Here is a 144,179-nt window from a genome sequence, read left to right as displayed (position 1 = left end):
GACATATGTATACCTATATATCAAACCTGCACGTTGTGCACATGTACCCTAGAACTTAAAGTATTAAAAAAAAAAAAAAACTAAAGCCCTTACAATGGTCTAGAAGTACCTGCACAATCTGTCCTGCAATGGTCTAGAAGTACCTGAACAATCTGGCCCCCATTCCTCTCTCAGCTCATCTGATGCTTTCTTCTATTTTGCTCCCTCCTCTCCAATCACACTGGCTTCCCTGGTATTCTTCAAATACATTTCTCATTCTTTCATCTTAGTGCCTTTGCCTGGAATATTATTTTCCTACATATTCACATATGTAGAAAATTTTAAATCATCCTAATTAAAATGGAGGCTCCTAACCTATTTCTCCTTATATATCTTACCATTGCTTTTATTTTAAAAAATACTATACGGTTTATATTTATGGTTTAAGTCCCTTCCTCAATAATATAAAACTTCATGAGTCTGGAGACATTTTTATTTGTTGATGTATTCCCAAAGCAAAGAACAGTGCTTGGCACACATAGTAGCTTCTCTTTCTGTCTCTGTGTACGTATGTGAGTGCCTGTGTGCATGCACACATGTTATTTATGTGTTTGTGTTTAGTTGTTATTTTTGTTGAATGGATGAATGAAGGAATGGATGAAATACCACCTACCCACCCCCTTGCTCACATAACTTACACTTACTTGTCTTCTTCCTGTTCCTTAAACATGCTCAGTTCTTTCTTTCTTTAAGGCCTTTACATTTTTTTCCCTTCATTCTGGTATACTCAACTCCTCACTCTTCAAAATTTGCACTAAGCTTTTAATGTGAATCCTTCAGTCTCAGTTTAAATATAATTTCTTTTGAGAGCTCTTACCGGAAAATTCTATCAAAAAGAAGTCTCACTCATTGCTCTTTGCTCCAGCTTTCTGTTTGTTTCCTTTAGAGTACTTCTTATGCTCTTAAATTGTTTTGTTTATAAATGTGATAACCCGCTTATTGTCCATATATTAAAACATTTAGTCCCCACAAAAAAAAAAAGTGGGCCAAAGATATGAACAGAAACTTCTCAAAAGAAGACATTTATGCAGCCAATGAACATATGAAAAAAGGCTCATCATCACTGGTCATTAGAGAAATGCAAATCAAAACTACAATGAGATACCACATTCTAATGCCAGTTAGAACGGCGATCATTAAAAAGTCAGGAAACAAAAGATGCTGGAGAGGATGTGGATAAATAGGAACACTTTTACACTGTTGGTGGGAGTGTAAATTAATTCAAACATTGTGAAAGACAGTGTGGAGATTCATCAAGGATCTAGAACCAGAAATACCATTTAAGCCAGCAATCCCATTAATGGATATATACCTAACGGATTACAAATCATTCTATATAAAGACACATGCACATGTATGTTTATTGTGGCTTTATTCACAATAGCAAAGACTTGGAACCAACCCGAATGCCCATCAGTGATAGACTGGATAAAGAAAATATGGCACACATACACCATGGAATACTATGCAGCCATAATAAGGGATGAGCTCATTTCCTTCGCAGGTACATGGATGAAGCTGGAAACCATAATTCTCAGCAAACTAACAAAAGAACAGAAAACCAGACACTGCATGTTCTCACTCATAAGTGGGAGATGAACAATGAGAACACATGAACACAGGGAAGGGAACATCACACACCAGGGCCTGTCAAGGGGTTGGGGGCTAGGGGAGGGATGGCATTAGGAGAGATACCTAATGTAGATGACAGGTTGATGGGTTGCCGCAAATCACCATGGCACGTGTATACCTGTGTAACAAACCTGCATGTTCTGCACATGTACTGCAGAACTTAATGTGTTAAGAAAAAAAAAGGAAACAGCAGACGCTGGAAAGGATGTGGAGAAATAGGAAGGCTTTTATACTGTTGGTGGGAGTGTAAATTAGTTCAAACATTGCATAAGACAGTGTGGTGATTCCTCAAGGATCTAGAACCAGAAATACCATTTGACCCAGCAATCCCATTACTAGGTATATACCCAAAGGATTATAAATCATTCTACTATAAAGACACATGCACACGTATGTTTATTGCAGAACTATTCACAATAGCAAAGACTTGGAACCAACCCAAATGCCCATCAACTATAGACTGGATAAAGAAAATGTGGCACATATACACCATGGAATACTATGCAGCCACAAAAAAGGATGAGTTCATGTCCTTTGCAGGGACATGGATGATGCTGGAAACCATCATTCTCAGCAAACTAACACAGGAACAGAAAACCAAAAACCACATGTTCTTACTCATAAGTGGGAGTTGAACAATGAGAACACATGGACACAGGGAGGGGTACATCACACACTGGGGCCTGTCAGGGGGTGGGGAGCTAGGGGAGAGATAGCATTAGTAGAAATACCTAATGTAGATGACGGGTTGATGGGTGCAGCAAACCACCATGGCACGTGTATACCTATGTAAAAACCCTGCATGTGTATACCTATGTAACAAACCTGCAGGTTCTGCAAATGTATCCCAGAACTTAAAGTATAATTTAAAAAAGAAAGCTCACAAATCATATTGTGAAGAAGCAAAAATAAATAACAGTGAGTTTCCTTAAGAGATGTAGATGATGGAGAAGGAGGGTAGAATGAGTGTGGGTGCTGAAGTAATAGGAAGCTGAGGGAGTTTCTATCTACCTTCTATTGTAATTTATTTATTCAATACTTACTGACTTTCTACTATGTATCAGGCACTTAAGGTAGAGAAAAATAAGAGACTGAAGGTCCCTACTCTCATAGAAATTCAATTCTAGAGAAGGCATTTAGACATTAAGCACTAAAAACTTTAAGATATACTTTGGAGGCAGAGCTGGCAGGGCTTCTTAATGAATTGGACATGGAGAGGGGAAAGACTTTTCTCTAGAGGGTGAATTTTCTGTGTACAGTAAGTTCATCTCCTGAGGCAAAGGAGATGGAGGAAAATAGGATGATGATGTTCAGAGGTTTGACATAAGTGTTGAAAGATTAAGATAGCTATTTCAGGAAACTGGGCAGCAAGCTGGCTAGGAAAATGTCATTGGATTGCCAGGCAATGTTGAGGCTTCATTTGATCTTACTGATCAAGTATAGTCAGTCCTCCATATCTGCAGGTTCTGGGGTTCTGCATCCATGGACTCAATCAACTATGAATCAAAAATATTTTTTAAAAAATTTAAAAAATACATTTAAAAAATACAAATTTTAATATACAGTGTAACAACTATTTACATAGCATTTACATTTTACTAGGTATTATAAGTAATCTAGAGATTATTTAAAATATACAGGAGGGTGTGCATAGATTATATGCAAATACTATGCAATTTATATCAGGGACTTGCGCATTTGCAGATTTTGGTGTCTGCAGGGGTTCTGGAACAAATCCCTCAGGTTCCAAGAGACACTGTATATACAATGGAACCAATCTGCCCTGTGACTTTCCCCACCCACCTTCAGCTGCTCAAGGATGTCCACATGACTGCCATAGTAGCTGTCAAACTCTTCCCAAACTCCACAAATTTGGTGAGATTTCATTGGCTGAGGAGTGAGCACCAGACTCATGCTAGCAAAGAGAGCCTCCCTTACATCTTTGGACTTAAGATGAGGGAAAGATCAGAATTCTCCTGTTGCAGTTAGACTTACGAATCAAACATTTTTATTGGCCATATTTCCTAACTCTATAACAAAAGCAAGTCAATGGTGAACAACTGAAATCAATCTTCTCAGAGATACCATAATAATAACAGGTAGCACTTATACATAGGTCCCGCTATGTGCTAGGCACAAATTCAAACGTTTGTCATATGATAACTCTCTTAATGCTCATAATAAATGTATGAGGTGGGTACTACTATTATCATACCTTATTTATAGGTAAACTGGGGCACAGAAGTTTTGGGCTTCTTGCCTTATGTCACAGAAGAGAAATAAAGCTAAGATTTGAACCCAGATCTATTAGGGCTAGCATCTCTGCTCTTAACCACTATGCTACACCACTTCACATAAGAGAGAGGGAAGTCTTCTTTAAGTTGAATGGTTTCAGGTTTCTGCTCCCAGTTGTCTTTCTGCCCACTTTCTTTGTTTTGTTTTTCGCTCATTTCATGGTTTCTATCAGTCAAAATTTTCCCTTTTTTCTCTAAGGTTATGCATGCTAGGTTTTTGTAACTTGGAAGTAAGAGCCCACGGACACCAAGGTTATTCATGTTGGGTTTTTGTAAGTTGCAAACAAGTAGACCGTAGTGATACACTTCACTGATATCCCTCAAATATGTAACTCACTGAGTGAAGTGGGTCAGGGAATCAGTAAAGATTCCACCACCTTCAATTCCACCTATACATAGATTCTATAGTAAAGCAAATAATTAGTTAATTATCACCTGTAATCACTTAAAACTCAGACCACAGGAAGCTCTACATTTAGATAACTTGGCAGGGAAAAAAAGTAGCTACTGTTGCAGGATTTAGTAAGATACTGCAAGAGATGCAAGCCCAGGCTGGCCCTTCTGAGCAGGATAGTTCAAACAAGAACACTCCTTCATTTCAAGTAACAGTCAGTCTCCTCAGGCTGTTGGGTATTCATCCAAACTCTGCTGAACAGGAACAATGTATAGATTGCAAGAGTAGGCACGTGGGTACAGAAAGCATGGGAACCAGGATACTGCGGGAGAAGGTTACCTAAGGAGCGAGAGGAATGAACAGGCCTCAGTCCCTTTAGCCCCATCCAAGTACCCATCTTCTTAAACCATCTTGCCCATAAATGTAATACATTGCTATATAAAGCATAATTATCTGGGATGCCTCCTAAGAGCATTCTCTTGGCCAGATTTCAGAACAACTGAGGCAAGTCTCTTCACCCTAGCCCAGGTTCTGATTCAAGTCTTAAAGCAAAAGTCTGAAAAAATCCTAAGAGAAAGAGCAGGTCTCCAGACCGTATGCTAAGACAGAAGCAGTGTAAGGGGCCAGGACCCTGAGAGACTTCTTGAATTACCTGCGATATAAAATCCTTCACATGAAATGTAAACAACTGACTAAGGGATTGCTGTTGCCAGAAAAGCTCCAAATGTAGAGGCCTGCAATTGCTGAACCTTGTCCCAAATTACTATCTCACCCCCTCCTTCCCAAACTACCCTCCCCTTACAGTAGCTGTAAACTGTGAAGGTGACAATCCTCAGCAGAGAAACTGCTTCACTGCCTCCCTCCGTGGAGGCTGTGAAGGATGCTAGACAAATGATGTCTGCTGAGGCGAACTGGGGCAAGGTGACAATATTGTAACAAAAGCCTCAAAAATGTGACCTGAAAATTTATCCAACAAAATGCAGACATCCCCAACTTAAGACGGTCCAACCTACAATCTTTTGACTTTACAATGGTGCAAAAGGTGTACGCATTCGGTAGAAATCATACTTCAAATTTTGAAATTTGATCTTTTCCTGGGCTAGTTGTATGCAGTATGATACTCTCTTGCAATGCTAGGCACCAGCAGCCAGAGCAGCTCCCAGTCAGCCATGCAAGGGTAAACAGCCAGGACTTTACAATGTACTGTATTGCAAGATGATTTTGTCCAAATATAGGGTAATATAAATGTTCTGAGCACGTTTAAGGAAGGCTAGGCTGAGCTATGACATTTCATAGGTTAGGTGTATTAAATCCATTTTCGACTTGCAATGGGTTTATCAGGACATGACTCCATTGTATGGAGGAGCATTTGTAATTATGTATATTTTTATAAACAGATTAACTGTAGCATTATTTTTAAGAAAAGAACACTGAAAGCAATATATGACAAGTACTAGTAAACTGATTAAATAAAATATGATATATTAGCCAATAAAATCCCAAATGATCTTAACAAATTACTTGCAATGCATTCATAATGTTAAGTAGAAGAACAATGATATGGTTTGGGTCTATGTCCCCAAATCTCATGTCAAATTGTAATCCCCAATGTTGGAGGTGGGGTCTGGTGGGAGGTGACTGGATCATGAGGCAGATTTCCTCTTTTGTGTTATTCTCTTGATAATGAGTTATCACAAGATCTGGTTGTTTAAAAACATGTAGCACTTCCCCCACCCCCTTCCTCCTGCTCCAGTTGTATAAGACATGCCTGCTTCCCCTTCACCTTCCTCCATGATTGAAAGTTTTCTGAGGCTTCCCCAGCCATGCTTACTGTACAGCCTGAGGAACCATGAGCTAATTAAATTACCCAGTCTCTATAAATTACCCAGTCTCAGGTATTTCTTTACAGAAGTGGAAGAATGAACTAATACAAACAGGCTGTAAAACAGCACGCTCAGTATGATCATACTGACACACATAAACATGCATGTTGACTGGAAGGACTCATCCTGAATTGTTAACAGTGATAATAGTTGGGTGCCTTTTGTCACAGTTGATTTCCCTTTACATTTCTCTGAGTTTTCTAAGATTTTTGTGTTGAGTGTGTACTATTTTTGAAATTAGGAAAATTTTTTCATAAAATTTTTTTTCAGGTATACATTTTATATTTTTATTTTTAATTTATATAGGTATATAATAGCTGCATATACTTATGTGGTACATAAGATATTCTGATACAGTCATAATGCATAATAATCACATCAGGGTAAATGGGGTATCCATTCCCTCAAGCATTTATCCTTTGTTTTACCTACAATCCGATTATACTCCTTTAGTTATTTTAAAATGTACAATTTAATTATCATTGATTATAATCACCCTGTTGTATTATCAAATACTAGATCTTATTCATTCTAACTATCTTTTGTATGCATTAACCAACCCCAATTCCCCCAATCCCCTCACCACCCTTTCCAGTCTCTGGTAACCATCATTCTACTCTCCACCTCCATGAGTTCAACATGAAGTATATTTTTTATATCAGCTTGGCAGGTGAAATCAAAACTATTTTATCCTCAGAAACAAGTAATATTTTCTTTATCATTTTATTTGAACTTCTCTTGTGACATTTGTCCCTTTTTCTTGTATGGCAAGACATGTATTATCTCCTCCATTGGAGTCTGAATTTCTTGATAACACAACAGATTTTCTCAGCTCAGTATACTTTACAATTACTAGTGCAATAATCATACCCTGCAAATGGAACATAAATCAATTATGAGGAGAATTAGTATCACCATATATTAAGGTATATGGAAAAGATAAAGCATTTAAAATCATTGAGGTGCTGCTGCAAGAATAGACAGAAAGACACACAGAACAATAGACACAGTCTCCAAGAAAGAAACTGTAAATATAAGAACTTCTTACTGAAGGTGCTAATTAACATAGAAAAAGAAACAACTAATCATCAGTTCATGCTGGGACAATTTGTTTAGCTTCTTACTTCACACAAAATAATTTTCAGCTGAATTTAAGAGTTGAATGTTTAAAAATCAAACTATAAAAATCTAGAAGGGGCCAAGTGCGATGGCTCATGCCTATAATCCCAGCATTTAGGGAGGCTGAGGCAGGCAGATCGCCTGAGGTCAGGAGTTTGAGACCAGCCTAGCTAACATGGTGAAACCCTGTCTCTACTAAAAATACAAAAATTAGTTGGGCATGGTGGCAGGTACTCAGCTGTAATCCCAGCTACTCAGGAGCCTGAGGAGGGAGAATCGTTTGAACCCAGGAGGCATAGGTTGCAGTAAGCCGAGATTGCGCCATTGCACTCCAGACTGGATGACTAGAGCAAAACTCTGTCTCAAAACAGAAACAAAAAAAATTTAGAAAGAAAGATAGAAAATGTATTTGGTCTCTATATGAAGAGAATTTTCAAAGAATAGAAACAATAACAAAGAAAAAGATATTTTTATGAACCAAAATTTTTAAACACATATATATAACTTCATACAAAATTAAAGGTCAAAAATTAACAAAGGAAAAACATGTCTGACAATGTGACAATAATAGGTCACTCCTTTAACATATAAAGAACTCAAATGCATTAATCAGAAAAACACCAAGTTGCTAGTAGATACTTACACAAACTATATGATCAAATACTTCACAAAAGGAGAAAATACAAATGACTAAAACAAACATAGAAAACATTCAACATCACTAGTGCTGAAAGAAATACTAATGAAAGGCCAATCACAGTGGCTCTAGCCTGTAATCTCAGCACTTTGGGAGGCCGAGGCTGGCGGATCACCTGAGGTCAGGAGTTCAAGACCAGCCTGACCAACATGGTGAAACCCCATCTCTACTAAAAATACAAAAAATTAGCTGGGTGTGGTGGCAGGCACCTGTAATCCCAACTATTTGGGAGGCCGAGGCAGGAGAATCACTTGAACCCAGGGGGCGGAGGTTGCAGTGAGCCGAGGTCATGCCATTGCACTCCAGCCTGGGCAACAAGAGTGAAACTCAGTCTAAAAAAAAAAGAGAGAGAGAAAGGAAAAAAGAAAGAAATACTAATGAAAAGAAATATTAGTTTGGTGCAAAAGTTATTTGCCATTACTTTTAATGGCAAAAACTGCAATCACTTTTGCACCAACGTAATAGTTAGCTTTTTATGCCTGTCAAGATATTTTGTGTTTAATAGCTACAGTCAGTGCTAATGTGGGTGGAGTAAATAATGATATAGACATTCTATTTTACTTCTAGGCAGCATGCCAAATGATTCAGCCTTTCTGTAAAGAGGTATGGAAGTCAATTTAACCCAAATAATGTCTTTATCCTTTCCTAAGTAATTCTCAAGGAAACCAAGCAAGTAAAAATTATGAACAAGAGTGTTCATCACAATATAATTTATAATAGCCAAAACAATAGAAATAATTCTATGTCTAGGTAATTACTGATTAAGCAAATCAGAACACATTCAAATGATAGACTGCAGGGGAGAGCTGGGCAAGATGGCCAAATAGGAACAGTTCCGGTCTGCAGCTCCCAGCGAGACAAACACAGAAGGCAGGTGATTTCTGGATTTCCAACTGAGGTACCCAGTTCAACTCATTGGGACTGGTTAGAGAGTGGGTCCAGCCCACAGAAGGCCAGCAGAAGCAGGGTGGGGTGTCACCTCAAGGAGAAGCACAAGGGGTCAGAGAACTCCTTCCCCTAGCCAAGGGAAGCCATGAGGGACTGTGCCATGAGGGACAGTGCTATCCAGCCCAGACATTATGCTTTTCCCATGGTTTTTGCAAACCGCAGACCAGGAGATTTTCTCAGGTGCCTACACAACCAGGGCCCTGGGTTTCAAGCACAAAACTGGGTGGCCATTTGGCAGACACCGAGCTAGCTGCAGGAGATTTTTTTCATAACCCAGTGGTGCCTGGAACCCCAGCCAGACAGAACCGTTCACTCCCCTGGAACAAACCGTGGGGGCTGAAACCAGGGAGCCAAGTGGTCTTGCTTAGCAGGTCCCACTCCCACGGAGCCCAGCAAGCTAAGATCCACTGGCTGGAAATTCTTGCTGCCAGGAAAGCAGTCTGAAGTCAACCTTGGACACTCAAGCTTGGTCGGGGGAGGGTCATCCGCCATTACTGAGGCTTGAGTAGGTGGTTTTTCCCTCACATTGTAAACAAAGCTGCCAGGAAGTTTGGACTGGGCAGAGCCCACTGCACCACAGCACAGCAAAGCCACTGTAGAAAGACTACCTCTATGGGCAGGGCATCTCTGAAAGAAAGGCAGCAGGCCCAGTCAGGGGCTTATAGAAAAAACTCCCATCTCTCTGGGACACAGCAGCTGGGGGAAGGGGCAACTGTGGGAGCAGCTTCAGCAGACTTAAACATTGCTGCCTACTGGCTCTGAAGAGAGCAGCAGATCTCCCAGCACAGTGCTCAAGCTCTGCTAAGGGACAGACGGACTCCTTAAATGGTCCCTGACCCCCATGCCTCCTAACTAGGAGACACCTCCCAGCAGGGGCTGACAGACATCTCACACAGGAGAGTTCCAGCTGGCATCTGGTGGGTGTTCTTCTGGGACAAATTTTCCAGAGGAAGGAGCAAGCAGCAATCTTTGCTGTTCTGCAGCCTCCACTGGTGATATCCAGGCAAACAGTGTCTAAAGTGGACCTCCAGCAAACTCCAGCAGACCTGCACCAGAGAGGCCTGACAGAAGGAAAACTAACAAAGAGAAAACAAAAACATCAGCATCAAAAGAAAAGTATGCCCACACAAAAACCCCATCCAAAGTGCCTCAGCATCAAAGATCAAAGGTACATAAATCCACAAAGCTGAGGGGGAAAAAGCACAAAAATGCTGAAAATTTCAAAAACCAGAATGCCTCTTCTCCTCCAAACGACCACAACTCCTCACCAGAAAGGGAACAAAACTGGATGGAAAATGAGTTTGATGAATTGAACTGAAGTACACTACAGAAAGTAGGTAATAACAAACGCCTCCAAGCTAAATAGGCATGTTCTGCCCCAATGAAAGGAAGGTAAGAACCTGGATAAAAGGTTACAGGAACTGCAAACTAGAATAACCAGTTTAGAGAAGAACAGAAATGACCTAATAGAGCTGAAAAACACAGCAGGAGAACTTCGTGAAGCATACACAAGTATCAATAGCTGAATCAATCAAGCAGAAAAAAGGATATCAGAGATTGAAGATCAACTTAATGAAATAAAGCATGAAGACAAGATTAGAGGGAAAAAAAAGAAGGAAAAGGAAATAACAAATCCTCCAAGAAATATGGGACTATGTGAAAAGACCAAACCTATGACAGATTGGTACACCTGAAAGTGAAAGGGAGCATGGAACCAAGTTGAAAAACACACTTCAGCTCTCTCTCTCCCTCTCCCTCTCCCTCTCCCTCTCCCTCTCCTTCTCCCCACGGTCTCCCTCTCCCTCTCTTTCCATGGTCTCCCTCTGATGCCGAGCCGAAGCTGGACTGTACTGCTGCCATCTCGGCTCACTGCAACCTCCCTGCCTGATTCTCCTGCCTCAGCCTGCCGAGTGCCTGCGATTGCAGGCGCGCGCCGCCACGCCTGACTGGTTTTCGTATTTTTTTGGTGGAGACGGGGTTTCGCTGTGTTGGCCGGGCTGGTCTCCAGCTCCTAACCGCGAGGGATCTGCCAGCCTTGGCCTCCCGAGGTGCTGGGATTGCAGACGGAGTCTCGTTCACTCAATGCTCAATGGTGCCCAGGCTGGAGTGCAGTGGCGTGAACTCGGCTTGCTACAACCTCCACCTCCCAGCTGCCTGCCTTGGCCTCCCAAAGTGCCGAGATTGCAGCCTCTGCCCGGCCGCCACCCCATCTGGGAAGTGAAGAGCGTCTCTGCCTGGCCGCCCATCATCTGGGATGTGAGGAGCCCCTCTGCCTGGCTGCCCAGTCTGGAAAGTGAGGAGCATCTCTACCCGGCCGCCATCCCATCTAGGAAGTGAGGAGCATCTCTGCCCAGCTGCCCATCGTCTGAGATGTGGGGAGTGCCTCTGCCCCACCGCCCCGTCTGGGATGTGAGGAGCGCCTCTGCCCGGCTGCGACCCCATCTGGCAGGTGAGGAGCGTCTCTGCCCGGCTGCCCCATCTGAGAAGTGAGGAGACCCTCTGCCTGGCAACCGCCCTGTCTGAGAAGTGAGTAGCCCCTCCGCCCGGCAGCCGCCCCATCTGAGAAGTGAGGAGCCCCTCCACCCGGCAGCCGCCCCGTCTGAGAAGTGAGGAGCCCCTCCGCCCGGCAGCCGCCCTGTCTGGGAAGTGAGGAGCGTCTCTGCCCGGCAGCCACCCTGTCTGGGAGGGAGGTGGAGGTCAGCCCCCGCCAGGCCAGCCACCCCATCCGGGAGGGAGGTGGGGGGTCAGCCCCCACCCGGCCAGCCGCCCCGTCTGGGAGGAAGGTGGGGGTCAGCCCCCCGCCCAGCCAGCTGCCCCGTCTGGGAGGGAGGTGGGGGGGTCAGCCCCCTGCCTGGCCAGCCGCCCCGTCCGGGAGGTGAGGGGCGCCTCTGCCCAGCCGCCCCTACTGGGAAGTGAGGAGCCCCTCTGCCCGGCCAGCCACCCCGTCCGGGAGGGAGGTGGGGGGGTCAGCCCCCCGCCCAGCCAGCTGCCCCGTCCGGAAGGGAGGTGGGGGGGTCAGCCCCCCGCCCGGCCAGCCGCCCTGTCCGGGAGGTGAGGGGCGCCTCTGCCCAGCCGCCCCTACTGGGAAGTGAGGAGCCCCTCTGCCCGGCCAGCCGCCCCGTCCAGGAGGGAGGTGGGGGGGTCAGCCCACCGCCCAGCCAGCCACCCCGTCTGGGAGGGAGTTGGGGGTTCAGCCCCCCGCCCGGCCAGCCACCCCGTCCGGGAGGGAGGTGGGAGGTCAGCCCCCCGCCTGGCCAGCCGCCCCATCCGGGAGGGAGGTGGGGGGGTCAGACCCCCGCCCAGCCAGCTGCCCCATCCGGGAGGTGAGGGGCGCCTCTTCCCGGCCGCCCCTACTGGGAAGTGAGGAGCCCCTCTGCCTGGCCAGCCGCCCCATCCGGGAGGGAGGTGGGGGGGTCAGCCCCCCGCCCGGCCAGCCGCCCCATCTGGGAGGTGAGGGGCGCCTCTGCCCAGCCGCCCCTTCTGGGAAGTGAGGAGCCCCTCTGCCCGGCCACCACCCCGTCTGGGAGGTGTACCCAACAGCTCATTGAGAATGGGCCATGATGACAATGGCGGTTTTGTGGAATAGAAAGTGGGGAAAGGTGGGGAAAAGATTGAGAAATCGGATGGTTGCCGTGTCTGTGTAGAAAGAAGTAGACATGGGAGACTTTTCATTTTGTTCTGTACTAAGAAAAATTCTTCTGCCTTGGGATCCTGTTGATCTGTGACCTTACCCCCAACCCTGTGCTCTCTGAAACATGTGCTGTGTCCACTCAGGGTTAAATGGATTAAGGGCAGTGCAAGACATGCTTTGTTAAACAGATGCTTGAAGGCAGCATGCTCGTTAAGAGTCATCACCACTCCCTAATCTCAAGTACCCAGGGATACAAACACTGCAGAAGGCCACAGGGTCCTCTGCCTAGGAAAACCAGAGACCTTTGTTCACTTGTTTATCTGCTGACCTTCCCTCCACTATTGTCCTATGACACTGCCAAATCCCCCTCTGCGAGAAACACCCAAGAATGATCAATAGAAAAGAAAGAAAAGAAAAAAAAAGAAACTATGGCAACAAAAAAATAAAATAAAATGTTCTAAGATACATCAGAAGAAAGAAAAACTCTTGGTTGTAAACTTGGAGTTTAGTAAATTTAGCCTTATTGGATTAGTCAGTTAAGTAATTATAGAAATGGATTTGTTCCAGAAAAAATGCTACTCCTCTATATTTTATGGACCAGAGAGCAAGGTCAATATTTAAGTTCTTGCTAACATTTTTGTTCCTTTTGGGTTCTGGTATTGGAATACTGTATTGACTTATCCCACATTACTTTTGGTTTTCTGATATTTTCTTCACCTGCTTACTGTAGTGGCTCCCTAAAATTGCATTTTGAGAACTCACCATCAACTATGTTATAATAAAGTGTTGGTCATTTAAAAAAAAGAAAAAAAAAAAGAAAAACACACTTCAGGATATTATCCAGGAGAACTTCCCCAACCTAGCAAGACTGGCCAACATTCAAATTCAGGAAACACAGAGAACACCACTAAGATACTCCTCGAGAAGAGCAACCCCAAGACACATAATCAACAGACTCTCCAAGGTTGAAATGAAGGAAAAAATGTTAAGGGCAGCCAGAGAGAAAGGTCAGGTTACCCACAAAGGGAAGCCCATCAGACTAACAGCAGATCTCTCTGCAGAAGCCAGAAGAGAGTGGGGGACAATATTCAACATTCTTAAAGAAAACAATTTTCAACCCACAATTTCATATCCAGCCAAAATAAGATTCATAAGCAAAAGAAAATAAAATCCTTTACAGACAAGAAAATGCTGAGGGGTTTTATCACCACCAGGCCTGCCTTACGAGAGCTCCTGAAGAAAGCACTAAATATAGAAAGGAAAAACTGGTACCAGCCACTGTAAAAACATACCAAAATATAAAGACGAATAAAACTGCATGAACTAATGTGGAAAATAACCAGCTAGAATCATGATGAAAGGATCAAACTCACACATAACAATATTAACCTTAAATGTAAATAGGTTAAATGCTCCCAATTAAAAGACACAGACTGGCAAATTGGATAAAGAGTGAAGACTCATTGGTGTGCTGTATTCAGGAGACCTATCTCATGTGCAAACACAGACATAGGCTTAAAACAAAGGGATGGAGGACAACTTACCAAGCAAATGGAAAGCAAACAAAAAAGGCATGGGTTGCCATCCTAGTCTCCGATAAGACAGACTTTAAAACAAGAAAGATCAAAAAAGACAAAGAAGGCCATTACATAATGGTAAACGGATCAATGCAACAAGAAGAGATAACTATCCTAAATATATATGCACCCAATATAAGAGCACCCAGTTTCATAAAACAAGTTCTTACAAACCTACAAAGAGACTTAGACTCCCACACAATAATATTGGGAGATTTTAACACCTCACTATCAATATTACACAGATCAACAAGACAGAAAATTAACAAGGATATTCAGACTTGAACTCAGCTCTGGACCAAGCAAACCTAATAGACATCTACAGAACTCTCCACCCCAAAACAACAAAATATACGTTTTTCTCAGCACCTCATAGCACTTATTCTAAAACTGACCACATAATTGGAAGTAAAACACTCCTCAGCAAATGTAAATGAACAGAAATCATAACAGTCTCTCAGATCACAGTGCAATCAAATTAGAGCTCAGGATTAAGAAACTCACTCAGAACTCACAACTACACGGAAACTGAACAACCTGCTGCTAAATGACTGCTGGATAAATAATGAAATTAAGGCAGAAATAAATAAGTTCTTTAAAACCAATGAGAGCAAACACACAATATACCAGAATCTCTGGGACACAGCTAAAGCAGTGTTTAGAGGAAAATTTATAGCACTAAAATCGCCACAGCAGAAAGTAGGAAAGATCTAAAATTGACACCCTATCATCACAATTAAAAGAACTAGAGAAGCAAGAGCAAAAAAATTCAAAAGGTAGCAGAAGACAAGAAATAACTAAGATAAAAGCAGAATTGAAGGAGATAGAGACACCAAAAACCCTTCCAAAAATCAATGAATCCAGGAGTTGGTTTTTTGAAAAGATCAACAAATAGACCACCAGCCAGATTAATAAAGAAGAAAAGAGAGAAGAATCAATAGACACGATAAAAAATGATAAAGGGAAAATCACCACTGATCCCACAGAAATAGAAACTACCATCAGAGAATACTATAAACACCGCCACACAAATAAACTAGAAAACCTGGAAGAAATGGATACATTCCTAGATACATACACTCCCTAAACACTAAACCAGGAAGAAGTTGAATCCCTGAATAGACCAATAACAACTTCAGAAATTGAGGCAGGAATTAATACTCTACCAACCAAAAAAAAGCCCAGGTCCAGATAGATTCACAGCCTAATTCTACCAGAGGTACAAAGAGAAGCTTATACCATTCCTTCTAAAACTATTCCAAACAATAGAAAAAGAGGGAGTCCTCCATAACTCATCTTATGAGGCCAGCATCATCCTGATACAAAAACCTGGCAGAAACACAACAACGAAAAAAAGAAAATATCAGACCAATATCCCTGATGAATATCGATGTGAAAATCTTCAATAAAATACTGGCAAACCAAATCCAGCAACACATCAAAAGGCTTATCTACCACAATCAAGTCAGCTTCATCCCTGGGATGCAAGTCTGGTTCAATATACACCAATCAACAAACGTAATCCGTCACATAAACAGAACCAATGACAAAAACCACATGATTATCTCAATAGATGCAGAAAAGACTTTCAATAAAATTCAACACTGCTTCATGCTAAAAACACTCAAAAAACTAGATATTAACACAATATATCTCAAAAAATAGGAGATATTTATGACAAACCCATAGCCAATATCATACTGAATGGGCAAAAGCTGGCAGCATTCCCTTTGAAATTCAGCATAGGACAAGGATGCCCTCTCTCACCACTCCTATTTAACATAGTATTTGAAGTTCTGGCCAGGGCAATCAGGCAAGAGAAAGAAATAAAATGTATTCAAATAGGAAGAGAGGAAGTCAAATTGTCTCTGTTTGCAGATGACATGATTGTATATTTAGAAAGCCCCATCATCTCAGCCCAAAACCTCCTTAAGCTGATAAGCAACTTCAGCAAAGTTTCTGGATACAAAATCATTGTGCAAAAATCACAAGCATTCCTATAAATCAATATCAGACAAACAAAGAGCCAAATCATGGGTGAACTCCCATTCACAATTGCTACAAAGAGAATAAAATACCTATGAATACAACTTAAAGGGGATGTGAAGAACCTCTTCAAGGAGAACTACAAATCACTGCTCAAGGAAATAGGAGAATACACAAACAAATGGAAAAACATTCTGTGCTCATGGATAGGAAGAATCAATATCATGAAAATGGTCATACTGCCCAAAGTAATATATAGATTCAATGCTATTCCCATCAAGCTCCACTGACTTTCTTCACAGAATTAGAAAAACTACCTTAAATTTTATATGGAACCACAAAAGAGTCTGTATAGCCAAGACAATCCTAAGCACAAAGAACAAAGCTGGAGGCATCATGCTACCTGACTTCGAACTATACTACAAGGCTACAGCAACCAAAACAGCATGGTACTGGTACCAAAACAGATATATAGACCAATGGAACAGAAAAGAGACCTCAGAAATAACACCACACATCTACAACCATCTGATCATCAACAAACCTGACAAAAACAAGCAATGGGGAAAGGATTCCCTATTTAATAAAGGGTGCTGAAAAAACTGGCTAGCCATATGCAGAAAACTGAAACTGGACCCCTTACTTATATCTTATACAAAAATTAACTTGAGATGAATTTAATACTTAAATGTAAAACCTAAAACCATAAAAACCTTAGAAGAAAACCTAGGCAATACCATCCAGGACATAGGCATGGGCAAAGACTTCATGACTAAAACACCAAAAACATTGCAACAAAAGCCAACATCGACTACTGGGATCTAATTAAACTAAAGAGCTTCTTCACAGCAAAGAAACTATTATCAGAATGAACAGGCAACCTACAGAATGGGAGAAAATTTTGCAATCTATCCATCTGACAAAGGTCTAATATTCAGAATCTACAAGGAACTTAAACAAATTTACAACAAAAAAAAAACAAACAACCCCATCAAAAAGTAGGCAAAGGATATGAACAGACACTTCTCAAAAGAATACATTTATGCAGCCAAAAAACATGAAAAAAAGCTCATCATCACTGGTCATTAGAGAAATGCAAGTCAAAACCACAGCAAATTACCATCTCACACCAGTTAGAATGGCAATCATTAAAAAGTCAGGAAACAACAGATGCTGGTGAGAATGTGGAGAAATAGGAATGATTTTATGCTGTTGGTGGGAGTGTAAATTAGTTCAAACATTGCAGAAGACCGTGTGGCAATCCCTCAAGGATCTAGGACCAGAAATATCATTTGAGCCAGCAATCCCATTACTGGGTATCTATCCAAAGGATTATAAACCATTCTACTATAAAGACACATTCACGCGTATGTTTATTGCAGTACTATTCACAATAGCAAAGACTTGGAACCAACCCAAATGCCCATCAGTGATAGACGGGATAAAGAAAATGTGGCACATATACACCATGGAATACTATGCAGCCATAAAAAAATGAGTTCACGTCCTTTGCAGGGACATGTGTGAAGCTGGAAACCATCATTCTCAGCAAACTAACACAGGAACAGAAAACCAAACACCGCATGTTCTCACTCATAATTGGTAGTTGAAGAATGAGAACTACATGGACAAAGGGAGGGGAACATCACACACCAGGGCCTGTTGGGGAGTGAAGGGCAAGGGGAAGAATAGCATTAAGAGAAATACTTAATGTAGATGACAGGTTGATGGGTGCAGCAAACCACCATGGAACGTGTATACCCATGTAACAAACCTGCATGTTCTGCACATGTATGCCAGAACTTAAAGTATAATAAAAAAAAGATAGAGTACTAAAAGTAGCCATTTACAATTATGATTAGAAAGCATTTCAAAGTCATGAGAAAATTCATATGAACAAGTAAATGGTAACTGTTCAATAAATGGTGACTGTTATTAGCAAAAAAGTAGAGTATAAAAAAAGATCTCTTCAATACATGGTGTTAGGATAACTGTATATACATAAGCAGAAGAATGAAGCTTGACCTCTGTCTCTCATCATATACAAAAATCAAATCAAAATGGATTAATGACTTAAATCTAAGACCTCAAACTATTAAACTACTAAAAGAAAACATTGTGGAAACTCTCTGGCACATTGGTCTGGGCAAAAATTTCCTAATTAATACCCTACAAGCACAGACAACCAAAGCAAACATGGACAAATGAGATCACATGAAGTTCAAGAGCTTCTGTATAGTAAAACGAACAGTCAACAAAGTGAAGAGACAACCCACAGAATGGGAGAAAATATTTGCAAACTACCCATCTGACAATGAATTAATAACCAAAATATATAAGGAGCTCAAACAACCCTATAGGAAAAAAACTCTAATTATCCAATTTAAAAATGGGCAAACTATTTTAATAAACATTTCTCAAAGGAAGATATACAAATGGTAAACAGGCATATGTAAAGGTTCTCAACATCATTGATTATCAAAGAAAGGCAAATCAAAGCTACAATGAGATATTATATCACCCCAGTTAAGTTGGCTTATATCCAAAAGACAGGCAATAACAAATGCTGGCAAGAATGTGAAAAAACGGAAACTTCATACACTGTTGATGTGAGTGTAAATTAGTACAACCACTACAGAGAACAATTTGGAGGTTCCTCAAAAAACCAAAAATAGAGCTACCACATAATCCAGCAATCCCACTGCTGGGTATATACACACAAAAAAGGAAATATATGAATCAAAGAAATATCTGCACTCCCATGTTTGTTGCAGCACTGTTGACAATAGCAAAAATTTGATGGCAACCTAAGTGTCCATGAACAGATGACTGAAAAAAGAAAATATGGTACTTATACACAATGGAGTACTATTCAGCCATAAAAAAGGAATGATATCCTGTCATTTGCAGCAACATGGATGGAACTGGAGGTCCTTATGCTAACTGATATAAGCCAGGCACAGAAAGACAAACTTTACATGTTCTCATTTATTTGTGGAATCTGAAAATCAAAACAATTGAACTTATGGAGATAGAGAATAGAAGGATGGTTATCAGGGGCCGGCAAAGGGAGTACAGAGGTGGAGGGAAGCTGGCAAGTGTTAATGGGTACAAAAAAAGTAGTTAGAAAGAATAAGACCTAGCATTTGATAGCCCAACAGGGTGACTATAGTCAATAATAATTTGATTGCACATTTTAAAATAAATAAAAAAGTATAAATGCATAGCTTGCAACACAAAGGATAAATGTTTTAGAAGACGGATACCCCATTTACATGATTTGATTATTATGCATTGCATGGTTATATCAAAATAGCTAATGTTCTCATAAAAATATACACCTACTATGTACTCACAAAAGCTAAAATTAAAAAAAATTTTAATAAGCAGAATATAAAATTGCTTGTATGACATCTCAACTATATAAAAATTACACTGAAAGACTGGAAGGAAATATGCTAAAATTTCAGCAGCTTGCACCTGAAATTGCATGTGATCTTTTTTAATGATTTTTTTTTGCATTTTTACAAATTATAACAAGTAACAGTCATTTGTGTAATCAGAAAAAAAGATAAATTAATATGGTCTCGATTTTTGTTCCTATCCATAACTCATGTTGAGTTGTAATCTCCAGTGTTGGAGGCAGGGCCTGATGAGAAGAGATTAGCTCACAGGAGTGGATCTTTCATCAGTGGTTTAGCACCATCACTTTGGTGCTGCTCTCATGACAGAGTTCTCATGAGATCTGTTTGTTTAAAAGTTTGTATCACCTCCCCCCTCACTCCCTTCCTCCTACTCCAGCCATGTAAGATGTTCCTGCTTCCTATTTGCCTCCACCATGATTGTAAGTTTCCTGAGCCCTCTCCAGAAGCCAAGCAGAAGCCACTATGCTTGCTATTCAGCCTGAAGAACTGTGAGCTAATTAAACCTCTCTTCTTTATAAATTACTCAGTCTCAGGTATTTCTTTATAGCACTGTAAGAATGAACTAATACATAAATGTTATTGTTAAATAATGTCATTTCGTTTTCCTTGTATCTGCAGACAACCACATGCCAGGCAGCCAGTTCTCCTCTTTCAGTTGAAGAAATGCAAGTTGAGCCTCTAAAGGCTGGGGGAGTTTGTATTAAGGTAAATTTAAGTGGTTTAGCCTTTCCTTTTTAAGGCAAATAAAAGGAAATCCTGTTTCATTAAAAAGATTTATATACATATATTCAAGTGAGTTATACATATTTTATTTACATTTTTAGTCTGTCCACTTTGCTTAGTAAAAGAAGAATTTTTAAAACTAAGATAAATGAGGGGATCTATTTCAAGATGGTGGAATAGGAACAGCTCTGGTCTGCAGCTCCCGGCATGATTGATGCAGAAGATGGGTGATTTCTGCATTTCCAACTGAGGTACCTGGTTCACCACATTGGGACTGGTTGAACAGTGGGTGTAGCCCATGGAGGGCAAGCCAAAGCAGGGTGGGCCATCGCCTCACCCAGGAAGCACAAGCAGTCCAGGGATTTCCCTTTCCTAGCCGAGGGAAGCCACGATAGACTGTACTGGGAAAATCGGGACACTGCCACCTAAATACTGTGCTTTTCCAATGGTCTTAGCAAACAGCACACCAGGAGATTATATCCCATGCCTGGCTCAGAGGGTCCCACACCCACAGATCCTTGTTCAATGCTAGCGCAGCAGTCCAAGATTGAACTGCTAGGTGGCAGCCTGGCTGCAGGAGGGCCATCCACCATTGTTGAGGCTTGAGTGGGTAAACAAAGCAGCCTGGAAGCTCAAACTGGTTGGAGCCCACTGCACCTCAACAAGGCCCACCTGCCTCTGTAGACTCCATCTCTGGGGGAAGGGCATAGCTGAACAAAAGGCAGCAGAAACTTCTGCAGATATAAACATCCCTGTCTGACACCTCTGAAGAGAGCAGTGGTTCTCCCAGCACTGTGTTTGAGCTCTGAGAACAGACAGACTGCCTCCTCAAGTGGGTCCCTGAGCCCCATGTAGCCTAACTGGGAGACACCTCCCAGTAGGGGCCGACTGACACCTCATACAGCCACATGCCCCTCTGAGACGAAGCTTCCGGAAGAAGGACCAGGCAGCAATATTTGCTGTTCTGCAATATTTGCTGCTCTGCAGTCTCCACTGGTGATATTCAGGCAAACAGGGTCTGGAGTGGACCTCCAGCAAATTCCAATAGACCTGCATCTGAGGGACCTGACTATTAGAAGGAAAACTAACAAACAGAAAGGAATAGCATCAACATCAACAAAAAGGACATCCACACCAAAACCACATCTGTAGGTCACCATCATCAAAGACCAAAGGTAGATAAAAACCACAAAGATAGGGAGAAACCAGAGCAGAAAAGCTGAAAATTCTAAAAACCAGCGTGCCACTTCTCCTCCAAAGGATCACAGTTCCTTGCCCGCAGCAGAACAAAGCTGAACAGAGAATGACTTTGACGAGTTGGCAAAAGTAGGCTTCAGAAGGTCGGTAATAACAAACTTCTCCAAGCTAAAGGAGGTTATTCAAACCCATTGCAAGTAAGCTAAAAACCTTGAAAAAAGATTAGATGAATGGCTAACTAGAATAAACAGTGTAAAGAAGAGCTTACATGACCTGATGGAACCGAAAACCATGGAACGAGAACTACGTGATACATGCACAAGCTTCAGTAACTGATTCAATCAAGTGGAAGAAAGGGTATCAGCGATTGAAGATCACATTAATGAAATGAAGTGAGAAGAGAAGATTAGAGAAAAAAGAGTAAAAAGAAATGAACAAAGCCTCCAAGAAATATGGGACTATGTGAAAAGACCAAATCTACTTTTGATTGGCGTACCTGAAAGTGATGGGGAGAATGGAACCAAGCTGGAAAAACACTCTTCAGGATATTATCCAGGAAAACCTCCCCAACCTAGCAAGGCAAGCCAACATTCAAATTCAGGAAATACAGAGGACACCACAAAGATACTCCTTGAGAAGAGGAATGCCTAGACACATAATTGTAAGATTCACCAAGGTTGAAATGAAAGAAAAAATGTTAAGGGCAGCCAGAGAGAAAGGTCGGGTTACCTACGAAGGGAAGCCCATCAGACTAACAGCTGATCTCTCAGCAGAAACTCTTCAAGCCAGAAGAGAGTGGGGGCCAATATTCAACATTCTTAAAGAAAGAATTTTCAACTCAGAATTTCATATCCAGTCAAACTAAATTTCATAAGTGAAGGAGAAATAAAATACTTTACAGACAAATACTGAGAGATTTTGTCACCACCAGGCCTGCCTTACAAGAGCTCCAGAAGAAAGAGCTAAACATGGAAAGGAACAACCAGTACCAGCCATTGTATAAACATGCCAAACTGTAAAGACCACTGATACTAGGAAGAAACTGCATCAACTAATGAGCAAAATAACCAGCTAACATCAAAATGAAAGGATCAGATTCACACCTAACAATATTAACCTTAAATGTAAATGGGCTAAATGCACCAATTAAAAGACACAGACTTGCAAACTGGATAAAGAGTCAAGACCCATCAGTGTGCTGTATTCAGGAGACTCATCTCATGTGCACAGACACACATAGGCTCAAAATAAAGGGATGGAGGAAGATCTACCAAGCAATAGAAAGCAAAAAAAAAAAAAAAAAGCACAGGTTGCAATTCTAGTCTCTGATAAAAAAGACTTTAAACCAACAAAGATCAAAAGAGACAAACAAGGCCATTACATAATGGTAAAGGGATCAATTCACCAAGAAGACCTAACTATCCTAAATATATATGCACCCAATACAGGAGCACCCAGATTCATAAAGCAAGTCCTTAGAGACCTACAAAGAGACTTAGACCTTCCCCCATTAAGCAAATTATGCTATTCTAAGCCCCATATCTCAGGAAGGGATATTGTAATTGAAACAGTGGTAAAAGGAATTCTTCTCTTGGCTTTTGTGTTTCAAAAGCTGAAGAATTGAGAATGGAAATGACCTAAGATGGAGAAAAAAAAAAATGAGAAAAAAGCAGGATAAGAGGAGCTAAGTTTTTCCCAATCTCCCAACCCCAAATGAGGTAATGATTATAACAGTTTGGTGAAGACAAAAGGCTTGAAAGGAAATAATGGCATTGTGCCTGGGAGACAGCAAGACTCCATCTCCAAAAAAAAAAAAAAAAAGAAATAGTAATATGTAAATACCTTAATATATAAATATTCCTTACAAATTAATAAAAATGTGATAAATACCCCAATACAAATAGGAAAATGACATTAATAGTAATTCACCAAAAAAGAAATGTAAATCAAATAATGAGATAATAATTCTGTATATCAGGTTGGCAAAACATAAAATAACACTCAATATATGCCAAGATGTAGAGAAACTTGTGCTTCTATTTGGAGGCAATTTGACATAACATAACAAAAGTCTTAAGCATTCCCTATCCCAGCAACTTTTCTTCTGGCAATGTATCCTAAGCACACAACAAATTAATAAATGTCTCCATTTTGTTCAATACATACTTTCAAGAACCTTCTATATGCCATGCATGGCTGTAGATGTGGGGGATCAGCAGTGAAAAAAAATGCTGTGCTCCCCATCCTCAGCCCTCATGGAGTTACAAGCAAGAAGAGACTTTGGGCTACATATTCAGTTATAATGACGCCTAGGTAGGTCAGGGTTCTCCTGCAGTATGTAGTTACACCATTAGCTAGTGTAACTCAAAGAATCCAACAAATTTCCCAGAGAAAAGGATCTAAGTAGAGTAAAGATTAGCCTGGCAGTGAGAGATTAGGAAGAGTATTCTGAGGAAATGGAATAACGTGCAAATGCTCAGAGGGAGGAGAATGCATGGTACCTAAAAGGAATTGTAGTTCATTATGATATGCTTATAAAGAACAGGTTGGGAAGTACAATAAATGAGACTAGAGAGGCAGGAAGGAGACAGAGCATGAAGAACTTTCCATACATGTTTGTTTAAGGATAGTCATGTAAACATGGTTTATAAAAGTAAAAACTTGAAACAACCTAAATTTCCAACAGTTGCAATCAACTAAATAAATAATTATTTATCTATATAATGTTATATCACACAGCTTTTTTAAATGATGAAAAAAGCTCTCCCTTTGTTGATATGGAAACATACCTACAATACATTGTTAAGTTTAAAAACAAATCCAGGCATCTAAGGCAGTTTGCAAAACAACACATATGTTATGATCTTGTTTTGGTATGTATAAATAAACAAACAAATAAATCTGGGAGTCTTTGTGCCAAATGTTGAAGTGGCTATCTCTGACTAGTAGGATTATGTTGATTTGTGAGAAGATACTGAAGTGTTTTTAAAATATCTTGATGAAGAATGTTACAGAAACCCTTTCCCTATCCAATTATATATCTGCTATGATAGATCCAGGTGAACAACACTTCTATGGATCTTCCAGAAATAAACTGGCAAAGAATGACTTAAGGACATTTAGTTATTTTATAAACAGAGGATTTAATTGCCTCTGAGGGTGTCTGTTGGTCAGAAGAGTAAAGGAACAAAAATAAAAACAAGACTCTTATATAAGAGACAGGTGAGAGAGGAAAGAAGAATTTCTGCAGAAAACAAAATCTGGGAAGACTGAATGGTGTTCACACATTGGTAGGAAGGTAAGGAAACTGACTAGCAGGCAGCTAGAGAAGAGGTTAGTTCTGTCTTTAAATAAGCTTACTTGGACTGTCAAAGAAAACAATTTCAGTTGACGAATTCTCCAGAAGCCCTGAGGATTTCACTATGGAGCACATGAATCAGGTTTTCTCTGTAATGTCTGCCAGTTTCCTTCCATAGCACCACCCTATTAGTTAGGCCAATACAAGGTGTGCATCATTTCTTCCCTTAAAATTTCTCACCAGGTAAATGCTCCCACCAGACCAAAATTCTCATGTTGCTTCTACCCTGGTCCATAGAGCCTACCTTGCCTTTCCATTAATCACTTAGCACAGAAAGTCCAAGACCCTGATTACTAATCCTGGTATTGAAGGCCCCCAGTGATTTGGCCCTGTCTTCCCTGGCCTTAATGTGCATTCCCTACAAGCACCCTGTGCTGTAGTTCAGTGTTTCTCAAAGTATGGTCCTGGGGCTACTGTCTTCCTACTGAAACAGAAATGCCCAGGGTGAAACCTGAAAATATGCACTTTAAGTCTGCTCCCTGAGTCATTCTTGTACATACTAAAGTTGGTGAACTACTCCTAGTAACCTGGGGTCGGGGAGACCAGCAAGGGCACTGGTGCAAGAGTCCATGGGAGGGTGTGGTAATGAATGAGGGTCTAGCCCAGGATACTTTCCATCCAAATGCATTCCTACTGAATGCACATGGACAGAGTGGAGAGAGTCACTTCCAAAAACCCAGGCCAGGAAGGAGGAAAAGAAGTTGCTTTTTACCCCCATGGCATGTGGAATTTTGCTGATGATTTATTGGAATTCTTCCCAAAGCTGGAATGACCCAAATAACTCACTGAAGCCATTCAGAAGTGATCTGATACTGGAGTTTGCTTTAAGAAGTCAATTGGCAGAGAGTACATGGAAGTAATTTGTTGTGGTTGGAAAGACAGATAAACACATTTTCCAAAATTTTATTCTGGAGCGGAATGCATTAGTGCTGAGCAGGCCCATAAAACTGGTATAGATCATTCTCCTCATTTAACAGATGTAGAGACCAAGATTAGGAGTGGAGAAGTACTTCATCTGAGGTTGGAAGGAAAAATAGAAAAAACAGATTCCCAAAGTGCTGGAATTACCGGTGTGAGCCACCGCACCCGGCCCTGGTTAAAGCTCTTTTAATTCTAATAAAATGTTTAAACACAAATATATTAAATATAACTATAATCAAAAAGTATGTTACAGATACATGTGTGAATATATGTAAATTATAATACCAATAACAAAAAGTGTATGGGGGTAGTTAAAGTATAGAGTCTTTAAATGCAATGAAACTAATTGTTAGCAACTAAAAATAGACTGTTATAATAAGATAGTTTAAGTAAGCCCAAGGTAACCACTATATATATATATATATATATATATATATAAATTACGCTGACGAAAGGAGAAAGGAATCACAGCACATCAATATAAAATGTCACCAAAAAACAAGGAAAACAACAATAGATAAAAACACAGATGAAAGATAAGGTTAACAGCAAACAACTAATAAAATGGCAATAGTAAATCCTTGCTTGTCAATAATTACCTTAAATGCAAGTGGACTAAATCACCACTTCACTGCGTTTGCTCTAGACAAAGAGTGTCTCAATAGTTTCTTAAAGAAAAAAATGACCCAACTGCATGCTGTCTACAAGAAAGCTTACTTACATTTAAAGATACATATAGGCTATTAATAAAGGTATAGAAAAAGATATTCTATGAAAATGGTAACCAGAATAGAGCAGGAGTAGCTATACTTAAGCAAGACAAAATAGACTTTGATTCAAAACTGTTATAAGAGTCAAAGAAGGGCTGGGCACAGTGACTCATGCCTGTAATCCCAGCACTTTGGGAGGCAGAGGCAGGTGGATCACCTGAGATCAGGAGTTTGAGACCAGCCTGGCCAACATGGCGAAACCCCATCTCTACTAAAAATAAAAAAAAAATAGCCAGGCATGGTGGCAGGTGCCTGTAATCCCAGCTACTCAGGAGGCTGAGGCAGGAGAATCACTTGAACCCAGGAGGCAGAGGTTTCAGTGACCCGACATCACAACACTGCACTCCAGCCTGGGCAACAAGAGTGAAACTCCATCTAAAAAAAAAAAATAGTCAAAGAAGAACATAATATAATGATAAAATGATCACTATAGTAGAATATGTAACAATTATAACTATATATGCACCCCACACCAGAGCACATTAACACTGATATATTTGAAGCTAGGAATAGACAACAATACAGTAACAGTAGTAGAATCAAACATCCCACTCTGTATAATGGATAGGCCATCCAGACATAAAGTCCATAAGGAAACAGCAGAACTGAACAATTCTACAGATCAAATGAACCTAACAGATATATACAAAACACTTCACCTAACAGAGAAGCAGAATACTCATTCTTTGCCAGGGCACATTGATGGTTCTCCAGGATAGATCACATGTTAGGTCTGAAACAGAATTTAACAAATTTAAGAAGATTGGAATTATATCAAGTACCTTTTCTGACCACAATGGAACGAAATTTAAAATTAATGATAAAAGAAAGCTGGAAAATTCACAAATATGTAAAAATTAAATAGTATTCTCTTGACCAAACATTTAGTCAAAGAAGAAATTGAAAAGAAAATTTTAAAGTTTCATGACATATCAGAAATTGAAGATCAACTTACTAAAATAAACCATGAAGACAAGATTAGAGAAAAAAGAATGGAAAGGAATGAAAAAATCCTCCAAGAATTATGGGACTATGTGAAATGACCAAACCTATGATTGATTGGTATACCTGAAAGTGACAGGGAGAATAGAACCAAGTTGGAAAACACACTTCAGGATAATCCAGGAGAACCTCCCCAACTCAGCAAGAAAGGCCAAGATTCAAATTCAGGAAATACAGAGAACACCACAAAGATACTCCTCAAGGATCTGGCCAGCAGCTCGCAATGCAACAGGACTCTCTCTTTCTTCCCAGGTGGATCAGCAGGTTGAGAAATAATAGACACACACAAGATAGTGAAAGCTGGGTCCAGGGGGGTCACCACCATCTGGTCCCATGGTGCCAACAATGCACTGGATATACCAGAATTTATTATTAAGTTTAGTGAGGGCAGGGGTAGGTTAGTGAGGGATTTAGGGTCATTTGATTATGAGGTGAGATGGTCACATGGGGATGAAGTAGTTCTTTAACACAACATCTGTATGCCGAAGTACACTATACAGGGATAAGAATTTACAATATAGTGTGTGCTTCAGTAATTTCTAACAGAGCCTTAAAATAGAAACACAGTCTTTCCGTAACCTATGATTAGCAAGATATTAATCAGCAGTAACAGTTACAGCAAAAGCTGGTTACAAACAATCCATAGAAACAGGACGTGAAGCTAGACAACTGGTTAGACCAGAAATTCTCAGAAGGGAGTATGCCTTAACCCTGAAGAGGCCTAGAAGAGCCATGGCAAGATGAGGGTGTTTATAGCCCTATCTTATCCATATGGACAGGCGCCCCCCATGTGTCCATTTATAGGCTCTCCACAATGGTTGTATTCCATTCCCAGAGCTATGAACATCTGCTTTTCTGGGATAGGAATCTTGGTGATGTGAAGCCTCCCTGACTGCACACCCATTCATAGGCTCTCTGCAGGGGGAAGCACATCACACACTGTTGGCTCATTCTGGCAGTCCAACCTGGCATTGTCTTTACACAATCCTGCATGCAATTTTGTATTTACAATAATCAGAAGCATTTCATCTTTTATTCCGTAGCAATAGTTTCAGGGGGTCTCCCTACAAAGAGCAACCCCAAGACACACAATCATCAGATTCACCAAGGTTGAAATGAAGGAAAAAATGTTAAGGGCAGCCAGAAAGAAAGGCCAGGTTACCTAGAAAGGGAACCCCATCAGACTAACAGTGGGTCTCCCTGCAGAAACCCTGAAAGTCAGATGAGATTAGGGGCCAATATTCAAAATACTTGAAGAAAAGTATTTTCAACCCACAATTTCATATCCAGCCAAATTAACTTTCATAAGCAAAGGAGAAATAAAATCCTTTACAGACAAGAAAATGCTGAGGGATTTTGTCACCACCAGACCTGCCTTACAAGAGGTGCTGAGAAAGCACTAACTATGGAAAGGAAAAACTGGTACCAGCCACTGCAAAACCACACCAAAATGTAAAGACCAATGACACTATGAAGAAACCACTTCAACGAATATACAAAATAACCAGCTGGCATCATGATGACGGATCAAATTCACACATAACAATATTCACCTTAAATGTACATGATCTAAATTTCCCAATTAAAAGACACAGACTGGCAAATTAGATAGAGTCAAGACCCATTGGTGTGCTGTATTCAGGAGACCCATCTCATGTGCAAAGATGCACATAGGCTCAAAATAAAGGGATAAAGAAATATTTACCAAGCAATGGAAAGCAAAAAAAAGAGGCTACCATTCTAGTCTCTGATAAGACAGACTTTAAGAAAACAAAGATCAAAAAAGACAAAGAAGGGCATTACATAATGGTAAAGGGATCAATGTAACAAGAAAAGCTAACTATCCTAAATATATATGCTCCCAATACAAGAACACCCAGATTCATAAAACAAGTTCTTAGAGACCCACAAAGAGACTTAGACTCCCACACAATAATGTGGGAGACTTTAACACCCCACTGTCAATATTAGACAGATCAATGAAACAGAAAATTAACAAGGATGTTCAGGACTTGAAATGAGCTCTGGACCAAGCAGACCTAATAGACATCTACAGAACTTTCTACCCAAAATCAGCAAAATATACATTATTCTTAGCCCCACATAGCACTTATTCTAAAATCAACCACAAATTGAAAGTAAAACACTCCTCAGCAAATGCAAAAGAATGGGAATCATAACAAACAGTCTTTCAGACCACAGTGCAAACAAATTAGAACTCAGAGTTAAGAAACTCACTCAAAACTGCACAACTACATGGAAACAGAACAACCTGCTCCTGAATGACTACTAGGTAAATAACAAAATGAAGGAAGAAATAAAGATGTTCTTTGAAACCAATGAGAACAAAGATACAATGTACCAGAATCTCTGAGGCACATTTAAAGCAGTGTGTAGAGGGAAATTTATAGTACCAAATGCCCACAAGAGGAAACAGGAAATATCTAAAATCAACACCCTAACATCACAATTAAAAGAACTAGAGAAGCAAGGCAAACAAACTCAAAAGCTAGCAGAAGACAAGAAATAACTAAGATCAAAGCAGAACTGAAGGAGACAGAGACACAAAAAAAAAAACCCTTCAAAAAACCAATGAATCCAGGAGTTGGTTTTTTGAAAAGATTAACAAAATAGACCACCAGCTAGACTAATAAAGAAGAAAAGAGAGAAGAATCAAATAGATGTAATAAAAAAATGATAAAGGGGATATCACCACTGATCCCATAGAAATACAAACTACCATCAGAGAATACAATAAACACCTCTATGCAAATAAACTAGAAAATCTAGAAGAAATGGATAAATTCCTGGACACATACAACCTCCCAAGACTAAACCAGGAAAAAGTCAAATCCCTGAATAGACCAATAACAACTTCTGAAATTGAGGCAGTAATTAATAGCCTACCAACCAAAAAAAGTCCAGGATCAGATGGATTCACAGCCAAATTATACCAGAGGTACAAAGAGGAGCTTCTGAAACCATTCCGAACAATAGAAAAAGAAGGAATTCTCCTTAACTCATTTTTTTGAGACGAGCAACATCCTGATACCAAAATCTGGCAGAGACACAACAAAAAAAGAAAATTTCAAGCCAATATCCCTGATGAACATCAATGCAAAAATCCTAAATAAAATACTGGCAAACTGAACCCAGCAGCACATCAAAAAGCTTATCAACCACGATCAAGTTGGCCTCATCCCTGGGATGCAAGGCTGGTTCAACATACGCAAATCAATAAATGTAATCCATCACATAAACAGAACAAGTGACAAAAACCACATGATTATCTCAATAGATGCAGAAAAGACCTTCAATAAAATTCAACATCCCTTCATGCTAAAATCTCTCAATAAACTAGATATTGATGGAACATATCCCAAAATAATAAGAGCTACTTATAACAAACCCATAGCCAATATCATACTGAATGGGCAAAAGCTGGAAGCACTCCCTTTGAAAACCAGCACAAGACAAGGATGCCCTCTTTCACCACTCCTATTCAACATAGTATTGGAAGTTCTGGCCAGGACAATCAGGCAAGAGAAAGAAATAAAGGCATTCAAATAGGAAGAGAGGAAGTCAAATTCCCTCTGTTTGAAGATGACATGATTGTATATTCAGAAAACCCCATCATCTCAGCCCAAAATCTCCTTAAGCAGTTAAGCAACTTCAGCAAAGTCTCAGGATACAAAGTCAATGTGCAAAAATCACAAGCATTCCTCTACATCAACAATAGACAAGCAGAGAGCCAAATCATGAGTGAACTCCCATTTAAATTGCTACAAAGAGAATAAAATACCGAGGAATGCAACTTACAAGGGACATGACAGATTCTTCAAGTAGAACTACACACCTCTGCTCAAGGAAATAAGAGAGGACACAAACAAAAGGAAAAATATTTCATGGTCATGGATAGGAAGAATCAATATTATGAAAGTGGCCATACTGCCCAAAGTAATATATAAACTCAATGCTATCCCCATCAAGCTACCATTGACTTTCTTCACAGAATTGGAAAAAACTTTAAATTTCGTATGTAACCAAAAAAGAGCCCACATAGCCAAAACAATCCTAAGCAAAAAGAACAAAGCTGGAGGCATCATGCTACCTGACTTCAAACTATACTACAAGGCTACAGTAATCAAAACAGCATGGTACTGCTACCAAAACAGACACATAGACCAATAGGACAGAACAGAGGCTTCAGAAATAACACCACACATCTACAACCATCTGATCTTTGACAAACCTGACAAAAACAAGCAATGGGAAAGGATTCCCTATTTAATAAATGCTGCTGAAAAAACTGGCTAGCCATACGCAGAAAGCTGAAACTGAATCCCTTACTTACACCTTATACAAAAGTTAACTCAAGATGGATTAAAGACTTAAATGTAAAACCTAAAACCATAAAAACCCTAGAAGAAAACCTAGACAATATCATTCAGGACATAGGCATGGGCAAAGACTTCATGACTAAAACACCAAAAGCAAGGGCAACAAAAGCCAAAATTGACAAATGGGATCTGATTAAACTAAAGAGCTTCTGCACAGCAAAAGAAACTATCTTCAGAGTGAACGGGCAACCTATAGAATGGGAGAAAATTTTTGCAATCTATCCATTTGATAATAGGCTAATATCCAGAATCTACAATGAACCCAAACAAATTTACAAGAAAAAAACAAACAACCCCATCAAAAAGTGGGCGAAGGACATGAACAGACACTTCTCAAAAGAAGACATTTATACAGCCAAAGGACATGAACAGACACTTCTCAAAAGAAGACATTTATACAGCCAAAAAACAAATGAAAAAATGCTCACCATCACTGACCATCAGAGAAATGCAAATCAAAACCACAATGAGATATCATCTCACACCAGTTAGAATGGCAATCATTAAAAAGCCAGGAAACAACAAGTGCTGGAGAGGATGTGGAGAAATAGGAACGCTTTTACACTGTTGGTGGGACTGTAAACTAGTTCAACCATTGTGGAAGTCAGTGTGGCGATTCCTCAGGGATCTAGAACTAGAAATACCATTTGACTCAGCCATCCCATTACTGGGTATATACCCAAAGGACTATAAATCATGCTGCTATAAAGACACATGCACATGTATGTTTATTGCAGCACTATTCACAATAGCAAAGACTTGGAACCAACCCAAATGTCCAACAATGATAGACTGGATTAAGAAAATGTGGCACATACACACCATGGAATACTACGCAGCCATAAAAAATGATGAGTTCATGTCCTTTGTAGGGACATGGATGAAATTGGAAATCATCATTCTCAGTAAACTATCGCAAGAACAAAAAACCAAACACTGCATATTCTCACTCATAGGTGGGAATTGAACAATGAGAACACATGGACACAGGAAGGGGAACATCACACTCTGGGGACTGTTGTGGGGTGGGGGGAGGGGGAGGGATAGCATTGGGAGATATACCTAATGCTAGATGATGAGTTAGTGGGTGCAGCGCACCGGCATGTCACATTTATACATATGTAACTAACCTGCACATTGTGCACATGTACCCTAAAACTTAAAGTATAATAATTAAAAAAAATGTAATCAAATAGATTTATAGAATTTTTAAATTTACCTTTAATTAGCTATCTTTAAAAATCTTTAGCTAAATATTTGACTCCTATACCCAGGCGGTATTCAAATAGGTGCATTCCATCAGTCACCAACAGCGAGGGAGTATTGAAATCCATCCATCACTAGCCCTAGAAAAGCAAAAGACACCCCTACATTGCTAACAGTGGATTAGAAGCTTCACCTTTATAGAAAAGACAAACACACTGAGAATTTAGCAAAATTGCAGGTATTCATATTCAAAGCATCAGGCTAACACAATGTTTCATACAACAGTGTTTGTGAGAAAAACTAAGCTGAAGGTTAGAAAACACAGAGTTATCGTGCATTTTTAAAATTAATTCTCAAAAATACTTAAAGATCAAAGTCACCAAAGTTTTGGGGTAAATGCAAAGAGTAAATCTAATTATCTGAGGAGATGAGATAGGCATTGATAATAATTTGATGGAAAGCATGCTTTTATTTATGGAATGGCCACTTTTGCAAAGTTGAGAAGCAATAAGAAGAACAGAAAATCTGCCATTTCTGCCACTCACATTAACTATGACTAATAGGTAGTGACTACTAATGAGCCCTAGAAATTTATTTTAAACAGTATTATCCCTACCTTGAAACTTAATTCCAGAACTTAACCCAGGAAGAAGGCTTTTTTCATTAACTTATTCACAAAGACCTCATGCAATTTACATTGCTGAAATAGCTATCAGGAAATACTACTTCTGTTTAAATACACTTTATTGGAATTGACTTGATAATTCTTTTTTTTATGACTTAGGAGCATTTGATGTTGGCACCAGTGGTAAAACATTAATATTGCCTTTGTAACATTAGCACGATGTGTGGTAACAGAATAAAATGTGCTATAGAGGATCTGGGATAAACTTCCCTGAGAGGAAAAAAAATGCAGGCCAAGCCTCCAGAGCTTATGCAAAGACTCTTAGGCAAGAATGGTATTAACCCACTCCACCCCACAAACAGAAGCCATTTGTTAGAGGACCCTCTTGAACTTAGCATTTATAGGATATGAGCTGATGTAAGCTCTGACATCACTTGACTGCCTCTTTCATTTATGGAGAGGGAAATCAAGACCTAAAGAAGTACAGTGACCTTCCAGAACTACATAGCCAGTTACCAATTGAGCAGATTCTCCTGGATTCTCAACTACTCCTTTCTGTTTTTTGAAATGGAGTCTCACTCTGTCGCCCAGGCTAGAGTGCAATGGCATGACCTTGACTCACGGCAGCCTCTGCCTCCCGAGTTCAAGCAATTCTTATGCCTCAGCCTCCCAAATAGCTGGGATTATCAGGGTGCACCACCACATCTGGCTAATTTTTGTATTTTTTTTGTAGAGACAGGGTTTCACCATGTTGGCCAGGCTGGTCTCAAACTCCTGACCTCAGGTGATCCCCCCACCTAGGCCTCCCAAAGTGCTGGGATTACAGGTGTGAGCCACTGCACCCAGCCTGCGACTCCTTTCTCTACATCAACCTTCCATGTTATTCTCACATTTTGTCATTTCACCCCTTGAATTCAATGCCTCAATCACACTAAGGTCCTTTCAATGCTTCCCCCAAAGTCTGCCCCTCAAAGAATGATCTCAGGCTCTCTTGTCTCTGAGCCTTCACACTTGCAGTTCTTTGTTTTGGAAACCACCCATGCCATACCCCAACCCCACCAAACTCCATGTGTCATTATCTCCTAGCCATTGTCCAAATCACAGTTTAGCAAGGCCTCTAAGTTCTCAGAAATCTAGGTTATATACATTTTCTCTCAGTTCCCAGACAGAAATAAACAAAAGAAATAAAGCAAAACAAACCCAAAACAAACAGAAGAAAGGAAATAAGAAAAATAAGAACAGAAATTAATGAAACAGAAGAGAAAAATGGAAGAAACAAGAGCACTGAAAAGTTCAACAAAATTAATAAACTAAGAAAAAAAGAAGACACAAATAACTAATATTAAGAATAAAACGGCCTGGCGCGGTGGCTCATGCCTGTAATCCCAGCACTTTGGGAGGCCAAGGCGGGTGGATCACCTGCGGTCAAGAGTTCAAGACCAGCCTGGTCAACATAACAAAACCCCGCCTCTACTAAAAAAATACAAAAACTAGCTGGTCATGGTGGCAGACGCCTGTTATCCCACCTACTCGGGAGGCTAAGGCAGGAAAATCACTTGAACCCGGGAGGCGGAGGTTGCAGTGAGCAGAGATCGCAGCACTGCACTGCAGCCTGGGCGACAAGAGTGAAACTCTACCTCAAAAAAAAAGAATAAAACAATATGGCTGCAGACACTGCAGACATCAAAAAGATAATAAGGGAATAACACTATTAACAACTCTACACAGATAAATTTGACAATTTAGGTTAAGTTGATCAATTCCTCAAAATTGCAAAGAATGAAAACTCATGAAAGTATGAAATTCAAGCAGCAGGAGAGCCTGCTTTTCCTGTTTAATAATTACCAGACTACAGAGAAAGCTCAGGACCCAGCCTTCTGATCTACCAGTCGCCTGTGTACCTTTATACTTTCTACAGTGAAAGTTGTTACAGGATCTCCCTTTCTCAATAAATTCGTCTGCGGTGGAGAAAATCAGCATGAGTACTACAGGCCAAGTAGGTGCAGTCTTGTTCTTTATGTTGTGTCATATCTTTGTCAGTTTGTGTGCTCATCTCTTTACCAACATCTCATCGCCCAGCTAGTCTCTGGGCTCCTAAAGGTGAGAGGCTGTCATAATCATAGTATCTCTCCTCCTTCCCTCCTTTTTCCTTAATTCCCTTTTGACTTCCCTCAGTTCTCTCATCTCTTCAACAAGTAATGTCCAAGCCCTTTATCAGAATTTCCAGAGTCAAAGATATATCCCCTTCTCCAAGGGTCTCACAGAGAGACAATAATTATAAAAGAGCAATTATAAAGCAATATACAAGGATAGTAAAGGAGAAAGAGAATGGGAGCCTCAAGGAAAAGCTCATAACCCAGCTTGGCTTCCCAGAGGTGATACTGAAGGGGAAATCACTGGAGAAAATATGAATTCACCAGGTAAAGGAGAAGTGTGTGCAGGCAGATAAAACAACATAAGGAGTAATACAGAGACTGAGAAAATATCCCATGCAAGAAGCTTCAGAATATGTTTGGGGGCTGAAAGGTAAAGCCTGAAACACAAAGTGACAGGAAATAAGGTTGGAGAGACTGACAGAGAGAAAATCCTGATGTCAGCGGATCCAGGTAAGCAAATGGTAACAACATCATTTTTAGATAGGAGATTGGTGTGATTAGGATTATATTTCAAATGGCAATGGTATAAAGGTGATTTCGAAGGTGGTAAAAGCAAGAAAGAGATAAAGCAGAAAGCTTTTTTAGTACTAGCGGGAGTGGAGAAAAGATACATATCCTAGAAAATTTAGACTGTGAAGATTGAGGGACAGAAAAATTGAGGCTACTTCCCAGGTTTCTACTTGGGTGAGTGAACACATCGCATGGCTGCTAGTTGAATAGAGGTAGCAGAGGGAGGAATATATTGAGTGTTTTGTCCACTAGAGCATGGTGGAAGGTGGAGATGGGAAGAAGAAATAATGATATGTTCATGTTTTAACATGTTGAGTTTGAGACACCTCCAGTACCTTCAAACAGCAAATGAATACATTAGCCTATAACTTAGGGAGAAATATGTCCCATAAATATAGATTACTCACATAAAGGTAGTGGTTGAATCTGCAAAAATAGATAAGACCACACAGAAAGAGAATTTATAGTGACAACAGTGGTGGCCTGAAATCAGAACCTTTAAGAACTACCTTGCCACTAACAACTTCTCCAACCTCAATCTGCCAGTAGACACCATTTGATGATTGCCTCCATTCGTTGCTCCATAACTCACCCTTCCACCCCAAAACTGATTTTTCCCATGCTTAGGATCACAAATAACTCCCACACTGTAATGTCATTCCTACCCTGAAACAGCCACCAGGCCACTTTATTCATAGTAATATAAAAAGTATGACACCTGTAATCCCACTACTGGGTACCTACTCACAGGAAAATAGTATATTAAAGGTATACCTGAACTTACCTGTTTATTGCAGCACTATTAACAATAGCAAAGATATAGAATCAACGTTAAGTATCCATCAACGGATGAATGGATAAACAAAATGTGGTACATATACACAATGGAGTACTATTCAGCCGTAAAAAAGAATGAGATCCTGTCATCTGCAGCAACAGGGATAGAACTGAAGATCATTATCTTAAGTGAAATAAGCCAGGCACAAAAAGACAAGTATCACATGTTCTTATGCATATGTGGGAGCTAAAAAGTTTGAACACATGGAGGTAGAGAGTGGAAAAATAGATAACAGAGACTGGGAAGGGTGAGTGGAGGGGATGATGAGAAGTGGGTGAAAAGGTACAAACATGGCCGGGCATGGTGGCTCACGCCTGTAATCCCAGCACTTTGGGAGGCCAAGGTGGGCGGATCACAAGGTCAGGAGATCAAGACCATCCTGGCTAACACAGTGAAACCCCGTCTCTACTAAAAATACAAAAAAATTAGCCAGGCGTGTTGGTGGGCGCCTGTAGTCCCAGCTACTCAGGAGGCTGAGGCAGGAGAATGGCATGAACCTGGAAGGCGGAGCTTGCAGTGAGCCGAGATCGTGCTACTGCACTCCAGCCTGGGCAACAGAGTGAGATTCCATCTCAAAAACAAAAACAAAAACAAAAAAAAAGTACAAACATACAATAAGATAGAAAGAATAAATTCAATGTTTGATACCAGAGTAGGGTCACTATGCTCAACAAAAACGTATTATACTTAGATAATGGACACCCTGAATACCCTTACTTGGTCACTACACATTATATACATTTAACAAAATGTTTCATGTACCCCATAAATAGGCACAATTTTTTTTTTTTGAGATGGAGTCTCGCTCTGTTGACAGACTGGAGTACAGTGGCATGATCTCGGCTCACTGCAACCTCCATGTCCCAGGTTCAAGCGATTCTCCTGCCTCAGCCTCCTGAGTAGCTGGGATTACAGGTGCAGGCCACCACACCTGACTAATTTTTGTATTTTTAGTAGAGATAGGGTTTCACCATGTTGGTCAGGCTGGTCTCAAACTCCTGACCTTGTGATCCGCCCGCCTCGGCCTCCCAAAGTGCTCGGATTACAGGCATGAGCCACCGTGCCTGGCCAATAGGCACAATTTTTTTAATTAAAATCTTTAAAAGTATGACATCTATCCTCTTGGTCATGTTACGTTTTGTAAATATAGTTGGTATTTTCAAAACTAATTTGAATACAGAGGCTGATAGTACGAGAAAACTTAAATTGGGGTCAGAAAGACTACCTTCAGCATATATTTATTCTTTTTTTTTTCTTGAGTGCGGAAAATTGGACTAATCCAATTTAGTGATTCTATAATCACTAATATAGCAATCTTCCAACTCCCAAGCTTAAGGAGCTTCTCTTTCTGCCCCTGTATTCTATTTCTCAGGTCATCAGATGCAAAGCAGCCATACTCTGGAAGCCTGGTGCACCATTTTCTATTGAAGAGGTAGAAGTGGCTCCACCAAAGGCAAAGGAAGTTCGCATAAAGGTAAAAAAAAAAAAAAATCACACCAAAAGCCAAAAGCCAGAGCTTCTTACTGTAAGTTACATATTCTTATCCAGATATTCAACTCAGAAAAAAAAATAATAAAACTACATATCTTTGTATTTCTTTTTCATTAAACATTTCCATCAATTTTTAAATCCAGCCAGATAAAAGGTTAGGGAGGTAAAGCATAGGCTAACTGCCCAAAGGATAAAACTCAGGCTTATTTACAGCTATTGTACTAATTATTAATTTAAAAAAATTCTACCTTCAAACCCTATTTTAATCTGTACTTGTAAATTTTTATGGCATCCTTCATAATACTTGTCTTGAAATATTTTGAATAAAAATTGATTACAGACAAATCATCTCTGAATCTGGAAACTCAAATTAGAGCTGGAAGGGCCTTAGGGATACCTGATATTTTACAGATGCGAAGACTGAAGCCAGCTGCGGTTTAGTGACTGGTCACACAGCTAGCAGAGTAAAAATATAGACTAATTTTTCTCGGCCGAGCATGATAGCTCATCCCTGTAATCCCAGCACTCTGGGAGGCAGAGGCAGGAAGATTGCTTGAGTGCAGGAGATGAGAACAGTTTTTCTCAACCTTGGTTACCTATTTGGAATCAGCTGGAAGCTTTGAAAAATGCTAATAACCAAGTCCCATCTCCAGAAATTCTGAAATTGTGATTTAATTAGTCCAGGGTGCAGCATGGACATGGAAAGTTTTTAAATTGCCTTCAGATGGTTCTATAGGCCTCCTCCAAATTAGAAAATAGTTTACCTGACTTGCAGTTCAGAGTCCTTTGTTATTATTTTAATTATAACAATAAAGAATAAGTACAGTTTAATGATAGATTACAAAGAGACAGTCATTTTCTAAGTCATCTCAGTTCGTGCCTTCTTCTCAGTTCGTGCCTTCTTCTCAGAGAGCCTTCTCCATCCTACATCCCCTATGGAGTAAGCAGTGGGCTATTGGGTTGTTTGCATCCACTCCCCACCCACAGGGTCACAACTCATGCAACCAGGTTTGGACCCTCACTCAAAGACATTCAACCATTATCAGACAAGCTACACATCTGAATGTCTCACCAGTGAATTTGAACCAAGATATGGGCACTATAGCAGAGTAAGTGATGGTGAGAAGAAGGCAGTGGTGAGGTTGGGCAGACTCATCACTGGTTAACTGTTTTTAACCACGATCAGCAAAATAAATGGAGAAAGCCAATCTGCAGAGAATAATAGGTGAATGCAACTATGCGCATATTGAATCAAAGTAAAGAGATAAAGAGAATGACTATTTGGTAAATGTCTAGGTCTATGAGGTCTGACAGCACTTTCTACAGTTGGGTTGCAGGCAATTCAGGCAATTTTATGGTATTGTTCCAATAATCCTCCTTTTACATGCACAAATTTCAATATATTTCATTTCTTGACTAAGGAGTGTGTGCATGTGAATGTGTGGCTATGTGTATGCAAACTTCATATTTATTTTAGAAATGAAGAAACTGAGACCCAGAAAGAAAAATTTACCCCCAAGTTCACACAGCTGAGAAGGGGGAGAGCCAGTATTTCATCCCTGAACTCTTAACCACTGTTCTGGAGTGTCTTCATTTTAAACTGTCTGGCTAACTTACAATAAAGTGGGATTATGACTTGTACAAATAACAAAACTATAAAGCTCACTTGTAAAATAAATTAAGGTTTTAATTAAAGTATAATAGGAAACATTATTCCTTTGCCTTCTGTGTTCCAATTTCTTTATTTCATTTCATTTTAGAGACAGGGTCTCACTCTGTCACCCAGACTGGAGTGCAGTGGTACAAAATCATAGCTCACTGCAGCCTCGAACTACTGGGCTCAAGTGATCCTCCCACTTCAGCCTCCCAAGCAGCTTGGACTACAGGTGCATGCAACCATGCCTGGCTAATTTATTTATTTATTGTAGAGATGGAGGTCTCACTATTTTGCCCAGGCTGGTCTCAAACTCCTGCCCTTGAGTGACTCTCCTGCCTCAGCCTCCTGAGATGCTGGGATTTTAAGCATAAGCCACAGCACTCAGCTCAATTCCTTTATTTTTATAGTCGTTCTTTCTCCTCCACACTTCCATCTACAAGATCAGTGAAGCCAATTGAGACCTCAGACATCAAGTCACACTGCAATTTTACAGCTTCTCTTCTGACCCCCATTCTACCCACCCTCCCCAGTAAATTTTCAATCATCATCTTAATTCTGAAATCAGCTAATGAAAAACATTTCATTGCTTTAACAAATTATTATTGACCCTTCCCTAGAATTAAAACTGATAAGAAATGAATGCAGTGTATAAATGGAGAATATCAAACTAGCAAAAAGCCTTACAGTCAACAACTCTAAAACACCATTATCTGAAACAGCGGGAACTGCAGTACCCTTTGCCTTCCATACAGGTTGTGGCCACTGGACTGTGTGGTACAGAGATGAAAGTGTTGGGGAGTAAACACTTGGACCTCTTGTATCCTACCATCTTGGGCCATGAAGGGGCTGGAATCGTTGAGAGTATTGGAGAAGGAGTAAGCACAGTGAAACCAGGTAGGAATTAGCACCTGGTAATAGGAAACAGCAACAACTTGGAACCAACATCAAGAAAATCATAAGCACCCCTTAAGTATGTCAGGATCAAGTGAAATAAAAGGTGAAATGTTTCCAACTTCTTAGAAAAGTAGGGATAAATTACTTGTAAGTTACATAAAATATTAAATATATTGTATTCTTTGCATTTACATTTTGAAAATAAGAAAAAACAAGAAGTAGAATGCACTGAAACTGGACTTGAAAGTACAAATGAGACAAAAATTTATGAAAAAAAGATTGACAGAGGTAAACTATTGAACAATTATTTAAATGAGGCATATGATAAATAATCAAACACATTAGTGGAACCAAATAAAGAAGCAGTCCAGAATTGAATCCAAATAAACATAAGAAGTTAATGCAGCATGAGGTTTGTCTTTCAAACTTAAGAGTAGAAACAGATTATCCCACAAATTGTGTTGAAACAACTAGGTAGTTACCCGGGCTAAAAAAGTAAATTGGGTTGCCATCTCATTCTTTATATAAAAAAATTATACATGCATCTAAAAATTAAATGTGAAAAGTAAAACCATAGAAGTACTATAAAATAACATGGGAGAACACTGTATTATCTTGGAGGAGGGAAGGAAATTTTAATCAATACAAAAAAATACCCAGCAGATATAAAATAGATATTTATATAGACAAATTTGACAATGTAAAAATTACATAGATTCTGCATGTTTAAAAAAAACCCCAAAAGTCAAAACCCATTATGACAATGGACCAATTTTCTTAATATAGAAATAATTTCTTTAAAAGCAATTTTTAAAAGCTGAGTAAAAAAAGGGGCAAACAAAATACATGTCTAATTTAAAGAAATATATATATACACATATATGTGTGTGTATATATATATATATATATGAATGCTTTAAACACATTAAAATATGCCCAACCTCAGACATATTAAAAATAAAAAACATTTTAAAAGGCTGGGGGTGGGAAAAATGGAGAGATGTAGTCAAATGGTATAAAATTTCTGCTAGATAGGAAAAATAAGTTTTTTGAGATCTATTGAACAGCATGGTGATCACAGTTGATAATAATGAATTATACTATATTTCAAAATTGCTAAGAGTATACATTTCAAATGTTCTTACCACAAAATATGTCTTCAAGTGTTTAACATGTTAATTACTTTGATTTAATCATCCCATATTATATACACATAATATCACATTGTACCCCATAAATATATAATTTGTCAATTTACAATAAAATTTTAAAACGCAATGAAAAAACACTTTTTCCCTAGCAGATCGGCAAAGATTAAGAAGTTTGATAATATATAGAGTTGACAAGAATATAGGCAGACAGCTCCCTCATATCTTATTGTTTGGAAAGTAGATTTGCTCGACTCTAAATGCAGCAATATGTAATATCGTTTAAATTTATATATTCTTGGACACAACTGTTTCAATTCTAGAAACTTATTCCATAGATATATGTTCATGTACTCATTTTCTATTGCCGCTGGAAAAAATCACCACAAATATAACAGTTTAAAGCAACACAAATTTATTATCTCAGTTTCTATACATCAGAAATCTGAGTGGGCTTGGCTGAGTTTTCTGCTCACGTTTCAAGGTCAAAATCAAGGGAGTAGCCAACTGGGTCCTTATCTGGAGCCTCTGGAGAAAAATCCACTTCCAAGTTCATTCAAGTAGTTTTCAGAATCCAATTCCTTGAGGCTGTAGGACTGAGATCCTTATTTCCTCACCAGTGGTCAGCTCCCTGAAATTCCTCACATTTCTTCTTCTGTGGCACCTTCCAGCCTCGAAGCAGCCATGGCCCACTAAATCCTTCCACAGGTGTTAAGTCACTTTTACTTCCTCTTCTGCCTTCATCTGCTCTTCTTCTTTTGATGGCTCATGTGATTACCTTGGGTCCACCTGGATAATTCAGTATAATCTCCCTATCTTAATGACAACTGATTAGTAACCTTAGTTACATCTACAGAGTACCCCTTGCCATGCAGCATAACATACTCACAGGCATGACACCACAACATAGTCACAGTTTCTAGGGATTTGTGCAGGATATCTTTCAGAGGGCATTTTAGAACTCTGTCTACAATAAGATACTCATTGCATTATTGGTTTTAGTGTTGGGGTGTAGAGAAACAAAGAACAACCTAAATATCTATCAGTGTTCATGGCACTGGTTAATGATGGAGCACTATATGTACTAAAATAGAAAGCTCCATGATACAGTGTTAAGTAAAAAAGCTAGGCCCAAACCAGGGTAGATAGCATGCTTACCTTTGCATTTTAAAAGGGGTTACAGTGCTGAAAAATATCGTGGTTACTGGTCAGAGTACCCATCTCTAAGATGGGGAACTGGGGAATAGAGTGATAATTTTCACTTTTGTGCAGTTTAAATTTTTACCATATGTATGTGTTACTTTTTTAAAAAATAAAAATAAATAAAATAGAAGAAACTAAATCTTAATAAGGTTTTTAACTAAAAGTATAAAACAAATTTCTCTGGTTTACAGTGTTAGACCATAGGGGCAGCCAGTAAAATACATCACAGGCAAGCTCTTCTAATCATGTCCTGACACTTTGACCACTACTAGAGAAATCTGCCTACCTTTGATCTCTAAGGTCAAGAAGAAAGGGTTGATATCAAACACAGAGAATAGCATAGAAGCAATTTTTTTTCTCCCTAATCCAGAGCTTACTCTGTTAGTATGTGGTATCCATACTATTTTAAATTCAATCCCTGAGAGAGGAAATTAGTGTTGAAAATGTGAGAAGAGATAAGACTTGACTGAATGGATATATGACAAAAAACTATTTCATACTCCAAAAGGAGCTTACAAAAGAGGCAAATCTGGGGCCAGTTCCTCAAGATTCAGCCACTGAGCCCAGGGCTGGGCCCAGATGCTAAAGACATTCTCTCTTTTTGTAAGTATTTGATATTCTTTGTGGTATCAAGCACAACTGAATATGGAAATAATTCTCAGCTGTCATCTCTTCTTGGGTGCCTTGCTGTCAAAATCGTGAAAGACAGCTATCTCTTTACTTTAAAAAATAATATGTTAATAAGACATGATTTTGCTCTTTTAGGTGACAAAGTTATCACACTCTTTCTGCCACAGTGTGGAGAATGTACCTCTTGCCTGAATTCTGAGGGCAATTTTTGTATACAATTCAAGTAAGTTTTTACTAATATTTTCTTTTTGAAAACTTAATTCACTTTCATTGGAGAAGATCTAAGCTTTCTAATTCAAAATAAACTTTGTGTTTTGTTGGTTTTTTTTTGTTTTGTCTATAAAAGACAGTCAAAAACCCAAATGATGTCTGATGGTACCAGCAGGTTTACCTGCAAGGGAAAATCAATATATCACTTTGGTAATACCAGCACCTTCTGTGAATACACAGTGATAAAGGAAATCTCAGTTGCCAAGATTGATGCAGTCGCTCCTCTAGAGAAAGTATGCCTAATTAGCTGTGGCTTTTCCACTGGGTTTGGTGCTGCAATCAATACTGCCAAGGTGAGGGGCATTTATACCCATTTGGAAGGGAATTATTGGGATATGGAGTTGAAAGGCCTCTTGCATCTTAGTCATGTCTTATCATACCAAAGGAAAAATCCCAAGCCTGACTCCAAACATCCTTGAGTTCTCTGCTATCTACCTAGTCATCCCACACCCCCTTCAACATTTTTCCTATTCCCTCTTGGTGAGTAGTAAAAGACAGATTAAGTCTGGATGCCATTCACAAGTGGAAAGACAGGAATTACTGGAAATTAAATCTAACATAGTTACAACATGACTCTGTGGCCTTTCATATTCCAGTTTATCCTTTCTTTCCTTAGACAAATATTTTCGGAGCCATTCACTGTCCCAGGTGCTAGAATTCAGCAGCTAACAAAACTCATGAAGCTAATATTATATTGCATGATATATTAGGTAGTGATAAATGCTAATAAAAAGAAAAGGAGAGTAAAGGAACCAAGTGATGAAGTAGGTGTTACTACATTAGACAGATTGACCAGGGGATCCCACTCTGGCTGAATGGGCTGCTTTTGAACTCTTATTTCTAAAACATCACTCAAACCTTCCTGGCTCCCTTCCTAAAGGTGCTGTTGAATTTTAGAACTTTGCATTTTCCAGTGTCCATCAGTCCCAATACTATACAGAGAGACAGAATGGAAAAAAATTATTTAAATTAGTCCTATGTAGGACAGTACTCAATAAAAAAAAAAAGCCTTTGCCTTCACAAGGCATTGACCCGATAAGTAATGAAAAATTTACGGATACCGAGAGAGAGAGAGAGAGAGAGAGACAGAGAGAAATGGTTGTAGGAAGATAGAGATAATTTTAAAGAACTCAAAAATATCTGGAATTAAATACATTGTCAAATAAGTCTTAATATTCAATGAAAATTCATTTAAACTACTACTTAGACTAATTCCTGGGACTTGAAACTCTACTTTCAGGCAGCTTTTTGTTCCTGTGCCAAGAGTATTCCATATCTAGAAATATTTTTGAAAAATCAAAACTTTCTAGTTATAATATGTTATGTAGGTAAACATCATTTGCTTATGACTCATTAAAAAATACATGCATATAGACTTAGCCTTCCCAACTGAGTAAAGGTGTATGTTCTCTTTGCTTTTTGTTTTCTGAGTTTTCTGCCTGTATGTGTTTAGGTGACTCCAGGTTCTACCTGTGCTGTGTTTGGCCTGGGAGGAGTCGGCTTGTCTGTTGTCATGGGTTGTAAAGCGGCAGGAGCAGCCAGGATCATTGGAGTGGATGTCAACAATGAGAAATTTAAGAAGGCACAGGAATTGGGTGCTACTGAGTGCCTCAACCCTCAGGACTTAAAGAAACCCATTCAAGAAGTTTTATTTGATATGACAGATGCTGGTATAGACTTCTGCTTTGAGGCCATTGGAAATCTGGACGTTCTGGTATGTAATCCTCTGGAGTGAAAATTACCAATACTTTTACCAGTCATCGTTTAGATTATAGTTGAATGAGCTTTCTAAAATTCCCTCCACTTTGCTCTATTTAATTTTCCTTGTGTTCCATGACATCTCAGCTGGTGCCCTCTGTGTACTCTTACAAATTTGTTCACTATCCCAGATACTAAATCTAGAACTTTCATATAATTTCAAAGCCAGAAGTTTTAAGCAAGATAAGGTTAAAATTTGATTAATGACCTTATAAATCAATGTGCTTTTCACTTTCAGTCGACTTTCATGTCAGATCTGAGATAAGTTTCCAAGAAAAATATTTACTAGTCACGATTAAACGGGTTCATTTCAAAAATGAAGGGGAAAAAAAGTGGTGGTTTTTCTGGCTAAACGTGGTTTATATAAAAGAATAGAAAGTGAGGGGAAGTTACTTAAAAATCTAAGGCTTGTTTTCTTTGGGGATTTGAAGAAATAATGTATTATTAGGTTGCATGGCTCTATCTTCTAGTCAGCAGTATGGAAACTCAACAACTGCCTCTTCCAACTTGGGCCCTTTTCCCAGCATAAAAAATCTTTTCATGATTCACCATACATAAATTCCTTTATCTGTAAGAAGATACAGCAAAACCTTTCTCACACTCTTACTCTGAGAAATAGCCTTTGAACATAACGAATATGACGGTATCTGTTTCTCACTTTGCTATCATCTTATTATATAAATATCTGTCTTCTTAGATGTCTAAAAGAAAAATGTCAATTCTTACCAGCCACCTGCATCAGTAATAATTTTTATAAAAATTATTTTTATTATTATCACTACTGTGGATGTTTTTACTATTTTCATTTTTGTTATTTCCATTTATTGAGTCCTAAAGTGCCAGGTACTATACTAAGCAACATACAACGTCTTATATGTGTTTCATAGCATCCTTACAAGATAAATGTTACTTCAAATGAGAATAGGGAGAATCAGAAAAGAAAGTCATAGACCATTTAGGAGTTAAGCTGAAATTAAGATGTAGGCTCAATCCTCACATACATCTTTTAACCCCTATACTGTATTGCATCACTTTCTAACAGGCAGCTGCCCTCGCCTCCTGCAATGAGAGCTATGGGGTCTGTGTGGTTGTTGGGGTGTTGCCTGCCAGTGTTCAACTCAAAATCAGTGGCCAGTTGTTCTTCTCAGGACGTTCTTTGAAGGGTTCTGTTTTTGGAGGTATGGATGAAGCAGGGAAAGGTGGAAATGCCTGAGGAGGTGAAGGTGGGAAATAGAAAAATGTACCATAAACGCTTAAGAAAGGACATAAAACAACAGCTTTATATTACAGATTTTTTTTTCAATATATGAATACCCAATATAAAGGGATGGATAGTGGGTGTATCTAGTGCCTCTTGGAAGGCTTTTTCTCATGCAAAGATGGAGAAGAGGTTTCTTAATTCATTGGTAAAGAATCCAGTGTCCAACATTTAAAGCAAACTCTAAATTGAAAAGAAGGCAATATTGTAATCTATAACTATACTTCAGCGAAATTATACACCTGCCAGCTGGGATTCTTTGGAGAATATACTTAGCCATTAGTTGTCATTGTTCAACTCATGTAAAATCTTATCCCAAACAAATGAGTTGTCATGCTACCAACTCAAATATATTAAACACAATGGATTCTTGATTTAAAAGAAATACTATTGATTAAAAAAAATAAGAATTATTTTACCCAGAGGAAAAATATCTTATAGAATCCTTTGATTTTCTGTTTTTTACCTGTCCTGGAACATTTTTATAGACTTTAGAAGAGTATTCTATTGAAAAAGTAGAAGACAAACTAAATTAAATAAATCTGCTTAAGATTCTGGGCTCATAAGCAAGAAATCTGAAATTTATGAAGAAATGTATTTATCCAGAAACTCTGGGCAATCTGAATGCCTGGGCAAAAAGATATGAGAATTAGAGGAGTGCCTGAATTACTTGCACAAGTGAGCTGTCTGTAGTCCCCAAGTAAGCTATGGCAGCATGTTATTACAGATATTAGAAGCCTTACCTAATTCATTTATAAAGAGTAGATACATGGCAGGACCAGCAAGAAAAAAAAAGTAACAATCCAGTTATATATATAATCTATTAAATAGAGGAACTATAATTTCAGTTCTTCTATTTAAGATCATTGAATACATCCATTGCCATTTCTCTCTATTGTATTTATAGATGATAATGTTAATTCAAAATACACATACTCAGCTAAGTCTTATAAAAATAAGATTACCAATATTCTTAAAACCCTCAGTGAATGAAACTAATTCACTGGCCACTCTAGCACTCATATAGTGATCATTAATGTAAATTAGTTTATTCCACAAATAGTATAGTCCTCTGGTTCAATGATTTTCAATCAACAATAGCATTTAACAGGTGTTGGACAGTCCTGCTAAACCTCCCACAATGTGCAAAATAAAGAATGTTCCCCACCCAAAATGCCAGTAGTGCCCTTGTTGAGAAACACTGCCTAGTCCCGTCTGTGGTCCTAGAATTTTCTTTCCCATGTCATTTGGTTGAAATAAGAAAAAAAGTGGAGGGTTGACATAGATGTAAAAATGCTTTATCAGATCACCAATCAAAATATAAAAACAAATAGAAATGTACACTGGCCCTTCATGTCATGACATAGAACAGTAATTAGTATTCTTTGTTACACATAACAGAAACAAACTTAAATTAAAAATAAATCTATTAGAAGACTTTGTGGTAGTTTGGAGAATAAGTTGGGGAGCCTAACCTAAGCTAGAACCAAGAAAAGCAAGTAACTGTCAAGATCCTATCACAGAGTAATCCGCATAGAACACTAAGCAGATTACGCCACATTATACTTTGCACAATTACACCACACCCACCCTTTCTAGCAATGAGCAGACTGCCAAAGTCTGTGTGGTAACTCACTGAGCGTGGCACTTAGCACAGTGCTAAATTTAATGCGTTTCTTGAAAATCACGGGAATAGAGAAAATACAGTGCTAAACTACTTATCTTACCTTAGCTAACTCCATCTTTGCTTGTGCAATTCTTACTTCCAGAAAGCACATTTTATTCTTATATTGCTTTGTACACATTCTTTTCCCAAGAGCTTTCACTGGGACCGCTGCCACAGTGAGAGTTCTTTTCCTTTAAGCTATTTGACTCTTTGATGAAGCAGCAGATCAAAACATACACATGAGGGAATGCACACACAAAAAAAATGTGCTATATTTAACATTTGAATTGCTTCTTTTCATGATTCCCAAGACCTTGGCCTTTGTTATACATTAGATATAGATTCACTGCTCCCCAGAGATTGCAACATGACACCAGGAACACCTCAAGGCAAGGTCCATATTCTATCTGCTTTGAATTAATTCTCCTCCGTAGTACCAGAAGTCTCCTTTAGGAACACAACCCTCTATATAATGTGTGTGGTTGGGGTAGGCATTCTCCTGATGACTGAGGCAAGTAAACGGGACAGGCTTAGATTTTCTCAGTCAAAGCCAACAACTTCAGCAGTTACTTTGAATGACCTTTCCTTTAAAATGAAGCCTTATGTGTAAAATGCATCATTAATCTGTATTTCCAGGCTGGAAGAGCAGACAGCATATCCCTAAACTGGTTGCTGATTATATGGCAGAGAAGTTGAATCTAGATCCACTAATTACTCATACTCTGAATCTTGATAAAATCAATGAAGCAGTTGAATTAATGAAAACTGGAAAATGGTAAACTGCCCACATAAATGTTATGTCTGTGTGTTTGAGACCAAGAGAAAGGGTGTATTGGCTTGGGAGTAGAAGAAGGGTCGTCCCCGCTGCAGAAGCTGTATACAGATAATTGAAGAGGCTTTCAGGAATTTGTAAAGCATCTCCTTCCCCTCTGCATTTTGTTTTATTTCTAGCTAATAAAATACATAATCCTGAAAGTATTTAAGTGTTCACCTACCGTTACCTTTGCCATTAGCATTGTATTTCCAATATGGATTTTTTTTTACATGACACATTAATGGAAGTCAGCTTATAAAATTGTAGCTCAAGTTTAAAAACATAAGAATGTAGTTCACAAATAGGCCATTGTTGTATTTGTTGTTCTACTTTGGGGGAGAAGAGGAATTATTCATAGGATTCCAAATTCTGAATCCTATCTTTGACCCAAAAAACAGAAACCAGCCATAGCCCAGAAATTGGCATTCCCCACATGAGTATAAGCTTGCTTACCTACTTTTTACCCTTGGAGTTTCATGTCATTTTTAAAAATCTTCCCATGGCTTATTTAATCTTCTCATTTTTCACCTAAAGAGAAATAAATCTAGTTTACTGCTCTACAAAGTGAGAATTTGAAATCCAAAACACAAATGTTGCTCTAAAAATGTTCCAACCTTTTTTCTCTTCTTTTTTTCAGTATCCGCTGTATCCTGTTACTTTAAGTACAATGTAATATATGCAAGACCCAAAGGATATTTCACCAACTCAATGGCATTTGATGTAATTTTTATGATTTAGAAGAATTATTCACGCAATCCCACTTCTATATTCTGACTTCTGATTCACTCCGCAGTGGACCTATATCTGGCTTCTGACCTAACCATTTCACCAAAATTGTTCTTACGTAACCCAGTGTCACTGAGGATCAGCCTCCTTTTCAGAGCTAGATTAAGGTTGGCTTGAATCACCCAACTCCACATCCTTCAGACATAACAGATCAATGCAAGATGCTCCCATTTTCATAGTTCCTCTACCTGTGGACCTTTATATTCTTGTACACTATGTCTCTCTCACAGGCCTAGACATGAAACTTTGCCATTATACTCTAAAGAAACAAAACTCCGCATTAATGAGTTTATTGAAGATTCAGGTTAACCTGAATCAAGTTAACCCAGTCTCAAATGCTCACTTATCCTATCTCCTTGGCACAAATCTCTCCTTTCCTGGATTGCCAAAGAAAATTCAAATTATTCTTCAATTGGTCAGGATGATTTGACTATCAGCAGTTCATAGTACCCATCTTCATAACTAAGCCACCTAGGGATCCAGCAGAAAAAAAAGGGGTGAGGGGAGTCATCATACATGAGGTGGATCATTTACCAGGATCCACACTTCCTACAAAGCAGTTGTAATATTAAATAACAAAACTGTTTTTTTATTCCAATCTTCACATAAAACAGGAATAATTGTATACTTTCTTACTAATGTGTCCCACGGAGTTTTTCCTCCAAGAAGTGGCTTAGGGGAAAATGAGCCCCAGTAATGCTTTGTGGCATCCAATCCTTCTACCCTGACCCTTTGACTTTCTGCCCCAGCCCCTCTTAGTTCTCCTAGAATTAGGACTAAGGTTAAATGCCCTCTTGGGATATGACTTCCTCCCTTTCCTCTTGATACAAAAAGAGCCTATTACCAACCCTCATACACACAAGAGTTCCCTTCCTAGTTGCAGACTCTTCTGCTCCAGCTGGACTCCCCTAGCTCTGGACTCCCACTAGATCACACAGGGGTCCCTGCATGTCAGTAAACTTTGGCTGACCTTGGGAGACCAAAAAATGGAATATCATTTTTTGATCTAAACAAAATAGTTTCCTGATTTAACACTGGCCAGGAGGGCTGCACCCTCAGTCTCTCTCTCCCATCATGGTTTTCACATGATATCAAAGGACTCTCATAAGAGTCTGATTCTTATGAGTTGGGCATCCTGTGTTTCCCTTTAGGGGCCTGCTTCCTTCAAATAGAGGAGATGGGTGCTATGAAACCTATTCACTCTGGACTTGGGATGGCTCTTCTCCATCTTCCCAAGTCTGAGCTGGAGCCTCCATGCCCAACTCTGCTCTGCTCTTCTATTTCCTGACAGCAGCTAAGGCATGTTCCTGTTCTGCCCCCAAATTGACCTTACTAATAGTGAGAACTTGGAGGAGTCTTCGGGTCTTGGGAAATCGAAGTTTTCCCGGAAATGTTTTGTTGTAAACAGTATCCACACTCTTTGCTCCAATAAAGCTCGGTTCCTTAAGCCACTTTGAATGTCTTGTTATGTTGTAGCTCGTTGCAAAATTCACCTAATTTTATCACAAATGCAGGAACTTTTTTTCCTTCCTGTTAATATACAATCAAACATATTACCAAGTACTGGAGACTATCTATATCACTGTATAACCATTCACTGTTGTTGCCAGCTTCAAGACCACATTTGAATCCTATCAGGCCCAGTAAACTCTGTGAATAGACTCTGTGAACTGTCTCTAAGTCCCACTGTTTTGTCCACATTAAGTGTCTTGTTCGAAGCACAAAGTAAAATCTTTCTTTCCAATCCCTGTCACTGCACCTCCCTAGACAGTCACTACATGGGGCAGTTTATGGACTTCAGCAATGTTTACCTAATTCCAGATCCACACCATAGGAGTCCAGCCTTCAGGGAGAACTACAGTTTTTTACATTTTTTGCCTGCATAATGAGAAGCTTTAAGTTTTTCATATTTTTACCTGAGAATAAGAATAATTACATTCTAGGCTATCACCCAACAATAATAAAATAATATGTGTCCATGCAATATAAATGCCCCATACTAACACACAAGGTACATGCAAAAGCCCATTATTGCACCACCAGGAATATGCACTACCAAACATTGAGAGTTAATGTTCCCTGATAATTTTCAAGTGAGAACCATCAGCTCCTACATATTCACAATGAAGCCTTTATATTGGTATTGGCACAAGCTTCTGAAAATGTTTTAAATCCTATACACACCCTCAGTTTCCTATTAAATGTTGTAAGTTAACACTAGGGTTCTCTCTAGTGGTGAAATTTGACATTTGCCTACACAATAATTTCGAAAGAATTTTATTTCTCCCACTTATTTCTCTCTAACATCATTCATAAGCCAGACGACCAATCACTGGAGGACTGACAAGAGTATGAACTTCGTTCTTGTCTTGTTTTGTTTTTGCCTTTTTGATGAGCTTTGATAGTCTCTTAACTAATCACTCACTCAACCAACATTTATTTAGTAATGTACATAGTATTGAAGACTCATACAGCTTGACATCTAGGGACACATATATGAAAGTAATTAAAATGCAATATAGTAACTATTAAGTCAGAGGAACAATCAACCAATAAACAGAGGAGAAAAATTAGTCCTACCTAGGAGAGATTAGAGAAAAATACACAGACAAGGAAACCTGAAGTTTAGCCTCAATGAGTGCATCAGGTTTTGCCAAGTGGAGAGAGAATATTGCGAGCCTATGTAATAGCATGAGAAAAGTTCAAGTTGGTGAAAGAGTATGGGCTGTGATGGTGTATGTGAGAAAGGTGAGAGAGAGGTGTGGCTGGACCAAACAATGAAGAGGGGGAAGGATTTAGTTCTATAGACCAGGGATAGTTACAGAGGTTTTCAAGGAAAGGATTGGCATGCCCAAATCTGTGTTTCAGAAAAACATGACTTTTCAGCCTGGGCAACATACCAAGACCTATTCTCTACAAAAAGTAAAAAAAAAAAAAAAAAAAAAATTAGCCAGACATGGCGGTACATGCCTCTAGTCCCAGCTACTCGGGAGGATGAGGTAGGAGAATCTAAAGCCAAGAAGTTGGAGGCTGCAGTATGCCAGGATTACGCTACTGCTCTCCATCCTGGGCGAAAAAGCGAGACCCTGTCTCACAAAAAGAAAAAAAAAATGCCTTTGGCAGCACTGTGGAGGATAGTATGAAGAGGACAGAGACTGGAAGTAGGAAAAATAATTGACAAGCTGTGCATTAAGGCACAATTGAGAAGCTGTGTATTAAGGTGCAATTAAGGAGAAAAATTTTGCATCTAAAGCCAATGGCTGTGAGTACAAGTTACATGAAAGGTTCTTGTAGCTGCTGCCATCAGTACCACATCCATATTCCTAGGACATTACCACTTCTCTGTGCCCCATTAGCTTTCAGCTGCTGGTATCAGCACTCTCATGTCTGAGGGCTTCTGCCAGAACTATAGAAGACTGATCTGCCTACTTCTGTTAAAACAGCCCAGAAGACCTAGGGAATTTATACCCCACCAAGCAGCCCTCCACAAGTGACTGGTAGAAGTCTCTACAAAATAAACAAGGCCAGAGAGTTTTCCATGAGATTAAACTCTAGTTGCCCCCTTTGGTAGCCAGTTTTGAAATGCACTCTTATACTCATGTTTATATTAGGACTTATGTAGGGCCTGTTATGTAGGCTATTGTGAACTATATTAGGACTTATGTAGGGCCTGTAGCTCCTTTCTTTTGGTCAATTTATCCCTTTTGGAATAGGAGTATTTACCCAATGTCTGTATCCCCATTGTATCTTGGAAATCATTAATTTGTTTTAGATTTTACAGATTAATGGGTAGAAGACACTAGCCTTGTCTCAGATGAAACTTTGGACCTTTAACTTTTGAGTTAATGCTAGAATGAGTTAAGATTCTGAGGGGCTGTTAGGAAGGCAAGATTGTATTTCAAAATGTGAGAAAGACATGATATCTGAGAGGGGTCAGGGGCAGAATGATATAGTTTAGATCTGTGTCCTTGCCCAAATTGCATGTCAAATCTTAATCCCCAATGTTGGAGGTGGGGCCTGATCGGAGGTGATTGGATCATCAGGATGGATTTCCCCCTTGGTCCTGTTCTCATGATAGTGAATGACTTCTTATGAGGTCTGGTTGTTTAAAAATGTGTAGCACATCCCCTGCAAATTTCCTCTTGCCCCATCCATGTGACATGCTTCCCTCCCACTTTGCCTTCTACCATGATTGTAAGTTTTCTTAATCCTCCCCCAAAGCAGAAGCTGCTATGCTTCCTATACAGCCTATAAAACCATAAGCCAATTAAACATATTTTCTTTATAAATTACCCAGTCTCAGGTATTCCTTTATAGCAGTACTAGAACTAAATAATACAACACATAGTCATCAGATTTTCTAAGGTTTACATGAAAGAAAAAATATTAAAGGCAGCTAGAAAAAAGGGGCAAATAACATATAGAGGAAAGCCCATTGGGCTAACAGCAAACCTATCAGCAATAACCCTACAAACCAGAAGAGATTGGGGGCCTGTATTCAGCATTCTTAAAGAAAAGAAACTACAACCAAGAATTTCATATCCAACGAAGCTAAGCTTCATAAGTATAGGAGAAATAAGGTTGTTTTTAAACAAGCAAATGCTAAGGGAATTTGTTACCACCAGACATGCCTTACAAGAGGTACTTAACAGAATGTTAAATATGGAAATGAAAAACCATTACTGGCCACCAAAAAAACACACTTAAGTACATAGACAGTTGACATTATAACCAACTGCACAATCAATTCTGGATAATAACCAGCTAACAACACAATAACAGGATCAAATCTCCACCTATCTATGCTAACCTTGAATGTAAGTGGGCTAAAAACCCCACTTAAAAGGCACAGATTGGCAAATTGGATAAACAAGCAGGACTAGACTATATGCTGTCTTCAAGAGACCCATCTCACATACAAAGACAGAAGAGGCTCAAAGTAAAAAGATGGAGAGAAATCAACCGAGCAAACGAAAAATAGAAAAAGGCAGTGTGATGGTTAATACTGAGTGTCAACTTGATTGGATTCAAAGGATGCAAAGTATTGATCCTGGGTGTGTCTGTGAGGGTGTTGCCAAAGGAGATTAACATTTGAGTCAGTGGGATGGGAAAGGCAGACCCACGCTTAATCTGGGTGGGCACCATTTAATCAGCTGCCAGCATGGCCAGAATTTAAAAGCAGGCAGAAAAATGTGAAAAGACTAGACTGGCTTAGCCTCCCAGCCTACATCTTTCTCCCATGCTGGATGCTTCCTGCCCTCGAACATCAAACTCCAAGTTCTTCAGCTTTGGGACTCAGACGGGCTTCCTTGCTCCTCAGCTTACAGACAGCCTATTGTGGGACCTTGTGATCATGTGAGTTAATACTTCTTAATAAACTCCTATATATATGTGTGTGTGTGTGTGTGTGTGCGTGTATATATATATATATACATAAAATACCTACATATTAGTTCTGTTTCTCTAGAGAACCCTAATTAATACAGATTTTGGTACCAGGAGTGGTTCTAGAGGAACAGAATATTAAGGATGGAGTTCTTTCATTGGTTTTGGGATTTCTGGAGTTGGCTGCTTAATATGATTACACCCAAAAATGCTAAGGACTCTACTTCTAATAGTATGGAGAATACTGGTAGTCCTTGGTATGAACTGTTTAGACAGTTATGCAAAATAAATGCATTTGACACTACTGATTCACCACTCATGAGAGGCAAGGAGTTTAGTGACTCTATAAGTAATACCTTTGACTATATGTGGAGAACCAAGAGACACAATGAAGTTGGTTGGTTGCTCCTAAGTTCGCTGGACAGAGTGAAGAAAGGAAATGATGAACTCAGGGATTCTAACTCCAGGCATCAGAAGCAGATACTGAGCCTCAAATCTGCTAAGATTGCCCTGACAGTCTTATCTCCTGTAGACAAGAGCTGAAATTGTGGAAAAACAGACACAAGCTCTTATCATGCGAGTGGCTGACCTGCAATGATAGGTGCATGCAGAGCCCCACCAGGTGTCTCCTGTTAAAGTGAGGGCATTGATTTGAAAAGAATGAGACCCTGAAACTTGGAATGGGGATGTGTGGGACGACTGTGATGAAGCTGGGGACACTGAGCTTGTAAACTCTGATGAACCTTCTTTGCCAGAAGAAACAGCTTCCCCATCTCCAGCAGTGGCAACACCCCTCCCCAACCCATGCTGCCATCAGCCTTTCCACCTTTGTCTGAAGAGATATACCCTGCACTGCTTGAGGCAGCAGTGATGGCCCCCCTTGAAGCAGTTGCCAGGCAAGATAATGTTGATTCACCTCAGGAGCCACCCCCAACACCCCTGTTTGCTTCTAGACCTATAATTAGACTAAAGTCCCAACAGACCCCTAGAGGTAAGGTTGAGTGTGACCCATGGGGAGGTGCACTACACTCAAAAAGAACTGCTTGGGTTTTCTAATTTATATAAGCAGAAATCTGGAGAACAGGCATGGGAATGGATAATAAGGGTGTGGGATAATGGTGAAAGGAACATAGCATTGGGTCAGGCTGAATTTATTGATTTGGGCCTACTAAGTAGGGATTCTGCAGTTAATGTTGCAGCTTGGGGAGTTAAAAAAGGTTCTAATAATTTATTTGCTTGGTTAGCTGAAATATGGATTAAAAGATGGCCCACTGTGAGCAAGCTGGAAATGCCTGATCTCCCTTGGCTTAATGTAGAGGAGAGGATCAAAAGGCTCACAGAAATTGGGATGGTGGAGCGGATTAGTCACTTTAGATCTACTCATCCCAACTGGGAGGGTACAGAAGATATACCTGTAACCAATGCTTTGTGAAATAGATTTGCGAGGGTAGCACTTGCATCCTGGAAGAGCCCTGTGATTGCTCTTCACTGTATGTCAGATCTAACAGTGGGATTGATAGTCACTCAATTACAAAATTTAAATACAATGGGAATAATTGGATCCTGAGGTGGCAGGGGCCAAGTGGTGGCACTCAACCATTAAAGGCAAGGTGTGCGTAACTACTGTAATCGACAGCAAAGGCAAAGCAGCAATCAGAATAGTCTGCCTCATGTAGAGCTCTGGCATTGGCTAATTAATCATGGTGTTCCTAGAAGCAAAATTGATAGGAAACCTACTGCATTCCTACTTAATTTATATAAGCAGAAAACTTTCAGGTCGAATGGACAAAAGACTAATTTGAGTTACAAAAACAGAGAATCACAGCCCCTCAAGCAATTTCCAGACTTGGGCCAGTTTACAGACCCAGAACCTCTTGAATGAAGGGGAGCCCAGGTCTTTTTTTTTTTTTTTTTTTTTTTGAAGTAAAACTGGTTTTATTGTTTTATTTATTGAAAACTCTGGCACAAAATCTACAAAAAACTATCAGATCAAATAAATGACCAAGACTACAGGTCATAAAATCAATACACAAATGTCAATTGCATTTGTAGTACACCAGCAATGAACAATCTGAAATTGAAATTTAAAATACCATTTACAACAGCATCAAAAATATTTGAGTCAGGCATGGTGGCATGCACATGCAGTCCCAGCTACTTGAGAGGCTGAGGCAGAGGATCACTTGAGCCCAGGAGTATGATAGCTCACTGCATTCCCAGAAAGAGAATGGAAAGACAAGCCAAAAACTGAAGCAGCTATTTGCAAATCATGTATGGGATAAGAATGTGAGTGTGTTTTGTTTCTTTCTTTTTTTCTTTTCTTTCTTTCTTTTTTTTTTTTTGAGACAGGGTCTTGCTGTGTCTCAAAATAGCTGGAGTATAGTGGCATGCTCACGACTCACTGCTACCTTGACCTCCCAGGCTCAAGCAATCCTCCCATCTCAGCCTCCTTAGTAACTGGGACCACAGGTGTGCACCACCATGCCTGGCTAATTATTGTATTTGTTATAGAGGATGGAGTTTCCCCATGTTGCCCAGGCTGGTCTCGAACTCCTTGACTCAAGCAATCCACCTGCCTCAGCCTCTCGATGTGCCAGGATTACAAGCGTGAGCCACCACGCTGGGCCCTGGTAAATAATTTGTATCCAGGCCAGGCGAGGTGGCTCACGCCTGCAATCCCAGCACTTTGGGAGGCCCAGGTGGGCGGACCACAAGGTCAGGAGTTTGAGACCAGCCCGGCCAATGTGGTGAAACCCTGTCTCTACTAAAAATACAAAAATTAGCCTGGCATGGTGGCAGGTGCCTGCAGTCCCAGCTACCCGGGAGGCCAAAGCAGGAGAATCACCTGAACCCAGGAGGCAGAGGTTGCAGTGAGTCGAGACCACACCACTGCACCCCAGCCTGGGCGACAGGGCAAGACTCTGTCTCAAAAAAAAAAAATTATATCCAGAGTGTCTATTTTTTGAACTCTCGTACCTCAATAATAACCCAAAAAACAAATGGGCAAAAGGTTTGAAGAGACATTTCATCAAAGAAGCCATATATCAATGACAAATAAAGGCATGAAAAGATATGCAGTATCATTAGTCATTAGAGAAATACAGATTAAGAGAAAAATACAAATTAAAACCTCAACAACATACCCTACCTATTTGATGGTAAATTCCAAAAGACTAGTCATACCAAGAATTTGTCAGAACATAGAGCAACTGAAACTCATACACTACTATTGGGAATATGAAATGGTACAACCACTTTGGAAAAAACTTAGGAAGTTTCTTAAAAGGGTAAGCATATATTTATTTGCATGTGATTCAGATGTTCCATCCCTAGGTATTTACTCAAAAGGAATGAAAGCATATGTCCACAGAAGGACTTGTACACAAATGTTCATAGCAACTGTATTTGTAATTGCCTGTAATCCCAACCCTTTGGGAGGTCAAGGCAGGAGGATTGCTTGAGGCCAGAAGTTGGAGACCAACCTGGGCAGCATGGCGAAACCCTGTCTCTACTAAAAATACATAGCAATCTCAGCCACTAGGGAGGCTGAAGAAGGACAATCATGTGAGCTTGGCAGATGGAGGCTGCAGTAAGCCATGATCGCACCACTGCACTCCAACCTGGGTGACACAACAAGATCCTGTCTCAGAAAAAAACAAAACAAAACCTGGAATGCAAATACCCATTAACAGGCAAATGGGCTGAGAGTGGTCACACCTGTAATCTCAGCACATTGAGAAGCCAAGGTGGGAAGATTGCTTGAGGCCAGGAGTTGGAGACCAGCCTGGCAACACAGTGAGACCCCCATCTCTCCCTAAAATACAACAGCTGATGAGCTAGAAAAAACAAAATTGGAAAGAAAATACCATAATGTTTTAAGAAAGTTTACAAATTTGTGTTGGGCTGCATTCAAAGCTGTCTTGGACCTTATGCAGCCTGTGGACTGAGGTTTGGACAAACTTGCTCCCACCTACTTAGGGAGGTTGGAGAGGGAGGATTACTGGAGCCCAGGAGTTTGAAGTTGCAGTGAGCTCTGATTCTACCACTACAAGCAGAGTGAGACCCTATCTCTGAAAACAAAACTAAAAATAAATTTAAGATAAAAATTAAAACCAAGACGGGTACGGTGGCTCATGCCCATAATCCCAGCCCTTTGGGAGTCCAAGGCGGGTGGATCACCTGAGGTCGGGAGTTCGAGACCAGCCTGACCAACATGGAGAAACCCAGTTAGCCAATCAGGGTGGCCACAGTATGCCTGTAATCACAGCTACTTGAGAGGCTGAGGCAGGAGAATCGCCTGAACCCAGGAGGCAGAGGCGGGGAGGCCAAGTCTTCTTAAGAAAGGACCCCACACCTGGCTAATATGGTGAAACCCCGTCTGTACCAAAAATACAAAAAAATTAGCCGGGCATGGTGGTGGGCACCTGTAGTCTCAGCTACTCAGGAGGCTGAGGCAGGAGAATGGCATGAACCTGGGAGACAGAGTTTGCAATGAGCCGAGATCGCCCCACTGCACTCTAGCCTGGGTGACAGAGCGAGACTCCATCTCAAAAAAAAAAAAAAAAAGAAAGAAAGGACCCCACTACATTACCAACAATTTATGCAGTGAACCTTTCTCCCATCCTTCCCCAAGGAGCCCTCCAGCATTTTACCAGGGTAACTGCACTGGGGAAAAGGAAATAATCAGACATTTCAGGGACTACTGGACATTGGCTCTGAGCTGATGTTGATTCCAGGGGACCCAAAATATCACTGTGGTCCTCCAGTTAAAGTAGCAGTTACAGAGGTCAGGTAATTAATGGAGTTTTAGTTCAGGTCTGACTTACAGTGGGTCCAGTGGGTCCCTGAACACATCCTGTGGTCATTTCCCCAGTGCCAGAATGCATAATTGGCATAGACATACTTAGCAGCTGGCAGAACCCCCACATTGGCTCCCTGACTTGTAGAGTGAGGGCTACTATGGTGGGAAGGCCAAATGGACACCATTAGAGCTGCCTCTACCTATAAAAATAGTAAATCAAAAACAATATCACATCCCTGGAGGGACTGCAAAGATTAGTGCCACCAGCAAGGACTTGAAAGACGCAGGGGTGGTGATTCCCACCACATAGCCATTCAACCCTCTTATTTGGCCTGTGCAGAAGACAGATGGATCTTAGAGAATAACAATGAATTATTGCAAGTTTAACCAAGTGGTGACTCCAATTGGGGTGACACAATTGAAATTGTAGTTTCATTGCTTGAGCAAATTAACACATATCCTGATACCTGGTATGCAGCCATTGATTTGGAAAATGCCTTTTTCTCCATTCCTGTCCATAAGGCCCACCAGAAGCAATTTGCCTTCAGCTGGCAAGGCAAGCAGTATACTTTTACTGTCCTACCTCAGGGGTTTACCAGCTCTCTGCCTTTGTGTCATAATCTTATTCAGAGAGCCCTTGATAGCTTTTAGCTTCTGCAAGATATTACACTGGTGCATTATATTGATGACATTAGGTTGACTGGATTCAGTGAGCAAGAAGTAGCAAACACACTGGACTTATTGGTGAGACATTTGTGTGCCAGAGGATAGGAAATAAATCTGACTAAAATTCAGGAACCTTCTACCTCAGTAAAAATTTCTAGGGTCCTGGTGGTGTGGAGCCTGTCAAGGTATTCCTTCTAAAGTGAAGGATAAGTTACTGCATTTGGCCCCTTCTACAACCAAGAAAGAGGCACAACACCCTGTGGGCCTATTTGGATTTTGGAGGCAACACATTCCGCATTTGGTTGTGTTACTCTGACCCATTTATCAAGTGACTCAAAAGGCTGCCAGTTCTGAGTGGGGTCCAGAACAGGAGAAGGTTCTGCAACAGGTCCAGGCTGCTGTGCCACTTGGGCCATATGACCCAGCAGATCCAAAGGTGCTTGAGGTGTCAGTGGCAGATAGGATGGTGACTGGAGCCTTTAGCAGGCTCCCGTAGATGAATCACAGAAGAGCATCTAGGATTTTGGAGCAAGGCCCTGCCATCTTCTGCAGATAACTACTCTCCTTTTGAGAGATAGCTCTTGGCCTGTTACTGGGCTTTGGTGGAAACTGAATGTTTGACTATGGGTCATCAAGTCACCATGCGACCTGAACTGCCTATCATGAACTGGGTGCTTTCTGACCCATCTAGCCATAAAGTGGGTCATGTACAGGTGCATCCCATCATCAAATGGAAGTGGTATATACGTGATCAGGCTTGAGCAGGTCCTGAAGGCAAAAGTAAGTTACATGAGGAAGTGGCTCAAATGCCCATAGTCTCCACTCCTGCCTCCCTGCCTTATCTCCACCAGCCTGCCCTGAAGGCCTCATGGGGAGTTCCCTATGATAAGTTGACAGAGAAAGAGAAGACTAAGGCCTGGTTCACAGATGATTCTGCATGATATGCAGGCACCACCTGAAAGTGGACACCTGCAGCACTGTAGCCCCTTTCTAGGATGGCAGCGAAACATAAAAATGTTGACAGATCACTAGCTAGGCTAATCAAGAAAAAAGAGAGAGAAGATACAAGTAAACGTAATCAGAAAGGGCAAAGAGGACATTACCACCGACCCCATAGAAACACAAAAAAGCCCTCAGAGACTATTATGAACACGTCTATGCACACACACTAGAAAACTTACAAGAAATGGATGAATCCCTGGAAAGATACAAGCTCCAAAGATTGAATCAGGAAGAAATTGAAATGCTGAACAGACCAATAATGAGTTCTGATATTGAGTCAGTAATTAAAAAGCCTACCAATTAGAAAAGGTCCTGGACCAGACAAATACACAGCCAAATGCTACCAAATGTATAAAGAAGAGCTGGTACCCTTCCTGCTGAAACTATTCCAAAAAATTGAGGAGGAGGAACTCCTCCCGAATTCATTCTATGAGGCCAGGATCACTCTGATACCAAAACCTGGCAAAGGCACAACAATAAAAGAAAAGTTCAGGCCAATAACTCTGATTAACATAGATGTAAAAGTCCTCAACCGAATACTGGCAAACCAAACCCAGCAGCACATCAAAAAGGTAATCCACCACAATCATGTAGGCTTTATCCAAAAACTGCAAGGCTAGTTCAACATATTCTAATCAATAAATGTGGTTCATCACATAAACAGAACTAAAAACAAAAACCATATGATGATATCAATGTGTTGCGAACAGGCCCCCCAAAATGTGGCCATAAACTGGCCCCAAAACTGGCCATAAACAAAATCTCTGCAGCACTGTGACATGTTTGTGATGGCCATGACACCCATGCAGAAGGTTGTGGGTTTACCAGAATGAGGGCAAGGAACACCTGGCTCACCCACGGCAGAAGACCACTTAAAGGTGTTCTTAAACCACAAACAATAGCATGAGCAATCTGTGCCTTAAGGACATGCTCCTGCTGCAGATAACTAGCCAGACCCATCCCTTTATTTCAGCCCATCCCTTTGTTTCCCATAAGGAATACTTTTAGTTAATCTATAATCTATAGAAACAATGCTTATCACTGGCTTGCTGTCAATAAATACTTGGGTAAATCTCTGTTCAAGGCTCTGAGCTCTGAAGGCTGTGAGACCCCTGATTTCCCACTCCACACCTCAGTATTTCTGTGTGTGTGTCTTTAATTCCTCTAGCACCACTGGGTTAGAGTCTCCCCAACTGAGCTGGTCTCGGCAAGCGGTGCCTATATGTGGGGGCTCGTATCCAGGTCGAAGGGTCACCAGAGTGACGGCTGGAGAACATGGAACTAAGCTGGAGGACACCCAAGTACTCTTAAAGCAATCCTCATGGTGAGTAAGAAGGGGAGCTCAGAAGCATCAGGGTAACAATGGGACAAGTGTGGGCTCTGGTTCATTCCACCTTGGAACCTTTTCACACTAATAATAAGGGGGAAGGAGAGTATAACGAAGTAACAGAAGAAGTGACAGAGCAGGTTTGTTTGCCAGCTAAAGCTAAAGTGGCAAAGGGGGGAGAGGTTCACCCCTACCCTTCTGCACCTCCTCATTATTATTTTGAAGAAAGAGTGGCCTGACCCACCACCGGAGGACAATAGGCAAAAAGTAGTTGCCCCAGTGACTGTTCAAGTGGCGCCTTGAGTGACTGCTCTCAGTTCTATTCAGGCAGGAATCCAGCAAGCTAGATGAGAGGGTGATTTAGAGGCTTGGCAGTTCTGTGTTAGAATACACCCACCTGATCAACAGGAAATATTATAGCTATGTTTGAGCCTTTTCCTTTTAAATTCAGGAAATGCCAGGAGGGGTCCATCCTGGGCCCCATTCCAAACTGGGGCATTTCCAGCTCAGGCCATTCCCTCACCCATATACAATGTCTGTCCGCCAGCACAGCTGGTAGTGCTGCAGTAGATTTATGCTGCACAAAAGCTGTGAGCCTTCTGCCTGGGGAACCCCTGCAAAAGGTCCCAACAGGAGTCTGTGGACCCATGCCAGCAGGAATGATAGGATTACTTTTAGGAAGGTCTAGTTTAAGTTTAAAAGGGGTATAAGTACAAACAGGAGTCATTGATTCAGATTACAATGGCAAAATTCAAATTGTTATATCTACTTCTGTTCTCTGGAAGGCAGAGCCAGGAGAGCGCATAGCACAGCTCCTGATTGCGTCATATCTGGGAATAGGGAAAAGTTAAATTAAATGAACAGGAGGATTTGGAAGCACAAATTAACAAGGCAAAGCAGCTTACTGGGTAAATCAAATTACTCATAAACGTCCTACCTGTGAAATAACTATTCAGGGGAAGAAATTTAAAGGTTTGGTAGATAGAGAAATGCACATTTCAATCATTTCTCTACAGCACTGGCCATCTGCATGGCCAATTCCACCCACTCAATTTAACATAGTTGGAGTTGGTAAAGCCTCTGAAGTATATCAAAGTAGCTATATTTTGCATTGTGAAGGGTCTGATGGATTACCTGGGACTATTCAACCAGTTATAACTTCTGTACCTATAAATTTATGGGGGAGAGATTTATTACAACAATGGAGAGCACAAGTTCTAATTGCTGAACTATTATATAGCCCTCAAAGTCAACATACGATGCATGAAATGGGGTATGACTCTGGTATGGGACTAGGAAAAAATTTGCAAGGTTTGAAAGGACTGCTTCAAGCAGAAAGACAAAGTTCCTGCCAAGGTTTAGGATATCATTTTTTATGGCAGCCATTGTTAAGCCTCCAGAACCTATACCTTTAAAATGGTTAACAGATAGGCGAGTTTGGATAGAACAATGGCCACTGAGTAAAGAGAAACTGGAGGCTTTAGAGGACTTGGTTACTGAACAATTCTCAATAATCATTTTCCAAAAATGAAACTGTTTCAATTTTTGGAATGAACTAATTGGATTCTCCCTAAAATTACCAAATTTAAACCAATTGAAGGTGCTGAGAATGTTTTTACAGATGGGTCTAGTAATGGCAAAGCTTCTTATTCTGGCTCGACAGGTAAAGTTTTCCAGACGCCCTATACTTCAGTTCAAAAAGCAGAGCTTGTAGCTGTAATTGAGGTATTGAATGCTTTTGATATGCCTATTAATGTGATTTCTGATTCTTCATACGTGGTTCATTCCACACAATTAATTGAAAATGCTCAGTTACAATTTCATACAGATGAACAACTGATGATAAAAACAAAAAAGGAGGAGAAACAGGGATTATGGGGTGGCCCATATACAATTGAATCTAGCATTATTAACTTTAAATTTTTTGAGCCTGCCTAAAGGCCAGATATTATCAGCAGCTGAACAGCATCTACAGAAACCAGCTGCAAAGACAGAAGCAGAACAACTGGTTTGGTGGAGAGATCCAATAACAAAAAGTTGGGAAATAGGTAAAATAATAACCTGGGGTAGAGGTTATGCTTGTGTTTCTCCAGGCCAAAATCAACAGCCGATTTGGATACCATCAAGACACCTGAAACCTTATCATGAGCCAGATGCTGAGGAAGAGATTCTGGGAGGATCCCAAGGACTCCCCAGTTGCAGCCATGTCGAGACTGATGCTGAAGAGGACCCCAACTGTCACGAGCAACACCCATCGAACACAGCCACCAACCTGGGGACAGATCAAGAAGCTGTCACAGATGGCAGAAGGAAACCTGAGGAAAGTGGGACAACTGGTCACAATGAGTAATTTAATGGTAGCTATGATAGCGGAGATCACCATTGCCATGTGTATTCCTTCAACAAGGGCTGACACAGAGAACAATTATACTTATTTGTCATATTTATCTATCTTAGCTGGCAATAATGCCTGGATGTAGTCACTTTATGACACAGTTACAAATGCTTTCTGATCTCAGTATTTATCATAATAAATCTGCTCCTATAATTAAGGCATACTGCTCTCAAAAACCTATTTGTAAACAAAATTGAACCTGGCCAGAAAAAATGAACGTACTTGTTCAGGAAGATTGCATTGCAAAACTTGTTTAGGCAGAGGTGCTGCACAATGATTCCTAGGAATTATTATTGATTGGTCCCCTAAGAGGATGTTTAGCCTGAATTGCACCTCTCAGTCTGCGTGCCATGGCCACACTATGTTCAGCTAGTCTGAACAAAACAGTCAGATGGTAGAAATGGTAAGAAGTATGGCAAGAGTTCCTATTATCTGGAACTATGGCCATATAGTAGCACCTCATCCTCAAATGATATGACCCATTGTAGGAACTAAACATAAAGATTTGTGGAAACTATTAATAGCTCTTAATAAGATCAAAATTTGGGAAAGAATAAAAAAAATCTAGAAGGAAACTCTACAAACTTGTCTTTAGATATTGCGAAATTAAAACAACAAATATTTAAAGCATCCCAGGCACACCTGGCCTTAATGCCAGGAACTGGAGTGTTTGAAGGAGCTGCAGACAGATTAGCAGCTAGCAACCCATTAAAATGGATAAAACACTTGGAAGCTCTGTGATTTCAATGATGATTGTGTTTTTAATGTGTGTTTTTTGTCTTTGTATAGTCTGCAGATGTGGATCCTGACTCCTGCAAGCAGTAGCTCACTGTGACAAAGCTGCCTTTGCTTTTATCACTTTGCAAATCAAAGAAGGGGGATGTGTTGGGAACAGGCCCCCCCAAATCTGGCCATAAACTGGCCCCAAAACTAGCCATAAACAAAACCTCTGCAGCACTATGACATGTTCTTGATGGCTATGATGCCCACGCTGGAAGGTTGTGGGTTTACCAGAATGAGAGCAAGGAACACCTGGCTCACCCAGGGCAGAAAACCACTTAAAGGCGTTCTTAAACCACAAACAATAGCATGAGTGATCTGTGCCTTAAGAACATGCTCCTGCTGCAGATAACTAGCCAGAGCCCATCCCTTTATTTCAGCCCATCCCTTTGTTTCCCACAACGAATACTTTTAGTTAATCTATAATCTATAGAAACAATGCTTATCACTGGCTTGCTGTCAATAAATACTTGGGTAAATCTCTGTTCGAGGCTCTGTGCTCTGAAGGCTGTGAGACCCCTGATTTCCCACTCCACACCTCTACATTTCTCTATGTGTCTTTAATTCCTCTAGCACCGCTGGGTTAGGGTCTCCCCGCCTGAGCAGGTCTCAGCATCAATAGATGCAGAAACGGCTTTTGATCAAATTCAACATCCTTTTGTGTGAAAGACCCTCAAAAAAGTAGGCATTAAATGTACATACCTCAAAATAATAAGAACTGTCTATGACAAATCCACAGCCAGGCCAGGCATGGTGGATCCTGCCTGTAATCTCAGCACTCTGGGAGGCTGAGGTGGGCGGATCACTTCAGGTTGGGAGTTCGAGACCAGCTTGACCAACATGGAGAAACCCCATCTCTACTAAAAATACAAAATTAACCAGGCATGGTGGCACATGCCTGTAATCCCAGCTACTCGGGAGGCTGAGGCAGGAGAATCACTTGAACCCAGGAGGTAGAGGTTGCGGTGAGCTGAGATCATGCCATTGCACTCCAGCCTGGGCAATGACAGTGAAACTCCATCTCAAAAAAAAAAAATCCACAGCCAACATCATACTGAATGTGCAAAAGCTGGAAGCACTTCTACTGAGAACCAGAACAGACAAAAATGCGCACACTCAACACTGCTATTCAACATAGTACTGGACGTGCTAGCCATAGCAATCAGCAAGAGAAAGAAATAAAAGGTATCCAAACAAGAAAAGAAGAAGTCAGACAATCTGTTTGCAGATGATATACTATACCTATAAAACCACATAGTCTCTGTCCAAAAATTTGTAGATCTGACAAACAACTTTAGTTAAGTTTCTGAATACAAAATCAACATACAAAAACAAGTAGCGTTTCTGTACACAAACACTATGCAAGTTGAGTGTCAAAGCAAGAATGCAATCCCATCCACAAGAGTCACACAAGAAAAATGAAACACCTAGGAATACAGCTAACCATGGAGGTGAAAGATCTTTGCAATGATAATTACAAAACAGTGCTGAAAGAAATCAGTGATGACAAACAAACAGAAAAACATCCCATGCTTGTGGATAGGAAGAATCAATATTGTTAAAATGGCCGAACTGCCCAAAGTAATTTACAGTTTCAATGCTATGCCTATCAAACCACCAATGACACTCTTCACAGAATTAGAAAAACCGTTCTATAATTCATTTGGAACCAAAAAAAAAGGGGGGCCTGAATAGCCAAAGCAATTGTATTAGGGTTCTCCAGAGGGACAGAACTAACAGGATATATGTATATATGAAAGAGAGTTTATTAAGGAGAATTGGCTCACACGATCATGAGATGAAGTCCCCCAATATGCCATCTTCAAGCTGAGGAAGAAAGAAGCCAGTAGTATCTCAGTCCAAGTCCAAAAGCTTCAAAAGTAGGGAAGCCAACAGTGCAGCCTTCAGTCTGTGGCAGAAGGCCTAAGAGCCCCTGGCAAACCAATGGTGTAAGTCCAAGAGTCCAAAGGCTGTAGAACCTGAAGTCTGATGTCCAAGGGCAGGAAGAATGGAAGGAAGCATCCAGCACAGAGAAAGAGGAAAGACTCCACAAGCTGGCTTATCCCACCTTCTTCCACCTGCTTTGTTCTAGCTGCTGTGGCAGCCAGTTGGGTGGTGACCACCCATAATGAGGGTGGGTCTTCCTCTCTCAGTCCACTGACTCAAATGTTGGAAACACCCTCACAGACACACTCAGAAACACTTTACCAGATATGTAGGTATCCTTCAATTCAATCAAGTTGACCCCTAATATTAACCAACACAGCAATCCCAAACAAAAAGAACAAAGCTGCAATCATCACCCTACCCAACTTCAAACTATACTATAGAGCTAGAGTAACTAAAACAGCATGGTACTTATACAAAATCAGACACATAGACCAATGAGACAGAATAGAGAGCTCAGAAATAAATCGACACACCTACAGCCATCTGATGTTTGACAAAGTTGACAAAAACAAGCAATGGAGAAAGAACTCCCTATTCAATTAATGGTACCAGGATAACTGGCTAGCCATATGCAAAAGATTAAACTGGATCCTTTCTTCAAATCATATACAAAAAACAACTCAAGATGAATTAAAGGCTCAACTGTAAAATCTAAAACTATAAAAATCCTTGAGGAAACCCTAGGAAATGCCATTCTGGACAAAGGCCCTGGCAAAGACTTCATGACAAAGATGCTAAAAACAAAAATTGACAAATGGGACCTATGTAAACTAAAGAGCTTCTACACAGCAAAAGAAACTATCAACAGAGTAAACACACAACCCACATAATGAGGGAAAATATTTGCAAACTATGCATCTGATGAAGTTCATCCTGACAAAGCTCTAATATCCAGATCCAAATCCTAATCTATAAGGAATGTAAACCAATAAGCAAAAACAAACAACCCTATAGAAAAGTGGGCAAAAGACATGAACAGACATTTTTAAAGAAGACATATATGCAGCCAACAAGCATATGAAGAAATGTTTAATAGCACTAATCATTAGGAAAATGTAAATCAAAACTACAAAGAGATACCACTTACACCAGTCAGAATGGCTATGACTAAAAATTCAAAAAATAACATATGCTACAGAGATTACAAAGAAAAGAGAATGCGTATACACTGCTGGTGGCAATGTAAATTAGTTCAGCCACTGCGGAAAGCACTCTGGAGATTTCTCAAAGAACTTAGAACTACTATTTGACCCAGCAATCTCATTATTGGGTATACATCCAAAGAAACTCTACCATAATGTCATATGCAGTTGTATGATCATCACAGCACTATTCACAATAGTAAAGACATGGAATCAATCTAGATGCTCATCAAACAGAAACCAAATACTGCATGTTCTCATTTATAAGTAGGAGTTAAATATTGAGCACACATGGACACAAAGAAGAAAACAATAGACTCAGGACCTGCTTGAGGGTATAGACAGGGAGAAGGGAGAGGTTTTAAAAACTACCTATTGGCAGAAGACAAGGACACCCTCTCTTACCACTCCTATTCAACATAGTATTGGAAGTTCTGGCCAGGGCAATCAGGCAAGAGAGAGAAAAAACAAAGGGTATTAAAATAGGAAGAGAGGAAGTCAAATTGCCTCTGTTTGCAGATGACATAATTGTATATTTAGAAAACCCCATCATCTCAGCCCAAAAACTCCTTAAGCTGATAAGCAACTTCAGGAAAGTCTCAAGATACAAAATTGATGTGCAAAAATCACAAGCATTCCTATACACTAATAATAGACAGAGAGCTAAATCATGAATGAACTCCCATTCACAATTGCTACAAAGAAAATAAAATACCTAGGAATACAACTTGCAAGGGAGGTGAAGGACCTCTTCAAGGAGAACTACAAACCACTGCTCAAGGAAATAAGAGAGGATACAAACAATTGGAAAAATATTCCATGCTCTGTTCTCACTCATAGGTGGGAATTGAACAATGAGAACACTTGGAAACAGGGCGGGGAACATCACACACTGGGGCCTGTAAGGAGGTGGGGGGCTGGGGGAGGGATAGCATCAGAAGAAATACCTAATGTAAATGACGTCGTTGATGGGTGCAGCAAACCAACATGACACATGTATACCTATGTATCAAACCTGCACGTTGTGCACATGTACTCTAGAACTTAAACTATAATAATAATAATAAATTCCATGCTCATGAATAGAAAGAATCAATATCATGAAACTGGCCATACTGCCCAAGGTAATATATAGAATATATAGATTCAATGCTATTCCCATCAAGCTACCATTGACTTTCTTCACAGAACTAGAGAAAACTACTTTGAATTTCATATGGAACCAAAAAAGAGCCCATATAGCCAAGACAATCCTAAGCAAAAAGAACAATGCTGGAGTCATCACACTATCTGACTTCAAACTACACAAGTCTACAGTAACCAAAACATCATGGTACTGGTACCAAAACAGACATATAGAAGAATGGAACAGAACAGAGGCCTCAAAAACAACACCACACATCTACAACCATCTGATCTTTGACAAACCTGACAAAAACAAGAAATGGGGAAAGGATTCCCTGTTTAATAAATGCTGCTGGGAAAACTGCCTAGCCATATGCAGAAAACTGAAATTGGACCCCTCACCTTACACCCTATACAAAAATTAACTCAAGATGGATTAAAGACTTAAATTTAAAACCTAAAACCATAAAAACCCTAGAAGAAAACCTAGGCAATACCATTCAGGACATAGGCATGGGCAAAGACTTCATGACTAAAACACCAAAGCAATGGCAACAAAAGCCAAAATTGACAAACGGGATCTAATTGAACTAAAGAGCTTCTGCACAGCAAAAGAAACTATCATCAGCGTGAACAGGCAACCTACAGAATGGGAGAAAAATTTTGCAATCTATCCATCTGACAAAGGTCTAATATTCAGAATCTACAAAGAACTTAAACAAATTTACAAGAAAAAAAAAACCTCTTCAAAAAGTGCACAAAGGATATGAACAGACATTTCTCAAAAGAAAACATTTATGTGGCCAACAAATCTATGAAAAAAAGCTCACCATCACTGGCCATTAGAGAAATGCAAATCAAAACCACAAAGAGATACCATCTCATGCCAGTTAGAATGGCAATCATTAAAAAGTCAGGAAACAACAGATGCTGGAGAGGATGAGGAAAACTAGGAACGCTTTTACACTGTTGGTGGGACTGTAAATTAGCTCAACAATTGTGGAAGACAGTGCAGCGATTCCTCAAGTATCTAGAACCAGAAATACCATTTGACCCTCCAATCCCATTACTGGGTATATACCCAAAGGATTATAAATCATTCTACTATAAAGACACATGCACACGTATGTTTATTGTGGCACTGTTTACAACAGCAAAGACTTGGAACCAACCCGAATGTCCATCAATGATAGGCTGGATAAAGAAAATGTGGCACATATACACCATGGAATACTATGCAGCCATAAAAAGGGATAAGTTCATGTCCTTTGCAGGAACATGGATGACGCTGGAAACCAGCATTCTTAGCAAACTAACACAGGAAGAGAAAACCAAACACTGCATGTTCTCATTCATAAATGGGAGTTGAACAATGAGAACACACGGACACAGGGAGGGGAACATCACACACCAGAGCCTGTTGAAGAGTTGGGGGCAAGGGGAGGGAGAGCATTAGGACAAATACCTAATGCATGCTGGGCTTAAAACCTAGATGATGGGTTGATAGGTGCAGTAAACCACCACGGCACATGTATACCTATCTAACAAACCTACACATTCTGCACATGTATCCTGGAACTTAAAGCATAATAATAAAAAAACTACCTATCAGTACTATGCTGCTTACCTGAGTGACATAATTATTTGTATAATATATAATATATAATATAAGATAATATAATATCTGTATAACAAACTCCCACAACATGCAATTTACCCATGTAACAAACCTGCACATATACCCCCTTGAACCTAAAATTAAAGTTGAAAACAAAAAAAAAAGTTTGGAAGCCTGAGGTGGGAGGATCACTTGAGCCCAGGAGTTAGAGATCAGTCTGGGAAACAGTGTGGAACCCTGTCTCTACAAATTTTTGTTTAATTAGCTGGGCATGGTACTGCATGCCTATAGTCCCAGCTACTCAGGAAGCTGAGATGGAAAGATCACTTGCACCCGGAAGATCACAGCTGCAGTGAGCCATGATCCTACCACCACACTCCAACCTTGGTGACAGAGTGATAGCCTGTCTCAAAAAACAACAAAAATACTGAATATACATATGCAGCAGAATAAATTTAGATCTCTATCTTCACCATATACAAAAATCTATCAAAATCAACTAAAGACGTAAATCTAAGACTTCAAACTACAAAACTACCAAAAGAAAACTTTGGGGAAACTCTCCAGGACATTGGTCTATGCAAAAATTTCTTTAGTACCTCAAAAGCACAGGCAAACAAAGCAAAATGGACAGAAATGATCACATCAAGTTAAAATGCTTCAGCACGACAAAGGAAACAATCGACAAAGTGAAGAGACAGCCCACAGAATGGGAGAAAATATTAGCAAACTCTCCATCTGACAAGGGAATAATAACAAGAATACATAAGGAGCTCAAACATCTCAATAGAAAAAAAAATCTAAGAATCTAATTTTAAAATGGGCAAAAGATTTTTGTCTTCCAAGATAGCAGATTGGAGGCAGTGTTAGCATGCCTCTCCCACTTGGAAAGACATGATAGTGTGCAGATGTTCATGCTGTGAACTGTTTTCCAAGAAACAATGCAGGAACTTAACAGGGAAACTGAAATTCGTAGATTATTTAAAAGAAGTGACAGGCTGTAGCCTACACCATGAGCCAGGTGGAAAACTGTAAGTCTCCGGAGAGTGAGACAGTGAGAGATTGCCTCCAGGATATACACCCCCACTGGGGAAACTGGAAATCCAGGCCAAGAGGGAAGGCATTAGTGCAACTCAGCACTGGAACTCATTTAGGGGGCAGTGAGAAAACTAAAAGTAGAAATGGCAGCAGAAGGATCCTTCAATTTATTCCCAGTGTCCAGGACAAACTGGGGGAAGCTATTCCTTATTTTGCCTCATAGGGGACCTCATGGAACTCTGCCAAGTTACTCAGGCAGTAGTCACTGGTTGAAAGAAGCTCTCAACTGAATTTCACAATATAACCTCAAGTGGGGAAGAACATCCTTGGACAGAACCAAGGGGCAAGTGGCAAGTGTGCTGCAGCCATGAGCACAGGAGCTAGACACCCTGGCTCTGTGGGAAAACTGGGAGGGGCAAGGCCTCAAAGCCATGGTTGCCCTCTCCACTGGGAAAGTGTACGGCTGGGTAAGTCTTGAGTTCTGAGCATAGATGCCTGGAACTTAGCTCGCTGCTGCTAGCAGAAAACTGTGGGTCTGAGATGTGGCTTACCAAGTGCTGAGGAGCTAGGTGAGGTTTACTGGCATCTGTTACTCCTCACTCCCTGCACAAACGCTTCTGTGCAGCAGAAGCAGTAATGCTTCTCTCTGGAACATTATCCCAGTAGCCAGAGAACCACCCCACAACTCACACCTGGGCTGCTCCACACGTGGAGAGTAAAAGCACGAGCCTGCCTGACAAAACCCCAACCTCACTTTCCCCCTTCACTAGCCCTGGTAGCTTAAAACAAAGGATAGAAACTTTTGGAAGCTTTATGGCCCTACCTATCACATGAAAAACCAGATTACTGCTCCTGGGTAACATAAGGCAAACAAAAATCCCACTGCTACTACAGCAACTGGTGCTCTTTTGCAAGTGCCACCTCCTGGCTGGAGGCCAATCAACACAGCATTACAGCATTTCAAGGTAGAATAACATTGCACCCAGGAAGGATAAAACGTGTGCATGACCTCAGCTATCACCATTGCCTGCAGCACTCTGGCTAACCAGGAGGCCCTGAGTCTGTCCACATGAACTCTTCATTACTACTACAACGAGCATTTGAGAAAGCCAACACACTAAGGCTATCTATTAACAAGGAATCTCACTGAGTCTATGTCACTCCCCTGGCACCCCCATCAGAGCTAGTACTGGTACCCACTGCTGGGAGACTTAATGACAGGTCATATCTCTAGACCTCTTGCAGACATTCACCTGCACCAGCCTGGAATGGGCAGCTAGACCCATTGGAGCAACAGCATTCACAGGGACTTCTACTCCTAGAGGAAGGAGAAGTTTACCACATCAAGGAACATCACCTAAGACAAAAGAACCCAGACAGCAGGCCTTGAGTCCCAAATCTTTCTGCTGGTGGGAAGTCTCTTTCAGCAGAGGCACAGTTGGCGGTACTGGGCTCAGCAGGGAAAGTGTGCAGCTCCACCTCCACAATCAGGCAGCCCTGGTGCTCATGAAGAGTCTTGGAGAAGATTTCTTTTTCCCCTTATCCACCACTGTAGATACAGCTGGGGCTTTTCTCACAAGAGCTCGGTATGGATGCACCTACAGACCTCTCTGGAACACTTCAAGGTGACTGCATCCCCACAGAAGGAGCACCCTCCAAATGCAGGCCTACACAGGAGGCAGAGTCACAGTTTCTCTCCACTTGGAACATCAATATTCCTGCAGATGAAAGGAGGTACCTCTCTGATTTGAATAGCCAGAACACTGGGTCAGGAGTGTGTCTGAGAGGTGAACAGCTTTCCTGTGGGCCTGGCAGGGGAGGTGAAGTGGCTCTGGTTCTTCTCTCTGAGAAGACCTCAGTGTATTTCACTGAGTGCTCCCCCAGTCACATCTGTCAAGTCTGGGACCTCTGCCCACCATTAGGTATTGCATTTACCCACCTGCTTTAGCCACAGCTGGTTTTCACCTGTGGAAAGCTCTCCTACTGGGCTGAAGTCTGAACTATTCAACCCAGTAAATATAATACTGTGGGAAAAAAATAATTAATAAGTGTACAACATGGGGGAATTAGATAAGCTTCAAGAGACCTCTGCCATTTCAACACTATAGGAGAGAGGGAACTTGCTTACACACTGAGCACATTGCTGCTACAACCAGCATCTGAGAAATTCACCATACAAAGACTCTCTGTAACTAAGTAACTCATAGACAGTCTTCACCCCTGAGAGCACCAAGAGCCAAATTATGCTACAGTAAACTATAAACATAAAAGTCACAACCTTAAGGGGGGAAAAAGAAATTTAAAAAAACAGTCAAAGCAAAAATAAATTCAAGAATAATCATGAAAAATAGTCTACCAACATGAGAAGGAACTACAAAAGTAATTCTGGTAATATGGCAAAACAGGGTTCTATAACACCCCCAAAACATTACACTAGCCCTTCATCAATGAATCCAAACCAAGATTAAATCTTTGAAGTACAAGATAAAGAATTTAAAAGGTTGATTACTAAGCTATCCAAGGAGATACCAGAGAAAGGTGAAAACCAATATAAAGAAACTTTTTTTAAAATTCAGGATATAAATAAAAAATTTTCTAAAGAGATATATTAAAGAAAAGTCAATCAGAACTTCTGGAAATGAAAGACACACTTACAGAATTACCAAATGCAGTGGAAAGTTTCAATAGTAGACTAGAACAAGGAGAGGAAAGAACTTCAGAACTCAATGACAAGGCATTCAAATTAACACAGTCACATAAAAATAGAGAAAAAAGAATAAAAACAAATGAGCAAAGTCATGAAGAAATATAAGATTGTGCAAAATGGTCAAATCTAAAAATAATTGGTGTTCCTGAGGGAGAAGAGAATGCAAAAAGTTTGGAAAATTTATTTGAGGGAATAATTGAGGGAAACCTCCCTGGCCCTGCTAGAGAATTAGATATCCAAATACAAGAATTATAAAGAACTCCTGGGAGATTCACTGCAAAAACATCATCACCAAGGCATATAGTCATCAGGCTATCTAGAGTCAATATGAAGGAAAGAATTCTATGAGCAGTGAGACAAAAGCATTAGGTAACCTATAAAGAAAAACCTGTCAGACTAGCAGCAGACTTCTCGGCAAAAACCTTACAAGCCAGAGCGATTGGGGATTTATCTTTAGCCTTCTTAAACAGAATAACTGTCAGCTAAGAATTCTGTATGTAGCAAAACTGTTTTATAAATGAAGAAAAAATAAAGTCATTTTAGACAAACGCTGAGTGAATTTGTTACTATCAGACCAGCCCCACAAGAAATGCTAAAAGAAGTTCTAAGTCTTCAAACAAAAGCTCAATATGCACCAAAATAGAACCTCCTGAAAATTCACAAGGGCTATAAAACAACACAATGAAAAAACAAAGTATCTAGGTAAAAATTAACATGGTGAATGGAACAGTACCTCACATCTCAATATTAACATTGAATGTAAATGGCCTAAACGCTCCACTTAAAAGATACAGATTGGCAGAATGAGGCCAGGCATGGTGATTCACACCTGTAATTCTAGCACTTTAAGAGGCCAAAGCAGGTGGGCCGCCTGAGCCCAGGAGTTCAAGACTAGCCTAGGCAACATGGTGAAACCCGTCTCTACCAAAAATACAAAAATTAGCTTGGCATGGTGACACATACCTGTAGTCCCAGTTACTCAGGAGGCTGAGGTGGGAGGATGGCTTGACCTCAGAAGGTGGAGGTTGCAGTGAGCCATGAACTTGCCACTGCACTCCAGCCTGGGTGACAGAGCCAGACCCTGTCTCAAAAAATAATAATAATGTAAGTTGGCAGAACTGACTTTAAAAATCACAAACTAAATAACTGCTGTCTTCAAGAAACCCACATACACATAAGGATTCATATAAACTCAAAGTAAAGGGATAGTAAAAGATATTCCACACAAATGAAAACCAAAAGTGAGGAGGAGTAACTATTCTTATATCAGATGAAACAGACTTTAAAGCAACAACCAAAAAAAGACAGAAAGGATTATTATATAATGATAAAAAGATCATTCCAACAAGAAGATATTACAATCCTAACTCTGTATGCACCAACACTGCAGCTCCCACATTCAAAAAAATAATTACTAATTGACCTAAGAAATGAGATAGACATCAACACAATAATAATGGGGGACTTCAATATCCCACTGACAGCACTAGATAGATCATTGAGGCAGAAAGTCCACAAAGAAACAGCAGACTTAAACTACACTCTAGAAGAAATGAACCTAACAGACATTTACAGAGCATTCTACCCAAGAACTGCAGAATATACATTCTTCTCATCAACATATGGAACATTCTCCAAGATAGGTCATATGATAGGCCACAAAACAAGTCTCAATAAATATTAAAATATCAAAATTATATCAAGTATCTTCGCAGATTGGCAGAATGAAGCCAGGCATGGTGGAAGAAAACTTGAAATAAACTACAGGGGCACCCGCCATTACTGAGGCTTGAGTAGGTAAACAAAGCAGCCGGGAAGCTCGAACTGGGTGGAGCCCACTGCAGCTCAAGGAGGCCTGCCTGCCTCTGTAGACTCCACCTCTGGGGGCAGGGCATAGCTGAACAAAAGGCAGCAGAAACTTCTACAGACTTAAACATCCCTGTCTGACAGCTTTGAAGAGAGTAGTGGTTCTCCCAGCATGGAGCTTGAGATCTGAAAATGGACAGACTGCCTCATCAAGTGGGTCCCTGACCCCCGAGTAGCCTAACTGGGAGGCACCTCCCAGTAGGGGCCAACTGACACCTCACACGACAAGGTACCCCTCTGAGACGAAGCTTCCAGAGGAACGATCAGGCAGCAACATTTGCTGTTCTGCAATATTCGCTGTTCTGCAGCCTCCACTGGTGATCCCTGGCAAATAGGGTCTGGAGTGGACCTCCAGCAAATTCCAAAAGACCTGCAGCTGAAGGTCCTGACTGTTAGAAGGAAAACTAGCAAACAGAAAGGACATCTACACCAAAACCCCATCTGTACATCACCATCATCAAAGACCAAAGGGAGATAAAACCACAAAGGTGGGGAAAAACCAGAGCAGAAAAGCTGAAAATTCTAAAAATCATAGCGCCTCATCTCCTCCAAAGGAATGCAGCTCCTCGCCAACAACAGAACAAAGCTAGACAGAGAATGACTTTGATGAGTTGAGAGAAGAAGCCTTCAGATGATCAAACTTCTCCAAGCTAAAGGAGGATGTTCGAATCCATTGCAAAGAAGCTAAAAACCTTGAAAAAGATTCAACGAATGGATAACTAGAATAATTAGTGCAGAGAAGTCCTTAAATGACCTGATGGAGCTAAAAACCATGGCAGGAGAACTACGGGACGCATGCACAAGCTTCAGTAGCCAATTTGATCAACTGGAAGAAAGGGTATCAGTGATTGAAGATCAAATGAATGAAATGAAGCAAGAAGAGAAGTTTAGAGAAAACTGAGTAAAAAGAAACTCACAAGGCCTCCAAGAAATATGGGACTATGTGAAAAGACCAAATCTATGTCTGATTGGTGTACCTGAAAGTGATGGGGAGAATGGAACCAAGTTGGAAAACACTCTGCAGGATATTATCCAGGAGAACTTCCCCAACCTAGCAAGGCAGGCCAACATTAAAATGCAGGAAATACAGAGAACACCACAAAGATACTTCTTGAGAAGAGCAACTCCAAGACACGTAATTGTCAAATTCACCAAAGTTGAAATGAAGGAAAAAATATTAAGGGCAGCCAGAGAGAAAGGTCGGGTTACCCACAAAGGGAAGCCCATCAAACTAACAGCTGATCTCCCAGCAGAAACTCTACAAGCCAGAAGAGAGTGGGGGCCAATATTCAACATTCTTAAAGAAAAGAATTTTCAACCCAGAATTTCATATCCAGCCAAACTAAGTTTCATAAGTGAAGGAGAAATAAAATCCTTTACAGACAAGCAAATGCTGAGAGATTCTGTCACCACCAGGCCTGCCTTACAAGAGCTCCTGAAGGAAGCACTAAACATGGAAAGAAACAACCAGTACCAGCCACTGGAAAAAACATGCCAAATTGTAAAGACCGACGAGGCTAGGAAGAAACTGCATCAACTAATGAGCAAAATAACCAGCTAACATCATAATGACAGGATCAAATTCACACATAACAATATGAACCTTAAATGTAAATGGGCTAAATGCTCCAATTAAAAGACAAACACTGGCAAATTGGATAAAGAGTCAAGACCCATCAGTGTGCTGTATTCAGGAGACCCATCTGATCTGCAGACACACATAGGCTCAAAATAAAGGGATGGAGGAAGATCTACCAAGCAAATGGAAAACAAAAAAAATCAGGGGTTGCCATCCTAGTCTCTGATAAAACAGACTTTAAACCAAAAAAGATCAAAAGAGACAAAGAAGGCCATTACATAATGGTAAAGGGATCAATTCAACAAGAACAGCTAACTATCCTAAATATATATGCACCCAATACAGGAGCACCCAGATTCACAAAGCAAGTCCTTAGAGACCTACAAAGAGACTTAGACTCCCACACAATAATAATGGGAGACTTTAACACCCCACTGTCAATATTAGACAGATAAACGAGACAGAAAGTTAACAAGAATATCCAGGAATTGAACTCAGCTCTGTACCAAGTGGACCTAATAGACATCTACAGAACTCTCCACCCCAAATCAACAGAATATACATTCTTCTCAGCACCACATCACACTTATTCCAAAATTAACCACATAGTTGGAAGTAAAGCACTCCTCAGCAAATGTAAAAGAACAGAAATTATAACAGTCTCTCAGACCACAGTGCAATCAAATTAGAACTCAGGATTAAGAAACTCACTAAAAACCTCTCAACTACATGGAAACTGAACTACCCGCTCCTGAAGGACTACTGGATACATAATGAAATGAAGGCAGAAATAAAGATGTTCTTTGAAGCCAACAGAACAAAGACACAACATACCAGAATCTCTGGGGCACATTTAAACCAGTGTGTAGAGGGAAATTTATAGCACTAAATGCCCACAAGAGAAAGCAGGAAAGATCTAAAATTGACACCCTAACATCACAATTAAAAGAACTAGAGAAGCAAGAGCAAACACATTCAAAAGCTGGCAGAAGGCAAGAAATAACTAAGATCAGAGCAGAACTGAAGGAGATAGAGACACAAAAAAACCTTTCAAAAAATCAATGAATCCAGGAGCTGGTTTTTTGAAAAGATCAACAAAATTGATAGACTGCTAGCAAGACTAATAAAGAAGAAAAGACAGAAGAATCAAATAGACACAATAAAAAATGATGAAGGGGATATCACCACCGATCCCACAGAGATACACAAACTACCATCAGAGAATACTATAAACACCTCTACACAAATAAACTAGAAAATCTAGAAGAAATGGATAAATTCCCAGACGCACACACAATCCCAAGACTAAACCAGGAAGAAGTTGAATCCCTGAATAGACCAATAACAGGCTCTGAAATTGAGGCAATAATTAATAGCCTACGAACCAAAAAAAGTCCGGGACTAGATGGATTCAGAGCCATAGTCTACCAGAGGTACAAGGAGGAGCTGGTACCATTCCTTCTGAAACTATTCCAATCAATAGAAAAAGAGGGAATCCTCCCTAATTCATTTTATGAGGCCAGCATCATCCTGATGCCAAAGCCTGGAAGAGGCACAACAAAAAAAAGAGAATTTTAGACCAATATCGCTGATGAACATCGATGCAAAAATCCTCAATAAAATACTGGCAAACAGAATCCAGCAGCACATCAAAAACCTTATCCACTATGATCAAGTCGGCTTCATCCCTGGGATGCAAGGCTGGTTCAACATATGCAAATCAATAAACATAATCAATCATATAAACAGAACCAAAGACAAAAACCACATGATTATCTCAATAGTTGCAGAAAAGGCCTTCGACAAAATTCAACAGCCCTTCATGATAAAAACTGTCAATAAATTAAGTATTGATGGGACATACCTCAAAATAATAAGAGCTATTTATGACAAAACCACAGCCAATATCATACTGAATGGGCAAAAACTGGAAGCATTCCCTTTGAAAACTGGCACAAGATAAGGATGCCATCTCTCACCACTCCTATTCAACAGTTTTGGAAGTTCTGGCCAGGGCAATCAGGCAGGAGAAAGAAATAAAGGGCATTCAATTAGGAAAAGAGGAAGTCAAATTGTCCCTGTTTGCAGATGACATGATTGTATATCTAGAAAACCCCATCGTCTCGGCCCAAAGTCTCCTTAAGCTGATAAGCAACTTCAGCAAAGTCTCAGGATACAAAATCAATGTACAAAAATCACAAGCATTCCTACACACCAATAACAGACAAACAGAGAGCCAAATCATGAGTGAACTCCCATTCACAATTGTATCAAAGAGAATAAAATACCTAGGAATCCAACTTACAAGGTATGTGAAGGACCTCTTCAAGGAGAACTACAAACCACTGCTCAACGAAATAAAAGAGGACACAAACAAATAGAAGAACATTCCATGCTCATGGATAGGAAGAATCAATATCATTAAAATGGCCATACTCCCCAAGATAATTTATAGATTTAATGCCATCCCCATCAAGCTACCAATGACTTTCTTCACAGAATTGGAAAAAACTACTTCAAAGTTCATATGGAACCTAAACAGGGCCCGCATTGCCAAGACAATCCTAAGCAAAAAGAACAAAGCTGGAGGCATCATGCTACCTGACTTCAAACTATACTACAAGGCTACAGTAACCAAAACAGCATGGTACTGGTACCAAAACAGAGATATAGACCAATGGAACAGAACAGAGCCCTCAGAAATAATACCACACATCTACAACCATTTGATCTTTGAAAAACCTAACAAAAACAAGAAATGGGGAACTAATTCCCTATTTAATAAATGGTGCTGAAAAAACTGGCTAGCCATATGCAGAAAGCTGAAACTGGATCCCTTCCTTACACCTTATACAAAAATTAATTCAAGATGGATTAAAGACTTAAGTGTTAGACCTAAAACCATAAAAACCCTAGAAGAAAACCTTGGCAGTACCATTCAGGACGTAGGCATGGGCAAGGACTTCATGTCTGAAACACCAAAAGCAATGGCAACAAAAGCCAAAATTGACAAATGGGATCTAATTAAATGAAACAGCTTCTGCACAGCAAAAGAAACTACCACCAGACTGAACAGGCAACCTATAGAATGGGAGAAAATTTTTGCAATCGACCCATCTGACAAAGGGCTAATATCCAGAATCTACAAAGAACTTAAACAAATTTACAAGAAAAAATCAAACAACCCCATCAAAAAGTGGGCAAAGGATATGAACAGACACTTCTCAAAATAAGACATTTATGCAGCCAACAGACACTTCTCAAAATAAGACATTTATGCAGCTAACAGACACATGAAAAAATGCTCATCATCACTGGCCATCAGAGAAATGCAAATCAAAACCACAATGAGATGCCATCTCACACCAGTTAGAATGGTGATCATTAAAAAGTCAGGAAACAACAGGTGCTGGAGAGGATGTGGAGAAATAGGAACACTTGACACTGTTGGTGGGACTGTAAACTAGTTCAACCATTATGGAAGACAGTGTGGCGATTCCTCAAGGATCTAGAACTAGAAATACCATTTGACCCAGCCGTCTCATTACTGGGTATATACCCAAAGGATTGTAAATCATGCTGCTATAAAGACACATGCACATGTATGTTTATTGCGGCACTATTCACAATAGCAAAGACTTGGAACCAACCCAAATGCCCATCAATGATAGAGTGGATTAAGAAAATGTGGCACATATACACCATGGAATACTATGCAGCCATAAAAAAGGATGAGTTCATGTCCTTTGTAGGGACATGGATGAAGCTGGAAACCATCATTCTCAGCAAACTATCGCAAGGACAGAAAACCAAACACCGCATGTTCTCACTCATAGGTGGGAATTGAACAATGAGAACACTTGGACACAGGAAGGGAAACATCACACACCAGGGTCTGTCATAGGATGGTAGAGGGGGGAGGGATAGCATTAGGAGATATACCTAATGTAAATGACGAGTTAATGGGTGCAACACACCAACATGGCACATGTATACATATGTAACAAACCTGCATGTTGTGCACATGTACCCTAGAATTTAAAGTATAATAATAAAATAAAGAAAGAAACTACAAAAGGAACACCCAGAAATATACAAATACATGGAAATTTAAAAATCTACTCCTGAATGATATTCAGGTTAACAATGAAATCAAGATAGAAATTTAAAAATTCTTTGAAATAAATGATAATAATGACACAAGTTCTCAAAACTTCTAAAATACAGCAAAAGCAGTGAGTGCTAAGAGGAAAATTTATAGCACCCTAAATGCCTACATCAAAAGTATCACAAATTGACAACCTGTCATCACACCTCAAGGAACTAGAGAAACATAAACAAACTGAACCTAAAGCTAGCAGAAGAAAAGAAATAACAATGATCAGTGCAGAACTGAATGAAACTGAAACAAAGAAAAAAATACAAAAGATAAATGAAACAAAAAACTAGTTCTCTGAAAAGATAAACATAATTGGCTGGGCACAGTGGCTCACATCTGTAATCCCAGCACTCTGAGAGGCCAAGATGGGAGGATCACCTGAGGTCAGGAGTTTGAGACCAGCCTGGCCAACATGGCAAAACTCTGTCTCTACTAAAAATACAAAAATTAGCCAGGTGTGGTGGTCAGTGCCTGTAATCCCAGCTACTCAGGAGGCTGAGGCAGGAGAATTGCTTGAATCCTGGAGGTGGAGGTTGCAGTGAGTCAAGATCACACCACTGCACTCCAGTCTGGGTGACAGAATGAAACGCTGTCTTAAAAAAAAATAATAAAAAGAAAAAGAAAAGACAAAAGATAAATGAAATTTATTGACCATCTAGATTAATGAAGAAATAGAGAGAGAAGGTTCAAATAATCTCAATTAGAAATGAAACTGGAAACATGACAACCAACACCACAGAAATATAAAAGATCATTCAAGATTACTATGAACACCTCTATGCTCACAAACTAGAAAACCTAGAGGAAATGGATAAATTATTGGAAACATATAATCCTCCTAGATTAAATCAGGAAGAAATTGAATCCCTGAACAGACCAATAACAAGCAGCGAGATTGAATCAGTAATTAAAAAAAAAAAACTGCCAACCAAGAAAAAGCCCATGGCCAGATGGATTCATGGCGGAATTCTACCAGACATTGAATGAATTGGTACCAATGTTATCAAAGTTTTTTAAAAGATTGAGAAAAAGAGAATCCTCATTGAATGACTCTGTGAAGCCACTATCACTCTGATACCAAAATCATGAAAGGACATAATGAGAAAAGAAAACTGTGGATCAATATTACTGATGAACATAGATGCAAATGTCCTCAACAAAATGCTAGCTAAACAAATACAACAGCACATCAAAAAGATAATATACCATGATCAAGTGGGTTTCATCTCAGTAATGCAGGGTTGGTTGAACATAAGTCAATAAATATGATACATCACATAAACAGAATTAAAAACAAAAATCACATGATCACCTCAGTAAGTGCACAAAAAGGCATTTGACAAAATCCAACAGCCCTTTACGATTAACACCCTCAGCACAACTGGCATAACGGGGACATACCTTAATGTAATAAAAGCCAATAAAAGACAAACCCACAGTCAACATTATGCTGAATGGGGAAAAGCTGAAAGCATTTTCCTTGAGAAGTGGAAAAAGACAAGGATGCCCATTTTCACCACTTCTCTTCAACATAGTACTGGAAGTCCTAGCCAGAGCAATCAGGCAAGAGAAAGAACTAAAAGGCATCCAAATCTGAAAAGAAGTCAAACTATCACTCTTCACCAATGATATGAACATATACTTAGAAAACCCTAAAGACTCCTCCAAGACTCCTAGATTTGACAAACACATTCAGTAAACTCTCAGGCTACAAAATCAATGTACACAAATCACTATCACTGCTATACACCAACAATTAAGCTGATAATCAAATAAAGAACTCAATCCCTTTTACAACAGCTGCCAAAATAAAATAAAATACTTAGGAATATACTTAACCAAGGAGGTGAAAGATGTCTGCAAGGAGAACCTAAAACCACTGATGAAAGAAATCATAGATGATATAAACAAATGTAAACACACCCCATGCTCATGAATGGGAAGAATCAATATTGTGAAAATAACCTTACAGCCCAAAGCAATCTACAGATTCAATTCAATTCCCATCAAAATACTAACATTATTTTTCACAGACTTAGAAAAAACAATTCTAAAATTCATATGGAACCAAAAAAGAGCCCAAATAGCCAAAACAATCATAAGCAAAAAGAACAAATCTAGAAGCATCACATTACCAGACTTTAAGTATCCTACAAGGTTATAGTTAACAAACATCATGGTACTGGTATAAAAGTAGGCACACAGATCAATGGAACAGATAGAAAACCCGGAAATCAAGCCAAATACTTACAACCAACTGATCTTCAAGCAAACAAAAACATAAATTGGGGAAGGGACACCCTACTTAGTAAATTGTGCTGGGAAAACTAGCTAGCCACATGTAGAAGAATGAAACTGGATCCCTATCTCTCACCTTGTACAAGAATCGATTCAAGATAGATCGATGACTTAAATCTGAGACCCAAAACCTTACAAACTACTCGACAATAACTTTGGAAAAACTCTTCTGGATATTGGTCTTGGCAAAGAATTCTTGACTAAAATCCCAAAAGCAAATGCAACAAAAACAAAAATAAACAAATGGGACCTAATTAAATTAAACAGCTTCTGCACAGCAAAAGACATAATCATCAGAGAAAACAGGCAGCCCACAGAATGGGAGAAAATATTTGCAAACCTTCCATCCACAAAGGACTAATATCCAGAATCTACATGGAACTCAAATAAATCAATAAGAAAAAACAAACAATTCCAACAAAAAGTGTGCAAGTGACATAGACATTTCTCAAAAGAAGATATGCAAATGGCCAATAAACATATAAAAATACTCAACATCATTAATAATCAAAGAAATGCAAATTAAGACCACAATGAGATACTAGCTTACTCCTGCAAGAATGGCCATTATTAAAAAGTTAAAAAAACAATAGATGTTGGCATGGATGTGGTGAACAGGGAACACTTATACACTGCTAATGGAAATGTAAATTGGTATAACCACTATGGAAAACAGTATGGAGAGTCTTTAAAAAAAAAAGTCAATCTACCATTCAATTCAGCAATTTCACTACTGGGTATCTACCCAAAGGAAAAGAAGTCATTATATGAATAAGACACCTGCATGTGTATGTTTGTTGCAGCACAGTTCACAATTGCAACAATATAGAACCAACCTAAGTTCCCATCAACCAATGAGTGGATAAAGAAAGTGTGGTATATACACACTGTGGAATACTACTCAGACACAAAAAGGAACAAAATAATTTATTTTTGCAGCAACTTGGATGGAGCTGGAGGCCATTGATTATTGTAAGTGAAGTAACTCAGGAATAAAAAACCAAATATCATATGTTCTCACTTATAAGTGGAAGCTAAGCTATGAATACACAAAGGCATACGGAGTGCTATAATGAATTTGGAGACTCATAAGGAATCAAACTTGACTTATAGAGCCAATAAAAGCCGCTTGGGAAAACTAGCCTCATACCTTGTCTACACAATCCCTGTACAGTGTTCTTGACCTGTGGCAAGCAGAAAATGTCACTTTCTGACAGGCCCAGGAGCTCCAAGTTATCTTGGTATCTGAAGAGGAGAGAAATTTACCTTTAAAGTATACGAATTTGATAGTACAAACCCATTGCTGGGTTCTGCTTAAAAAAAAAAAAAAAAGTCTTATCTGATATTCCTTTTATGGAACAAAGATACATGAAAGCTAATTTTAAAACCCTATGTGGCAAATAATTCTTCTTGCTGCACTTTATACAAATATTTGGGCCAAGTATAAGACTAAAGCTTACTTTTGCAAACAAATGGGTCCTATTATGATTTGTCTTTAGTAAAAATGGAAGACTGGAAAGAGAAAAGTTATGTTTCAAAAACTATGGCACATCTGTTAAATTATAATATATTCTAGTCTCGTCGGTTGTTTTTTAGGTTTTTTTTCTGCACTTTAGACTGACTTTGCTTATTCCTGTAAACAACAGTGATCTCTGGCTGCTGCTCAAAAGAAACAAGAGGGATGGGTAACGTAAAAACCTGGATCAATATTCTAGTTCTGGGCACATATTGGAATTAGCTAGCAATCCCATATCAGCTTGGTTTCAACAGTTGCTCAGTTCATGGAAAGCCTTCTTATTTAGTTTATTTGGGATAGTGTTGCTTATTTGCTTTACTGTTGTGGAATATATTGCTGTTGTACTCTTTGTGTAGGAATGCAGGATACGCTTACTCAATGTTTTCTTAAATTGAACACTTATTAATCTTCCAGATATCATCTTTTGTCAGAATTCAGAGTTATGAATGACCCTCAGTATATGGATGCCTTGTGACTGAGCTCCTCTCTACCTCAAATACAAGAGATCCTAATAGTTAGGCAAGAATATCATTGCCCCTATTCAGCCTGAAGAAGAAGTTACAGAAGATGGATCTTTGTCCCTCAACAACCCTTAGGATTAAGGGTTCTCTTGTAAAAGGGAGGGGGGAAGTATGTCAGATGATTGCCAGTCTCAACCCAGAGAGATTCCATCCTGAATAGGCACTGGGTAAAATAAGGCCAAGACCTATAGGGCTGCATTCCCAGGAGGTTAGGTGTTCTTAGTCACACGATAAGACAGAGGGTTGACACAATATGCAGGTCACAAAGACCTTGCTGATAAAACAGGCTGTTGTAAGAAGCTGGCCAAAACCCACCAAAACCAAGATGTTGTTGAAAGTGATCTCTAGTTGTCCTCACTGCTCATTATACACTAATTATAATACATTACCATGCTAAAAAGACACTCCCACCAGTGCCATGACAGTTTACAAATGCCATGGCAACATCAGGAAGTTACCTTAAATGGTCAAAAAAGGGAGAAACCCTCAGTTTCAGGAATTTCCCACTTTTTTCTCGGGAAGTTCATGAATAATCCACCCCTTGTTTAGCATATAATCAAGAAATAACTAAAAGTATACTCAGTTGAACAGCCCATGTTTCCATTCTTTTATTCCTGTACTCTCTTAATAAATTTACTTTCATTTAAAAAAAATGAATTCACTACTATATAATTAATCCATGTAACCAAAAACAACTTGTTCCCCAAAAGCTGTTGAAATAAAAATATATTTTTAAAAAATAGAAATTAAACAAATAATAAAATAAACAAAAGGTCTGAATAGACATTTCTTAAAATAAGACATAAAGATTGCCAACACGTATATAAAAATGTGCTCAATATCATTGATCATCAGAAAAATGCAAATCAAAGGTACAATGAGATATCATCTCACCTCAATGAGATGACTTTTATCCAAAGGACAGGCAATAGCAAATTCTGTTGAGGATGTAGAGAAAAGGGAACTCTTGTTCACTGTTGGTGGCAATGTAAATTAGTACAGTCACTATAGAGAACAGTGTGGAGTTTCCTTAAAATACTAAAAACAGAACTACCATGTGATCCAAAAATCCCACTGCTAGGTATATACACAAAAGCGAAGAAGTCAATATATCCCAGAGATATCTGCACTGCCGTTTTTATCACAGCACTATTAATATAGCCAAGGTTTGGAATCAACCTAAGTGTCTATCAACAGATGAATGGATAAAGAAAATGGAGTATATATATATACAGTGGAGTACTATTCAGCCATAAAAAAGAATGAAGTCTTGTCATTTGCCACAACATAAATGAAACTGGCAGACATTATGTTCAATGAAATAAGCCAGGCCCAAAACAGACAAATTTCACATGTTCTCACTGATTCATGGCAGGTAAAAACTAAATCAATTGAACTCATGGAAATAGAGGGTAGAATGATGGTTGCCAGTGGCTGGGAAAGGTAGTGGGAAAGGGTAGCAGAGGATGCCCTGATGGTTAATAGGTTCAAAAATATAGTTAGATAAAATGAATAAGATCTAGTATTTGAAACTACAACAGGAGAGTCAATAATAAGTTGTTGTATATTTTAAAATAACCAAAAGAGTGGAATTTGAATGTTCCTAACACAAAGAAATGACAAATGCCTGAGGTGACAGATACCCTATTTACCTTGAGGTGACTATTACACATTGTATGCCTGTATTAAAATATCTCATGTACCCCATAAATATGTATACCTAATATGTACCCATAAAAAATTAAAAATAATGTTTTTTTAAATAAAAGATGATGTTATCCTCCTCAAAGTACGTCCTCATGTCCCTACATGGTTTCTAGGTCAATAAATAAGGTCAACAATCAAATCTCAGCTTGACTAGGGAACCAGTTCACCAAAAAATCACTATAGGACCCAACTCATATGTACCTGCAGGAATAGAAAAACCATATTAGATATCAATCATGAGCATGCTCAGCCAGGGGAGCAGAAAATAAGGGAGAGGTTGTTGAAATCGGGGCAATCTCCTGCAACTGAGGAAGTAGTACCCCAAGAAAGACGTCTGGAATCAGTTCTGTGCCACTGGGATAGCTCCTTTAAAATTGGGGGCAGAGGGGAAACTATGGCCTACAACAAATCAGGTGAAGATTCCAGAAATGCTTTGGAAGAGTGCTAAGGAAGAAGTCAAGAGGCTCAGAGAGGTGGGAATGTTCAACTGGACCTATCATATGAGACCTGAAAATCCAGAAGATGACCGTGTTTCTCAAGAGAATCAAAAGGGGACACCCCTTTTACTAAAGCAATAAGAAATGCAAAGTGGTGCAAGGGCTGGGGATGAAGGGCACTGGCCTCATTGAGAGGCTTGGCAGTGTCTATGCTTTGTACACCAGGGATAATGATAGGGAAGCCCCTAGGATTCAGGGATGATAGGATTATGAAACAGCAGAGGCCAGGAGGCACCACTTAGCCATCAAGAGAAAGACAGATGTAATTATCCAAATAGGTAACAAAGGTTGAATGGAAACCAGGGGGCTGTGACATACAGGGATCTATAGTGATGGTTAATAGATCATGGTGTGCCTAGATCTAAGATGGATGAGGGTACTGCCTGACCTACACACCCAAAAGAAGATCAATAATGAGTGAGCCAAAGGCTGATGTCAGCTGCCGCAATAGAAAATTATAATCTCTCTATCCAGTTTCCAAACCTAACCCAGTTCTCAAACCCAGAGCCCATCAGTTGAAGCAAGGCTAGGTCCTCTGCAGAAAGAACCCAACACACAGTAATTGTATACATTATCAATTCCCTCAGACCTTCCCTAGACTGATAAACCAGTATTAATATATATGGGGAAAGGGGAAATGCTTGTATTTATTTATTTATTTATTTATTTATTTATTTTGAGATAGGGTCTCACTCTGTCACCCAGGCTAGAGTGCAGTGGCACATTCATAGTTCACTGCAACCTCAAACTCCTGGGCTCAAGCAGTCCTTCCACCTCAGCTTCCCAAGTAGCTGGGACTACAGGGACTTGCTATAAAGCCTGGCTAATTTTTTTTTTTTTGTAGAGGCAGGATCTTGCCATTTTGCCCAGGCTGGTCTTGAACCCCTAGTCTTAAGCAATTCTCCCAAACTGGCCTTCCAAAGTGCTGGGATTACAGGCCTGTGCTACCACGCCTGGCCAGAAATACCCATATCTTTAAAGAACTCTCAGATGTAGAGTCTGAGCTGACATTGACACCAAAGTAACCCAAATGCTAGCATGGGTCCTTCATTCTGTGAATGAGGAGGCATCCCAGTTAACTAAAAAATTTATTGGGGGTGAGGGAAGGAGAGGATCAATGAATTAAAAATTTTTGAAATGTTTTATGTGAAAGCTTTTTATTTGGCCACATGTATTGTTGGTTACCTTCTCAACATCAAAAAAATAAAGAGAAACATGAATTCAAGAATCCACCCCCCTGGTTATAGTTGTATTTAACCAGGAAGACAAATATAGATTGTCATCACTTGTAGACCTTCACTCCAAAAAAAAAAGTGTTTGGTTGCTTCCATGTACAAAGGAATAAATACTTGTATTTTGCTGATTATTTTGTAATCAGCAAGTAATAATTTATAGCAGGCTTGCGGAAAACATGAAAACTTGAATTGTAGCATTCCCTCGGTAGAGTTACTAATTTGGTAGATGCCATAGTTTCAGTATGTCCCCAAAATTACAATTTCCTGTGCAAAAGATGGAGTAAAATTTTCTGCAAGTGGAGAACTTGGAAGTGGCAACATTGTTACAAACAAGTAATGACAATAAAGAAGGGGCTGTTGCCATAAAGATGAATGAGCCAGTTCAGCTAACTTGTTGAAAACCTCATCTCCAAAGCAACAGTGTTGGAAGATAGAACCTAAAAGGAGGTGTTTAGCTCATGAGGTCTCCACCTTCATGAATTAATTAATGCTATTATAAAAAGGGTGAGCCCAATTCTCATTTGTCTCCTTTCCTCTCCTGCTCTTCTGCCATGTGGGGACACAATGTTTCTCCTCTCTGGAGGATGCAGTGCTCAAGGCACCATCTTGAAAGCAGAGAGGCTGAGCCCTAACCTGACCGTGCCTTGATTTTAGACCTGCCAGCCTCTAGAACTGTGAGAGAATAAATTTCTGTTCTTTATAAATTACCCAGTCTGTGAAATACCATTATAGCAGCACAAAACAGACTAAGACAACAGGCTACTACTTCAGATCCGCTCTGTCTGTACCACACCTTGTATTCTACTTCTATCATAACACCTATCACACAGATGGAAGTAATGTATTGATTTATGTACTGGTCTCTATTTGTTATCTATTGGTGCATAACAGATTACCTCAAAACCTAGTGTCCCAGAACAACCACATTTATTCTCTCACGGTTTCTGTGAGTCAGGAATTCAGGAGCAGCTTGATGTACTAGTGCAGGGTTTACCATGAGGTTGCAGTGAAAGGTGGACTGGGACTGTAGTCTTTGAAGACTTGCCTGAGGCCAGAGGATCTGTTTTCCAAAGACCGTCATTTGGTTGGCAAATTAGTGCTGGCTGTTTGTGAAGGTCTTCAGTTTTACCACCTGCGCCTCTTCATAGTGCTGCTTGAGTGTCTTTGTGATATGAAAGCTGACTTCTCCCAGAAACAGTGAGAAGTCACAATGTATTTTATGACCTAGCCTCAGATGTCACACACTGTCATCTCCACAACATCTTATTAGTTGCACAGTCAGCCCTATTTAACGTGAGAGATAGGCCTGCTGGGACAACAGTTCAAGTAGGTGAACCTACACAGCATGAAAGTATCACACATTTCCTTAGTGCAGCTAACCCTGTGTGACCAGGGCTTCAACACATACCACTGTGACCACAACCTAGCCATGAGCATGAGCCTCACCAGCATGTCCAAAATGCTAAAATACAACGATGGCAGTGAAGACATCACTACATGGAGGGCTGAAGGTACCATGGATCTCTTGGTGCTAGAATTTGAAGCACTAAATCAAGAGAACTTTTAGACTGTGAATTGAAGTTAATGACTCTAGATGTTGAGCAACTTGAAATTCCAGAACAAGAGTACAGCTGTGTAATAAAGATGCATTCTAGTGAATTTGTTCATATATGCCAAGATCTCAGTCATATTGGAGAGTCTTTTATAACTTCTTATGCAAAAGATGGAGTGAAATTTTCTGCAAATGGAGAACTTGGACATGGAAACATTGCCACAAACAAGTAATTACAATAAAGAAGAGGAGGCTGTTGCCATAATGATGAATGGGCCAGTTCAGCTAACTTTTGCACTAAGTTACTTAAATTTCTTTATAACAGGCACTCCACTCTCTCTTCCCAGTAACACTCAGTATGTCTGCAGATGCACCCCTTGCTGTAGAGTATAAGATTGCCGGATATGGAACATTTAAAGTATTATTTGGCTCCCAAAATTGAGGATGAAAAAGGATTTTAGAAATTCTTAGAATCCAAGAAAATAAAACTAAGCTCTTTGAAAATTGCTTCTGAGATTCCAGCGTGTACTGAAGTCATTTCCATCAAAAAATTTATGCCTCTGAATACACAGGTAGATGCAGTTTTCTGTAAATAACATATTTTTTCATCTATCTTCTAGAATCTATTTAAAGTACAAAATCCAAAGTCAAATCTGGTCTCATTAACCTAGAGAGATATGTGCTTTACTTACAAATATTCCTTCTGATTTTTATAACAAGAGGGTTATAAAAGGGATCTTGACTCTAAATGCAATTTTTAAGAATTGTGTTTCTGATTTAAATAAAGTTTAATCTGAATTTTAAATGTAAAAAAAGAAACTACTATAGCACATTGGCAGAGTAATTTTGTCTTTTGAATCTACTAATAAAAAATGCAGTTTGTATTTTGTATGTCTGTTTTTATTTACAATTTTACATTTCTAACAACTAATTTTATTATATTTTACACAAAGTACCAGTCCACAATACACTGAAAATAAAACAAACAAAAAGTCATCCTTCACTATGGATCACTCGAGAAAGACTGTCCTAAACCACAGATATGCTGCAAATTGAATGGAAGATACATGAACAGGCATGACTTGAGTCCTGGGGGGAATTAGCAGGTGCTTTATTTTTATGATGTTCCGGGGAGCATTCTGGAAATGATTCTAGACATCTAGCATCTTTGGAAGATTACAACTCATATTATCTCTGGGGAGACAACAACTAGAAAGTTGAGGCCAGTGGACAGACTCTAGGACCAGGAAGCAATTGCATTTATGTCCAGGCAGTTTGACAAAAGGAGAAGAAGCTAAATCTGAAGAGAGAAAATCCAAGTGCCTATGACTGCTGGCAGAACATGGTGCTTGTAGCTCTTTATCAGGAAATCTTCAAGCAGCTACTGGACATCTTTAAGTGTTCAACCATGGTTTGCATTGAGCACCCTGATGACCTCAAAAAAAAATGTGCCCTTTCCAATATCCCAGATTTTTTTTCATGGTATCCTGATAGCTAGAGTGCCATCTATAGACCAAGAGATAGTACATATATCTGGAAGAGAAAACCTGAAGAATGTAAAGACCTACTGGCCATTATCAAAAGATAATTATACAGTATTTACCTGGGGAAGACAGATTAAAACCACCCTAACTTACATCTATAACAAACGTTATTTATGTAATTTTTTTATTATACTTTAAGTTTTAAGGTATATGTGCACAACGTAAAATTAGGCCTTTAAAATTCTTCAACAGCATGCTATTTTTATCTAGCATCTACAAGTCTTGAGGTACCTTATTAGTGTTTTCCAGAAGGGCTCCAATTACTCTTTTGGTACTGAATTGTTTCTTCCTAAGTTACGATCTATTCTCAGCAGCAATTGTCTTCAGCAATTCAGTAGACATTCTCTCCAATGGCCTCTCTTTATGCATAGACCCAGCCTCTGGGAGTTTCTGGCAGTCTCAAAAAGAACTAAACCCAGAATCATCCATGGATCTGCAAAACGTACAATGACTACATGCAGATCTAAGATTAAAGGAAACGATTTTTAACAAGAAAGGGTTTTTGGGTTTTTTTTTGTTTTTTTTTTTTTTTGAGACAGAGTCTTGCTCTGTTGCCCAGGCTGGAGTGCAGTGGCACAATCTTGGCTCACTGCAAGCTCCGCCTCCCAGGTTCACGCCATTCTCCTGCCTCAGCCTTCCGAGTAGCTGGGACTATAGGCGCCCGCCACCAGGCCGGCTAATTTTTCGTATTTTTAGTAGAGACGGGGTTTCACCGTGTTAGCCAGGATGGTCTCGATCTCCTGACCTCATGACCCGCCCATCTCGGCCTCCCAAAGTGCTGGGATTACAGGCATGAGCCACCAAGCCCGGTCAACAAGAAAGATTTTTAAGCAACATTAACGTTCATGCTACAGAGGCCAAATTTATTCTGTCATTATTTCAAGCTGGCTCAGTGTGCAGACGTTCCTGGCCCTAGTCACTCAACATTCAGTAAACAAGTGGTCTATAAAATGACAGTAGGTCAGGCATTATTAGTAGGGAGGCACTGTGTACATGATTTGAACAGAACAGACACGGTCCTTACCTTCACAGAGCTTACAGTCTCATAAGGGGAATCGACATTGAACACATAAACACACAAATAATAGATGATTACAAATTGTGGTAAATATTAGAAAAAGATTATTGGCTGTTCCAAGCCAGAATGAAAAGGTAGACTTATTTTAGATTGGAAAGCAGATTTTAGTTTTCGAGGTAAGCTGTAATGAACTGTAGAAATGAACTCTGAAAGTATAGTCCTGAGATAAACTGTAAATATTAAAATAGCAATGTGTGTGTATAAAATACTTAGATATTTTTATATTTATACTAAGCCTTTTAGAAAATATGGCATTCATTGTCTTTAGAGCTATGTTCTCTGGCTTTTAGGTTTTTTTATTTGATTTGACGACTGTGCTTTGTTTCTACCACTAGCAGAATGTGAAGGTGTTTGACATATGATCACTCATTTCATATTTCATTAATATCCAATAAAACATATGCGATGTTTGACAACTCAGTGTCTCTTTCTGCATTATGTTCCAGTCTCTGACCTTCATTTTCTTGAGGAATAACCCATTACACTGACCCTGCCTCAGGGCAGCTCGGGTCCATTCTGTGAATGTTTCCTTGATATTCTGCAAGTGCACTTCAGTCTTGCATGTTATATTCATCCCAGAGAAATCGCAAGATGAAACTGAGATAAAAGTGAGCCCACCAAATTTTGAAAGTATTAATAAAAGTTTAAAGTACTATGAAGGAAAAGTATAGTTGGCTTGTAACTCAGGGTCCTGACCTAGTCTGAGAGATTTAGGGAGGCCCACCTTGAAGAGGTAATGTTTAAGTAAAATCTGAGTAATACAGAAAAGTTATATTTGCCTGGTATCTCAATACTAAAATAATTATATTAGTATGAATTGTTGACTTACAGATACTCATCTAATGATGAAAAAATATTTTTCCTGCATTCTATGACCTAAAGTAGTAATCCGATAGAGTAACCATTAACTTTACAACAATAACAGTACAAAATCTCAAATGTAAACAATCTCTCAAACATAAAACTGAACAATTTCTCAAAGTTCTATTTACAGATAACAGCAAGAGAGGGGAGACTACAAAGCCCAAATTTCATCGAACAGCTTAAAACTTTCAAGATCAGCAATTTGACAGCAAACATGAACTTTGTAATCAAACAGACTTCAAATCAAACCTCTGCTTCCCTAACAAACACTGAAAAGATCAAACGGGGTAAGCATGTTGTCTTATTTGTTAATATGGTACATAATACTTACCTCACAGGGTTGTGGTCAAGATTAAATTGATTATGTGTACAAAGTGCCTGATGTTAACTAGGCACTCAATGAGGGTTAGTTTCTTCCCACTAAATAAAAACAGAAGTTTTCTCTTAGCTAACATTTTAAATATCAAACAAGAATTATAACAGAGACAAACCCTATTATAAAAATCAAACTATTAAACAGAATAAGACTTCTTCTTTCCCTTCCCCAAAATGAAGACTACAGGAGCAAAGGTCATTTAGCTGGAAATTTAATTACATATTTACTAGAATTGGGTATTTCAAAGTCTCTTTTCTGGACATCAGAGATCTGTCATTGAAGAGTCAAATTGCTCCATTATTTGTGCTCTGGCTGGCCCAAGGGAGAACTTGACTCAGCCTAAATAGAATGACTTGTAGATTTGTGAAAGCTGTGTGGTGACCTCGTGTTAATCATGTGGCAATTAAAATGTCCTCTCTTTCTCTCCTCAATATAGTTTTAGACCACATATTTTTCAAGGATTAATGTTTATCCTTGAGACGTAGGTGTGTGTATGTTTTATACACATGATAAAATCAGTCTAAAAGTGAAAAAAAAAGATGAAACAGTAATAAAAGTGTGATTACTGTTCAAATTAACAGAAATATCACCCAGGAGAACCAGCATGGAGGACCAGGCCCATCCTAGATCTGGGACCCCAAAGCTACTATCCCACAGATTGTTCTGTAGAAAGATAGATAGATAGATAGATAGATAGATAGATAGATAGATAGATAGATAGATAGATAGATAGAAATAGAATTTAATATCAGACTCTATTGCCCTAGTCCTGAAATTCTGGTGCTGTTCTAGCTGGAGATGTGGAGATATCTACTAAACTCCAACCAAGTGACGGAAACTTAGGGGAATGATTTTTAAGAGAAAGTAGATCCAGGGAGCGAGACCACTGGGATTGGGATTCTCCAGGCTGCTCATATAATTGCTACAGTGAATGTTTGAGGCGGGCACCAGGAGAGTAAGATACACATAAGATTTCAGGAAATTAGCACAAGCACTAGAGAACCTCTATAAAGAAATCATGAAGAGCTTTCACTTTGGCTCATTAGAAACATTTTTTGTTTCTTGAAATTTTCTTAATTCAGACCATTTACATGGTCTGAATTCCCACTCCCACCGAAATTGTTTTAATCATCCCACTGGCCAGCTTTCCTCCTATCATCTGTGACACTGCACATTTGCCGTACTTTCCCTCTTCTGGTATTTCCCAAAGCACCACTGACCCAAGGCCCCAGTGGATAGCAGACTTTGCCAATGGTTTAGGAAAGATAGGGAGTTTACAGTGCAGTGCAATATGAACAGACAACAGCATTAAATTCAGAGTTAGATTCTGCTGCCCTGGTGTTCCCTGGCCATCTCCACTTATGGAATTTTTCTCTCTTCTCACTCATCTTATTCAAGCCTATTCTTGTCCTTCTCTATCTTCTCCTCCAAGTAATGGTACTACTGTTGCACTAACCCAAAAGCAAAAGACCAAATATTTCTCCTACTTTATTACTTACAACAATATTATTTTATTCATATTACTTACAACAATTTTTTTATTTTTATTATTTACAACAATATATTATCTACACCCCTTCCATCAAATCACTGACCAGAACCACTGTCCCATTATTACCCATGACCATTAGGGCACTTTTCCTACACCAATGTAAACTTTTTTTCCCTCGGCTAATTATTACAAACTATAGGCATATTCTAAAATAACGCTCTTTATTCCAGTTACAGAAGGATATACTTGCTAAACAGATGTGTGCAGATGCCTTGCTAATTTTCAGGTGGAGTTTATTTTAAAATGGTGTCACTCTGGATCACCTAGGCTCCTGCTTTCCTAACATCCCCCTCTCTACTTACAAGAGGACCCTTAATCGTAAGGGCAAAGGCTGGTCTTCTGTAACTTCTTCCTGCTGACAGTGGATGTTCATTTTGGGGACAGGATTTTCTCATAAGGGTCTACAGTTGGCCTCTGGGGTACCAAGGGAGGTCCTCATTTACATGGTATCCTGATGAGTCTACAGGCATAGACCCTGCCAAGTATTGGAGGAGTAAAAATCTCTAGATGCCTGATCTAGATCTAAAGACACCTAAAGGCAGGGTGTCTTTATTTCCTGGTTCAAAAGATGGGATGGATTGGAAGCTTTGTGTCAGTATCATCTTTATGTGGAATTGTTGTAATCTAAAAAACACAAACTTTACCAAGAATTTAAACAAGCAAGGGCCAAAGATTAATAATAAGACAACTATCAAAGGTCTAGGAAGGGCAACAACCAAGTGAGACTCAGGAGGGTGCTTCTAACGGATGACCAGATACAGTTGGGATTGGTGCCTTGGTTATATTTATGCAACCACACAGCTTGTTCATGTATTTTCTGTATATCTTCTTCTATGTGACCTGAGGTGTTTACATAACTGCAGCAGATTATATTGATTATGGTGCACACTCCTCCTTGTTCAACCAATAAGAAATCTAGTGCTAATTTTCAACCAATAAGTAATCTAGTGCTAATCTTAATTCATCTAAAGCATCCCCCATTTTATGAGACAGTGTTTAGAAACGAATAAGTAAAGTTTTGAAGAGTTGCCTAATAATAGGCAAATTTTTCCTCTGGGGCTCCAACTCCAGCCAATATAAGGCCAATTGTCCACTTAGCTCTCAGGTGAGTGATGTTATATAACTGTATATTAGAGGACTTTGCTTGTCATATTGTACATTGACCCCTGAACCAAACATTTTCATATACACTGATAACCATGGGTTTCACAATATCAAATAAGACAAGTCTTTTATGGGCCGATCGAATGGGTGACCACATAGCCATATGTATCTGCTGGGGATGCAAACCTGTGTGGGATGGGAGTTGTTAAGAAGATTGAGTACCTATAGGAAAGAGTAGGAATGCTACTTATCTGTTTATTTGTAAAACCACAGCTTTAGGTCTCCTAGGGGTTCACAAGTGTGGGTTGTGATTTTCTCAGGTGCCTGCAGGGACTCTTAAGAAACAGGTTTAATTTTGGACATGTGTACTCAGCTAGTCATTCAACTGAAATTTAACAGCAGTGGAGGTGCTTAAAAATAACCTGATAGGGGCCCTTCTATTTGGGTTGTAATTAATCTTTGAGGGATTCCCTCTTTCCAAGTTTTTAATAAGACTAAGTCCCCTCATTGAACAGGGGAGCTATGAATATCTATTGACGTGGTCCTGATGCATGTATATTGAACGAACGTGCATGTAACATATGACATTGTTTACTTGGGGTGGAGACTTAACCCTTACCTGGCATGGTCTTAGATCCGGTTTATAATTTGACATCTTATTGCCATAAAGAATCTTTTCCGGCTGGGCGCGGTGGCTCACACCTGTAATCCCAGCACTTTGGGGGGCCAAGGCAGGTGGATCATCTGAGGTCAGGAGTTTGAGACCAGCCTGGCCAACATGGTGAAATCCCATCCCTACTTAAAATACAAAAATTAGCTGAGTGTGGTGGCACACGCCTGTAGTCCCAGCTACTCAGGAGGCTGAGGCAGGAGAATCACTTGAACCCAGGAGGCGGAGGTTGCAGTAAGCTGAGATCACACCACTGCACTCCAGCCTGGGTGACAGAGCGAGACTCCATCTCAAAAATAATAATAATAATAATAAATAAAAATTTTTAAAAAGCACGGTGAGATACCACCTTACTCCTGCAAGAATGGCCATAATTTAAAAATCAAAAAGTAATAAATGTTGGTGTGGATGTGGTGAAAAGGGAACACTTTTACACTGTTGGTGGGAATGTAAACTAGTACCACCACTGTGGAAAAGTGTGGAGATTCCTTAAAGAACTAAAAGTAGAACTACCATTCAATCCAGCAATCCCAGTATCCAAAGGGAAAAAAGTCAGTAGTGAAAAAGACATATGCACACACATTTATAGCAGCACAATTCACAATTGCAAAGATATGGAACCAACCTAAGTGCCCATCAATCGACAAGTGGATAAAGAAAATGTGGAACATATACACCATGGAATACTACTCAGCCATAAAACAAAATGAAATAATGGCCCTTGCGACAACTTGGATGGAGTTGGAGGCCATTATTCTAAGTGAAGTAACTCAGAAATGGAAAACCAAATACTGTATGTTCTCACTGGTAAGTGGGAGCTAAGCTATGAGGACTCAAAGGCATGAGAAAGACTCTGGGGATTTGGGAGGAAGGGTGAAAGGGGGTTGAGGGACCAGAGACTACATATTGGGTACACTCTACACTGCTTGGGTGATGGGTACACCAAAACTCAGAAATCACCACTAAAGAACTTATCCATGTAACCAAAAACCACCGTTTCCCCAAAAACTATCAAAAATTTAAAAATAAATAAATAAATACCTAAAAATGGAAGGGTCTGTTCTGTCAATCTTATGATCACTATTTCAACGTTAATGCTCGTCGATTGTGCCTGAATTCCAGGTTGGGGAGATGTATAGTGAGACATATGTGACCCCCAGCTTCCCTTCATGGCCTAAACTACACTTTAAAGGTTTTTTAAAATATTATTATTATTTCTTTTCATCAAGAGAGGGGTCCATTCTGTTGGGTACTAGGATTTTATTTTATTTTTTTTACATTTATATTCCGTCCTTTTTGTCAAGGTATGCCAAGCTTTTATTTTGTCCCATATTGATGCTGAATGTGTGTTATCATGTCCCAAAGATGTGTTATCTGTCCCAGATCCATCATGGCCCTTGCTGGAAACTCTATGGCTAGGGGACTTAGAGTCAAAAGACTTACAGCCAACTAATGCACTAGGCCAGATGGGAATGGAAGTGAGTAGACATTCATCAACCTTAAAACCTCTTTTAAGCAAAATAAATCCCAAAACCAAAAGCCAAAAAGCAAAGTTACGAAACTGACTTATCTATAAATTCTATGCATCAACCTACTGCAATCTGGGCTTTTAGCAATTAGTTATACAAATCACAGCATTTTGTTCAGCTATTTAGGAATCTGTGTACCATCCTTGATTTGGAGGGTCTGAATTAATTTTACTCCTCAAAACCAGCCTTTACAATCTCATGTGATAGTCTCTGGGCCTGGCAGGATTTAATAGTTTCAAATTCTGGGGGTAAAACAAAACATAAGGATGATTTCAGGTAAAGGCAAAATTATTAAATAAATCTTAATGGTTATTAATTCAGGCCTGTCCCTGTGTTTCATGAAAGCTGTTTACTCTGTTGCCTTTGCCCAGGTCCAGAGACAAGGCTTTGGTTAACTTGAGTTTGATGTCAGATACTTGCATGAGTCAGTGCCTTCTTGAGATAACATATGTGTACTAAGGATTCAAAGCCCTGTAACTTAATAGCACAGGATTAATTAATAGTACCTGATAAGAACCTTTTACAAGGGAGCTAGAGATGGTGATAATGAAGTCCATGACCCGACTGGAAGCTGTAAAAAGACTTTATAACTTTGTTTGATTAGTTTTGATAGCTTTAATAATCCCCAGCAATTAGTCAGACTTCATTTAGGGTTTAATTTTGAGGATGTTTGTTAAAAATGATGAAGGCTTAAAACATTTGATAAAAACAGAAGCACAGGTAACTGTAAAATAATAGTTACTCATTTAACCAAAGTGGTAATTAAAAGACTTTAAAGAGAACCTACAGAAGGTCATATGGATGTAAAAACTTTAGCCCTTTTAAATCCCAAGTTTTTTAAAAGCAGTTGAAAACCTAATAAAGACATAGGAATACGAACTCCTGTTTCTTAAGTCAGTTACCAAAAAGTCGAAAAAGAACTTCTGCAATATGACTGCTTCTCCTTGTGAGAAGCTCACTTAGATAGTCTGGAAGTCAAACTTGATGGGAAAAAAAGTGCTTGAATTTAACAAGACACAGGTGTGTTCAAGGTTATCAGTAGAGCGGGGGAATATGTGACTCTTGGGAAGAGCATGAGTTTTCTGATTACATTGAAAATTTAGACATATCAAGAAAAGCCAAGAGTACAAAATCAAATTATACTGGAGGAAAGCATTGCTTCTCTAAACTTGCAACATAAAACATTTTAGCATTAGGCCACAACAATAGTTAGAACTGGAAGAAAAAAGTTACAGGAGCTAATAAAAATGCTGTAGGAGAGAGTTATTGTCTCAGGCTTTCTCAAGGGGAGAAAAAGCTGAAAGCAGCAGGACACAGAAAAGTTGAACTGAGATATGATTGAGAAATTTTTAAAAGAAACAGATTATAAAATTTAAAGTAAAATTTCTTGCAATTTCATTAAGAGCAAATCAACACCTTAAGAAAATCTTGTTTTAACATAGGGGACTAACCCTAGAAAGAGTATTATAAATTATTTCCTTTTAATTATAACCAACTTAATCACATACAAAATTCCTTTCATAAATTCCCCTTCACAAAGCTTATCACAACTTATATAGACCACCTACAGCAAGCTTGGACTTTCTGACTTGTCCTAAACTTCCCTTTTTCTTAATCAGTCATTTTATTTTAGGACAGAAATTTACCATACAAGATCCTTTTTCATGCAAAATTATTCTCTTTTCTTTATAACCTGAGTTACCAAAAAATATATCTTCATATCCATAACTTTATGTCTCTCTCTCTCTTCCCTACTTACTGGTTCTTTCTCACTTTGTTTCATAAGTAATCATTTTCAAGTTCATAATTTGAGTTGACCTTTAGATAACTTCTGAATTTGACAAAATGATTCTTTTTCTCAATAAGACTAGATCCCAGGAGGCTTTTCTCTGCAATCCTGTCCAGAGAGATGCCAAATTAAATAACCCAAAGAACAAAAATCATCAAGATCAGAAAGAAAATGGTACCTATTAACTTCAGGGCATGCAAGCATAGGTCGACATCCATCACTAGTGAGGCACAGACAGCAAGTATGCAACAGAAAAAGGGGACAAGGGGGACCAAGAAGCAGTAGGTGCTGACAAATATCTCTCTGTACCTCAAACACTTTATCCGTCAGGGAGACATTGCAACCCTAGACCCCTAAAGGCTGAAAAACCCTGTCCAACAGGGTGGCAGCCGACCTGGAGGATCCCATAACTCCAGGCTCCTCAGCAGACGTGGCCCAAAGGATCCAACAACCAGGGACCCCTAACCCCCAATCCCTGGGGAATAAAAGGAACATGGGTATCTCTGTGTCTTCTTGGGTTCAGAAGGCTAAGCAGAGTGCAAAAAGGAAAAGGGACAAGAAAGGGAAGAGAAGGGACAAGAAAGGGAAGAGAAGGGACAACAAAGGTCACTCACTCATCCATGAATCCAGAAACTTATGAAGCAGGAAATCCTGAAACATTTGTCAGATGTTAGTTAGCATTTTATAGATAAAACCATTCCACAATTTCAGAAACATCTTTTCCCATATCATAAACTTTCTTAATTGGAAATCACCCAGACATCCAACAAGTAATCCAAAGAAATATGTAAACCAAAACTTTGAGTAAAGTGGTCTTTGGTGGGGGTTTGGTTTTTTTAAAAAGGGGCTCTTTTGCCTTTTTTTTTCTTCAGTTTCAAATGAGTTTCTAATGTTCACATTTTAGCCAGAATTGCTTGAACTCTACAAGAAAAACAAAATCTCCAAGTAACTTTGAACAATAAGCTTTATCTCAATGCCAGGTAGCCTAACAACAGCAGATTCAAAACAGGCAGAAAGAAAAGAGAGAAACAGAGAACTTCAGATGTGGTAATCAGATGGCAAGCATGAAAAGTAAAAGTAGTGAAGCTCTTGCCCAGCCATACAACGCCAGCATAGAGCTGCAGTAAAAGCAAAGGCATCAAGCTGGAAAATGATGAGAACTATAGCTTTTCCATACCTGGCAAAGGGAATCAGGTGGATTAATCCAAAGCACACAATGGCAAAGCTCTTGCAAGGCTACTTACATTTTTATTATACCCCAGGGACTCTAACCTCATGGGCCTAGACTCTAACCTGAATATCAGCTTTGCCTAAACCTAATAGAGGACACCAAGATGGACCCAACTTACCAGAGGGGCCAATGAGTGTTGTGCAGACTGAATTTCTTTGGCATTAGGTAACATCTTAAGGTCCTTTTATAGTATCCCCAGAAGATGATGCTAGAAAGGGGTCTTTTCAAGATCCAGACCCCAAGAAAAGGTTCTTGGATCTCACACAGGAAGGAATTCAAGGTGAGTCTCAGATTTCTGTGAGAAGAGATAGTTTACTGAAAGCCACTCTGTCACCCAGTAAAGCATCCTCAAAATGCAAGCAGAGGAATGCACTGTCTTTAAGTTTTTCTTATATAGGGGTCTTGCCTATGTAAAGATTAAACTAAGCTGTGCCTATGTGCAGGTGGGCTGACAGCATGACTAAATGTATTATTCTACTGATTTAAAGAAAACTATCCTTGATATCTTAATGTGTAAGTCCATCGAAGCATAACTATATCTTGAGAGCATATATTGTTATAGGTGTTGTAACATCTGGACTTTTCTGTTGTAGGACTTTGTCCTTGCAGGCATTACCAAGCTGCTTCCTTAGTGGTAAACATCTTAGGACCATAGGTCATGACTGGCAAGGAATATGCCTTGCTAGTTTTAAGATAGAGCTTATTTGAAAATGATGTTACTCTGGCTCTCCTAGGCTCCTGCTGCCCTAACATGTCCACCACTTTTCAGCATTTCAGCATTTTCAGCACTCTCCAGCATTATTAGTCCCTTTCAAGGAATGTCCAGAATAGGCAAGTCAATAGAAACAGAAAATAGATTAGTGGTTGCCAGAAGCTAAATGGAAGGAGGAATTAGCACATATGGGTCCTCTTTTGGGTGACTGAAATGTTCTGGCCGGGCATGGTGGCTCCTGCCTGTAATCCTAGCACTTTGGGAGGCCAAGGCAGGTGGATCACCTGAGGTCAGGAGTTCAAGGCCAGCCTGGCCGGCACGATGAAACCCTGTCTCTACTAAAAATACAAAAATTAGCCAGGTGTGGTGGCAGGTGCCTGTAGTCCCAGCTACTCAGGAGGCTGAAGCACGAGAATCGCTTGAACCCAGGAGGCAGAGGTTGCAGTGAACCGAGATCACACCACTGTACTCCAGCCGGGGTGACAAAGCAAGACTCCATCTCAAAAAAAAAGAAATGTTCTAGAACTAGTAGTCGTGATAGTTGCATAACACTGTAAATATATTTTGAAAACAGTAAGTTGTACACCTTGAAATGGTTAAAATGGTAAATTTTATCTCAATTTTTTTTAAAACAGGAAAAAAAGAAACAGAGAGGAAATGAACCATAATGTAGAAGTGTAGGGTGAAAAAGACAAATGGGCCAGGCATGGTGACTTGCCTGTAATCCCAGCACTTTGGGAGGCCAAGGCAGGTGGATCACCTGAGGTCAAGAGTTCAAGACCTGTCTGGCCAACATGGTGAAACCTCATCTCTACTAAAAATACAAAAATTAGCTGGGCATGGTGGTGGACACCTGTAATCCCAGCTACTCAGGAGGCTGAGGCAGGAGAATCGCTTAAACCCAGGAAGCAGAGGTTGCAGTAAGCCAAGATTGCACCATTGCACCCCAGCCTGGGAGACAGAGCAAGACTCTGTCTCAAAGAAAAAAAAAAAGACAAATGGGTGAAATGCTGAGGAATTGCAATCTATACATTTTTACAACTACTCTACCTTATCAGGGCTAAGACATCAATTGTCAGATATGCCATAATTTTATGTACCATTATGAAAGGAAAATGGTGCTAATTAAACTATGACATGTCATCAATAGTAAGAAGCAACTGATTACAGAGATTTTAACATGAAAAGGAAAGTTTTAGAATCTAGGAGAGATGTCATTAGATGTAGAAAATAAACAATTATTTTAAAAATAAGGAGAAAAGAGGCTGGGCACAGTGGCTCACGCCTGTAATCCCAGCACTTTGGGAGGCCGAGGCAGGCAGATCACGAGGTCAGGAAATCAAGGCCATCCTGGCTAACACAAGGTGAAACCCCGTCTCTACTAAAAATACAAAAAAAAAAAAAAAAGCTGGGCATGGTGGCAGGCACCTGTAGTCCCAGCTACTCGGGAGGCTGAGGCAGGAGAATGGCGTGAACCCAGGAGGCGGAGCTTGCAATGAGCCGAAATAACGCCACTGCACTCCAGCCTGGGTGACAGAGCAAGACTCCATCTCAAAAAAAAACAAAAAAACAAAAAAAAGGAGTGGTTGGTGCAGAAACCCAATGAGTTCAATTTGAAACATCTTGGGTTTCAAATGTGCTATTTGGGTATTCAAGTTGAGAATGATGGAATATTATAAAATATTATTATTTATTCTAATGTAATGGGAGAGAAATTATATTTCTAAAGGTATATATAACATTGGGAATTTTGAAAACATCTAGAAGCCCAAAAATGAAAAGTCACAAAAGGTAAAACCATTCTCATAAGAAGAATCCATGATTTTCTTTTTTTCCATTAGGAGAAGCCCTCACATTCAAATGCCCAGGATTTACTATTCTGAAACCTCTTCTCCCTTCTCCTCTCAAAACAATTCTCAGCAGGTCCTTTGATATTTATAGAAAGGAAAAGACCATCTTTACCTTCAAAGAAGTTTATCAAAGTGCAGCACAGAAGGAAAGACCAAGAAAAGACAGATATCAAGCATTCAGAAAAGAGTGTTAATTCCAATTGTGTTTCCAAGGTCATTATTCAATTTGACCAGCATTTAGTAATCACCTAGTATTTTTTTGGGGCTCTGAAGTATACTCTTCAGGATATGAAATGTAAATAAAATACAATCTCTACAGTTAAGGAGGCTACAGGTAGGAAACAGGTTGTCAAAAAAGGCACAAGTAATAGAACATGAGACAAAATGAAGCAAAACTTACTTTGCTTCATTTGCCTATTGATGTATAAGCCTGAAGAGTCATGCAAACACGAGTGCTACAGAGATTCAAAAAGGAAAAAGACCATATCCAAATAGAAAGAGTGGGGATGCAAGATAGGAACCTGGAGACGCACCTTAAGGAAATATAAGGGGTTAGTTGGCCACAGTAGATGTTCCAATCAGAGCAAACTGAAAAAAACTCATGCATTGCATTGGGGAAAACAGTTTCAATAGAACAAGGAGATGGAAATCAAACAAGTTGAGTGAAATGTGGTTAGTGAAAAAGTGGAAACAAAGAGTATAAATTACGCTTTCTAAAAGTTTAATAGAACAACTGAAATATTTAAGAGATGGTGGAATACTAGGGGACTATTAAAAGAAATAATGTAGATAATGAAAACACACTGCCAGGGAAAGGTAGTAAAAATGTTGTTAAATTTCTTAAAACACATGGAACACAGAATACTTGCATGCACGTAATATCAAGCTTCAAGATATGTAAAGTAAAAAAAAAGTACTATCAGAAATTAACAAATTCATAATAATTATGTATTTTTGTTTCTTTTTATTTTTAGTTACTATTTAAAATAATTTTATTGTTATTTATTCATTTTTATTTTTAATTTTAATATGTACAGAAAGAATTGTACATATTTGTGAAGTACCTATGATACTTCAGTACACACATACAACGTGTAATGATCAAATTAGAGTAATCATAATGATTTCTAAACATCTCTCAGTAGTTAATAGAATAAGCACAACAAAATCAGTATGAGCTGACTCCAGTACAGGAATGGTGCTTATCCTTACTAATAATCAGATCAATACAAATTAAAAACAGAATTAGATATCTTTACACATGACCAGATTAAGAAGATTTTTAAAGTCTGCCAATTCCAAGCATGGGTGAGGATGTGGAGCAACGAGGACTCTCATACACTGCTGCTGGTAGGTGAAGCCATTCTGTGAAATTCCTTGGCCTTGCCTATTAAAGTTGAAGACTTTAATTCCACTCCTAGTCAAAAAATATTTAACAACCAGTACAGACAGGAAACTCCATTTCTCACAAATGGCCATATACATGTGACTCCAGGGGAGTTCTGACCCACAGCACTGGAGGCCACAGCCACAGGAGGTCAGATGGACACTAGGTATTTATCTACTGGGGTACCAGGGACTACTCTGTTTTAGGGGGACAGCCAGAGACCCAGAATCATCAGGGCTGGTTGATGGACTCACACATCAGGTGGGACAAAAAGAGTAGCTCCTTAGCAGTGACTAAATAGGGGCCCCCAGGGCTGCAACAGAGTTGAAGGGGAACTTGGGGATTTGGGATAGTGACTTTTTACCAAGCTGAATAAAAATATTTCAATATTTTGATAATTGGCATGGCCTTCATAGTGGGTACTGGCTGAATATCAGTTCTGAATTTTCCTTAAGGCAACTCAAGCATATGTGCAACCAAGTACATGAAAAGAATTTGTATGTAACCACTAATTAATCATAAGCAAAGAGAAAAAAAACAGCAAAAAGGAAAATGGATGAATAAATTATGTTCAATTCATACACTGGAATACTCTAGAGTAATGAAAATAAGCTACAGCCACAGGCAATGTGAATGATTCTCACATAGAGTAGAGGGGAGAAAAAAAGACATGAAACAATACATACACTATGATTCCATTCATAAAAAGGCTTTGCTAGATTAAACTATTGGATAGAGAAGCTTAAATAGGTAGTAAATCACTAAATATGCAAGGAAGTGATTATCAGGGTTGTGAAGGAGAAGAACAGGTAAGTTAAATGGGCGATTCTGAGGAGTAGAAATTTCCTTTACTTCATAATTATTTGTTAATTCATCTTTATATGTTTAATGGGCTTTTCTCTATTATTTTATATTTTTCAATAAAAGAAAAAAGAATTTAAAAAATCTTGGAGCTCACTGGGAGCAACGGGGTTTGCAGCTGAAGTCCAATAGTACAAATGACGTGGTAAGAGGCCGGCAGGGCTGTGAATTACAGCAACAAAGGAGAAAAGAAAGTGATTGGAGAATTAAGCAACATGAATGGTATTTATTCAAAGACAGCTCATTATAGGACAAGGAACTCCCTGGGTAGGAGTTTGAAGCTTTCTTAACTCAGAAAGAAACTTCCAACACAGTTTCCCAAAGAAAAATGGGCACCAAGGGCAAAGTAAGCAAGTAAGCTGTATCTTTGTTCAGTTTGTGCTTTTCTGTGTCTTTGTATGTTTGGCTAAAAGAAGCTTCCTTCAGGAACTCAGGAAGCAGTGACTTACAGTTGATCAAAAGGATATGAGTGGCCCCTATGCCAGGAATTTATTCTAGGGAAATTAACTGTGGATTGCCAAAATGTTTATTACAAGGGTGTTCAGTTAATATTAATATTATTTAAATGGCCAAAAGAAGAGAGATTTAAGTAACTGTGCTGTAACCATAAAACATAATATGCATATGTTACAAATAATGTTGCAGGAGAATATGGGAAAATGTTCACAGTATATTAATAGTAGAAAAAGTATATTAAAAAATACTATGGACAATGTATCTTATTTGGGGATACTCGAAGAATCTGCATCAAAAGCATAAAGTGGGCGATGAGCTTACAGATGAATCTTATTTTATTTTTTGTCTTTAAAAACTTGATAGGCCTTGGCATTTTGAAACTTCCTGTAATTAATATATACCTCATTTGAAACAAAATAAATAATATTCAAAAACATAATTCAAAATTATGTAACTATTGAAAAATAGATATTAATGTGGTCAAAGACTTTGGGAAAAGTATACCAAATGTAAGCATAGTAGTGTTAGAACAGAAGATTATAGGTTTGTTTCTTTCTACTTTCTTTCAATGTTGCTTATATTTGAAATTAAAAATATAATTTGAGGCTAGAAAAAAGTGGGATTATAGAATCCTAAATATTTAATTTCTGTTCATTCATCTTTACCCAAATTCTTACAATTAGATGAAATTTTTATTTAATTTATATCCTACAGATAAATTTAATAATGATGTAAGCCTCATTTCTCAGACTTTTAATGAATTCTCTGGGGATATTGTTCAAATGCAGATTTTGATTTAGTGGATTTGAGGCAGGGCTTTCATCTCTAACAAATTCCCAAGTGATGTGAATAAATGCTTGTCCGAGGACCACACTTCGAGTTGCAAAGATGTAAAACACATCTATTCTCCAGCAATTATCTGACTCAGGTAATTCAGAGCTGATTTCAAACAGTTCACTCAATAGATTTTTATAGGCCATCTACCTTATTCAAACTCCATAAATCTATTCTCTCTGTTATAGAGGGAAAAACTTGAGACATTATATCAAGGTAAACTTTAATACACCTGTTTTTTTTTCAAGAAATAAAAAATGTAATGACTATAATGTAGAATTTAACTTCTTATTTTTCTTTAAGATCCCTTGTCTTTAAAATAATATCTATAAGATCCAGCTACAAACTCTTTAACTCTTTGTCATGAAATTACAGTATCAATATATTCTAATTTTTTCTCATGATCTCCTCTCTCCTACCCCCAACCCTGTCAAAATCTCTATCTCTATCTCCTTCTTCCTTTTCTTTTTCTCTTTCAGGTTATTAAATGCAAAGCAGCCATCGCCTGGGAAGCAGGCAAGCCCCTTTGCATTGAAGAGGTTGAAGTAGCTCCCCCCAAGGCTCATGAAGTTCGCATTCAGGTAAGTGGAGACTTTCCTTGGGTGGGAACAGACAGGGCCCCAAGTGGAGACCTGGCTTCTGTCAGGTCAATCCTCTGTGCTATGATTCAGAGGCCTTGGAGTTTCTAGTACAGGGAAGTTGTATTTTTAGATTCAGTCAAAAACAGGCATTATCCCAAAAAGGAATAAATCATCCATTATTTTAGTAATTTTCAAATAATGGGCTTAAAATTTAATTGATCTTAACATTAATCATTTACCCTAAGAATCAGACAAAGGAATTCACTTTGGATTTGAATTAGTTAGGTTTTCTTTTTGCTTTCCAATTGCTAATTATTTGAAAGTGTTATTAAAAGGAAGATAGACAATTTGATCGAAAACAAGACAGAAGAAAAAACCTGACGTGCTGCCCTAGGCAGCCGAAGGGTCCTGGGTATCCAGAGGAAGGGACAGGAGTAGGTCACAGGGAGAAGAGAGTGCATGGAATGGAGTGAGATCACTGATGGCAAGTTTGGACAATTTCCCCATTTCTCCCAAGCTGACCAGGCTTATATTTTCCTTGAGGACCCCCACATTAAGAGTCTGTACATGAGAGTGAATGGGACATTCTCACTGACAGAACCTTAAAGAAGAATATAGGTATACATTGGTAATTAATTCAGACAATCCTTGATTTGATGTTCTCTCAACTGTAAAAGGTATATTACCTCAACTTCATTTCAATAAGCCCTATTACCTTTGATTTTTTCCTCTCCTGGAGGCAATAATTGCCAATCCTATCTCTTTTATGATTTTCTGACAACAGCAAAAGGTAGAAAACAAAGATGCATTATAAGAGGAAAATAATCTAACCCAGTATATTTTTATTGGTTCTTTTTTCAAAAGGTGATTCTTTTATTGAGTTCTAGAAGTCCTATAAAGTTTTAAAATGACATCAAGCCTAATATTATATGTAACATCCAGCCCAATAATATAGTTGCAGAAACACAATTCAAGTCTGTGATTGCCTTGTAGATCATTGCTACCTCCCTGTGCCATACTGATGCCACTGTTATTGATTCTAAATTTGAGGGCCTAGCTTTCCCAGTGATCGTTGGCCATGAGGCTGCAGGGATTGTGGAAAGTATTGGGCCAGGAGTGACCAACGTCAAACCAGGTATTTTATTTTATTCAGAAAAAATGGAAATGTCACAATATTTCAGAGATAATTATTGATAGAGTCCTGGCTTGGCATGCTATAATTGATCTCTATTTACAAAAGGGGACCATCTTTTCCAAAGTAAAACGAGAGACACAATTTATCACAGTCTAGCAATAGGACAGAATATTTGAAATCAGAACTGTCTAATAAAATCTAGGAAATGTGGTCACTTTATTTACATATAGCACTGAGAAATTGTCCCATGAAGCAAAGTTACGAGGTTAGCTCTAACTGAAACTTCCATGTTTAACAAATGACACCTTATAAAAGAACAAGATCATGTCCTTTGCAGAAATATGGATGAAGCTGTCAGCCATTATCCTTAGCAAACTATTGTAGGAACAGAAAACCAAATACTGAATGTTCTTACTTATAAGTAGGAGCTAAATAATGATAACACATGGACACAAATGGGGCAATGACAGGCACACTGGGTCCTACTTAAGGATGAAGGATGGAGGGAGGAGAGGCTCAGAAAAATAACTATCGGGTACTATGTTTAGTACCTGGGTGACAAAATTATCTGTACACCAAACTTGCATGACACAAGTTTACTTATATAGCAAACCTGCACATGTACCCCTAAATCTAAAATTAAAGGTGTTGTTTTTCCTTTTTTTTTTTTTTTGAGATGGAGCTTTGCTCTGTCACCCAGGCTGGAGTGCAGTGGCACGATCTCAGCTCACTGCAACCTCCGCCTCCTGGGTTCAAGCAATTATCCTGCTTCAGCCTCCCGAGTAGCTGGGATTACAGGCATGTGCCACCATACCCGGCTAATTTTGTATTTTCAGTAGAGACGCGGTTTCACCATGTTGGCTAGGCTGGTCTCGAACTACTGACCTCAGGGGATCCACCCACCTCGGCCTCCCAAAGTGCTGGGATTACAGGCATGAGCCACCTTGCCCAGACTTTTTTTTTTGTTCGAAACAGAGTCTCACTCTGTGCCAGGCTGGAGTGCTGTGGCACGATCTTGGCTCACTGCAACCTCCACCTCCCAAGTTCACATAAATCTTGTGCCTCAGCCTCCAGAGTAGCTGGGATTACAGGCATGAGCCATCACATCTGGCTAATTTTTGTATTTTTAGTAGAGACAGGGTTTCACCATGTTGGCCAGGCTGGTCTTGAACTCCCAACCTCAGGTGATCTGCCTACCTCAGCCTCCCAAAGCACTGGGATTACAGATGTGAGCCACTGCACCTGGTGTAAAATAAAAGGTTTTTAAATGACATGTTATAATAACTTCTATATAAAAAAGTAAACTATTTTAATATTAACAGCAAACTATGTAAAGAATGAGGACTTAGAGGTAGCTTTAGTGAGAAATATTATATATATGTCAATGTTAGCTGAAGTGTTTTTTTGGAAGTTTGTAAGATAAAGATAATACCTAAATGAAGCACACCAATAGCTGAAATTATTTACTCCACATTTTACAACAGATCCTCCAGATACTGGAATATGGGCTATGTAATCCTCATTTGGCAGGCCAGATGAACCATGCCACTCTTTTCTCTTTTAATGAGAATACTCCAAAGTTAGAGGTATATTAGTATCTTTCCATTCCAAAAAAGATTGTACAAACAAATTGCTTCCCAAAATTTTGTGTCAGTGAAGGAGTCTGGCCAATATAATCCCTTTAGCCCCAGCTCTGCCACTTACTGGCTATGTGATCTTGGCCAGTTATGTCACTTTTCTGTGATTCAGCTCAGATTTCTGTTTTCTATAGTGTGAATAAAAATAGGGCTCATCTCAAAGAGTTGCTCTGAGAATTAAGTTCTGAAATAATACATGTAAGTAGTTATAATGGTGCGTGGTATGTATTAAATGTTGAATGAATGTGAATTACCATCATTAGACCTCAGGCATCGAAGCACAGAAGTCACTATTAAATTGGAATTTATTAAAAAGTGGAAAAATGTGGAATTTGAAAGTGAATCTAAAGGTGAAACATAGCAATGATATAAAGTTTATACCTAACCTATAATTGTTTACCTCTCCTATTATCTAAGGATGTTATGTTTCGTACATGGTGTTTGGAAATGTAATAAACAATAGTCATGATGCAGAGAGTCACAATGACAGCAAAGTCCCAGAGTTCTGTATCTGATGATATCAACATAGATTTGTTGCTGGACTGCCTAGCAGAGTAATTTTTAAAAAAATACAATATATGCAATACGTTGGGGAATCTGCAGTCTTGTAAGGTAATGAAATACTGTAGCCACCTATACTTTCCACTGAATATAAAATGTATACTATAAAGAAAAGGTGTTTTCCACTGATTTATCTGGTAGAAGCTATAAGTAACACCTTAGGCACCATCCAACATATGGCCTTTCTTTCTAGGTGACAAAGTAATTCCACTTTATGCACCTCTATGTAGAAAATGCAAGTTTTGTCTGAGTCCACTCACAAATTTGTGTGGGAAAATCAGGTAAGCACTCTACACTGTTAGTATTAGTATAAATTTGAATGAATATTTTGGAAAGCATACTGACATTACCTAAATGGCCTTGAAGAGGTGCAAACCTTCCACCCACTAATTCTAATCCTAGGTGTGTACAAGATACTATTGCAAGTGCACACAAAGAAACATGTGCTGGAATGTTCTTTGTAACACTGTTTATTAGAGTAAGCAATTTAAAACAGCACAAATGTCCATCAGAAAGAGAATGAAATTTAAAACTGCTATGTAGTAGCACAATGGACTACTATACAACAATAAAAAATGGCTAAACTTGAGCTGCATGTATTAACATAAAATAATCTCACACACATAATGTTAAGGGAAATAAGCAAATTGCTGAAGGAATATTTAGTAAAGTGTCATATACAAAAACAATACTATACTTTCTTATGGTTATTTGTATATGTAGTAAAAGCATAAATAAATCACTAAAATAATAAATGCCAAATTCAGAATAATAGCGACTTCTACAGGGATGAGAGAGGGATACAATAAGGCACAGTAAAGTAATTTACTCCAAGGCAACATAGTTATAAGTCTTAGAGACAGGTTTTTAACCCAGGCAGTATGGCTCTGGAGTCTAAAATCTTAATCATCTTGTTTTTGCTTTACTAGACTACAGAAGGATCCTTTCATTCTTAACACTAATTGAAAGCAGTTATTTAAGAAGCTAAAATTGTACTACTCTTACATCTATTACTGTGCCTCAATTTTTTCATCTATAAAATGAGGAGCAAAATAATGCCTGCTTCATAGACTTGTTCTAGATATTCAAAGAACTAATTTTTTTTGCAAAGCTTTAATGAAATAATGGATTTAGGCAATACCAATAAATTCTTTCTAATAAATGTTATAAAAAGAGATAATTAGATATTCCAAATGAAATATACGATACCACCTATAAAGTATTACCACAAAAATATAAAATCTGAATCAGATCAAGTGTTTAGATCAAAAATACTAATTTATGAGGGGATGCAGGGATAGAGAAATATGTTCAACCAGATTACAGGAATGTTATGAGCAAAATTCAGAATGAGGAAAACTCTATAGGACAAATGATTCAATTTCTTCAACAAATAAATTGCAAGGGGAAAAAGAGAGGGAGAAGGGATCTATAATTTAAGATAATTAAGAGACAACAAAAATGTGGACCTAAAGTAATCCTTTAGAGATATATGGTAATGTTTTTACAGATGAAATCGTGATATCTGGGATTTGCTTCAAAATATTCCAATGTGGGGGAGGGAGCAGATATTGTGGAGGAATAATAGATGAAACCTGACTGGCCATGAGTTGATGGTTACTAGAGCTGGGACATGGACACATAAGGGTTCATTATGCTATTCCTTCTACTTTTATACATGTTCAAATTTTCCACAACAAAAATGTTTTAAGAATTAATACATGTAAAGCCCTTAAAAGCATTTCTGGTACACAAAAGCATTCAATAAAAGTTTGTTCCCTGGCCGGGTGCGGTGGTTCATGCCTGTAATCCCAGCACATTGGGAGGCCAAGGCTGGCAGATCACCTGAGGTCAGGAGTTCGAGACCAGCCTGACCAACACGGAGAAACCCCGTCTCTACTAAAAATACAAAATTAGGGCCAGGCGAGGTGGCTCACACCTATAATCCCAGCACTTTGGGAGGCTGAGGCGGGTGGATAGCGAAGTCAGGAGTTCGAGACCAGCCTGGCCAACACGATGAAAGCTCATCTCTACTAAAAATACAAAAATTAGCCGGGCCTGGTGGTGCGTGCCTGTAGTCCCAGCTACTCGGGAGGCTGAGGCAGGAGAGTTCCTTGAACCCGGGAGGCGGAGGTTGCATTGAGCTGAGATCGCGCCACTGCACTCCAGCCTGGGCGACAGAGCAAGACTCCGTCTCAAAAAATAATAATAATAATAATACAAAATTAGCCGGGCGTGGTGGTGCATGCCTATAATCCCAGCTACTCGGGAGGCTGAGGCAGGAAAATCGCTTGAACTCGGGAGGCGGAGGTTGCGGTGAACGGAGATTGTGCCACTGCAGTCCAGCCTAGGCAACAAGAGCAAAAACTCCGTCTAAAAAAAAAAAAAAATTGTTCCCTGCACTCCAGCCTGAGTGACAAAATGACACCCTGTTACTTTTTAAAAAATTGTTGCTGTTATTTTTAAAATTTGCTGTTATCCAACAAACTATATTTTGTGAAAAGTCTTGTTGTTTCCCTAATTTTTCTGTCTTGTAAATTGTCATCAAACATATATAATGCTCAACATATTTTGTAGGAAAATGATCAGTGTTCCATTTATTATAACTTCTCTTTATTTGTATCACTCTTTTTTTTAATTTTCTAGTAATCTCAAAAGTCCTGCTAGTGATCAACAACTAATGGAAGACAAAACCAGCAGGTTTACCTGCAAAGGAAAACCAGTTTACCATTTCTTTGGAACCAGTACATTCTCTCAGTACACTGTGGTGTCAGATATCAATCTTGCCAAAATAGATGATGACGCAAATTTAGAGAGAGTTTGTCTGCTTGGATGTGGGTTTTCAACTGGCTATGGGGCTGCAATCAACAATGCCAAGGTAAATGGTTAAACACCAGTTTGTGTAAAACAGAAGTTACTAGGAGGCAGTGTGATACAGATGAACTAGAGTTAGTTATCTTCAAACTGTGGCTGTGTCATTTATTACCTCTGTGATTTTAAGCAAGTTATTTAATCCCTCTAGAATAATCTCTACTACAAATACTTATGAGGATAATTGAATAATATTATATATGTAAAACATCTGGCCCAGTAGCCTACATATAATTGACCCAGCATATGTTCTTATACTATACTAACATATTAGGTTATAGATCTTCCCTGATTTAAATACAGCCTGTTTAAATATGTCTCCTAAGGATGAATGCTTATCCTAGGACAGCTGACTCAGTCAAAGGGCAACAAAAATGACAGAAACTCACTTCCATCTTCACACAACCACCCGTCTTCTCCCTATTGCTACAGATTTATATCCCTCCATCAGTAGTAATTAATTTCTGCTACTCATCATGTCCCTTTGTGGCTTCAAAGGAGGGTCTCTGGTAGCAGCCGTAATGTTGACCAGATGTGTCCCTGGAATCCCATGTTAGAATTTAGAAACTCTTACAAAGCATCTGATCTAGAACTAGAGAGATATCAAAGAGGGATCTCACAATTGGACATCTCAACCTGCTTATCTGAACCTCCCTGACATCAATCTTTATTCCTGACTCAAAACCGTAAAATGCAGCCAGAGTGGTCTTTCAAACAACAAGTCTGAAGATTTTATTTTTCCTGCATTATTTCATTTTTCCCTCAGGGTGAGCTCAAATTCCTCAGTAGGCTACAGTGACTTCCTACTTCTCCCTTTCCACTGTGCAATCACTGTTCCCTTGGCTCCACTCTGAGTCTCCAGGCTTCAGTCACTGTGGTCTCTGGGCTTTCCACACTTGGCTTCCAGCAACAATGCAGAGAAGACTGCCCTACCTCCTTCAGGCTGACTCCACTTATCACTTCCTCTCAGAGATCTACTTCAGGCTCTCAGCCATGCTTTGGGTATCCCTCCCAGTTTTCACCCCAAATTTTTTTCTTTTTTGGGACAGGGTCTCACTCTGTTGCCCATGCTAAAATGCAGTGGCATGATCATTGCTCACTGCAGCCTTGACCTCCTGGGCTCAAGTGAACTTCCCACTTCAGCCCTCCAAGTAGCTGGGATTACAGGCATGCACCACGATGCCTGGCTATTTTTTTAATTTTTTATAGAGACAGGGTCTCCCTATGTTGCCCAGGCTGGTCTTGAACTCCTAGGTTCAAGCAGTCCTCCCACTTCGACCTCCCAAAGTGCTAGGATTACAGGCATCAGCCACCACCAGCCTCTGTCTTCATTCTTATCACACTATAGAGAAATCTCCCATTTATTTTTTTGTCCTATTGTACTATTTGTTCCTTGAGGGCAAGAACTCTCTGTTGTTCATTGTGATAGCTCCAGAGCCTGGAATTGTCCCTAGCACATAATAGGAGCTTGATAATTTTTCAACGAATGAATAAATAAAACCAGGTGCATAAAACATCCTGGTGAGGCCTGGTCCTCGGCTTTGTAATTCAGAAAGTCCTTTTTATCAGGTTACCTAGAGTTGTTCAGTGTCAAGGAAACAAAGTCAGCCTCACCACAATAAGAGGTTGATCTAGTAGCCAGGATACCAAAGTATGACTCTTCATTGAGAATTTTATCTGCCACATAGACAAAAATGCTACCCTTTGCTATCAGCATGTTATCTCCCTTTAAAAATGTATTTACGCACACAATTACTCATTAATAAAAAAATTAAAAAATTGTATTAGAAAGCAAACTACAATCAGAGAAGGGTACTAGTAGCTGGGTGGAGTTGACAGCAGATGTGCACATGGCAGTCAAAGCCTGTTTTCTGCTGCATGGCGCTAGAGACTTAGGGAAGAAGTATCACTCTTCAGGTCTTCCTTTGCTGGGCTCCATGCAGTCCATCCTCTTCTACTACTCCAGTCCTTTTAAGGGCCATTAGCACTAGAGGTTCAGCTACAGCTTTCTTTTTTAATTACTTATTTATTTTTAATTGAAAAAAATTTACACATTTATGAAGTGCAATTAACGTTTTGATATATATATACACTGTAGAATAATTAAATCAAGCTAATAATGTATCCATCACTTCATATACTTATCTTTTTGTGGAGAGAACATTAAAAATCTACTATCTTAGCAACTTTCAGATATGCAATACATTATTATTAATTATAGTCACCATAGCATACAATGAAATTCCAGAAATTATTCCTCCACTCTATCCGAAATTTTGTATCCTTTGACCAACATCCTCCTATTCGTCATTTATCCCCCCAGACTCTGGTAACCACCATCCTAGCCTCTGCTTCTGTGAGCTTGTCTTTTCCACATGTAAGTGAGATCATGCAGTATCTGTCTTTCTGTGCCTGGCTTATTTCACCTGACATAATGTCCTCCAGGTTCATCCATGTTTTCACCATAACAGGATTTTCATTTTTTAAAAAGCATAATTAGTACTCCATTGTGTATATACATATCATATTTTTCTAATCTATTCATCTATTTGTGGAGCAAAAGCCAGAAGTGTGCATACCTAATATTATTGATAAATAAGGAAAATATTGCAGTTTACCTGTTGCTTAGTAATTTTGTTTCCAATTTAGAATGTATTAAACTTACCTTGAGCAGATTTTCTGTTTTCCTTTTGTTTAAGGATTGGTTCCACATTTTGGCTATTGTGAATAATGCTTCATTGAACATGGGTATGCACATCTCATTTCCTTTGGTTGTATATACAGAAGTGGAATTGTACAGCTTTCTTTTAAATCCAGTCAAAGTCGACCTAAATTTCCAGGAGTTGTTCTTCCCACTGTTAAGGAAGAGATTCTAGCTGCTAAGCCACCTCATGAGATGCTCAGAGAGAAATGAATCTGATAGGAAGAAATTAAGGGAAGTGAAGTATCAGTAATTCTGCCCAAAAGGCAAGAGCTTTAGTAAAATTTAACTTACTTCTGGGAAGAAAAGTGAAGCAACCTCTCTGTATAATTATTGAGAACACACCAACATCACCAGAACCCCTCTTTCTTTTTGATGTGCTTGTATCCTTTACTGCCAATTAAACAACATTACACAGAGACCTTTGGAAGTGTGGAAATGTCCTCTAACAGTGGTACTTGCAGATAGATAATCATCTACTGTGTGTAGACCCACTTGCAAATTGTGGGGGCAATTTATAGTGACCCCACCTAAGTTCTGCAAGCAAAGGCACTTTTACACACAGGGGTCCAGTTGTATAATACAAGTAATGCAGCATATTATATTTACACACTGTTGTGAGCTAGCCTGAGAATCCAACTACTAGTTACATTGCTGCAATGGGAAAAATGCATTTCCACTTCCTAAGAGACTCACAGCCTCTTTTTAACTGAGACTCTGGAGAAATATATTAAGAATCATACTGAACACATGCCACAACATTACAGTAAAGAAGCCATCATAAGAACAATATTGCAATATATATACATATTTATTATTTCCTCTGAGTAGCAAAAGCCAAGGGTGTGTATACCTAATATTATAGTAAATAAGGAAAATATTGCAGTTTACCTGTTGCTTAGTAATTTTGTTTCCAATTTAGAATGTATTAATACTTACCTTGAGCAGATTTTCTCTTTTCCTTTTGTTTATGTTTTAATCCTAACAGCTTTGCATCCTCATTAGGAAATATTAAGTATCTCTCTATGTAGTATTTTTCTATCGCTATACTAGTCTGTAGAATAACATATTCCAGTTATAGCATCTTTTCTTACCATCTTATCTATTATTTCCATTTAATGCAATAAAACAAATATTTATTAAAGACTCAATATACAGAAGACTCTTTCACAATAATATGGAATTTTAAAAGTTTCTGCCTTCATAAAATTTACAGTCTTTTAAAGAAACACACATACACACACAATCAAGGCAGGTTATAAATTATATGATACAAGAAAAGCAGAAAGACAGGCATTGATTTCTGATTGAAAAATCAAGAAAAGTTTCATAGACAGAATGTCCTTGAAGTCAGGCCTAGGAGTATAGGTTATACTTTAATTAAAGAAAATAAGGTGAAAAGTACATTAGTGTGAGGGAGCAGCGTCAACTACGGCATGAGAAGAAAGTGCAACAATCTGTTCGCAGTTCTTGTACTGGGAATATCATGGGGATGAAGCTGGAAGGTAAACAGAGGTCAGACAATAAAAATCCTTTCATGCCATGCAAAACAAATTGGACTTCATTCCAAACTGGTGATTTGGAGTGATCAAGTAAATCACTGTAATATTAATACAACCAAATGAGGCCTATTCGAAATATAGACGTCAAATTAATAGTGATCCAATTTCAAAAGGAAAGCAATAAACCCTTCAGAATGTGTGGGTTTTCAAATTTTGTTCAGATAACACTGAAGGGAAAAAGTAAAACAAGGGAATTATTTTTACTTGGGTTTGTTTCTTATAATCTTAATGAACACTAAATAATTCTCCAAATTTAGGTAGTAATGCATCCATTTTCACATTGGCAGATTTCCTCCATTGGCTATATCATAGAGTTTAATAGCAGGCTGTCTTTAATTCATATGTTCATGCCCCCACTTCCTCCTGACTCTTAAAAGAAAAAAAGTGGGACTGGCTGCTTTAGAAGTTACTTTATAATTTTCCTGCTTGCAGGTCACCCCTGGTTCGACTTGTGCTGTCTTTGGCCTAGGAGGTGTGGGTCTTTCTGCTATAATGGGTTGTAAAGCGGCAGGAGCTTCCAGAATCATAGGTATTGACATCAACAGTGAGAAGTTTGCAAAGGCTAAAGCCCTGGGAGCCACTGACTGCCTCAATCCTAGAGACTTACATAAACCGATCCAGGAAGTTATCATTGAATTGACCAAGGGAGGTGTGGATTTTGCCCTTGACTGTGCAGGTGGATCTGAAACCATGGTATGTATATTTTGTTCTTGGATCATATTTTCAATGTATTCTTTGGCTGTCAAATAATAGGGGAAAGTGGATTATGTTTATTATGGTACTTAGTACTTTCAAATGGATGACAGTGGGGTAGAACTATAAGCCACAAATCATTTCCCATTCCCTCAGCTATACTCCATTTCCTTCAATGCCCATGAATGTGTCCCCCCAAATGCCAGTACTATCTTGGTGAGTTCAGTCTTCTCTTGTGATAAGAAGCCATACCAGCATTATTTGTAGATGTTGATTTTTCTTTTGAGATCCCTTTAAAAAGCTCAATATTATTTGTCTGGAGATAATATTTTCTAATTTTGTTTTCTATGATAATTCCAATTCCTATTCCTTGGAGACAATTTTAGGGTTTTTTTCATTTTTAATTAGAGAAATGTTCCTTTTGACTATTAAATCAAATAAAATGACAAGTGCATTAACTAGACAGCATTCTTTAGCAAAAGATATAAAGGGATGAATTAACTGCAATGCACAAATAGGAATAAACACCTATTTTGCTTAGCTATCTTATGCATTATATACATTATTAATATTAACATTTGTTAATGTAGAATATCTTTTCTTTAATAGTATATAATATTTAAAATTAATAAACAATATGTGCATGTGTTGTTATATTTAATATTAACATAGTCTCAACACTAGCTATATGTTAGAATTTCCTGAGGGGTTTTTCGTTGTTTTGTTGCTTTTTTAATACCAATGAATGGGCCAAACCCAGGATATTCTTGTGTGCTGGGGGCCCACTGACAACATTTTAAAAATTAATTTCTCAAGTTGAGAACCACTGACCTAAAAGTTAGTATCTTCTATTATTAAGCTGACTTATTATACCATGAAAGTCATTTTCAATTATGGAACAGAATTATATTAGAGAATCCAAATGGAAAGAGAAGGATTTATTTAATCACCAAAAGATGAGTTACCTACTCTCCCACCAAAAGTTTCTATAGCTAGGAAAAGCTATGTTTCTAGGTTCCAATGACCTCTAACCCTCTAAACCAAGGGTCAACACCCTGTAGCTTACCAGCACAAGGATTGTTTACTAACACCTGCTAAGGACCCTTTTAAGGAGCTGAATGTAGTGATACTGGAGTCTATGACCTGACTGGAAGCTGTAGAAAGATTTTATAACTTTGCAGTGATTAATTTTTTAGAGCTTTGATAACCCCCAGCAATAAGTCAGAGACTTAATTTAGAATTTAATTTTGAAAGTGTTTGTCAAAAATGTTAAAGGCCTCAAAATATTTGATTAAAACAGAACCATAGGTCATTGTAAAACAATAGTTGCTTATTTAGCCAAATAGATTATCAAAAGACTTTAAAGGCAATACATGAGGATGTATGGATGTAAAAACCTTAACACTATTTTTTAAGCAATTAAAAACCTAATGTAGACAACATGGGAATTATTTTGATAAAATGTAAAATGTTGTTTCTTAAGTCAGTTACCAGAAATGGAAAGAAAAACTGGTAGTGTGACTGCTTCTCCTTATGGGAAGCCCATTTCAATAAACCTGATGGGAAAAGTGCTTGAATTTAATCAGACATGGGAAAAGTGTGTTCAGGATTATGAGTACAGCAGGGGAATACATAATTCTTAGTAACTTCATGAGAAATTTTCTGGTTACATTGAAAAATTTAAACATATCAAGAAAAGCCAAGAGTACAGAATCAAGTTGTACTGGAGGAAAACATTCACTCCTAGACTTTTAAGATAAAACATTTTAGTATCAGGCCATAAGAATAGTTAGAACTGGAGGAAAAAAACTTATAATAGCTGATGAAAAAGCTAAAGAAAAGAGTTATCTCAGTCCAAGGGGAGACAAAGCTGAAAGCAGGGAGACATAGCAAAAGTTGAACTGACATATGATTTTGAGAAGTTTTCAAAAGAAACAGGTTATAAAAATAAAAGTTAAGTTTCTTTTAATTGTATTAAGAGCAAATCAATACTGTAAAGAGACTTTGTTTTAACATAGGGGAATAATCTTAGAAAGACTATTCTAAATAATCCTCTTTTAATCACAGCAAATTTAATCACATACAAAATTTTTTTATAAATTCCTCTTCATGAAACTTATTATGACTTACACAGATGATCTATGACATGCTTGGACTTTTGACTTATCCTAATTTTTTCTTTTTAAATAATCAGTCATTTTATTTTAGGACAAGATTTTACCATAATATTCTTTTTTATATGAAATTATTCTTTTTTAATAACCCTTTTATTAAAAATACATTTTTATATTTATAACTTTATATTTCTCTCCCCTACTTACTTTTTTATCTTTTTAAGTAAATAACTTTAAAATAATCTCCAAATTATGTAAAATTATTCTTTAATAAGAATACAGGCCAGGCACAGTGGGTCACGCCTGTAATTCCAGCACTTTGGAAGGCTGAGGTGGGCAGACTGCTTGAGCCCAGGAGTTCGAGAGCAGCCTGGGCAACATGGCAAAAACCCACCTCTACTAAAAATACGAAAATTAGTCAGGTGTAGTGGCACACGCCTATAGTACCAACTACTTGGGAGGGTAAGGTGAGAAAATAAATTAAGCCCAGGAAGTTGAGGCTGCAGTGAGCTATGATCACGCCACTCCACTGTAGCCTGGGCAACAGAGTGAGACTGCCTCAAAAAAAAAAGAGAATACAATTATATATTTATATATTTATATATTCATATATATCTATATGAATTAGAATTATTATTCCTAGTAACCTTAAATTTTCATGAAAACTTAGAAAGCAAGAAATCCTGAACTGTTAGATGTAAGCATTTTATACATGAAATCATTTCACAATTTTAGAAACATGTTTTCCTATATCATAATTTTTTAATTGGAAATGCTCACATATCCAGCATTTATTATTTAATTTAAAATAATTTTCAGATTTTATATTACACAAAAAGTCCACTTATAAGCATTTATTTCATTTACATATACTTTTTCATTTTTAATAGTTATCTAGATAACTTTTGATAACTGAGATATTATGCAGAACTAGCCATTATTTAAAGTTATTTCCTTGTTAACTTTTTTTTTGAGATGGAGTCTCACTCTGTCACCCGGTGGAGTGCAGTGGCACGATTTTGGCTCACCGCAACCTCCACCTCCTGGGCTCAAGCAATTTTCCTTCCTCAGACTCCTGAGTAGCTGGGACTACAGGCACATGCTGCCATGTCTGGCTACTTTTTTGTATTTTTAGTAGAGACGGGGTTTCTCCATGTTGGCCAGGCTAGTCTTGAACTCCTGATCTCAAGTGATCCACCTGCCTCGGCCTCCCAAAGTGCTGGGATTACAGGCATGAGCCACCATGCCTGGCCCTTGTTAACTAAAGTCTAAACATTAGGTGAAAACCTAAGTAAGAACCATAAGGTTAAACACATAGGTATTTTGCTGATAAATTAGGTGATTCAGTTGCTGTTATTGACCTAACAATTTTAAATTAGTCTTACTTGTCAAAAAAAAAAAAGTCACACAACGATAGATTTGGCTGGGTTTACAGTCTCACAACCTTTGTGCCAAACCCTGACACTTTAAACATTTAGCCGAGGCAAATATAAAACTTATTTACTTACACACAAATGTATGCTGATTTTTTAGACATCTTTATTTTTATTTTACTAACAATTTTTTTTTTTTTTTTTTGAGACAGAGTCTCACTCTGTGACCCAGGCTGGAGTGCAGTGGTGTGGTCTCGGCTCACTGCAACTTCCTCCTCCCAGGTTCAGGCAATTCTCCAGCCTCAGCTTCCCGAGTAGCTGGGACTACAGGCAGGCACAACCACACCCAGCTAATTTTTGTATTTTTAGTAGAGACGGGGTTTTGCCATGTTGGCCAGGCTGGTCTCGAACTCCTGGCCTCAAGTGATCCACCCACCTTGGCCACCCAAAGTTCTAGGATTACAGGCATGAGTCACCTGAACCTGGACTGTGCTGAACATTCTATTTGTAATGGAACAGTGGGCCCTCAAGGCTCAATCTACAATGATACTATGATGTCATTAGCTTGAATCCCATTATCTTACATGCAGAGTTGGATTAATTTTTTTCTAAAGCATTGTACATTGCCACACTGGAGTTCATATTCTACTTTTCCACTGACTGAAGTATTCTTTTGTGTTCCATCACAGAAAGCAGCCCTGGACTGTACAACCGCAGGCTGGGGATCATGTACTTTCATTGGAGTAGCTGCTGGTAGCAAAGGATTGACTATTTTTCCAGAGGAGCTAATAATCGGCCGTACTATAAATGGAACATTCTTTGGTGGTCAGTTATTTTTTCTTCATAGCTTTAAATTTTTTTCCTAGTAGTTCTGAAATTCTTAGAGTGAAGACTATCGAAAAGAAATAAATTTATTCAACCATTGAATCCCTAGAGCATATCCAAATACTACATAAAAACTATTAATTACTTATAAGTAATTTATATAAAAAGGTAATTATAATTTGCAAATTGAAATTTAATTTGCATTTGAATGAACCAACATGGAGGAACAAAAAATAAACATTGACCTTATCGAGATAATTTCTTATATAGAGTGGAAAATAATCTTAAATTTTTCTTATAAAGAAAAATTTTAAAATAGATATAAGTACAGAAAATTAAAGATGGAAGGAGTTTAATCTATTTGAAGCAAACCAAATCTGACTTAATAATTTCATTCATTCAGCAAATGTTGATTAAACTACTTCGTGTCAAGTGCCATGTCTTTATTTCGCATTTTGTCCACATTACAGGTTGGAAAAGTGTAGATTCTATCCCAAAGCTGGTCACTGACTATAAGAATAAGAAATTCAATCTGGATGCATTGGTGACCCATACCCTGCCTTTTGACAAAATCAGTGAGGCATTTGACCTAATGAACCAAGGAAAAAGGTACATTACTAATAGATGACTGAATGATTTAAAAAACGTTTACAATGATTCTATTTTCTTTTTGATGTTAAGAAGCAACCAGCTTGTTTTTTCTGACATTTTCCACATCCCAGGTACTAGATGTGCTTAAAAGATTAAATAGTGGCCATTTCAGAGGGGAAAAGCTTCCATTTCAATAATGCACATCTGTACACTGTTACAATATAGAATGGTGGCATAAATTGATACAATTTCCATTTCACAAACCATTAACTCAGTTGGGGCTGCTCCCTAGAAAGAGAGGTTTCTGTGTAGTATAATGTTAGATCCCTCTAGTACAGTGTACCCCTGAGTTTAGCACCGTGGTGTTCTGCAGTTTGACACAGAGTGCCTACCCCAGACCCTTCAGAATCAGAATGGGGTGAAAACCATGCCTATGTGGCAGGGATCAGACACGTAAAGGATGCCCCAACTGTCTCATTCTCTTGCTTTGTCATGGAGTTCCTCTAAGATACCTTCTGATCCACTATTTTAGTTATACAGTGCTCCCATGTCAGGGATCCCAGGAACTGATGCATAGAAGTGTTCCAGCTGGAAGATTCTTAGGGGTTGGGGGATTAGTAAGGCTAGGATCAATGATTCTAGGTAAAATGTTCAAGCACAGCCTTGATCAATAGAAACAAAGGTCAAAAACATTAGGAACAATGTTACATAGAGGAGACGCAGGACCAAGAAGAAATGAAAAGAGAAGATACAACAAAAGAGAGGAGGAAAAGGCTAAAGTAAAATTAAAATAACTGGGATTTGAAGCAGGGAATAAATGTTGCAGAAGAAGAAGATAGTTTCATGGTGTGAGGACCCAGACTACTTCTTGGGGAAGAAACCTGAGGAAATATCCCCACTGACATGAACTCCCCAATTTGCAAACGTGTCAGTCACAGCATATCAAAAGGAAGTTCAATAAAAAGAAAATACAAGCATTATTTTTTAAGCTACACCATGTAAACTTAGTATATAAGCCCTGCAATGTATTATACAACTTCAATATCCCCATAAGGAATACTCCTCAAGTTAGGAGATAGAGGTTGGAGTGGGGTTTGAGCCTCACACCCTTGTATTCATATCCTCTAACACAAACCTTTTCTCCTAGAATTCTCAATTATGGAATACACCCATAAGGAATGCTAAGTGGCAGCCAGGTGGAAAATGCTGCATTGCTTTATGGGCAAGTCTCCCACATTCTCCCAGGAGGCTTCCCTGGTAATCAGCCTAGGGGTAGACACCAGAGTGAGGCCTCCTGCTCCTTCTCTGGCCCACTGAGAATACCACCTGACTGCCCACACAGATGGAAAGGTGGCAGTGAGGAAGGCAGAGGTTGGGCCTCATCAGGTGTGTCCACCATATGGGCACAGGAAGCACAAGAGAGGGCAGGCCCACCTACCACCCAACTGCAAAGAAGCAAGGAAGTGGGGGGAAGGGGATGGGATACAATGACTGACTAGCCTGTTGAGGTGTAGTGATCCTGCCCCAGAGTGAGGAAAGGACACAGAGATTCTCCTTCCACAGGTAGGGGTGTCTTCCAGTCCTGGGTGAAGAAAACATTTATGCATAGCACCCTGCTCATAGCAGGGGTTCCACAGTTCCAGCAGTAACATTTGAGATAAGGACTGCGCTGTCCTTGAGGCTTATCCCCCTCTTTGTGTCTACATGTTGGAGTTACCCAGAAATAAGAACATCTGGGTTCTTAAAAAGTAGCATCCCAACACACCAACTTTGATGCCCGCTCCCTCCTTCGATGTTCAACTTTGCCCTCAGCTATAGGAAATCTGAGAACAGTGACTATTCCAAGACTAAAACCTGACTCCCTCCTTGGTACATTCTAATTCTCCTCAACAGCACCACTGAGTAACAAGGACGCTGCCTAAGGTGAGTAAGGGTCCTCAATTCCCCCCAAGTTTACTAGCACATGCATAAAATATTATTAACACCATGAATGGAAGAGGATGATGGGATAAAAGAAATTAGGCTTAATAAAGTGAATATCTATAAAGGAAGACCAGATCCTGAAATGAAAAGGCAAAACTTATTTGTGAGCTTTGGTTAAATTTATCATGAAAATTATACTGATTAATGTTTTATTGTTATTAACAGCGTCCGAACAATCCTCATCTTTTGAAGATGCCAGGAGCAATTTGGAATACTATCTGATTGAATGTGAACCTGCCTGGTTAATTTATTACCTGATTTGATGAACCAAGGAAAGCCATGAGTTTAAACAAATATTTACATTTAATATGGGAACATAAAAGAGCTTTAAATATTATAGCTGTTATATATATGAATATTCCCTGTGTTAAATAATAATAATAACTAGTGTTTATGAATAGAATCATATCATCTTTAGAAATTGTTTAAAATTAGTTCTGGGAAGTTGAAAGTGGGGAATGAAGAGATAATAAATAAAACTAGATTGGCCATATGTTTATAATTTTTTTAGATTGGGTAATGAATACATGGAGTTTCATTATACTTTTCTCTCCACTTTTGTCTATGTTGAAAATTTTCTGGGAGCTAAATGATGAGAACACATGGACACATGATGTGGAACAACACACACTGGGGCCTGTTGAGGGCAGGGAGTCGGCAGAGAGAGAGCATCAGGAAGAATAGCTAATGGATGCTGGGCTTCATACCTGGGTGATGAGATGATCTGTGCAGCAAAGCACCATGGTACATGTTTACCTATGTAACAAACCTGCACATCCTGCACATGTACCCTGGAACTTAATAAAAGTTGGAAATTTTTAAAAAGAATGAATAAGACCTGGTATTTGATAGCACAACAGGGAGACTATAGTCAACAGTAATTTAATTCTACATTTTAATATGACTAAAAGAGTATAATGGATTGTTTGTAACACAAATAAATGCTTGAGGGGATGGACACCCCATATTACATGATGTGATTATTACACATTGCATGCCTATATCAAAACATCTCATGTACCCCATAAATATATATACCTAATACCCACAAAACTTAAAATAAAAAATGTTTTAAATAAAAATAAAGATTTCCCACAATAAAAAGATTTTTAATGGAAAAAATCACTATATTTCACATACATGTGTACATATATACATTATATATATACACACTATATATATGAAATATATAGTAATTGTGATCATGTGTGTATATATATTAATATATACACACATATATACATAAAACATTATTATATACTTTGTGTTCCAATAAGCCACAAGCTACTTTTTAAAAATAAGTTGCTAAATAATTTTCTTTTTAACATCTGCTAATTTCTTTTCTCTTAGCCCCACTCTATCATTAACTGCAATCACATGGAAGGAGATATCAGAATCTATTTAAGTGAATATTTTAAAAAGAATAAAAGCATATCTACTCTCTCAAGTTTCTATCTCTGTAAAATAACTGCCCTTTCATCTTTGATAATTTTTTTTCTTCAACTTTTAAGTTCTGGGGTACGTGTGCAGGATGTGCAGGTTTGTTACATAGGTAAATGTGTGCCATGGTGGTTTCCTGCAGAGATCCACCCATCATTTAGGTATGAAGCCCAGCATCCATTAGCTATTCTTCCAGATGCTCTCCCTCCCCCTACCCCCCTCAAGAGGCCCTAGTGTGTTGTTTCCCACCATGTGTCCATGGATTCTCATTGTTCAGCTCCCATCATAAATGAGAACACACAGTATTTGTTTTTCTGTTCCTGCATTAGTTTGCTAAGGATAAGGGCTTACAGCTCCATCCATGTCCCTGCAAAGGACATGATCTCATTCCTTTTCATGGCTGCATAGTATACCATAGCATATATGTGCCACATTTTCTTTATCCTATCTATCATTGATGGGCATTTGGTTTGATTCCATGTCTTTGCTATTGTGAATGGTGCTGCAATGAACATACATGTTCATGTATCTTTATAATAGAATAATTTATATTCCTTTGGAGATATACTTGGTAATGGGATTGCTGGGTCAAATGGTATTTTTGCCTCTGGATCTTTGAGGAATCACCACCCTGTCTTCCACAATGGTTGAACTAATAATTTACATTCCCACCAACAGTGTAAAAGCATTCCTTTTTCTCTGCAACCTCACCAGCATCTGTTGTTCCTTGACTTTTTAATAATCACCATTCTGACTGGCATAAGATGGTATCTCATTGTGGTTTGGGTTTGCATTTCTCTAATGATCAGTGATCTTTCATAATTTTTACAACACATAATGTTGAGCTTAATGATCTGCAATTGGCACTAATTAATGCTATTGATCTGTAACTGGCACTAATTAATGCTATTTTCAATAGTCAATTAAAAGTTACAAAAATTGATGTACTTATAAAATAATGTAGTAAGTAAACATTTATAGTTATAAGACTTAACAGATAAAAAGATGTATACAAAAATAGCAAAATGGAAGGTTTCAAATTATTATACTTGAGATGTTACAATGAACAGTTTAAAAGGACAACATAGAACCTAAATGCCCATCAGTGATAGACTGGATAAAGAAAATGTGGTACATATACACCATGGGATACTATGCAGTCATAAAAAGGAATGAGATCACGTCCTTTGCAGGGACATGGATGGAGCTGGAAGCCATTAACCTCAGCAAATAACGCAGGAACAGAAAACAATCATCACATGTACTCACTTATAAGTGGGAGCTGAACTATGAGAATACATGGACACATCATGGGGAACAACACACACTGGGGCCTGTCCGGGGGGCAGGAGGGAGAGCATCAGGAAGAATAGCTAACGGATGCTGGTCTTAATACCTAAGTGATGTGTTGATCTGTGCAGCAAACCATCATGGCACACGTTTACCTATGTAACAAACCTGCACATCCTGCACACGTACCCCAGAACTTAAAAGTTGAAGGGAAAAAAAAAGGATCAGATAATAATTTAGATCAGAGTAATAAAGGCTAGCTTTCACCTTGGACCAGAACTTAAAATAAAAGTTGAAGGAAAAAAAACAGGTAAGATACATAATAATTTAGATCAGAGTAATAAAGACTAGCTTTCACCTTGGAGCAATTTCTGAAACCTATCAGTTTTCTTTAAAATGATTTACCATGTATTGAATTCTGAGAGAAGATAAACATCTTTGAAAGTTTTGGCTGAAAGGATAGTAATTAATATCTCAAAGTAGAAACTTATATTCTTGCTTATTTAAGATTCTCTCTCATTAGAAATGGAAGCCAGACACTTTATCTGTAAATGCTTTGTTTGTTGGCATTGTGGGACTAAAATGCACCCCACAGGTTGTTGGCCTTTCTCATGCAATTCCCTATGTCAGTTCTTTTCTCTCTCCTCATCCCTTTCCTCCTTTCCTTTGCTTCAGTGAATCCTTTCTAGATTCCATTTCAGACCCATCTCTTTTTCAGATCTTTGCAGTCACAAAGCTGTTCTCACTCCCTGATCTCCTTTGATGCTCAGTGTTTTTAATCAAAATCCTATCACACGCCGTTTCCATTGCTAGTTTTTCAAGTACATGTTTGTAAAATCCCTGAAGGCAGAACAATCTTTGAATCCATCCCTCTATCAGAGATGGTCGATAAATATACGTTGCTTGATAACAAAAGTCTATCCTCGTGTCTGAATAGTTTATATTCACCCTTTTGAATGGAATTTTTCCAAAACATTTTCTATATTTCCTTTTTTTCCTAAATAGATAATCCCAAATCTAATCTTAACAACTCAGAATAGTCATTATTGAAATGGGAGAGTTCCCTGATCCCCCTCACAGGATGTGCAACAGGGGTGTGACTCGCCTGTTCAGTCACCATTGCTCAAACCCCTGACAAGAAGGCGAGCATGCAGACTGGCAGGTGCAGGAGTCAGGGCGAGTGCTTCAGGCTCCGGCCCCACAGTAGTGTCCAGGGGTGGGTGCCTGCAGCCCCAGTGTTACAAGGTTCTTTTAGCCTTGCTGCCCACAGTCAACATAACTGTTAACCAGCTCAATGGACCCTCTGCTTTTTTGCAAGGGCAGAGGGCCAGTGTGACAACTTTCTGTATCCCAAGCTCTTGCCCAGCATCCAGGAAGAATTAGGTTGCACACAGACTTGAAGGATGAATGCAGGGTTTTATTGAGTGGTGAAGGTGGCTCTCAGCAGGATGGATGGGGAGCTGGAAGTGGGGATGGAGTAGGAAGATTTTCTTCCCCTGGAGTTTGGCCATCCAGAGGCCAAACTCCTCTCCCACCGCCTCCAGCCTAACTCCTCTTGGCGTTTAGATGTTCCTCCTCTTCTCTCTTTCTCTGCCACATCATTCTGCCATTCATCTGCTTGTTTCCTCATCTCCTCATCTGTTCATCTGCTTCTAGAGCCTGAGGTTCAGAGTTCATATGGGTACCGGATGGGGGGCATAGCAGGTCAAAAGGCAACTTTCAGGGCACAAAAACAGAAATGCCCATTCCCACTTAGGGCCAAGGGTCTCCAGGCTTGAGGGTGGGGCCTTTGCTGGGGAACCACCCTCTTGTATCCAGTATTTCCCTGTCTCTTGTCCATATTATTATGATCATTAATTTTTATGCTAAATTGTGATTCAGTAGTCTCAGTCTCTCTCTACTCCCCCCCACCCTCTGAGCAATCACTGCTGCAGTAAATGTCCCTGTCTCTATCAGTCTTCTAATTTTCATACCTAGTTCTGCGATTCAAAAAAAAATTCTGATTATCCTTGGCAGAGCTGTTAGAATTATATATAAAATCAATGAGACTGAGCAAAGTGGCTTACATCTGTAATCCCAGCACTTTGGGAGGCTGAGGCAGGACAACGGCATAAGCTCAGATGTTTGAGACCAGCCTGGGGAACATAGCAAGACTTTGTCTCTACTAAAAATAAAAGTAAAAATAAAAAATAGCTGGGCATGTCAGTGTGTGCTTGTAGTCTTAGCCACTTGGGAGGCTGAGGTGGAAAGAGGATCACTTGAGCCCAGGAGATCGAGGCTGCAGTGAGCTGTGATTGCACCACTGCACTCCAGCCTGGGCGACAGAGGAAGACCCTGCCTCAGAAGCAAAAATAAAACTGAGAAACCCTAGAGTGAGTTGTATGGAGTTTAAGGCTTCACCTCCATCATTCCTTCAGCAACAGAGGCTTTTTTTCTCCTCCATGCACCCAGTTGAAATTCCTAGTAATGTATAGTATAATTTTTGTTTTGTTTTGTTTGTTGTTGTTGTTACTGTTTAAGACAGAGTCTCTGTCACCCAGGTTGGAGGGCTGTGGCATGATCTCTGCTCACTGCAATCTCCACTTCCCAGGCTCAAGTGATTCTCCTGCCTCAGGCTCCCAAGTAGCTGGAATTACAGGCCGTGTGCCACCACCCCCAGCTAATTTTGTTATTTTTAGTAAAGATGGGTTTCTGCCATGTTGCCAAGGCTGGTGTCGAACTCCTGGCCTCAGGTGATCTGCCCGCCTTGGCCTCCCAAAATGCTGGGAGTACAGGCATGAGCCACTGCACCTGGCCAATAGTATAATTTTTCAAAATGCACACCAAATGCCTAAGTTGCTCAAATATATCTCTTTCAAAATGAGGAGTGAATGCTGAATCTCTATATGATACTCCAGAGAAAACAAAAATCATACATCAATGATGCCATTGGCAATATGTAGAAAACCTCCAGTTAAGAACTATGCTTCAAAGGCATTTTTAAAAGTTTATAAACTACTGACAGTTGTCCACTTTTCCTGAGTATTCTCATTCATTCTTCACTTAAAGAATATTGCTTTTTGAAAGAGTAGGGGCAACACAAATTAAAATATTTCAAAGGAGTCAAGCCAGTGAAATAAAACTGGAATGGAACTTGACCCCTCCAAAGGAAAAAATCAAAAGTGGTAATTTAAAGGTTTGATGGATGATCTACCTTCCCGTGTTCTAAACACTTCATTAGAATTACCGCTCCCCCTCCCCCAGTGCTCTGGACCAAACATTGGAAATCTGTCCAAGGCATATAAGCCAGAGACCTTCAGTATGTTAAAGATTATTAAATTTTCAGGAAAAAAATTATATTGTTCAGTATAATAAGATACATGGGTCTATGCAAAAAAAACTTATTTTTTGGTCTGAAATTATTACAAACATTTAAGAACACCAGTTACTAGGGTGCACAATAGTTGAATTTAGAAGGCAATACAATCACAGTATATTACTCTGAGAAGAAAAAATAATGCAGTTTTAAGATATATTTACAATGCCTTCAAACATTGCTTTTCAAATGCTACTACAAATGCTACTATAGTGCCCCCTGGTGTTTTGTTTTGTTTTGTTTTGTTTCATTTTTTTTTTATGTTTTTCCATCTGCTAAATCTTATTTTCTTTGAGAAAAAGAATTTGCAAAGAGATAAAATAGCATCTTTCACTTATATCGTAGTTGACATTTTAAGTATTTTCATACATGTTATTTCATCTGAAGAGCTTCTTGAGGGCAGGACTATTTTCATATTCTTTGAGAGGCTTGCAGAGAGCAGGCCTCCAGCAATGCACCTTGTGAAGCAAGCAAGAACTTCACTGAATGAATCCTGTATTACAGGGAAAACAGGCAGTATTTTTCTTACTGGTTTATGAGAATCATAGCACCTGCAAGCTGAACATTATCTTAAGGATGAATGGGAACAGTAGGAAAGTGTCTTTGTTCTTAGGGGATACTTGCTGAAGAAGATAGGGGTGAATTTCATGAGTTCTGCAACTTCCTTTCAAATGGTTCATCAAAAAAAATGTGTGACTGGGGAGTCAAGATGGCCGAATAGGAACAGCTCCGGTCTACAGCTCCCAGCATGAGCGACGCAGAAGATGAGTGATTTCTGCATTTCCATATGAGGTACCGGGTTCATCTCACTAGGGAGTGCCAGACAGTGGGCGCAGGACAGTGGGTGCAGCGCACCTCGTGCGAGCCAAAGCAGGGCGAGGCATTGCCTCACTCCGGAAGTGCAAGGGGTCAGGGAGTTCCCTTTCCTAGTCAAAGAAAGGGGTGACAGACGGCACCTAGAAAATCGGGTCACTCCCACCCCAACACCGCGCTTTTCTGACGGGCTTAAAAAATGTCGCACCAGGAGATTATATCCCGCACATGGCTCGGAGGGTCCTATGCCCACGGAGTCTCGCTGATTGCTAGCGCAGCAGTCTGAGATCAAACTGCAAGGCCGCAGTGAGGCTGGGGGTGGGGCACCCGCCATTGCCCAGGATTGCTTACGTAAACAAAGCAGCCAGGAAGCTCGAACTGGGTGGAGCCCACCACAGCTCAGGGAGGCCTGCCTGCCTCTGTAGGCTCCACCTCTGGGGGCAGGGCACAGACAAATAAAAAGACAGCAGTAACCTCTGCACACTTAAAATGTCCCTGTCTGACAGCTTTGAAGAGAGCAGTGGTTCTCCCAGCATGCAGCTGGAGATCTGAGAAAGGGCAGACTGCCTCAAGTGGGTCCCTGACCTCTGACCCCCGAGCAGCCTAACTGGGAGGCACCCCCCAGTAGGGGCAGACTAAAACCTCACACGGCCGGGTACTCCTCTGAGACAAAACTTCCAGAGGAACGATCAGACAGCAGCATTCACGGTTCATGAAAATCCGCTGTTCTGCAGCCATCGCTGCTGGTACCCAGGCAAACAGGGTCTGGAGTGGACCTCTAGCAAACTCCAACAGACCTGCAGCTGAGGGTCCTGTCTGTTAGAAGGAAAACTAACAAACAAAAGGGACATCCACACCAAAAACCCATCTGTATATCACCATCATCAAAGACCAAAAGTAGATAAAACCACAAAGATGGGGAAAAAACAGAGCAGAAAAACTGGAAACTCTAAAAAGTAGAGCACCTCTCCTCCTCCAAAGGAACACAGCTCCTCACCAGCAACAGAACAAAGCTGGACAGAGAATGACTTCGGCGAATTGAGAGAAGAAGGCTTCAGACGATCAAACTACTCTGAGCTACAGGAGGAAATTCAAACCAAAGGCAAAGAAGTTGAAAACTTTGAAAAAAATTTAGATGAATGTATAACTAGAATAACCAATACAGAGAAGTGCTTAAAGGAGCTAATGGAGCTGAAAGCCAAGGCTCGAGAACTACGTGAAGAATGCAGAAGCCTCAGGAGCCGATGCGATCAACTGGAAGAAAGGGTATCAGTGATGGAAGAGCAAATGAAGGAAATGAAGTCAGAAGGGAAGTTTAGAGAAAAAGGAATAAAAAGAAAGGAACAAAGCCTCCAAGAAATATGGGACTATGTGAAAAGACCAAATCTACGTCTCATTGGTGTACCTGAAACTGATGGGAGAATGGAACCAAGTTGGAAAACACTCTGCAGGATATTATCCAGGAGAATTTCCCCAATCTAGCAAGGCAGGCCAACATTCAGATTCAGGAAATACAGAGAATGCCACAAAGATACTCCTCGAGAAGAGCAACTCCAAGACACATAATTGTCAGATTCACCAAAGTTGAAATGAAGGAAAAAATATTAAGGGCAGCCAGAGAGAAAGGTCGGGTTACCCTCAAAGGGAAGCCCATCAGACTAACAGCGGATCTCTTGGCAGAAATTCTACAAGCCAGAAGAGAGTGGGGGCCAATATTCAACATTCTAAAAGAAAGGAATTTTCAACCCAGAATTTCATATCCAGCCAAACTAAGCTTCATAAGTGAAGGAGAAATAAAATACTTTATGGACAAGCAAATGCTGAGAGATTTTGTCACCACCAGGCCTGCCCTAAAAGAGCTCCTGAAGGAAGCACTAAACATGGAAAGGAACAACCAGTACCAGCCACTGCAAAATCATGCCAAATTGTAAAGACCATCGATGCTAGGAAGAAACTGCATCAATTAACGAGCAAAATAACCAGCTAACATCATAATGACAGGATCAAATTCACACATAACAATATGAACCTTAAATGTAAATGGGCTAAATGCTCCAATTAAAAGACACAGACTGGCAAATTGGATAAAGAGTCAAGACCCATCAGTGTGCTGTATTCAGGAAACCCATCTCACATGGAGAGACACACACAGGCTCAAAATAAAGGGATGGAGGAAGATCTACCAAGCAAATGGAAAACAAAAAAAGGCAGGGGTTGCAATCCTAGTCTCTGATAAAACAGACTTTAAACCAACAAAGATCAAAAGAGACAAAGAAGGCCATTACATAATGGTAAAGGGATCAATTCAACAAGAACAGCTAACTATCCTAAATATATATGCACCCAATACAGGAGCACCCAGATTCACAAAGCAAGTCCTTAGAGACCTACAAAGAGACTTAGACTCCCACACAATAATAATGGGAGACTTTAACACCCCACTGTCAACATTAGACAGATCAATGAGACAGAAAGTTAACAAGCATACCCAGGAATTGAACTCAGCTCTGCATCAAGCAGACCTAATAGACATCTACAGAACTCTCCACCCCAAATCAACAGAATATACATTCTTCTCAGCACCACACCACACCTATTCCAAAATTGACCACATAGTTGGAAGTAAAGCTCTCCTCAGCAAATGTAAAAGAACACAAATTATAACAAACTGTCTCTCAGACCACAGGGCAATCAAACTAGAACTCAGGATTAAGAAACTCACTCAAAATTGCTCAACTACATGGAAACTGAACAACCTGCTCCTGAATGACTACTGGGTACATAACGAAATGAAGGCAGAAATAAAGATGTTCTTTGAAACCAATGAGAACAAAGACACAACATACCAGAATCTCTGGGACACATTCAAAGCAGTGTGTAGAGGGAAATTTATAGCACTAAATGCCCAGAAGAGAAAGCAGGAAAGATCCAAAATTGACACCCTAATATCACATTTAAAAGAACTAGAAAAGCAAGAGCAAACACATTCAAAAGCTAGCAGAAGGGAAGAAATAACAAAAATCAGAGCAGAACTGAAGGAAATAGAGACACAAAAAACCCTTCAAAAAATTAATTAAGCCAGGAGCTGGTTTTTTGAAAAGATCAACAAAATTGATAGACCACTAACAAGACTAATAAAGAAGAAAAGAGAGAAGAATCAAATAGACGCAATAAAAAATGATAAAGGGGATATCACCACCGATCCCACAGAAATAAAAACTACCATCAGAGAATACTACAAACACGTCTACGCAAACAAACTAGAAAATCTAGAAGAAATGGATAAATTCCTCGACACATACACCCTCCCAAGACTAAACCAGGAAGAAGTTGACTCTCTGAATAGACCAATAACAGGATCTGAAATTGTGGCAATAATCAATAGCTTACCAACCAAAAAGAGTCCAGGACCAGATGGATTCACAGCTGAATTCTACGAGAGGTACAAGAAGGAACTGGTACCATTCCTTCTGAAACTATTCTAATCAACAGAAAAAGAGGGAATCCTCCCTAACTCATTTTATGAGGCCGGCATCATCCTGATACCAAAGCCGGGCAGAGACACAACCAAAAAAAGAGAATTTTAGACCAATATCCTTGATGAACATTGATGCAAAAAAATATGTGTGTGTGTGTGTGTGTGTGAGAGAGAGAGAGAGAGAAAGTAAGTGTGGCAAAAAATATTGGTACACCTAGATGAAGGACAGAGAGATGTTTATTGTACTATTTTTCAAATTTTGAAATCTTGAAATTTTTCAAAGTAAAAAGTTGGGTGAAGAAACATGGATGGTTTCCAACTCCAAATGCAATAAAGAAATCACTTTTTAAAATATGTCTGGCAGGTCAGCCAACCTTGGGCTTAACACATACACAGGCCAATTTCTTCCTTATGGCTAAAGCTAAGCTCTGCCTTCCTAGTTCTGCTCTCTGGAGTATCACAGAGTAAGCCTAGTCCCTCGGGGAGTTGAGGACAATTGGCATGCCTCTCCCTTACTCTTCCCACTACCACCAAGTCCTCTTTATTCCTAATTAAATGTCTCTAAGTATAACTTAAACTCAATATTCTACATACAGTCTGAATAACATCCTTATTTGGAAAAATATGCCAGTAAATGCAGTCTCTATGTATTCTCTTGCCAGCCATCTCCTATTGTTGACAAATATTGAGCTTTATAAAATTCCTAAATATATCCACTCTGAAATGCTATTAAACCAGACTGCTCTTATTATATAACTTTATTTTTTAATTTTTTTCTTTCATATCTCTTAGGCACTATTATTCTATAACTTTAAACCCAAGGATAGGCCAGGTGCGGTGGCTCACACCTGTAATCCCAGCACTTTGGGAGGCGGAGGTGGGCAGATCACGAAGTCAGGAGATCGAGACCATCTTGGCTAACATGCTGAAACCCTGTCTCTACTAAAAATACAAAAAATTAGCCGGGTGTGGTGGCGGGCGCCTGTAGTCCCAGCTGCTCAAGAGGCTGAGGCAGGAGAATGGCGTGAACCTGGGAGGCGGAGCTTGCAGTGAACCGAGATCCCGCCACTGCACTCCAGCCTGGGTGACAGAGTGAGACTCCATCTCAAAAAAAATAAAATAAAATAAAAAACCCAAGGATAGACCATTTATCTTCTCTGAAGTTTCAAGTTCTTTTTGAAAGAAATTATAGGTAAACAAGGTACTTAATAATATAGAAGAAAAACAATATCATCCTATGTTTTGGTATTAAATAACTTTTTATCACTTTCTCCATTTCTGCCAATAAAATTATCTTCTATAGACCTGCTTATAATATAGCTAATAAAATTTCAGAAGCTGGCCTTAAAAATAAATCTTTATAATTAACCAAAGAAGTCTGAGAAAAAGGATGTCCCTTCTCCTTGCATCTATGAAAAGAGAAATACAATTCTGCATCATTACCTATTTCAAAAAACCTGATTTGATAAGGTAATAAATTAAGAATGTTCCAAAAAATATCCATTTGTTCTCCTCAGCAATATGGAGCTGTGTGAATATTCATAACTGTTACTAGAACACCTTCTGTTCCTTACTAAAAAGAAATCCATTCTCTGTAAATGTTATTTGAACCAAAATGTCTTATAAGACTCTAAAGTGTTAGAAAGTGTTGCTTTGTCCTATGAAAATAACCTCCAAAAAGAATCTGTAATTCTGATTGTCTTACTGACAAGGTTTTGACCTGGGAAGAATGTTGTAGGAACACATCTCTGTATTTCTAAGCAGTATTTTAGTTTTTCTGCTTAGTTAAAAGAAAATCATTAGCATTTTCCTTTCCCCCTGCATGCATAATGGAGTAATTTAAAGCTTATGCCTTAATTTTTTAAATCTCAGAGTCTGAGTCTATGTTTAATTTATATTAATAAATTCATGGATGATAGTAGAAGTAGAAGCATGACAGAGCCAGAAAACAATTCTATATCCAGAGTAAGTGTTGGTCCCAGTGAGAACAAATTTCTGCCTCCTCCATGATGAAAGAGATCAAATGTGACCAACCTGTCCCATAGAAACTGTCTACTCCCCTTGAGTTATTATACCATACTGAGGACCCAGGGTTGGTGGTGCTACTTCTCAATCTGGTATTCAGCAGTGGCTGAGCTAGAACAGCCTTGACAAGAAAATATCTATGATGTTGGGTCCACGCTTATATCCATGGCCACTACATTTACAAGCCCACTGAGCAAGCAGTTGGATGCCCTGCTCAACAACATCCCCAAGGTGGTCATCTTGTTCACCTAATTATTGACAATGTCCTTCAAAATCAGACCTTTTGGTGAGAAGCACATGGAACATAATTTTCCTCACTCAGTGACCATTACAAAAGGTCCATCACACCGCTACTCCAGATTTCCTTGTTACCAATCTTACAATCATATTCCTTCAAAGTCCCTGATCATCTGACCAAATCATGAATTACCACCCATAAGTCAATGTAGATCTTTACTTCAGGCGATTTCATTCCTGTCCAAGAGGGCTCACAGAAATATAATGCTTGAAGTTCTATACCCCAGCAAGATTTTTCCAAGTCTGCCACTATCAACTACCAGGATATTGTGCAGAGCATTTCTAAACCAAGCTGTAATTCTCTTCCTGCTCTTTGAACTGCTTATAGGAAATTCCCCCAAGGAGAGGAAGTGAAGGAAGAGTGTGAGTTAACTCTTCCTTCACTTCCTCTCCCAGCACCATTGGGACCTGCTGGGATCCAGTTTATATATATATGTGTGTGTGTGTGTGTGTGTGTGTGTGTATATATATGTGTGTGTGTGTGTGTGTGTGTATATGTGTGTGTGTGTGTGTATGTGTATATATATACGTATATATACACATACACACACACACACACACACACAGAGAGAGAGAGAGAGAGCCCACTCAGATAGCACAGATATATCACTTCCACTTGATAATAGTATTCTCCTGGGCATGTCCAGCCTTATAATTCTGTGGATCAGGTAATACCCAGTTCACAGTGAGAAACTCAGGTAGCACAATCACCTAGTGTGTCTCATAGCCAGGCATTTAATCACAACAGGACTGAAACAAGCATTACTTTGCTCTAAAACTCGAGGTTCTCCATCATGCTTCTATTATTGGATCTTCCCACAGGTTACATTCAACACCTGCTACAGACGCTTAAAAACCATTCATTCCCGCCAGGCACGGTGGCTCACACCTGTAACCCCAGCAATTTGGGAGACCGAGGCAGGCAGATCACCTGAGATCAGGAGTTCAAGACCAGCCTAACCAACATGGAGAAACCTCGTCTCTACTAAAAATACAAAATTAGCCAGGCATGGTGGCGCATGCCTATAATCTCAGCTACTCAGGAGGCTGAGGCAGGAGAATCGCTTGAACCCAGAAGGCAGAGGTTGTGGTGAGCTGAGCTAAGATAGTGCCATTGCACTCCAGCTTGGGCAACAAGAGCAAAACTTCGTCGCAAAAAGAAAAAGAAAGAAAGAAAAAAGAAAAGAAACGAAAAGAAAACCATTTATTCCATAAAAGGAAGGCATCAGAGTTGTTCTCGTGACA

At 39.2% G+C, this 144,179-nt stretch overlaps 2 protein-coding genes, 1 long non-coding RNA gene and 1 pseudogene across 8 annotated transcripts; 3 read left to right on the top strand and 1 right to left on the bottom strand.

Annotated features, from left to right (window-relative positions):
- Positions 1–35,711: 35,711 nt before the first annotated feature.
- On the top strand, positions 35,712–52,357 carry ADH6 (alcohol dehydrogenase 6 (class V)). Its single transcript, XM_004039150.5, has 9 exons — positions 35,712–35,823; positions 38,704–38,805; positions 41,232–41,373; positions 44,490–44,577; positions 44,701–44,917; positions 46,078–46,338; positions 47,425–47,560; positions 49,943–50,081; positions 50,758–52,357. The coding sequence occupies exons 1-9, from the start codon at positions 35,806–35,808 to the stop codon at positions 50,780–50,782; spliced, it is 1,128 nt and encodes a 375-aa protein (XP_004039198.5). The 5' UTR covers positions 35,712–35,805; the 3' UTR covers positions 50,783–52,357.
- Positions 47,381–93,425, bottom strand: LOC129533264 (uncharacterized). Of its 5 annotated transcripts, none has more exons than XR_008679363.2 (3): positions 93,215–93,425; positions 50,574–50,648; positions 47,381–47,591 (listed from the first exon to the last, which is right to left on the bottom strand). It is a non-coding gene; the product is annotated as an uncharacterized lncRNA (long non-coding RNA). The 5 variants fall into 5 exon arrangements; XR_008679361.2 differs by having other exon boundaries at positions 93,117–93,248; XR_010133436.1 differs by lacking the exon at positions 93,215–93,425 and adding an exon at positions 87,895–87,993.
- Positions 93,426–93,530: 105 nt separating this feature from the next.
- Positions 93,531–94,233, top strand: LOC101136476 (proliferating cell nuclear antigen-like; annotated as a pseudogene).
- A 16,152-nt stretch (positions 94,234–110,385) lies between these two features.
- Positions 110,386–130,791, top strand: ADH4 (alcohol dehydrogenase 4 (class II), pi polypeptide). Of its 2 annotated transcripts, none has more exons than XM_031010297.3 (9): positions 110,386–110,665; positions 112,089–112,190; positions 113,184–113,325; positions 115,717–115,804; positions 118,170–118,401; positions 123,090–123,350; positions 127,527–127,662; positions 128,133–128,271; positions 130,402–130,791. In XM_031010297.3, the coding sequence occupies exons 1-9, from the start codon at positions 110,648–110,650 to the stop codon at positions 130,424–130,426; spliced, it is 1,143 nt and encodes a 380-aa protein (XP_030866157.1). In that variant the 5' UTR covers positions 110,386–110,647; the 3' UTR covers positions 130,427–130,791. The 2 variants fall into 2 exon arrangements, with proteins under 2 accessions (XP_030866157.1, XP_030866159.1); XM_031010299.3 differs by lacking the exon at positions 110,386–110,665 and adding an exon at positions 111,564–111,703.
- The last annotated feature ends 13,388 nt before the right edge of the window (positions 130,792–144,179 follow it).

The sequence above is a fragment of the Gorilla gorilla genome, chromosome 3, assembly GCF_029281585.2.
Source record: "Gorilla gorilla gorilla isolate KB3781 chromosome 3, NHGRI_mGorGor1-v2.1_pri, whole genome shotgun sequence".
Lineage (NCBI taxonomy): Eukaryota > Metazoa > Chordata > Mammalia > Primates > Hominidae > Gorilla > Gorilla gorilla.
The sequence above is the reverse complement of the archived record's forward strand: the minus strand, read 5'-3'. Positions and strand labels throughout refer to the sequence as shown.

Coding starts and splice junctions, on each gene's coding strand:
- ADH6 (XM_004039150.5), top strand. Junction 46,339..47,424: donor TTGGAAATCTGGACGTTCTG/GTATGTAATCCT, acceptor ACTTTCTAACAG/GCAGCTGCCCTCGCCTCCTG. Junction 50,082..50,757: donor TTAATGAAAACTGGAAAATG/GTAAACTGCCCA, acceptor TCTTTTTTTCAG/TATCCGCTGTATCCTGTTAC.
- ADH4 (XM_031010299.3), top strand. CDS start 111,629: ATGCTTGTCCGAGGACCACACTTCGAGTTGCAAAGATGTAAAACACAT. Junction 112,191..113,183: donor CTCATGAAGTTCGCATTCAG/GTAAGTGGAGAC, acceptor ATTGCCTTGTAG/ATCATTGCTACCTCCCTGTG. Junction 115,805..118,169: donor AATTTGTGTGGGAAAATCAG/GTAAGCACTCTA, acceptor TTAATTTTCTAG/TAATCTCAAAAGTCCTGCTA.